Consider the following 141,889-nt stretch of genomic DNA (forward strand, 5'->3'; position numbering starts at 1 on the left):
ATAAAAGAGGTTCATGATATGATGCACGATCAAAGCCTGAAAAATGAATACCAAACAATTCAATGAACAAACCAGATTTAACTAGAGCCAATGATTGTTAGTGAGTATTACAAAACTCACAGATCCAAGAAATCCTGATCGGGCCTTCAATGACATTTGAAACATGGGATATCGCTTTATCCTCAGATACCGATTAAAAAACAGTGAAATTTTGATATTATGTCACCTCAACCTGATTACACGGTTGAAGAATGTTATGTTTTAGAGTAGGCATGCACAATCATCATCAAATCTTAATTATGCCAAAAGACCGTGAACGAACACATCTCACTTGTTCCCTGTAAGATTTATGGTCGGGGATTTTCCATAGCCAAATGCTTTCACCTAATGGTTGCACAATTTGGATGCACTGTCCAACTATGACCTCTGAAGGATGATTATGTCAGTAAAGAATGACACGATTTTTTGCAAATTCAGAAGAGTTTCATGGACAAGCCAACAAAATTTGAAAGTACAAACAATAAACTCTGATTGAAACCAGCAAAGACAGAAAGCAGCTTGATTACTAGGTTCATGAAATCAAGTACAGACAACTTCAGAAGCAAAAAAGAAACCGAAACCACAAACCAGATAGAATACAATCATGAGTAAGACAGAACCAGAAAGGAATCACATGTTCAACAATTTTATCCTCCACAGCTTTAACATTCCTTCGGTACATTACCTTGTACTTTCACAGGTCCATGTCCATAGCATCACACAATCCATATCCCCGACACCCGCATGGAACTCACAAAGGAATCGCGACAACTAGACCCTCATAAAAAACTAACAATGAGAACATGTCACAACCAGATTTGAACTATAATAGACGGATGAAGTAAAGTTCCAAAGCAGCTTAAGTATCCAGAGAAAAGATAGAATCTTGTATGCTTTATTTCTCACGTTCTTGATGCAGAAACGCAAAATCACCAAGACTGGCAGGACACAACAAATTTCAGTAGAAACATGACAGATCCCAAGGCCGTGAATTGAATGGATAGTATGTTAACCACAGCCTGCCACGGGCTCCACAGCATAGCACACATTCATAAGCCATCTAACAACCGCACAGAAAACTCAAAGGAAATGCAAAAGTAGATGCCAAGTATTCAACACACCCATTGTTTCAATGGAACAATTTTCCTTCCAATTTCCAAGAATTTGTAATCAATATGAAATGATGCAATTTAGGCATCCTCATTATACAGATGAGTCCTTGGGACACTGCACAAAACTAAAACATACACAGATTCTCAGGAATGATACAAACAAATAACAAATCTAGGGCAAACATCTGTAAGAAAGCATAGTATTAGGGTAAGTAAACCCCCAAAGGATTATAATCTCCGCCATAGTCGCACATTCATATATTTATCTTTGCCTGAGCACCCCAAACTGTTGGGAGAAGTGTCAGACCTTCTATTTATTGGTCCTGTAAATCAAGAAGGATAAACAATAAGAATCAATACATAAACAATGAACAATAACTTATACTCGAGGCTTGACACTATTGAAAAGAAAGAAACATGAAGTTCATATTCAGAGTAGAAATCACCAGATGCTTTCCCACTGTGACAGATGCCCATTTAGGAGCGAAGATTCTTATATAAAAAAGGACCAGAAAACAATAAAAAGAATCAATAACAAAGGCAGTGGTAAATTAACAGAACAAAAGAGAGCTAAAACCAAACTGTCCATAAATCCTCATCCTTGGCGTGAGCAAAGAGATATACTTTGAATCTTCTATGCTTCAATGTTCATGCAGCTGATACAAAAACAAAACAACTCCAACACTAACAGGACTCACCATCAAAAGACAAATATCTCCAATATCAAAACAAACAGATGTGGAAAAAAAATTACTGGTTTGATCCCATGGCTGAATGGTAGTATGTTAACCTCTGCTTGCCACAGGTCAAATTACTGGTTTTATTTTGACAAGTCTCTGAACTGTAAAGAGTCTATATTAGTAGAGATGACCAAATCAAGCATAGAACACAGCTCGCAGAACATGATAGTTCGTTTGAACAAATTTCCATCCAGATTGGAATATCTTGTAGTCAATATGAAATGTCACAATTTAATCTTCAACCTAATACCAGAGGAGTCCTAAGGCCACTGTAACAATTAGGATATAATTTTAGGAGTATACATCAAGAATCAAAAATAACAACGGAAATAACTGTAGGAAAATGTCATCTCTCATTAGTCAATTGATCGACAACAAACAAATCATCATAACAAACAGCACCTAACCAAGTTGTCCAAAATTCATCTTGGGAAAGGAAGAGTTACTACGCTTGTACGCAAAACCACAGAGTAAAACTGAAGTTACAGATACAAAAACAAACAAAAACTTCAACACTGGAAGAAAGGGGGAGTATGTGATAACCTCACTCTAAGTTTTGACAAAGGAATCGAGAAGCATAGATGCTGAAACGACTATTCCGAAGTGTAAAGAATTCATAATCAGAGAAGAGATCACCAAAGCTCCAAATTAAAGCCTAGCAAATAGATAACACGTCCATCATGTGTCCTTGTTAATTTGTTCACAGAAGGTGTACAAAGAGGCAAAGAAACTCATCTCCAATATTCTCCACTTCAGATGGCGAATTAAAATGGTGCAGTGTGATTGAGAAAGAAGAAACCTTCTGTGGTACACCAAACCCATGTAAAACTTGCTCTGCCAACAGCATGATGCATTTACAGAAAAAATTACACTAGGAAAAATAGGTTGTAAAAAAAAAGAAGAATAGTAGCATAATTCTTCAAACCGAGTCACATATCAGCATTACAACGAGATGCCCACCAACTTCCTCATGTAAACTTATGCACTGTCAGAATTCAGATAAAAAGGCAAAATGTAGATAAAATAAGTAAATCGACTGGACAATAAGAATAGAAATGAAAATAATTCACAATCCAAGTACGTGGTAGCAAAAAAAACCTGAGGCTTGATAGTTGACACTACACAGAATGTTATTGTTTCAAAACACACTACACTGCATACCGTCAAAAAAACACACTACACTGCATAAAACATCATCATACTTAAATTCACATGTAAGGTGGTCAAAGCCAGCACCAAATCAATAGACCATAAATGAATAAGAATGCAAAACATGAAGATCAAACAAAAGAAAGATAGAACCAGATCCAGAAGGAATCAGTGTTCACAAATGACCTTCCTGCAACATCAGAGAAAATAAAATATCAAGAAAAAATGCTTTCCAAAGCAATAGAGTTATCGAAAACTATAATATTTTAAATAAGATAAGCGAATCAAAACTTGTGGGCTCCATACGATGAACGATCGATTTTGATAAACCACGCTGCAGAAAAATATGTTCAAAATTCAATTTGTATGTCTTGCAATCAAAACCCAAAAAATAAAAATAATTAAGATTTACACATCCTAGAAATTTGATTATGTATCTGTAGTCATTATCGTTCTTAGCCATTATAATCGCAAATTGTTCCATATATCCAGAGATCAGCTCGCTGCAAAATGGATAAACGAATATCTCAATATTCTTTTATTTTTAATAGTTCATTTATCAAATGACAAATTATATCAAATAACTACACATATAATCAAACAAGAATTGGAAAGGCAATCGGTACAAGTCATTCATAGCAGCATATCATTGATATAAGAACAACAAACCCTGCGATCGAAACCAGCAATAACCAAATCAAACCTCAACATCAAGAGACCAGAGTACCATAGAAAAAATAATAAAATAAAGAACCAGAAGGAATTGTGTTTTCATGGATATCCTCTCCTGAAAATCCATTGGAAAAAAAAATACTAAATAAAGAAATATATGCTCTCAGAATCAAAATATAGAAACACAAAAATGAAAAGAATTTACTGGAGACCTCCAAATCAAAATTTGAGGCTCTACGTTATGAAGAACGACATTATTTTGTCAAACCATTCTGCAGAATAGTATATTCGCAATTTAATTCGTATGTCTTATGAACAAAGCTCGAAAATAAAAATAGTAAAGAATGACACATTGAAGAAACATGATTTATCTTGAATCTCCTTTCTTATCCATTGTATCAAGTATCTACAAACGTTCTTGTTATCAAACTTCAATTTACTGCAAAACAGATTGTATATCTCAAGATTATTCAAGAAAGATATGGATATGTAATTCTGAAGCTCTCCCTAATATTTAGGTTCGTAATTCTGAACATAAAAATTGACACTGTCATATGACACTTATTCCAGAAAAAGAACATTCAAGGAAAATTGACCCGTTAAATGCAAAGGCTCAAAGCATTTCCTTAATAATGTCTGCCACAACTTTCAAATCCCGCGGTACACAATCATGCCCTCTCCCGCCTGTTACACCAAAGCAAAAACATGTCCTTGATAGATAATCTATGACAAAATGACAAAGGAATTATAAAGGAAAAAAAAACCCACAAAACAAACAAAAACCGTGAAGAATTCGGTCAGAGTAGATTCTGGTGTTCCATTCCCTATACCAAGTTCTTTCTTCAATTACAAATTCTGTGAGAGATACCCGTTTGGGAGACAAGATTCTTGTTAGTATTATTTTATATACCACAAATGTCACTAATACAAGAATATAGACAAACAATTTTAACAAAGGAAGTGGCAAATCAACATAAAAGTTCCAAACCGAGCTGTCCAGAATTACGCATCCATGGGAGGGTAAAGATATATGTACCCTAGAATCTTAACTGCTTCATACTCACTTTCCTAACACGGATACACGAAAAATCCAACGATATCCAAATCTCAAAACAAGTATACACATGTAAGTAAAAAAAAAAATGACCGGTTTCACGGTAAGTATGTGAACCTGCCTGCCACGAGTTCCACAGAAAACCACAGATTTATATATCTCTCCTGTAATACCCACACAGAAAAGACAAAGGAACTGACAAAGTAGATGCTAAGTATCAAATAAAAGACTGAAAATGTGAAGAGTCTAGGAAGAGATGACCAAATTAAAGCCTGCTAGCTGGAGATGATGATTCATTGGAACAAACTACATTCAATATGAAATGACACAACTTTGGCTTCCTCCTAATACAGAGTGTTCTGATCGGATCAGAATGAGATAACTCCAATGGCGAGGCTTAAGGCAGTTTCGGTGGTGTTAGATTTCTGGTACGGTGGATCACGGTGGGGAAGGTACCTGCAAAACATGTTAGCACTCCAAGGCTCAAGTCAGTATGTGATCAAGGAGGAGTAAAGCGAAAAGTGATTGAATTGTGTACCTTGGAGCCAAAGCTTTGTCCTTGGGCCACTGTAATGAAGATGATATCTCTTTAGGAGTATCATCATCATAAATCACAAATCAAAATAAAAGCAACAAATGAAAATTATAACAAAAACCTTCCCCAACAAAGTTATTATGTCACCAACGAACAAATCATAAAATCAAACAACACATATGACGTAACCAAATTGTCCAAAATTTCTCATCTTGGAAAGGGCAAAGAGTTATTCCATAATCATGTACCCTATGACAGAGTAATACTTAGGTTGTGGATACTGAAACACACAACTTCAACACTAGAAGAAACACAAAAACTTCAACACCAACTTATACACGATCAAAGAACTATTATTTGGAAACAAAAACATATAATTTAAAATAAAAAAAAAGGACCAATTATATCCCAAGAATGAATGGGAAGCATGGATACAGAAGTAGTAAAAAGCGCATAACCAAATCAAAAGACTAGAAATGAATAAGAATACAAAACATGAATATCAAACAAAAGAAAGATAGAACCAGAAGGAATCAGTGTTCACAAATTACTTCCCTGCAACATCAGAGGAAATAAAATATCAAGAAAATATGCATTCAAAAGCAAGAGTTGTTGAAAACTAAAATATTTTAAGATTGATAAGAAAATCAAAATATGAGGGATCCACGCTATGATGAAGATAGTTATTATTTTGAATTTCACAAACCGAGCTGCAGAAAAACAAATTCACAATTCAATTTGTATGTCTTGCAATCAAAGGCCAAAATAAAAAGTAATAAAGGACTTATTGATGAAATTTGATTATGTATCTATAGCCATTATCGTTCTTATCCATTTTAATCGCAAATTGTTCCATATATCAAGAGTTCAACTTTCTGCAAAATAGATAAACAAATATCTCAATATTCTTCTGATTTTAGTAGTACCAAATCAAACCTCAACATCAGGAGACCAAAGTACCAAAGAAAAAATAGTGAGAATACAAAAATATGAAATATGAAATAAGAGGAAGATAGAACCAGAAGGAATTGTGTGTTTGATTTGTTTATAGATAACATCTCCTGCAAAACCATATAGAAAAATAACAAATAAAGAAATATATCATCCTAGAATCAATAATGAAACACTTCTGAAATGAAAATAATTAACTGGAGATCTCCAAATCAAAACTCATAGTCAGAAAAGAGATCACCGAATGGAAGCACAATATAACAAGTACATCAGCCAATTGCATATTCCCTGCTCCACTAGGCTCCCCCTATACCCATGTAGGATAGAAGATTCTTATTCTTATATTATTATATATATCACAAATGACAGAGAATACAAATGGAAAGAATTATAACAAATTAGAAGGTTATTATTTTGACAAACTAGAAAAACATGTTCAAACTTCAGTTCATACATCTTGAAATCAAAGCACAAAAACAAATAAAAATAGTATAGAATGACTCATTGAAGAAATTGGATATTGAATCTCCGTTCTTGTCCTTTGTATCAAGTCATTTTAGACATCAAAACTTCTTAGCTCACTGCAAAGCGGATAAACGCATCTCTTGATTTTCAAACGAAGAATCATATCAAAAAATTATACAAAACAAAATCTTGATCAGTTAAAGAAGAGTCAAGAGAAGTTTGATGTTGTGAAATTCGCATAAAAGGATACCAATACATATATCGAAATCACATCCTCTCCTGCAACACAGAAGAATAAATAACAAAAATCATGAAATATATGCTCTCAGAATCAGTAAAGATTGAAACAAGAAGAATTACTAGAGATCACCAAAGTAAAACTCTAGGCACCATGCTACGAAGAAGCCGCGCGCTACAGAAAAAAAAAATTCACCGTTCAATTCGTATGTCTTGCCATCGAAGCAAATAAATAGAAATTAGGAAGAATGACTCATTGAAGAAAATTGATTTATCGAAAACGTTATCTGTTCTTATCCATTTAATCAAGAATCACAAAATGTTCTACAAATCCAATGACTTCATCTCGCTGCAAAACCGATAAACACATGTCTTGATTATCCAATAAAGAATTATATCCAATAATTATGCAAAGAATTCTTCAAAAAAGTGTCTAACCAAGCTTGTCTAGTTCCTCATCCTTGGGGATGGCAAATAGATTTACTCTGGAATCTTAAATGCTTCATACTCATGCTCCAAACACTATACCAAAACAAATACACATGTAAGTAAAACGATTGTTTTATCCCATGGCAGAACGGAAAGTATGTGAACCTTTTTCCTGCCACTGGATCCCAAGCAAACCACGAACGGAAAGTAAATGTGTACCGCTCCCACACAGAAAACTCAAAGGAACTGTAAAAGTAGACACTGAGTATCCCAAAAACAAATACACAAATGTAAGTTTGTTTATAGCCTCGACGAGCAATCAATCTAGTCAATGGATCAAAAAATCAAGAAATATAGCTCTAAGAATCAATGCAGTAGGCCTCTAGTACTATTATATTGTGATTTCAGTATACAGGAATAAGAATCGTTCTTCTCATTTTAGTTGTGCAAATAATGAGTTAGTTCTTGATGATTAATTGACACTTCAAGAATACATTAATATAGACAAAACATTGCCAAATTTATGTAACACTGTATATTTAGAAAGATGTATGTGCTAAATATAAGATAAGATGAGTCAGTATTAACTTGTTCGCCAATCATGGCCTGAGATTGAGTAGTGAAAAATATACACATATTCTAAACATGAAAAGCCAAATGCACGACAGGCAATTGTAAGAAAATAAAGGTTAAGGCTTAAAAAGTAGTATTAAAGCAAACCGCGACCAATCATAATCTCTGCCGGTCGGACATTCATTTATTTCTCTCCTGTAAATCGAGAAGAATAAACAAAAAGAATCAACAGAGAACCAATCAAGTAAAATTGACTTAAAATCCAATAATTGTCACCATAACAAAGCCATAACAATTGTTCCAACACAGAAAGCCATAACAAAGCCTGAAGAAAAAAAAACAATTCAATGAAGAGCCCATGGTCATATCCATTCAACTTCTCAGCTTGAAAGAGACATATGTACAACAAATTTATATATTCTAAAGCTCTCCTAATACTTAGATTCCTAATAAACCACACACAAATCAACATTACCACATCACATGGATAGATAATTCAACAGTAACAACCAGCAAAAGTCATAATCCTGCCACAGCTTTCGCAGTTCATATATCCTCTCTGTGACACCCACATGAAACTTTAGGAATCAAGAAAACTAAATCCTCAAGAAATAGAAACGTGAAGAATTCATAGCCAGAGTAGAGATAACCAAATGCTTTGCATAATGACAGTGAGAACATATGGCACAGCAAATTGCAGATTCGTGCTCCATATTAAATGACAATTATTTGGGCTTCCTCCTCACTTTCAAAGGAAGTGGCAAACTAACAGAACCAAGCTGTCACCATCACAAGACATATCATCAATCCCAAAACAAAATAGAGATGTGTATATTACTAATTCTTATAGCAGAGATGACCAAATTAAAGCATACTACACCAATTTGCAATATCATGTTGTCCAAAATTCCTCATCTTGGGAAAGGAAGAGTTACAACAGAATCTTAGATGCTAAACGTACAACCGAGTAAAACTCACGTTACAGAAACTTCAACGCTCAAAGAAATAAATATAACTTATCAATTACCAATTATTTCCAAAAGAGAAGTATGTGATAACCTCACCATAAACTTCCACAAAGGAATCAAGAAGCGGGTATGCTGAAACAGATATAATGAAATGTAAAGAATTCAAATATGAGTACAGTTCACCAAATTAAAGTCTAGAAAAAGATATATAATACAGCCACCTAACCATTATGGTTCATGTGTATGGTTAATTCGTTTACAGAAGATAAGCGGCACAAAGCGGCAAAGAAACTTGAGTGGATTAAAAATGTGCAGTGTGTTTGAGAAAGAAGGAAACTTGTGGTATACCATACCGGTACAACACTTGTTTGATCAAAATAATGAAGTCATTCTTGACTGTAACAAACTGGTTGTAGAAAAAGATCCAAGAAATAAAAGTAGCATAATTCTTGAAACCAATTCACAGATCAGCATAACAACAAGAGGCCCACCAAGCTGTCCCAAAATACACAAACAAAAAAAAAATTCTACTATCGTCATAAGAATAATAAGTATTGATGGTAAATCATAAAGGAGAAAATCCAGAAGACTAGACAATAAGAATCGGCAGAGAAAAAATGAAATGAAAATAATTCGCATTCCAAGTAGAGGTACCAAAATAATTCGTTTGATGCTAATAAAATGTTATTATTTCAAAACACACTGCACTGGAGAAAATAACATGTATCAAAGCTATAACCAAATCAAACCTCGCAATCGGAAGATCAAACAAGAGAAAAGAATCAGAATACAAAACCAGAAGATCAAACAAGAGAAAGAAAATCATTATCGTCCCTGCATCACCAGAGGGAATAAAATATCAAGAGAATGTTTTAAAAAGAAATAGGCAAACCAAAGCTTGAGGCTCCATGCTATGATTGAAAGAACATCATTATTTTGACAAACCACACTGCAGAAAAACAGGTTCACAATTCAATTTGTATTTTACAATGAAAGCGCAAAAATAAAAATAATAAAGAATGACTTCAGTGAAGAAACTTGATCTATGTATCTATAGCCATTATCATTCTTATCCATTATCATCAATACTTGCAAATTGTTCCAGATATCCAGAAATCAAAAATCGATCAGCTCACTACAAAATGTATCAAGTATCTACAAACGTTCAACTCACTGCAAAACAGACTTATATCTTGATTATCCAAGAAAGAGATACACTGCTAATACTCAAATTCATAATTCTAAACATAAATAAATACCAGCACTGCCACACCATACTAGGAGTACACCTATTCCAGAACAAACACTCAAGGAAAAAAGTAACCCCATTGAATCCAAAGGCTCAAAGCATTCAAATCAGACAGTACATTCACAGCTCTCTCCTCTGTAACACCAAAGCAAAAACAGGTACTTGGAATCAAGAAAACTATATCCTAAAAATATACAAAGAAACATGTAGAATGCATAGTCAGAGTAGAGATAACCAAATGAAAGCACCACATCAACAGCAGCCAATTGCAGATTCTGGTGCCAACCAAGTTGTCACGAATTCCACAGTGAACCACACATTTATAGGCTCTCTCCCCTATAACAACCACAAGGAAAACTCAAAGGAACTGACCTTGTACGTGTTGAGTATAAAAAAACTGAAATGTAAAGAAGAGTCTTAGAAGAGTTGACCAAATTTCCATCCAATTTGCAATCATGTACCCATGTGAAATGACATGATTTTGGCTTCTTCCAAATACAGAAGAGTCCTTTGGCCACTATAATAAAGAGGGTATCTTTTTTATGAGTATCATCATCATCATCATCATCATCATCATCATCATCATCATCATCATAAATCACAAATCACAATAAAAACAACAAAACAGTAATGAAGATTTAGAAAACCACCCCAACAAAGTTAAGTTATCACCAACAAACAAATCATCAGAGTCAAATTTATATCCAGTTGTCCAAAATTCCTAATCTTGGGAAGGCCAAAGAATCATTCAAAAATCCTGTAATCTATGCTAGAGTAGTACAAAGGTTCTGGATAGACAATCAACACCATCTTGAACATGATCAAAGAATAACCATTATCAGATAATCTCGCCCAAGATAGCAGAGAATAATCAAGAATCATGTAAGCATAGATGTTAAAATATAAATTCACATCACCAAATTAATCCCAACAATAGTTGAAAATATATACCACAGCCAGCCAAACATGACAAGGTAATTCAGGCACTCATCTTTAATTTATCCACTTCAGAAAGAAAAGTTAACAAGGTGATTGTGAAAGAAGACTTTTGTGGCACCCTGTGAAAACAAGATGATACATCAAACCACACTGCAGAAAAACAAGTTCTTAATTCAATTTCGCGTCTTAAAATCAAATCCAAAAAATAAATAGTAGTACAAAAAGATTCATTGAAGAAATTTTATTTATCTATCGGGGACCGTTCTCCAATCTTATCTATTGTATCAAGTCTGCTCTAGACATCAAAAACTTTTCAGCTCACTGCAAAAGCAAAACGGATAAATGCATAACCCGATTATCAATTGAAGAATCATATTCAAAAGTTATTGAACTAATTATGGATAACCAATGAAGGTTAAAAGAAGAGTGAATAGAAGTGAAATTCTTGATATCTACAATCTGAGAAAACCACGTTTATAGCGGCAGATCAAAGAAAACAAGAACAGCCATCCCTGAAATCAAGATTTCTCAGAGAGTAAACAATCAAGAAACGTGAAAACCAAGGACAATTTAGAATCATGTTCACAGTTCAATTCAATTTATCTGGAACCGTTCTCTGTTGTTATCCACACAATATCAACAATCGCAAAACTGATCTAGATTCACCTCGCTGCAAAACGGATAAACACATATCTTGGTTATCCAATGATGAAGAATTACGAAATTATCCAATAATCCAAAAATTATGCAAACAAGTCTCGATAACTGATCAATAAAAGAAGATTAAAAGAATTACGAAATTCTTTAGATATCTATAATCCGAAAATCCATGACGAGGGCTCCTTCATAGCAATAGATAAAAAAAATCAACAACAGCAAAACCTGAAATCAAGAAATCACGTAGCAATAAAACTTTAGCAAGGGATTTCAAAAAACCGAAGAACTTTAGAATCAATAATTGGAAATCGAATCATCATAAAGAAAGTAGAACAGAGAAGAAGAAACGAGAGAAAGATAAAACGCGGCCAGCTATGGAATGAGGGGAATTCATTGGAGTGATGAGGTTTATATAGAAATCAGGATCAGTATAGACGGTTACGATTAAGCTGATGTGGAACTTTTAACGGTGATGATATAATTGTAATAAACTGTTGACGCGTTAATATGGCGGTGTGACAGGCTGGATAGATATACAGTAGTTAGTTAGATTTCACCCAAAAAAAAAAAAAGAAAAAAATATATATATTGTTAGTTTGCATACCAAGTTAAATTAGATTAGATTAGATTAGTATGAGGGCATCTCCAATGCAAGTATCTTATTGAGTTCTTAAGGCTAAGCAACCATGTCTTATTTTTTTTTACCATTGGAGTTGGATGACATGGCATTGGAAGTTGCTTAGAAATAGGGGATGGAACTTCATATTGCAACTCTTAACTTGGGTGGCTTAACAATAAAAATCATTATTTTAATAGGTATTAGTGGGTCCCATAGTTATTATTTTTATTGAAAAATTGGAGGATTGGAATTTATGTGTCAAACCAAAAACATTGTTTTACTTTTTAAAAACAATTTAAAGCTTTCCAACGGTAGGAATTGGAAATTAATCATATATATTATTGTTATGTATTTTATTTTATTATGTATTTCTTATTGTTGCGTATTTTTCGTCACTTGCTAGTTATTGTCGCTATGTATTTCTCATCGTTTAAAATAAATTTATTATATTTTTATGTATTTATTATATATTTTTAATGTTTTTTAAACATTTATTGGATTTAACCATATATATTAATAAAATAATTGATATACAAAAATTTAAATCAAAATTAAATGAAAATAAAAAATATATATAAATTGGTGGGGTCAAATATGAGTTGCTTATTTTAATGCCATTGGAGTAAAATTGGTGAAAGTTGCTTATCAAATTCTTAAATCCTACATGGCAATTTGGGTCCACAAAAAGTAACTTAAGCCACCCATCTAAGTTCCCCCCATTGGAGATGCCCTGACATATCCCCTTGAAAGAATATTTGTCATCTAATAATCTAATTTTTTCAACAAAAAAAATCTAAGGTATAACGTTAAAATAATATATCATTATCTCTAAAAAATTGTATTTGCAATCGTGAACGGATCTAGACATAAGTAATCGACGGGGTTAATATTTTTAAGAACTATTGAAAAAAATTTCATCATTCTTTTTTTTTTTTTGATAAGAAAAAAAAAATTCATCATTCTAATGATAAAGTTAAACAACAAATAATATATGAGCTTATAGTTTTTTTGATAAGCTAATTATACTGGCTTATATTTTATTTTTTTTGTTTACGATGGAACTGAAGATTAAACCTACGACCTCTAACAAACTACCAAACATCTCACCACTAGATCAAACCTAATGGCATAGCCTATAGTTTATTTTGATAAGTTAATTCAATTAGCTTATAACTTATTAATTTTTATTCCAATTTTACTTATATTATCTTACTTAAAAAATTAAATATTAATTAATCATTTTTTTTATGTCCTTTCGTATTTATATGAAAGTTCAATCGCTAATTTTACCCAATCTTTTATATTATAAGCTTGTATACACAAACAAACCTTAAACCCTAATTTGTTTTCCCCGTTTTCCCTTCATTTTATCTTGCAATTTTTATTAAAAAATAATACAATTTTGTCTTGACTAGGATTTGAACCCGCAACCCTTTAGTGCAAGGCAATAATTTCAACCACTATGGCAAGTATATCAATTATGATTAAAATTATGTGCAATAATTGATAACCACGATCAATTTTAAAAGTATACCATATCAAAATTATTGTTGACTATATCATTCATCACGAAATATTTTTATGTCTTTCCTGATCAATGATTTTTTTTCTACCGGATCATAAATTTAGAGAATAATTATCATGTGAGATTTGGAAAGTTATTATCACGTGTAATTTGGAAAGTTATTATCAAACTTAATTATGCTAAATCAATTTTTTTTGCAATACAATCAAACACAACCATAGTCATGTCACTAATCACATTCATTATTTTGATTTTAACATTACAGATTTAATATTAACCGATGATCAATTGATACAATATGCACTAGCAGACCAATTGTGATTTAAATTATGTCCACAAAGTGTTAAGCTCCATCAACTTTCATAGGAAATATTTCATACGACAATTAAGCACCATCAATTTTCATTGCACAATTTAAACAATTAAAAACCGATAATCTCTTATATTATAAGCTAGCTAACATAAGCTAACCCTAAACCAAAATTTTTTCCCCTCTCATTTTCTCTTTCTTTTTATTGCAGCTTTATATTAAAAAAATACAGATTTGTCATCGAACCTGCATTCCTTACTTACAATAAAATCTTTCAACCGCTAAAACACGTGCTTCAATTATGAAAGAATTTAGGAATCCTAATATGTTAACTCTGTTTTCAATAAATTTTAACAACGAAATTAATCACAATTTTTATTTATTTATGGATGTCTACTTAAGTTTATGTTCTTGATTATGTCTTTAATTTTTTTTTAACCTTTAATTATCATCAATTTTTTAACCTTTAGTTATCAGCAATTTTTTTTAATAAGTAAACAAAACGATGGGGGTCCAAAATTATTTAAAAAATATATAAAATATAAAATAAGCACATAAAACAAATATAGAATAATTAGTCCATGAAATTCCCTATACTACTCTTATTGAAAATGCTCTTAGAATTTTTGTATTTTATTTTTTATTGTTACATATTATACCTAATTAGACCCATGCACCGCATGGGTCAAAGTTCTAGTATCGTAAAAAAAATAGTTATCCACTACTTTTTAATAAACAGTCAAAATTGATGATTATAAAATTAAGAAAAATGTTAATAACTGTACCTGAAACACTCTTTAAACATTTTATTTAAAGAAATTATTTATTCAAACATAAATACTATTATCAACATTACAATATTAATTGTTGGTTAATTATTAACATTATTATATTAAAATAAATATAACAACTAATTAAAATTCTTTACATTTTATAATTAAGAATGTCAATGTGTGACACATATAACCACGTTATCGGACAACTCATAAAAAAAATGCGCACACTACATCACACCAGTATTCTGTTTGGCGACTAAGCAGAAAATTGATGGAATAACTGAACTTGATAACATAAATAAATTATAATATTTGTAAATTATATTATTATTGAGCAAAATATAGAGACTAAAAAACATATTTAAAAAAGAAAAAAATGTATTTTCCGTTCAAAAGAAAAAATTACATATAGGCCAATTCTTTATCCTTTTAAGAAAATGGATTCTTTGCATTTGTACACAACACACATTCAAATGAGATGTGATATAAGTCGTGATATAGAATAAGATAGATTTAATTTTTATTTTATAATAATTTAAATTGTTAAATATATTTTTAGTCATATAAATTACAAGCTTTTAAGTTTATAATTCCTCAAAAAATGTATTCACTTAAATTAGTTCTTATTTACATTTTATAGTGACTAAAAATATCTATGTTTTGTAAAAAAAATTAAAATAAGAACAATTCTTACAATTTGTATTATTATAGAGGACTAAAATTACAATTAAAATTTAATATATATTAAACTTGAATGAATGTAATTTTATGTCAATGTTTAACTTAAAATGCCATTAGTGGTACACTCTTTCCCAACAAAAAAAAAAATATTTGGTAATGGTGAACAAATCAACCTCAATAATATGAGTGAATGGTAGTACTCCTGGACCTGGAGCACTAGTTGAGGAAGTCACACACAACATTAGCAAGAAGGAGGTAATGGTGTTGTGATATTTTTTGTTTGATGTGTATCTATCTATCTATCTTAGGCCATTTTAGAATCAGGAACCTTCACTCCATGGTCTTAGGAGGGGGCATCTCTCCTATTTTCGATTCTTTCATTCAATATAATGCTATGAAGCACCGACACCGGACACATATGGACAGTGACACATTGACACGTATAATAATTTGAGAAAATGACACAATTCAATATAATTGTAAGTGTCGGTGTCGTGTCTGTGTCCGGCACCGAGGCGTGTCCGACACCAGGATACGCTTAATCCGAGGAGTGTCCGTGTTTCATAGATATAATATAATGTCTCTTTTGTTCATCTATTTCTGTATCAATTTTCCATAGGTTCCTTTGAACAATTTTTGTTAGTTCTTAATGTTTATGAGTGATTACTTCCTTTTTGATGTATAGGTATTGAACCTCCTCAACTATTCGTTAATCTCTCAAGAGCCTCTGACAAATGCTATTTTGAAAAGTAGTTCCAAAAACAAAGTCAAGCCATCTAACCCTACTACAGCAGCAGTTAAAGGAATGCCTTGCACCAGTAACGAAATTCTTGATATCTACAACCCGATAAACAGAAGCTGTCAAAGGATCCATGACTTTGTAAATTTCTGTTACTTTACATATTTTAGTAACAAGATTCTTCACCCTTGGTATATGATAACATTCACCAACAATTATCACATCATTTATATCCTCAACTTTTACATTTGCATCTTGCAAGCACTGTTTGATTAGCCTTTCACACTTTTCAAACACCTCATTTTCAAGATAGAATAACCAGAATCCATATTGAAAATGAGAGCAATTTTGTTGCTTTCACTGTCCATATCCTCATGAGAAGAAGAAGCAGCCTGCAGTTGTTGCCGGCCACTGCTGTTGGTTGAGGCATTAGCTTGAGAACACCAAGACTGGCCATCGCACAAGCATAGTATATCCAGTTTAGCTGGAATCGATTGAATGAGACTGGAACTGTAAACACTACATTTCTTACAGGCCGTTTCAGTTGAGTTTCAGCCAATACTTTTAGTTGGCCCAGATATTCCGCAAGGACTTGTTCTACAGTGGTATATCTCCAAGCATTGTTCATTTTTGCAGAAATTAAAGGGAAAACGCCGATGTCCAAAGTCTGCACCTGCACCCTAAAGGGAAATTTTTACTTGCATGAACTAGTGGATCTGTATCAATTCTGCCTATCAAGCGTCTCATGTTGTAAATTGTAGCTTCATACGACATGTCACGCACTTGGTCTTGGGAGAGTGAGACTTCACTAGTACTAATAACTCCAATAGAAAAGCTAACAAATTTGAAAGTTTCACCTGATTTCATAATGTTCACATCTGTTTCGTTGCTATAAAGATCAAAATCGGAACCATTCCACACCGCAACATAACATGGCCATGTGCCAATATCAATTCCAATTGGTATTTCAGGAGGCGGCAACAAGTTTACCTCGTCGGTGGTTTCACTGTCAGATGCCATAGTCACAATATACTCATCATCTTTGTCATCACTGTCATCAGGTTCAGTCATCCTGCATTTAAAAAACAAGTTGAGAATTTTGTAACAAAATCATTACTTTGTTTGAAAAATTCATTTATGTTAACAATGACCATTATTCCTCTATAGTCCTAAATATACACAGAAACATGATGTGTAAGACAAGAAATAAAAGGTTTCATGGTTCTTGATGTGTTTCTCTCTCAATTTTTTTTTATGTAATTGTTCCTTAGATTGGATTCTGATTCTGATAGTGAAAATGCAATGTATCCCCACTTCACATCATTGTATAGTAAAACCCTTTAACCTCCTCAGCACATAGAGAAAGCATTGTCTAAATTTGAAGTTGATTAAACATTTTTAAGCCTTTTTTTTAATATTAAATTTTAATTGAGAATCACATTCACATGAAATGCAAAATTCAAATGTACTAATTATGTTTTCAATTTTCATAGCTTTGTTGAGTATTTAAAATACACTATGCTTCATGAGGGGGGAATTGAAAAACTGTCTTTAAATAAATTGAGATTGGATTCTTTTATCCAATGTTGATATAATTTTTGTCCAACTCCTTCACTTCTAGTTTGTTCAATCCTAAAATCACTTTTAAAATTAAGCACAACTAACGAAAATTAATAGGGAAACTGTGAGCCTTTTGATGTGATGCATATATTATACTGTATTTCATTAATTTGGCTTAGAACGCTTAATTTCAGACTCATAGATTCACATTAAAATAACTGTTTGTTTCTGCACAAAATTATCGCTTCACGCCTGTTTCGATAATATATGGAGCTCATAATGGCTTGTCTCCTAGTAGTAGTACTATTTCTTAGTTGAGTAGTAATTTGAAAAGTTTAATGCTGAATTGAATTCCTTGTATTTTGATACGAGTTATTATTATGTCGTTTAAAACAAGATACAATTGCTACCAATCGTTAGTTGGTTCAGTGGTGATGGTGATTAACGGTGAACTTGATAGAAAGAATCACAGTTCGATCCCCACAACTATGATCTGGAGGAGCTCAAACCACTTGAAGGCAATAAATAGTTTTTGTTTTTCTTCTCCCGAACATGTAATATTGGCACATGGTTGGTTGGGTTAACAGTACTCCTCCTAATGTAACCATGGCCCATGGGCTTAATTAAAGTTTCACTAGTTTAGTGAGTAGCCGGTCCGTAGCTATCATAGATTAAGATGTTTTCTCTCCCCACCCCCCGTGTTTCTTTTATCCTCCCTGAGTTTCCAATTTTGCCCTTGAAAAAACTTCGGTTCGTAGAAACCGAAGTTTTTTTTTGCCTTGAAAACAAATTTCGGTTTCTAAAAACCGAAATTTACTCTGAATTTGCACTAGAAAAAAATCGGTTTCTGCGAACCGAATTTTTCACAAGGGCAAAATTGGAATATTGGGGGGTATAAAAGAAACACGGGGGGCCCGAAGAGAAAACATCATAGATTAATTAATGTACATTAGTTAAAGTCTTAACACTGCTCTTATTTTAGCTAAAAGCTTCTCTATATTAGTGTATTAGTTAATTAATGTTTTTTTCAAAAAAATAGTGGATGCTTAATTTCAATAGAAATGTTAAAATTTGTAATGATGGGTCCAATCATGGACATGTTCACGTGAGCATCTATCTATAATGCTTATGTATAAACAAGTAAAGAAGTTCCTAGAAAAGTTAAAGATTTCTTTTCTTGACAAAATTGTTTGTTTAGCTTTTGTTTTGTTTCTTTTCAAGATAAGATTATTGTTGAATGTGTGGTTTTGTGTTGTTGGAATTTGTTTGAAGTTTCATATTGTTTAGGATTTTGGGATGTGAAGTTTATAAATATGTGAGGACAATCTCACCCTTTAAGCTAATTTTTGAGATGAGATCCAAGCATATTTAACAATTATTACTCTCCGATCTTTTTTATTAGAAATAAAAATAAAAACATTTTTGGTTTATTTTATAAGAAGTTTTGATCAATTTTAAAATATATTAGATGTTTAATTTTATTTGTGTTCTTATTTATTATGTGAAAGAATATTAAAAATAATTAAGTTACTGAAATCAAAAATAATTAAATAGAAAAATTACGAAATAAATTAAAATTTATAGGAGTATTAAATAATCAGGAGTATTTAAACTAAATATATATAGGACTGGGTATTAAAAAACAACAGCTAGAGTTATTTTATATTACAAGGTGATGATGTGAGGCATCTTGTCTTTGGGGCAGATTTTCAAGATCTGAGTGAAGTAATGAAAGTTTTCAAATCTTCATTAATATGCCCTTTGATCTTTCTAGTGTTGTTCATCAATTTTTCCCTTGTTTTTTTCACTCCTTCAAATGATGATCATATCAAAGTCAACCATGTAAGTGTGATATCATCTTCATCACCACAAGGGAAATCACCTCATGAGCTTCAATTGACATCTTCAATTAATGGTAGCTACAATAATGCTACAATTCAAGCATGGATTAAGGTATTCACTATTCAATTACCTTAATAATCTATGAAAAAAGTGTTCTAATTATTCTCACATGTGATCTTTTTGAACTTTTGTGATTTCAGTTTGGCCATGGTAGAAAAAATATGACTAGTTTGGAGAGGATTGAAGAAGGTTTAGCACATGCACGAGCATTGATTCAGAAAGCAATTCGATCCAAGAAGTACACAATCACCATGAAGCAGAGTTTTGTTCCAAAAGGATCCATCTACTTGAATCCACATGCTTTTCACCAGTTAAGTTTAATTATAACAATTCTTAATTTATGCTTTTAAATTAACTTATGTACAATAATTTGGGGGAGAGAGTTTAGGGAAGATACTGAAATGATGTCTCCTAAGTAAAATTTAGTTGATAGCTGCAGATATATTTGATGTCTTGAGATGTAGGTTTGAAGCTAGAATTCTTTATTTCTGTTTGCTTAAAAGGGTGTAATTTTCGTCACTAAATTATTTGGAAGGAGATAAAAAGAAAGAAATATAAGAGAGATATTCAGATGTGATAGAAGAAGACGCTTATATGACACTTCTCCTGCAAACTTGTATTTGGTCTAAAAATTAGATCAAATACATTTGACTTTTGAAATATTTGTGTTAGCAATATACTTTCTCCAGACACAAATATAAGAAAAAAATACTTTAAATTTTGAATACAAATATAAGCAAAAATCAACTATTTTTAAACTAATTAATACTATTATTCCTAATATACTCTTATTTAATCACTTTTACACTTATTTCACTTTTCAAAAGTTTATGTGATTTCCGGAAATCACTTTTCAAAGGGTAATATAGTAAACTTAACTCATGTTTTGCATTAAATCAAGAAAATTAACTACATTTAACTAAATTTCTTAAACACCGCGTAAACGGTTATTTTTTCTTATATTTGTGTCCGGAGGGAGTATTGTCAAATTACTTCACCCTTTAAGTAGTTTGAAAATATTTTTTGAACACAACATCCGAGGTCAACACTATGTTCCAAGTTTTATATTCTTTTTATCTCCTAAATTCACACATTTAAGTTGATTTTATACTGTATCGAATATAGTGTCTAATTTTTGTGTGTCTAAACAAAATTTTCTCTAAGAAATTATACTTAATTATACACACATTTAGTTTAATTGCTAAACACAAATTTATATTTCACCTAAAACAGGAGCCACATGGAGATGGTGAAAAGATTCAAAGTATGGGTGTATAAAGAAGGAGAGCAGCCATTGGTACATGATGGGCCTATAAACAACAAATATTCCATAGAAGGCCAATTCATTGATGAAATGGACACAAGTAACAAAAGCCCATTTAAGGCTACCTATCCTGAACAGGCCCATGTTTTCTTTCTTCCCTTCAGTGTGTCTAAGGTCATTCGTTATATTTACAAGCCTAGAAGATCAAGATCAGATTATGATCCTCACCGTTTACAGGTTTTGGTTGAAGATTATGTTAACATTATTGCTAACAAGTATCCTTATTGGAATAGAAGTCAAGGTGCTGATCATTTTCTGCTTTCATGCCATGATTGGGTAGGTTCACATTTCATCTTTAAAATCTATGAAACTTTAAAATGATTTATAAAATGAGATTCAAAACTATACAGTATACACCGATGTAAAGTTATTTTACACTGACAACTGCTCAACTAATTTTGTTTTAGTTTTTGTTTAAAGTGTTGAGAAGTTGTGATTGGTTGTTAGTGTAAGATAATTTTTCTGCGTTTTTTTGGGTGAAAAGAGAAACTTGAGCCGTGGGAAGAGAAACTTTCATTTTTTTACACCGACAGTGCATCAAAATCAAACGGCATGAATTCAACTCTTAGTGGATAACTTATAATTTTACTATACTTAATGTTTTAGGGACCAAGAGTTTCTTATGCCAATCCAAAACTCTTCAAATACTTCATCAGAGCACTATGTAATGCAAACATTTCAGAAGGATTTTGGCCTAATAGAGATGTGTCTATCCCTCAATTGAATTTGCCTGTTGGAAAGCTTAGTCCACCAAACACATCCCAACATCCAAATAATAGAACAATATTAGCTTTTTTTGCTGGTGGGGCCCATGGTAAGATTAGAAAAAAATTACTCAAGCAATGGAAGGACAAAGATAAAGAAGTTCAAGTTCATGAATACCTTCCAAAAGGTCAAGATTATACAAAGTTGATGGGCCTAAGCAAATTTTGTTTATGCCCTAGTGGACATGAAGTGGCAAGTCCAAGGGTGGTGGAAGCAATTTATGCAGGGTGTGTTCCTGTGATAATTTGTGACAATTATTCTTTACCTTTTAGTGATGTGCTTAATTGGAGTCAATTTTCTATGGAAATTCCAGTTGATAGAATACCAGAAATTAAAACTATTTTACAAAGTGTTACAAAAGCTAAGTACATGGTGTTGTATACAAATGTGAAACGTGTACGAAAGCATTTTGAGATTAATAGGCCTGCAAAACCATTTGATTTGATACATATGGTACTTCACTCTGTTTGGCTCAGACGAATAAATTTCAAGTTAATAACAACACCATAAATGATTGTCCATAATCTCATTTTCCATTTTCAATGAAATACTACAAGAAACTAACATAGCCTCGAGTTTTTTTTTTTCTTCTTAAATGATCAATTTGTCCCCGTAAGTTCAGGAGTTTTTGGTTTTCATCCCTGTATATTTTTTTTGTTTTAAAATAGTTCCTGAATGTTCAAATTCATTTGGTAAGTCACTAACGTTAAGTGTCGTTACAAAAATGATGATGTGGCAAATAGAGGCTGACGTGACAATGTGTGACGTGACAAACGATGATGATGTGTCAATAATGATGTTCAGTCATCCACTTAGAGGGACCAAATCCAAAAATAAAATTGTAGAGAGGGACCAAAACCAAAAAAACGAAATTAAACCCAAAAATGGATTCATATTTTTCTAAATCCAGAAATTTGTGTTGAATATACTAAACCGATATTTTCTTCTTCTTTCTTCACCCCAACCTAAATTTCCATAAAACTCTTTAACCAACAAAAAATTGAGTTTTCTGATACACCATTTATTTTGATTTAATCAAAAGACCATATTAATATCATTACATTGAATGTTTTCACCCAAATTCAAATTTAGAACTTTGCATCGTGTAAGAGTTTCAACTTTGTGAAAAGTTTTTTTGTTTTTATTTTTAGTATCTCTCTTTAACTTCATTCAAATAAAATGTACCCTATTTAATTTAGAAATTGACTATGGGACTAGACAAAATAGGTAGTACTAGTAAAAAGACATGACAAAAATAAATTTTTTTGTTTCTAACTAAATTACGGGACAAGTTTTTGTCTATAGTACACCTATAAAAAATACGAAAATATTCAAATATAAAAGATATTATCTATTTATCTCTCTCCGTTAATTACAACTTTGTCTTGTCTTATACTATATTGTTATGTACTTATATATATATATTTATGTATTGTTCTTTCCATTATTTATTATTTTACAAATTAAACGCACCCTTAAAATCTTTAAATTAATAATCATTGAGTTTTTTTTAAATGTTTCTTTTTTATCATTTACTCCTCTATTCTTTATCATAGGAGTATAGTATATATTAATTTCAACAATCTCCCTCATGCAATGTCTCTCTTCCAATATCCCTAATTCCTGTGCTCAGCTAGCTTTTCATAGGAGCCATATGGGTGGAGAGAGAGAGAGAGAGAGAGAGATGTTAGAACATTATAAAATTATGAGTCTATGTTACCCTATAAATAAATATTAATATTCAAGAGAGCATACAAGTGAACCATCAATCACCAAACTGATGAAAAACTAAATAGACATGGTAGCAACCTTGATAATGAACTCATGTCTTATATTTACAGCAACATTATTCATCATTCTTTTCCTTTTTTATAATCGAAACGACGCAGTTCTTCTATTGCCTGCCATCAACCTCCACGCTGCAGCAGCTGCTCCTTTGTCGTCGCGATATAATGTCACCAAAGTATGTGTCCTTTTTCTTTAGAATCATGAAAGAAAAAAATGTTTAATATTTAGAATCTTGAATTGAATCCATGACATGATGCAATATTATATATATTATTATTCTTTTATAAATTATATGATTGATTAGTTAATTATTTGTGTTATATATATATTGCATACATGTGTGTGGAAGCAGCATAATATAATGAGAATTGAACAAGAATTGGGTGAAGCAAGAGAGGCTATACGCAGAGCAATAAAAAGAAGGAACTTTACAATCTCATCAGAGACTGAGGATTTTGTCCCCAGAGGATGTGTTTACAGAAACGCTTATTCCTTTCATCAGTTAAGTAATAACTATAACTATAACTATAATATAAATACAAACATACGTTTAATTCAATTAACATTAACAACTAATTATTAATTTTGATCTTTAAAAAAAACATTATTAACTGCATATATTTGTTGTTATTTATTGCTGATCCATTTCTTATTTTGAATTTCCCATCTCAAGCATGGCCCATGCTTGAGTTGAGTGTCTTATACTCTCAAGTGCGCATAATATTATCTTTCTCAAATAGTTTAGTGATGAAAATTTCACGCATTAAATATGGAGAATTGTATATAGGAAGAACATGTTTGAATAAATTCATGTATGTTATCCATATTATAAAAGTTTATATTGTTTTAGGTTGATTTGAATGAATTTTTCTCAAAAAAGTTTGAATTAATTTGAATGTAGCACTAGTATAATATTTTTTCCCACATCTTGCTACATAAAATTATGTAAAGGTTTAGTAAAAAAGAAAAAAATATGTAAAGGTATTTTAAATGAATTCATAAAAATTAATGCACTAGTTTTTTTTTTTTTACTGTTACAACCAGTTTAATCTGGTTCGGTATCAGTTCTGACATTAAGTGTTTCAGTCCCCTCCCGATCGCAGTTGTGGGAAATTGAACTGTGATTCACCCTACCAAATTCAGTGTTAATCATCACTGAACCAACTAACGATTGGTTGCAATGGTTTAAATCTTGTCGATGAATATTTTGTCCCTAAAATCTGGTTATGAGGAAAACACTAAACAAAGTCATCATTCTTCATTCTTCACGCTTTAAAATGCCTCTTTTGACTATAAAATGCAACAGTACTAGTCCCATTACTTGGGACCATATATATATCATAATCATATGTCACATTACTTATTACATGTACCACATATTTTGTATATTTTGGTCATGGTCCTAACTTTCATAGCACGTTCTATAAACTATTCAGAAGTCACAAAGAGATGTTGAAGATATTCAAAGTGTGGACTTACAAAGAAGGTGAACCACCATTAGCCCATGATGGGCCCATGAGTTCAATTTACGGTATTGACGGACACTTCATGACTGAAATTGAGAATAATTTGAGCCCATTTTCGGCCCAAAATCCAGATGAGGCCCATGTCTTTATGCTACCCTTAAGTATTACAAACATTGTGCGGTATCTATATGATCCTCTCATCACATACTCTAGGGATCAACTCATGAGGGTCACCATTGATTATACCAACATCATAGCTCACAAGTATACATACTGGAATAGAAGCAAAGGAGCAGACCATTTTCTAGCCTCTTGTCATGATTGGGTAACAATTGCCACCTTAAACCTCAAATATTCTTACATTTTATGCTTATAATTGCATCACATGTTTGTGCACTAATAAAGAAAGATACAGAGTCACCAAATCCTAGCTCAACTGACAAAAAATGTCAAAATTGTTAAGTCGAACGTTATGATCGGGGTTCGAACCTCGACTCTCTCACTTGTGTGTGTGAGTTTATAATGGTTTTGACATTTTGTCTATCTAGCTTAAAAATACGAGTTTAACGGTATTATGTAAAGAGTCATAATGTTGAATATGATTGAATGCATATATACAACTTTTGACACATAAAGTGTTGATCAACACAAGATAGTTGCAGGTAATGCAACTATTTTGGGCTTAGGTCTCAATTTATTTTTTTATTTAATTAATCATATTAATATTTTCAGGTCTTTGAAATCGGGTGGAGTAGCTCAACTGATTTGAACTAAATGTTAAAGAAATAAAAATAATTAAAGTATAAATTTTGACAAAGAAAGATACTAATATTAACAATTAATTATTAACTTTCATCGTTTTAAAAAAAAAAACTTAGGTCATCATTATAAATTACACTCACTACGCACTAGTTTTACTAGTAATACTAGTAATATTTATTTTACTATTGTAAAAATTAGTTAGTCTTAAATAACTTTATTTCATTGTTGTTAATTTTAAAGGGTCTTATTTCCAAGTCCTAAAGAGATATAAGAGTTGCAAGTGTATGATGTATCATATGTTTCTAATTAATGAATGGTGGTAATGATTCATTTGTTGTAGGCACCAGATATCTCAAGAGAGAATTCAGGTAAAGAGGTTTTCAAGAACTTAATAAGAGTATTATGCAATGCAAATACTTCTGAAGGTTTTGATCCTACAAAAGATGTCTCAATGCCTGAAATGAACCTAAGAGGTTACAAATTAAGCTCAACAATACCTAGTCAACACCCCAATAATCGGTCTATACTTGCTTTCTTTGCTGGAGGGGAACATGGTATGATTAGAAAAACATTACTAAAACATTGGAAAGGAAAAGATAAAGAAATTCAAGTTCATGAGTATCTTCCAAAAAACCTTGACTACTTCAACATCATGGGAAAAACCAAGTTTTGTTTGTGTCCAAGTGGATATGAAGTTGCTAGTCCAAGAATTGTGGAAGCAATTAATGCTGGTTGTGTGCCTGTGGTTGTTTCGGATAACTATCAACTACCCTTTAGTGATGTTCTTGATTGGAGCAAATTTTCATTGCATATTCCATCAAAGAGGATAAGTGAAATCAAGACAATATTGAAAAGTGTTCCACATGCCAAATACTTGAAATTGTATAAGAGGGTGTTGAAAGTTCAAAGACATTTTGTGTTGAATCCACCAGCTAAACCGTTTGATGTGTTTCATATGATTCTTCATTCAATATGGCTTAGAAGACTTAATATTAGGCTACCCGTTTCATAGTATATTGGTTGATAATTTGATAGGGGCATAGCATAGGGCACCAATATGTTGTATTATAGAGTACTATAGGGAGTTAGTATTCGATCAGCATTGATAGATGATAATGTTCCCTATTGATCATGGCTAGAAATTCCATTGTCGAGTTACTGATGTTCGAATTCTGGCCCCTTAATGTAATGTCTCTACCAATTAAGTTAAGTTCATATCAGGGACGGATCCAGACTTGATATATTGGTGTGGCTAAAAAAAATACATTCGCGAACTTTATAGTTGAAAAAAAAAAATCACGCTTGTAGATTAGCCAAAGAAGTAGCTTTATATTTAGAAAGCACAGGAAAAAATAACAGAACAACGAAAAAATAAATCATATTTGTAGTTTGTAGAGTTGAGAGAAGAAAGGAAAGTAAAAGAATCAAACCAGTCTATGAATGGATGCACCGCACGTCGATGTCGGGCTGAGTGCAGGGGCGGAGGTAGACTAAAATATAAATTAAATTTGGAAATTCATAAATCTTTTACATTCAAATAATATTGCATCGTTCAATAACGTCTAAATTCGTCTAAAATAATGTTGCATCGTTAAATAACGTCTAAAATAATTTAATATGTTATTGAGATCAATTAAAATTAATAATGTTCAATAAAATGTATAAGCCCTTAATGTTGGTAAATTTCAATAACATATCAAATAATTTTAAATTTCTATAAAATGTTACATGAATTATCTATATGATATGAATTTTAAATTTAACGGTAAATTTTATAAATTTGTACTCATTAAAATGTTATCGGTATAATTTGAATTCTCTAATATGTGTGTATATATATATTGATCACTCCTTTGAAAAAAAAAATTACCAAAAACAATTATTCTGGACTCCTTGTAGTTAACTTGCAACAAAGCAATTTCTTTGGAAAAATATCAATTAATAGCCAAAAACAGAACAAGCAAGAATTGAACTCAAGACCCTTGGATAAAAGAGGCGCTACATTACCAATAAGCCAGACACATTGTTGTGATTTTGTTAGCGGTTATAGATATTTATACAATATTAAATAACAAAAATATGTATATATACCTAATAAAAAGTGAAAATTCTGGTGTGGCTATAGCCACACTTAGTCCCTATGTAGATCCGTCCCTGGTTCATATGATAATCATAGTATTAATTTAAGCAAAATGTTTTACAAGCAAAACATTGAAAGTAAAATTAAATGTAATTTTTTTTAAAGTAATTTAGTAATTAGAATTTTCTTTTTTTCAAGGTGAATAAGTGGTACTAGAACTCGAACTACGGTCATGCATATTACATTTTGTGTCTCTATCAATTTAATCATGTTTATGAAAACTTTAATATCTTTTCTACAAGTTTAATTATATATTTTTTTAAAAAAATGTATTTAAACTAAAATAGGTGTTTAGTTTTGGGATGAACATGATTCGATCCCTACAACTGCGATCGGAAGGTGGCTTGAACCACTTGATACTATAACTGACTCTGAACTAGATTAAGTGATTCAGTAGACCGGATATTGATGGTAAAAAAAAGACTAAACAGTTTTTTTTCATTACCGGCATCTGCCCACTAAACATTTTTTTCACCACCGACATCCAGCTCACTAACCGTCTAATCTGATTCGGCACTGACATCAAGTAATTTATGGAAGACAATCAAATCATATCATGTTAGATGCAGAACGGCGAAACCCAACAAAAGAAAGAGATGTAAAGTACTAAACCACGGAAACAGCATACATAGCGAGTACACACAACACAACAGTACATATTGAATTGAACCCAAAACCCCAAATTAAACGAAACAAACTGCTCTCTCTCTCTCTCTCTCTGGTCCCTACCTAGTGGGGACGACGGACAGTAAACCAACAAACTTCAAAGCTATGGCGGCCTTCGATCGCGCCGCCGACGATGCACCAACCACCGTACAATCCCGTCCACGTATTCCCTCCGGTGACAACTCCGTTTGGGCCGATGTCTCTCCTCTCCTCAACGCCGCTTGTCAAGGTCCTTTCTCTTCTCACCAATCAAGGGTTTATCATTACTTTCCACTTTTTCTATTATTCAATTCTATTGCTAATGCTAATGTTAGGAATATGCAATTGCAATGAAATAATCATATTCAACTTGCTCATTCATTTTCTTGCTTTTTAGTACTACTTAACAAATTCGTGTTTTACAGTGTGTGCTTTTCAAATTGCAATGATATTTTGCTCAATTAGATGTAGTTTTTGTAATCAACTTTTTCATGCTGCAGATCTTCAAGAGGGAGACCTTATTCATGGAGACAATTTCAATCTTTTTGCTGCCATGTCTGCTTTGGAGGTACATACTCTGTAATTTTATTTTTACTTACTGCACTTTCAGTGTGAGGTTTTTGCTTTTCTTTTTCTATATATGATCCTTTTATATGCATTTGACCTTATAGAATATGCAAATTTGTTGCTATAAATAATTAGGTTATTACGAGCTTAACTTTATGCTGCATAAATATATTTAGAGATGTATGTATAGAGGCTGTTGGCTGTTTTTACAACTGTGTTGTGTAACCTTGATCTGTAAGAATTTTAAAAAAAAATTGATTTTTTTTTATAGATAATGGATCCTAAAATGGATTCGGGTATGGCTTCGACATACTACTCTCTTGATGAAGCCATTGAGAATGGTGCTGCTCCGGTTCCTATTAGTGATGATAAAACTACCGATGTTCGATGCATAATTGATATCATGGACCATCTACTAGCATGTGAGGTATTTTCACTATGTTGTCTATGCCTTCTATATATTGTTAGTTACCTTGTATCGAATAAGCATAACTTTAGTTTTATAGAATTTTCAAGGCCTTAAAAATACCTTTCTTTCTCTTTGAAACATAGGAAAACATCTTCATTATGCATGAAGCCGGTGAATTTGCAATCTTTTATGATGCTGTTTGGTCTACACTCCTTTTTTTTTTTAAATAATAAATATGCTTTGTAGTTTACTGCTTTGAGATCATTAAAATATAGGCTTTGTGTAATAAATTTGTTTTCTTCCCTCCTAAGAAATATGTTGATTCACAAGTAGCAACATTTGTTAGGGTTCAATATCTTTGTTGTACTAGACAAGTCTTATTTATTTATGTATTTATTTATTTTTCTCATCTTTATCTAATGTCATTTGATATTTCAGGCAACATGGCACAAGGGTCATTCCCTGGCACAAACTGTCTATTCTTGCCTCTATCTCCTACGGCCTGAAAGGACATCATCGCATGCCCTGTTGCACTCTTACTGCCAACTCATGCGTGCAACCTGCAAAGCAGTTCTTTCAGTCGTCGCAGATTCACGTACACATGAAGTAATGTATTCAACAGTTCTTTCTTTTTATCTCTGTTTTAGAGTATCATTTTTTCTGGTTTCATCACATGTTGGAGTTTTTAAATTTGTTCTGTTGAGTCAAATAAGTACTAGTTTTTCTTCTTTTTGGAGAAGTTGACTGTTTATTGTATCATTTCTGTTCACTAAATTACATAGAATGTTAGGACTCTTTATTTCATAATTTGTTTATATGGATCTTAAGCTTTGTAAAATATGTGTTACCTAAACTTTTATTACCAAAAATAAATAAATTGTGTCACCAGAAATTTACGCTGACATGCAGCCTTGCTCTAAGTGGACGGCATATAGATATGCAACCTTAGTTGTTTGATCTCCTAACATACGTTCTATATGTATTTTCTATAAGCTGTATATTCGAGCGAACAGATGTCACTATATTTTTCGCTTAAAAGTGGTGATATTTGTTTGTGTCAGGAAGAAGATCTATTTATCATGTCATATGGACTTCCTCTGAGTGGAGATGGAAATGAAAGGTGTTTACCATTGTTAAATGCTGTTGAAGAAACAATATGTCGTCAATTACGTGCTTGTAAAACTTCATCAAAAAGAAGAGTGGCAGAAGGTAATTGCTTGTTGAAAGCTCAACATGCTTTGGTGAGGTCTTAGATCAAGATATTGTCCTAACTTTCTAGGTTCGCATAAGGGAATGAAGTTAACAGTCAGTGATAATGATATAGAGTAAAATATTAAACTTTGAAGTTAATTACCCTTGAAGAGTGCTGATATTCTTATGTCTGAAAATGTTACACATACCTGTTATGGCTGGCTTTATGTCAATCTTGGATAACCTGGTTTCCCTCCTTCATCAACTTTTAATACAATAAGTATATTTGAGTTGTGTATTACTGCATTGTATAATTGATCATTGTGAAGTCACTCTTATAAAATTGCTTTACTGTATATATAATACAGGTGAAGTCCAAAAAAGAAAAATAGAAGTTAGAGCTGTAAAGCTTACACATTCCATTTATTGCCCATAACTTATGGTCCTAGTTTTATTACAGTCTTTCTGCTTCATATGATTTGATTGAGTTGTGAGCTATTTGGTTGCAGATATAGAGCCACTTCAAAATAATCCTGATCTGGAAGAAGGATACTGCAAAGCGCTGTTGTGCCGATTACGTTTTCGTAAGGTTTTTTTCCTATGATACTCTCTTTATAAATCTATGCAAAATTGAAAATAATGTAGATTACATTCATGCATAGTTTATAATTAGACATAGGCTGTGTCTTTTTTGCAATATATTTAATCAATCCATTGAGCTAAACATTTCTTTGAAACTTGTGCACCCATACTTGGAACCTTCTATATTATGAGATGCATAGGTATGGGTATGGTACCGGTACGAGTATAGGATGTAACATTTTTAAATGAAGTTATAGATATGTCAATATAAAAGATAAAAACTTTTGTATGTCATATATCTCAAAGGGAGCTTAAAATGTTGACACCCCAATTAGTAAGATGCGGCAAAATTGCTTGTCACTTCTAATTTTAATGTTACTATGTTTGTGCTTCAATCTTCTGACATTTTACCTTTCGTTAAATTTCATTTCTATCTTTTTCTTGTTAACTGAGCACTCTTTTTTGGCTGAAATCACCACATTTGATTTCTTTCAGCATTTTTATCATCTTTTGATGTCTATGAAACGACCCCAAGGAGGAGGTTTGGAGTTGGCAAGGGAACACATAGCTTCATGCATTTCAGAGATTGCTCACATTCAAAAATCTTCAGACTTTCTTAGAGCTAGTGCTCCTGAAATGTCTGAAAAAAATATAGACAACACAACTGCATCTGGTTGTCAACCAATTGGCTTTGATGCTAGTTTAAATTGTAGATTATCAGCTCCAACACCACCACGGGCAATCAAAATTTTTTGTTTCGAAAAGGTAAGTTTTTACGGGTTTACTTATAATACATGAAACTTTAATTCCATATTACAACGTTTCCAGTTTATCTCTTCCAGGCTCTCGAATATTTTGTGAAGCTCCTTCATGATCTAGACATTATATGTTCCTACTCGTTGGATCCATCATTGGAGGCTGCCTTGCTCTTTGTGGTTAAATTCCAGAAATCTCAGCCTGATTTGGTTTCTAGAGCTCATCTTCAGGTGAATCATAAAATGCTCCATGATTCTGCTTGATTTGATGAGTGTTCTCTTACCTGCTTACTAACCGTTTTTGTGAATCTTCTATATAGTGAAGCAATTTAATTATCAAATATTTGTCAAGTAGATTTTTCTTTCTCTAAGTGCTGCCTCTTATAAGACAGTCCTAGGAAGAGAAACATATGTACTCTCTTATGAACATTAGAATTTTTTTCTTTGTACCTCTGCCTCATTTAATGTACTGAAAATAACATGACAAATTTTCTTCATTATATGTTATGGGGTCAGCCTTTACCAAATGTAAGATTGTATTCTATAGACCCAATGTGTCTGACCCTTCATTGAATCCCATGCATAATGGGGTCATTCACACCTTCCAACTCATTGTTCACTCCTTTCTCTAAGTTTTGGTCCTGTGCAGAGCCCCTATGTTTCTTTCTTTCATCGACTTAAGTAATTTGAGGTGTTCTGTTAACATCAAACAAAATATGACGGAGTAATTAGTAATCTACACATGCAATTTACATCTATTAAATCAATATATCAAGGAAACTATCACCCATGGCTAAGCACCAAATTTCTTATAAAACAAAATGCTAGAGGCACAAACAACATATTGCATCTTCGTGCATCTGGTTGGCATGTTGACATTTCTCATTGGTTTTGGTCCATTGATTTACTATTTCCTTGTCTTTAAAAAGCATGGTAGTAAAAATGTACTTCTATTGTTTCAAGCTCTGTTCTCCAAGCTTGACCCATTAAATCCTGTTATCAGCTTCTGCTAGTCCAGAACGGGAAACTCTTTGGTCGGTATCCTATGTTTTCTATGATCACTAGAGCTGCTGGATTACCTGAAGTAGCAGAGAATCATGACATTCAGAAAAATGAGTTTATGATGCAACTTGAACAGGTAATGAAATTAAAGTTGTTTGGTATGTCCTATTATAGTCTATATGTCTTTCACTCTTTTGAATTCCTGAACTTGTATAGACATGCATGCCTTCACGATGAGCACCATCTTTTTGAGTAAATTGAAATTGGCTCAGTTACTGCCTTTTGCTTTGACTCAAGGATAGTATCATTCAGATCAAATATGAATTTTTTCTATAAGAAAAAGCTATGCAACTCAAATTATTTTAGTTAGGCACCTATTATAATCTATACAATATTATGGGTGCAGATGGTGGTGACTTTACTGAAAATTATTTGTACAAATGCTGCATGGCAAAGGCGTAAGTTGGGGAAAATGCTGCAAGACTGGCGTGTCACCTATGTACAGGTGTGTCATTTGCTTGTTTTCCATAGCAACCACCTTCACTCTAGACTTACTCTAGACTTTGTTACGTTCTATTATAAATCACACCTTATCCGTTAAAGAATTTGAATTAGATTTTAGGAAGATTTTCATGAATGCTTCTTCATTCATATTTTTTTTTGGTACAAGTGTCTGAAGTTATAATACTTGGGATATATTTTTTCTTAATTGGCATTATCTTATTCTGAGAGGAATTTGTTTCTTATTTGGGGATTGCAACTGTAGTATTTTGTCGCACTTTGATTCTTTAGTCACCAGTGCTAGTTTTTCACAGTAGGAAACACCCCGTCCCCTAAACAAGTAGAAAATGTTAAGAGGGAGGATAGAAAACTTGGTATAGGGGAAGAGAACAGATGACCAAGGTATCCCAACATTTGGTGTAGTATGACTTTATATAGTTAATGTGAATTGATCTATTTTATGACTGCCCAGAAATTCATCTTACACCTATCAATATTGATCTAATCCTGAATTCCACTCTGCAGCTGGAGCTGGCTTTCAAAAAGGAGTTTGGAAACACTTCAAGCAACGAGGTTTTTACTTATGATTTTCACCTATTGTTTGGCTAAAATTAGTGCTTATAAAGAAGTTAGTTATTTCATGAGTTGGAGAACCGATAAAATGGAAAAAGAGTTCTAAGGAATTGTGCGTGTCAACAAACAATTAATCTGATTTATATACATTCGTTGAAGTTATAGGATTTTTCCTTCAGGTATAGAAGGAGGAAAAAAAGACCATGAATAATAAAAGTTTTATTGATGTTTGTTAGAATCAAATAATAAAATCCTAATAGTTACTACTGCCTCCGTTCCAATATTCATGTCTTTGAAAGTTATTTTGTACCAATCATGAAATAGCTTTGATTAATAAGGAAATTTCAAATATATCCTTACTTTTCATTGGCTCATTCACCCATTTACTCTCTCTCTCTCTTAATAAATGTAAGTGCAAAATAATTGATAAGGTTGGAGTGTAATTGACAAAAAGGTAGTTAATGTAACCTTAAATTTGAAAATAACAGATACATTGGAACATTTTTTTCTTAAAAAATCAGCAATTGAAAAGAAAAGAAAGAGTATTAGAATTTGTCATTAGGATTAGAATTTGCAAATAATATCAAATTATCAATTAGCATTTGTTGTGAATCTTTACCTACATGCTAAAAATCACAGTATTCACATGAAGTGCGTTTTTTCACAAGTGTTGAAGCAAACATGTTTTTATGGGCAATAAATTGGTTGGTTTTCTGCTAGCTGTTATCACCGAACTAATTCATTAATATGTAATATTATTCTGGCAGAATATAGGTTTCAAAATATTCCAACATATTCTCGTGTGGGTGGAAGAGCAAACTTATTGGATAGCTTTTCGATTTCTCACTGTGGGATTTGAATTGGAACTCTATTCTGACCATGATTATTGCATGGTGTACTGGTACATTTATATTGTGTTGATCAATCTTGCGGAGAAGAAGCATCTCCGGATTGGAATGAGCAGTGGCATTGGTATGTGTTACAGTAGTTTATCATGAGTTTTTTAATTAAAAAGGTGCTGGTGTGTGAGGAAATCCTCTGCTTTATGTTTACCTACAAATTATTGACTTTCAGAGTAGTATTATTCGGTAGTATTGTAATTGTGCTTTCAGTTGTATGACTTAGAAGAAATAAATTAGCTTATGGTGTCGCTGACTTCAATATGTATCTATGCTACTTGTTGATAAGGTAAAAAGAAGACGAAGAAAAAAAGAGATTCTTTAAAAGACGCGGGAATGAATTATCAGATCTCAGCAGCTGTCAAGTTTCTTCAGAGCCAAATATATCTAGCTGAAGGTTTAGGCATGGTAATACTGCATATGTTTCCTCAATGATGTTGAGTTAACAATTTCTTCTAGGGAATTGTGATTTAAGACATCAGTGGCTTGAAATTTCCTGCCGAAAATTTGTAGGTTCTAGAGCTAGTAGAGATTAGTAGTCTGTAAATGAAAACTGAATCCTATTTTGCCAAATTGATAAGTCTTTTACTTCTACTAAAAATTAAAATGACCACATCCACTGTGTGTATATCATAATTTACTAAATTTTTCTTTAAACTAAATATTTTTCCTGCTTTGTTATTTGATTCAATTTAGGGGACTTACACTCTGCAGCAATCCAATTATTTTTCTAGATGCTAGCTGCTTTGAGGAATGAGCGCAGAATTTTTCCACCACAAAGCCCTTTCAGTACAGAACATGAGGTAAGATTTTCTGTTTTTTGCCACATGCAGTTTTCAAATGATTTGGGAATTTTGTTAAAGCGTTGCAAAGGGTGTTTGGTAAAAGCTAAAATTCAGTGCTGGACTTCTGCAGTTGGCAGGTTAAGTGAAAGATTTGGTGTTTGGAAACATCTTTTTTTCTCCTCAAAGTGCTGAAATAATATGTAAAGGGAACCATTAGTATTAAGAATAGTAAACAAGATCACACCACAGGCAGCTGTTTCAATTAGAGGTGTTGTCTTGTCTGAACCCATTCAGTAACCTGTCCGATTTGATTGTTTTGAGCATGTTTTTACTGATTTCATTTTATCATGTATTAATCAAACCCCCACAGTAGTAAGTTAAATGGAGAATCTTTCCATTATCAGCGTTGGATTTAGTTTTCAAACGGGCCACAACTCATAATCATCTGTTTTTTCTTTTCAAACCAGCAAAGGATCGTATATGCCAAACATCAGATACTATATTATGGTTTCACACTCCATATTTACCCTCCTGTGGCTGAGATGAAACAAATTTATGCAGTGATTTTTATTTTTTAATCTTTTTCCTGAATAATACACTTGTAATCTTGTCACATTAATAGGAAAATACAATTTAGGATATATTAATATAGTTTTGCCAGAGGTCAAGCCATTAAGGAGAAATCTTAAATTAATTATCTAAATTGCATACAGTGGTTTTTCTTATCGAGATACAGTACTTTTTAATAATTCAATTTTTAGCAATATTCATGTATATGTAGCTCAAGACAAATTTGTGTGGTAGACCCTCAACCTCAGCAACAGTGGCCACTATAAAATAAGTACTTATAGTTTGAACGAGCTTTTCATTTACAAGTGAATTCACGTGTTGATTTTTTTTCTTTTTCCAGATATTTATCCAGCAATTTGAGCTTTTGCTTAAAGCTTGCCTTCCTGATGGCATCTCATATCAGACATACAAGGAATCAACTGCCCAAGCTAACTTCTCTGTGAGTATTCTTTCGAAAACTATTGTGTTGTTTTTCAAGAGACAAACATTTATTTGTTTATTTGTCCTTCAGACCCTAGTTATGTGTGATTACTTCAAGGAAGCTCAGAAGATTGCAAAAGAGTTGAAAAGTAATTTCGCCAATGACCCTGAAATGATGGCTGAGCTGAGGAGAATAGAGCTTGTAGCAGAACGCAATAATATTGCCTTGACAGTCATTTCTCGGCTAGGAACTCCAGATCCATCAGTGAAGATTTCTTTTACGTTATCCCACCATCCTTTCTTTGCTACTGCTATTGTGAAGAGATCTTGATGCCAGATTCAACCAATTTTGAAACAATTATTATAGGATGTTAGGAGTGAATGTCTTATGCGGCATTTGCAATTGTAACATTAGCATTACTTTAAACAAATTTTGTGGTTCATTAATAATAGTTTGAAATTGTAATTTTTTAGGGAAAAAAATTACAGCAATTTTCCTTCTGTGATTGCACCTGGACGCACAAAACATTTTTTTTAAAGTACCCGAGCACTCGAGTGGAGGGCAACTTGTTATACAGTAGTTTGTTTCAGATTTTGAGAGTTTCAAAAGTAATTTCAGTTAGAGTAAGAAAAATATGCTTTGAAAAGTAGTTTCAAAATTATTTCATGATGTCCTGTTCAAATTAATTATTCAACTGTATTTTGTTGTTTCTAGAGTTTTCTCTTCTCAATAGATTGCTTTATAGTTTCTATGCTTCGACCTTATTTTATTCAAAATAAAGTAAAGATAAAACAAAAGTATTTCATGACAAAAAGTATTTACTTTTTAATACAAATATGAAAAGGATATATATCTCGAAAAAAATACTACAATTATGAAAATGCAAAGACTTGATGGTTTTTGAAAAAACTTTTTTAATATTCTACTACTAATAAAGAATGTAAAACATGTGTTTTTTTACTTTTTACATGAGAAGCCCATGCTGTACTTTTTTTCCTTCAAACAGAAAGAAGCACAAGTTGAAAGTAAAAATGTGTCAGCTGAACTGAAATGATGAAATCTGACAATTCACATGGGTCCATAAGAAATTTATGGTCAAAGTCAACGAAGCATTCTTCCTCACTTTACCGTTTTTAGAATTTTTTTATTGGCTTATTTTAAGTCAACGCTCTATTCTTCATTATAGTCAGCCAGCCACCACAATTGAACAATCAAATTCCAGTTTTGAGGTAGCATACTGTTAGAACTTCTTTTATGATCAACATAATAGAGAGTTGTTGTATTCTCTCCAACATAGGATAACTTGCAACTCATATTGTTTTGTCTAGTAATTCTCTTTTGCAAAGACGAATCTTAAATACTACTCCGTCTCATAATATAAGCAAAAAAAAAAATTTCACACTTATTAAGAAAAGTAAAATATGATAATTTCAAGGTTGACTTTTTGTGTGTTTGTTGAAATAAGTTTCATGGGAAGATGTAAAAACAGTTTTTATTGGTTATTGATTATGGGGAAAAGAAGAGAGAGAGTAAATTAAGTAAAAATTTATCTTGAAAATAATAAAAGTTAGTTTTTTTTGCTTATAATTTGGGACATGAAAAAGTGATTTTTTTTGCTTATAATATGGAATGGAGGGAGTATATATTTGGATGAGTGTTTCTTTAAGGAAAATTAGGGTGTTTCTCAAATATGATTTTAAATTAACAATATTTTCTTGTTGGGATGTTTGTTACTCAAAGATAAGTTTGAAGTCAAACTCATTGTAAATTTTCCGATCAACCATCGAAAAAAATACCACTTTATTACTTTTATGTAGTCAAGCTAAGGTTTGGTGACAAAATAAACTAAAATTATTTTATAATTTATGGAAACTTTTTTAACATTCTTTTATCGAGGTTAGACTCAGAAATCCAATTATGAACATTAATAAGGAGCTCAACTCTCATATCACTTGTATCAATAAGTTAAATTTTAATGTAAGTTCAAAAGTTTCTTATTTATATAGTATTAATAAATATAGGATAATTATATATAAATGAAAGGTAAATGAACAAAAAGTTGTGTTGCTAATCTTTTTTAAATAACAAAATCAATTCTCTTAAAAGCAATATTCATAACTCTTGGGGACACAATATTATTATTCATGATTTTTTGAACTCTTTGCAAAAGATTCACAACCTCTAGTACGAGGAAACCAAAAGTGTCAAATCCGGTACGAAAACATGTTGATTGTCAGAACATGTTTTCTCATGCGTTGTCCACTTTGCTTGAAGCAACTTTGAGAGTTGTCTGTCCCATAGTAAAAATCTCACCTCTCAATTTAACAAGTGACGAAACTCCAGTCAAATCCACACATGCATGTTTTTCACTTACCCACTCGTACACCATAACATCTGACAGTTTGAAAGTCAATCGTTCTTCTAATAAGTCAATCAATAGCGCCTTTTTTTCTAAATAATTTTCTATTTATGAATAAAATACAAATAATTTATCATGCACCTTCTGTCTCTAAACACAAAGTTCAAAGAGTTTCTTTTTAACTTTGTTAGTAATTAATGGATAAAGCATACAAAAGACATACAATTGAATAAAAAAAGGAGAATGTTAACTTGTGCCCTTAAGGCACATGTTAAGGAAGCAAAAATAGAAATTATTAAATACTAATTTGTGCATTTTGACTTTTGAAGCATTAAATTTCTTGTATCATTAAATGTTGAATTTCTATTTTGGTATATCTTAACATGTGCCCTAAGGGCACATATTAACAAGACCCATAAAAAAAATATTTCATATTATCTTTCTAAATTAGTAGTATTTCATCTTCTCTCAATTATTGTATACTTTATTCCATTCCACCTCTTACTCTCACATTATTCTCTTTAATTTTTTAGTGTGTGCTTGACAAGGCTGACGATTATATTTGAATATTGTGGACTACAAATATGTCTCTAGTTTGATACAGTGCGAAATTGGGGTCAATAGAAGTAACAAATCATCACTATATTCAATATTGATCTCTTAGTTGTTGGATGAATTTAACGGCAAATGTGCTCACAATCACATACATCATATAAGATAAGATTAACTATAAATCCAAGTTTGTCTGCATGCATATATATGGTGGTAAAATACTACTACTAATAATCAAGAATGTTTCTAGCTGTTGTTTTAGTCTTCAAAGGCTCGGCAATTAAAATATAACAATGATGTCATCACTAATTTATTTATTTTTTTGTCAGCATCATCACTAATTTTATTAGTAAATAAATAATAGGCAAATTATAAATTATAAATTATGTAATTCACCATTTTTTTTTAATAAATTATGTAATTTTACATGGTGTCAAATACATGATGTTAATTTTTAGATGTTTAAAGAACATGCTCTTATATTTTATACAGTAGTAATTTTCAATCTAATATAATGTGGTCCATACTATTTTTAATAAATTTTTGTAAGATATTATTTTTGTCCATTATTTATTATTATAAAATCATTTTTTATTAAAAATAGTAAAAAAAAAATCACCTTTTTTTGTTTTGTTTTTAATCATCTACTCCCTCGTCCCAATTTGATTGACAAGTTGATTGTTGTGCACTATTCACACATATTGCTTTGACCTTATTTTTTTACTGATAAACAAAAAAAATAGCATATAAGATGTTGTTTTATTCGTCTCGATGAGTATTGTCAAAATATTAAATTTTTATAATTTTTACTATTATACAATTAAAAATATTAATCGTCAAAGTTATGCATCGGCATGCGTAAACAGTCAATTGTATCAATCAAATTGAGACGGAAGGAGTAATTCTTAAGGAAAAGAGGATCTTAGTAGTCCAGAATTCGACCATGAAATAAGTAAAATTTGACCAAAAAATTGTTCCACGTCAAGAGTAAAAAATCATCTTTATGTAAAACATACAAATTGGTATTTGAATTACACCATAATAAGAACTAAGAAATCCTTAATAGCTGGTGGGTTAATTTCACTATTTTATGTTGTTCATTTCACATGCCCAATTGCTGCCGGCTTGCATCCAACACATAATAGCTGCAATTTCCACCGACTCTGCTGACCTGTAACACTAAACATAATATTTTCTTCTTTAATTCTGGTTTTTTTTTTTGAGGCATGTTCTTTAATTCTGGTTTTAAGAAGATAAAAATTAGTAACATTAATTAGAAAATAATTATTTCAAAATTATATTCACTATATTATCCATGCAATTAATATTTGTGTGTGAGAGAGTTTTGCCATTGAGCTCAGATGGTTAAGATAGTTGAGCTAAGGGTGAAGGAGCAGGAGGTCCAGGGGTTCAACCGTTCAAGTCCCGGCAAAGGAGGAATAAAACTAACATGTAATATTGACAACTAACATTGCTTATAAAAAAAAATATTAAGTCTTAAACTCAATAATTGACTGTGGCTGGAACCACTTGATGCTAGGGATGGCAATGAGTAGGGTATGGGTAGGGTACTATAGTACCCATCCCCATACCCGCGTGGGTAAAAACTTTTGTCCCCGTCCCCATACCCTATGGGTACCTAGGTACCCATACCCATACTCGTTACCCGCATTTTTATTAAAAATAAATTGATCAATTATAAAATATTATATAATTTTAATAGAATTAAAAAAAAAATAAAGATTTTAATATTGATTAATGAAAATTACAAACAAAATTATTACTAACCTTATGTTAAAGTTCATATTTATCTTAAATATTCACATTATTTTTATATTATGTTATAAATAAACATTTTTATTAAAAATATGTAATAGTTTAGTAGAGTTGTATTGTTTTAAATTGATTTACATATATTATAATATACTAATATAAATAAAATAAATAAATATATATTATGTGGGTATGGGGCGGGGTGGGTACTAAGGTACTCGTACCCGCACCCATACTCGTTCATTTTTGCGGGTAATTACTCATATTCGTGCCCATACCCAAAATGCGGGTTTTTACCCTACCTGTTGTGGGTAATTTTTGCGAGTACCCTCTAGATATGGGTCAAATTGTCATCCCTACTTGATGCCAAAACTAATCCCCGAACTAAATTAAACTAGTGGAGAAAAAAAAACTCAATAAATGACTTGATTTCACTTTTTTCTCTCTCTTATTTTATCATATAATCTCGATTTTAAAATTAATTTTTTTTATCTCTCAAATATGACGTTTGTTGTTGTTTTCATTTACAAACCATTTTATAACCCCATATATTAATGATGTGATAATAAATATGCTTATGTGACAAATCCAAGGATACAAATTTTTAACTAATAATTGAAGTAGTTATATAATAACATTAAAACATAAATTTTAAAAAACAATTATGACAGGTTCTATTTTTAAAAAGAGATTAATTTTTTTTTATTTTTGTGATTTCTTAGCAAGATTATAATAGGTGGGTGAATCCCCTAACCCATTGCATTACATTACTTAATTTGATTTGATACTCTCTTGTTTTTTTTTTTACGATCCAACCGTACACACTTGTTGGAATTGAAAGACCACAACAAACTTTGTCCAATTTATTAGTATTTTTAATGTTTAAAAATATAAATCATAGTGCATGCATGGTGGCAATCATTGTCTGAGTGCGTTTCAATGGGGGCTTCCCACCGCTTAACCAATGAAAGATTTTTGGATTATTAGTCCACTTTATTTCTTTTTTTGTCAATAAAAAAAGTAGTTGCACTTGTAAAAAAAAATTACTTGATCCTTTCAATGTCTCGGATTCGAATCATTCTGATATTATTTCTCGTATTGGATCAATTCATATAGAGCAAAAGCTCAACTCTTAAATAATTAAATTTCCCACTAGCAAGTGAAATTGATGTCATTGAATTAGTCGGTCTATTACATTTTTTTTTGAAAAAATGGTGCTTATAGCATTTCATTAATTAAAATGTGTTCAATACAACTCGGAACATGAATCAAGATCTGGAAACTAGCTAATAATGTGGCCGCCTTAGCTAGACAATGGGCAACCTCATTTGCTTGTCTCCGCACAAACTCTACACTAGAGTTGCTATAATAATTATTAAAAACAAGATTACAATGATCCATAATAACACTAAATTCAGAGTAATCTTTAACTGAAGAATGAAAGCTATCAACCACTCTCTTTGAATCCAATTCAAAATCAACGGGACCTAGTCGGTCTATTACATGTAATTTGTTTTTTTTATCAATTAAGTTAGTAGTTGAAATTTCAAACTTTAAAGATAAAATAAAGTATAGTCTAATTCATTATTTAATCAAATAATCAGCTCAAGCAATTTAATCTCGATCGAGTAATCCCAAAGCTACTTACTGATTGAGGAAATTATGCCCACCTAATTAAAACTATCAAGCCTTATCAAACTATCCCTTTCACTTTCAGTACTGTCTCTCAAATATATATGATTAATGGAAGGTCACCACACTTCGCAGAAAATGTTACCAAATTTTTCAGCCACTTGATGGAGATATATATTGTCCTTGTTAATTTTCAAAACGATTTAGACGATTAAGAGTCTGTTTGGATTAGTTTATTTTTGAGTTTATGCAAATAGTTTATGTAATTTTTATGTATTATTATAAATTTGTCAATGTAGTTTGTGATAAAATAACTTTATAAAAATACAATTTTTACTAGTGTTAACTTATAAAATTGTATTTTGTCAAAAAAAAACTTATAAAATAGCATAAAACCTAATTTATATTGCATAAGCCGTTTGAATAAACTCAAAAATAAGTTAATCCAAACATACCATAATTAAAATAATTCCATAATAAATTTAAGAAAATATATTTAGGATTTAAATATATGTATACAACGAAAATATAGATTCTTTTTATTTACATTCAATCAAATCATTTATATATATATATATAAAAAAAAACAAAAAATCACAATATAAAATTTTACACTCCGAGTCTAATTTTCAAAGTTCTTGAAAATTGACTGCAACAACTATGGGTGAGCAGGTCTAAGTGAATGAAGCTCTAACTAGTGATGCCATCGAAAATTGGTGTGCTTAGAAGTAGAATATTTTTAGCTTGATTGTCACGTGACACGTAAACTACATTATATTATTCATCTTAAAGATGAAGTTTATAGTCATTAAATCACTTGACCACAAAAAGATATATCGATCGAAGTTAATATCTGTATTATTAATCAAATGATATATTTGGAAAAATATCAACACTACGTCGAATATTTAAAATTACATTTATTTTAGAATGAAATAATGAGAAATATATACTACACATTCCTAACCTATCTAATATGCTTATCACTCTGTTGATAAGTTGACAAGTTAGCAAAAATTACAAATGTTTCATCAACCCCCACACAGTCTATCACAAATCAAACACTCTTTTTCTTATTTGTTTACTTTTCATTTTTCATGTAACAAATAAAAACAGAACTCCCTTATTCTAGATTTTTTTTTTTGGTAGAGACCCTTAATTTAGATTTATTAACTACCAAAATAGTTTTAATTCTTGTCCTTTTTTTCTCTTTGTATTAACTACCAAAATATATTTCTATGGTTTCATAAAAAAACATGCTTACACTATATTACTCATTGATTGATATGATTTCTTTTTTATTGTGCAATTTGGTGGATATATTTTCATAAAGAAACTAGCTGGACACCCGTGCGTCAGCACGGGAGTCGCGGCGTTGCCGCTCCTCACTTGCTAACATGAAATAATAATTTACTGGAAAGTAATTCAAAAGATAAAAAAATAAATAAGAAAGGATATAATTTTTGGTAAAAAAAATAGAAAAAGAACAATGGTAAAACCATCACAAAAAAACCTCAGATATCCGTATTAGTTCAAAAAAAAAATATAAATATAGATAATGGAGAAATCATGAAAAAATAGACTACTTATTAATATATTAGTAAAAACATCGTCTTGTAAAAATAACCAAAAACTTATGTCTGTGTATTCAATATATGAGTATAAATATAGTCCCGTAAAAATTATTAGAAAATAGGCAACCTTATTAATATGTTAGTGAAAATATAGGTCTCACAAAAATCATCAAAATAATTAGGTCACCGTATTAAATATTAAATATGAGTATAACCCGTAAAATTGTAAAAAAAAAAAATAGAAAACATAAAAAATAAGTTTCCATGTTAATATATGAGTATAAATATAGGTTCCGCATATATTACTCATTGATTGATATGATTTCTTTTTTATTGTACAATTTGGTGGATATATTTTTATAAAGAAACTCTCGTGAGATATAATGTTATTTAAAAAATATTCTCATATTATTATTCTCATTCTCTTTTTCTCATATATTATTTATAATTATAATTATATGTCTCTATATATATATAGAGCTATATAAAAACAAATAATCTTTTTAAATAACATACCAAATTTTAAACAAATCTCAAACATATAAATTGAAAATTTTAATACTATCATATCATATTTTAAATATAAATTGAGTCAAAAAAATATTTTAAATATATATCTAAATCCAAAATATATTTAAATCCAAAAAGAAGAAGAATGGGAAGAATGGAAGATAGAGACAAAAGTAGAGAGAGGATCAAATCCCAATTTAACCACATAGATGGAGCAGTAGTACAACTTATTTATTACAATACCGTATTATTTGCTCCTAATTATAAATAAATTCCTTTTTTATATTATTTCTGTCTTTTTTTTATTCTTAGTCCAACAACAACAATAAAAAAGTCCAACAAGAACAATAATAAAAAATAAATAAATAAATAACCAAAAATTAACGTCAGAGACGCCGACGACCAACCAAACCAAGCAGCTCATATTGTCTGTCTGTCCACAGAGACCTCTCTCTCTCTCCCTCTCTCTCTCTCTCTCTCTATCTCTCTCTAACTTTTGTAGCTAAATTCAGAAATTAAGCTTTGTACCCATAGATCGTGCTTTTGCTTTGTGTCTCTGAACAACAACCAACTCATCTTCTTGCTGTAATATTCTGTGAGCTTACTATTTCTTAACAATGTGCTCTTTTTTATTTTTTGTTTTTATTTTTTCAAATATATGTGTTTTTGTTGATATTGTTGTTATGTTTTGATTCTTCATATTCACGGTTTATTTATTTTAAGGTAGAAGAAGTTTGTTTGGTTATTATTGTCAATTTTCAACTATGTTTGTTGTTGATGATGTTGTTATTCATTATTCACAGCTTGTTGTGATTGTCAAGGTTATTTTTTTTTGTCGGTGATTAATGTTTTTTAGTTGGATCTGAAAATTGTGATTAAGCAAAAACTGTATAGTTTAAGATTTATATTGAATTGAAAAAAGAGTGTTTGATTTGTGATTGACCAAAGTCTTTTGATTTTTTTGAGTTCTGTCAGAATTTTGAAAGGGTGAACAAACATGTCTGGTGGAACGCAGAACAGTTTGAGAAAAGCACTTGGTGCTCTTAAGGATACCACAACAGTTTCATTGGCTAAGGTCAATAGTGGTTACAAGGTAGAATCATTTGAATATAGACTCTGTTGAATTGGATCATGTGTTTTTTTTTTTTGTGTTTGTTTTTTCTCAACTTGGTTCACCGGTTTGTAGGAGTTGGACATTGCTATAGTTAGAGCCACGAATCATGTTGAACGTCCGGCTAAGGAAAAACACATTCGAGGTTTGTGATATTTTCCTTTCTTTATGATTGTTTCTTTCTTTGGAGGTGATACTGTCGGGGTTTATACCAATTGACACCCTCTGTATGTGGATTTTTTTGCCATGTCTTTCGAATCGAACCAAGGACATCCCACTTGGGATTACCTTGTACACATGGGTGCTCTTTGTGGTTGTTTGTACCGGAAATAATTGTTGTGATTTGTGTGTTATTTGTTTTATGTTTATACTTTGTGTTGCATATTTTGTAGATTTTAGAAGAGCAATTGTTGGATAAGTTGGGGTTTTAATTCCAAGTATTTTGTGCTCTTTTTTGCAGCTATATTTTCAGCGATCTCAGCTACGAGACCTAGGGCTGATGTTGCCTATTGCATCCATGCTCTCGCCAGGCGATTATCAAAGACGCATAACTGGGCTGTATGTGCACCGCAACTTAGATCTTATCCTTTTTTATATATGGAATAAAAACTTTTCAATATATTCACCCAATGTCCGGGAAAATGTAATCAAGTTTTTATGAGTTTTTATGAACATACCTTTGTTTTATTCTGTGATACGCTATTTAATACAAAATGTTGTCGGTTAGTGGCTATAGCGGCGCTGTAGCATTTTCCGCGGAATTTGAACAAACCTCCATTTTCCACGATCCGTGGTTGACTACATTAATTTTCTGTGATTGACTACTATATATTTTTATGTCATAATCACAAATTATCCCAATTTCCTCACTGCTCGAGATTGTGGGTTGACCATCACATGTTATCTTAAAAGTGGGAGGAAAATGAATATCTTGATAACATCTTAAAAATATTTGCCAAGACATTTTTTTATGACTTTACCTATTTATTCATCACTATGTAATCGTTTTGTGTGTATATCCTTGTTAAAATACTAAAAAGCATATTTAAATGGCAACTTCACATAATTCACCACTAAGCATGTGTTTGCGAATGTGTTTGTTCCACTTCTATTTGGTTGGTTGACAGGTGGTTTTATGTATAGGTTGCATTGAAAACTTTAATTGTCATTCACCGTGCTCTGAGGGAGGTGGATCCCACATTTCACGAAGAACTCATCAATTATGGGAGAAGTAGAAGTCATATGCTCAACATGGCTCATTTTAAGGATGACTCAAGTCCAAATGGTGCTTGTCTTTATCCCTATTGTTGATCTTATTATAAAGTTAATCATCATCTTTATTGACTTTGTATTTTCATTCGTTGTTTTGTTGCTCAGCATGGGATTATTCTGCATGGGTTCGTACTTATGCATTATTTTTGGAGGAAAGGCTGGAATGTTTTCGCGTGTTGAAGTATGACATTGAGGCAGATCGTCCGGTAAGATTATTTTTTTATTTTTTATTTATTTCATTTGTTTATAAACTAAACGTTTCAGAATTTACATTTTCCGCAAGTAGTTGAATTATCTGAATACTATTATTTATTAAAGAATATTATTTGATAGTAATAGAATGGTAAAAGGTCTTCACAGTGATTGTTATATTGTAACGTCACATACATCGTGCATGTATTTTGAATAAGGAAAGTTTACCCATTTTGAAATTTGTCACAGAGGACCAAAGATTTGGATACTGCAGAATTGCTAGAGCAGTTGCCAGCTTTACAACAACTTCTCTATCGAGTTATTAGTTGCCAGGTGAGCTTTTGATCCAACTGGGTTTGAATTTAATGAACAAATTTTATAGTGGCACCCGTATTACTATCGTTCAAATTGTTTTTAACTTTTGTGTGGTGCAGCCACAAGGGGCAGCTGTAAATAATTTTGTGATTCAGTTGGCGCTCTCATTGGTAGGTCAATTGTTTAACCATACTTCGATTTTTTTAATTTTTTGCTTTTATCACCTTTTTGAACATACTTTATATTGCAAATAGGTTGCTTCGGAAAGCATTAAAATTTATCAAGCTATTAGTGATGGAACTGTTAATATGGTTGATAAGGTATGTGTATGGTATCGTGTCTTCATGAATTTGAAGCTTAATGTAATCTCCTATGTATTTATGAGACTATTGTGAATTTGCGACAGTTTTTTGAAATGCAACGCGGTGATGCTCTGAAAGCTCTTGATATATACAGAAGGGTTGGGATGCAGGTATCTCTTACGATAAAATTTTCTTTCTCTATTATTAAATTCATGTATTCATAAAATCATGTTTAAATACGTTATATACGTGCCAGGCTGAAAGACTGTCAGAGTTTTATGAAATATGCCGTAATCTTGATATTGGACGTGGAGAGAAGTTTATTAAAGTTGAGCAGGTTGGTTAGATTTTATATATACCATGCTTGTGTTTGCCAAGGTTTTTCAAAATTTTTTTATGAAATATAATACTAAATGAACTGATTGATGATATTGAAGCCTCCATCATCGTTTATGCAAGCCATGGAAGACTATGTCAAAGATGCTCCCCAGGGAGTAATAGTTCGCAAGGATCAGGTATGTAGAGCATTGATATCTATTTTATGTTGTAAATTTGTAATAATGTTTCTTCTATGTTGATGAAGTCATTATTCGTATGCTTTAAAAATATTTAAAACATTGTAGTAACCGGTGCTTCAATATTAATTAATTTAAAATTAAAACAGGCCATCGACAACAAAATTGCCGCTCCAAAAGAAGTTTTGGCTATTGAGTACAATAAGGAACCTGAAGCGAAGGAAGAACGTCCACCCTCACCCCCTGCACAGCCTGAACCTGTGAAAGTGGAAACACCACCAGCAGTACAACCACAACCTGATCTTTTGGTAATTACAGTGTTTTATTTTGCCCTGATTTTTGTGATTACCGATGGTTTCTTTACCTATAATGAAGTTGCTTTGCTTGCACTAAAAGTTTCTCGTCTTTTGGTTTGCTTACTAGAATATGGAGGATCCTCTTCCAGCTGCGGCAGAGTTGGATGAGAAGAATGCTTTGGCTTTAGCCATCGTTCCCGTCGGTAAGTTGTTGCCCTTTGCCTTCATTTTGTTAATACATTGAATAAAAGCCGGTTAATCTTCACATTAAAAACTAATTAACAATAATAACTGGTTCATGGTGGTGGTAACTGAAATTATTCCCTTTCAGCTGATCAACAACCTTCTGCTGTTTCAAATCACGCAAATGGAGCCACAGGGTGGGAACTGGCACTCGTTACAGCTCCTAGTTCAAATGAGAGTGCTGCAGCAGCTAGCAAATTGGTATGTTTTCTTCTTCGAAGACAAATTAGTAATAAATGCATCTAAATGGAACAGTCAAAATCCTTGCTTGCACGTATGCTTTTTTGTTCCGTCAACCAAGTGACATGACCTATTGGTTATTCAGGCCGGAGGTTTGGACCTGCTTACACTGGACAGTCTATATGATGACGCGCTCAGAAGAAACAACCAAAATGTTAGCTATAATCCATGGGAGCAAGCACCGGCGGGAGGCATGATGCAACCGACAATGCACGATCCATTTTTTGCCTCCAATACAATGGCTGCTCCACATTCTGTTCAAATGGCAGCTATGTCAAACCAGCAACAAGCTTTCATGTATCAACAGCAGCAGCAAATGATGATGATGGCTCCACAACAACAATCTGCTAATCCTTTCGGAAATTCTTATGGAGCCGCTGTTCACCCTTATGGTTCTGGTATGCCTGTTCAACCATACAATCCATATACAGGCCTCATCTAGACGCGGATACACGAAGAATAGACACATTTGTATCATAGGTTCTGTGTGCGATAGATAGCTAGAGTGAAATTCTTTTTGAATAAATATCGGAGGGGGGTTTTGGCTATATGATTTTTTATGTACAAGGTTATTGATATCAATTTCTATTTAATTTCAAACTGCTTAGAATTTCTTTTATCCTTGATTGGTTACTGTTAACACATTAGCAGGAAAATTGTTCTTGATGAATTGAATTGAATTGTATTGTTTTCAGTTTCCATTCCCTGTATATGGTGGGAAATATATTCATTATGTGTTTGTCATGAAAAATGAAAACTGAGTAAATTTGGTGTAAGGAACAATAATTTTTTATTCATTGCTTTGTGTAAAGTCACACTATTCTGTAAGATGTTTATGCTTCCTACAAATTATATTTAAGTTTTAGTCTTTCTTCTAAACTAATGTGTAACTTGAGTTTCCTTTGCAAAATATTGCATTTTTAGTTTTCAAAGTTGGATTTGATGTAATCAGAACTACAATATGAAAAGTCTTTTCATTTTTACTCGGATAATGATTCATATTTTCAGTGTCCCATAAGGGTAGGGATAGTTCAGTTGATAACTATTAGGGACGTTATTGGAAGGGTCGAAGATCGAACCTTGGATTTTCCACTTCTTTACACTTATAGGGTGCGTTTGATTTGCAAAAGTATAGTTACTGGACAGTACAGTACAAGTGACTGAGTTACAGGACAACTTTTTGTACTGTACTCTGTTTGATGATCAGTGCACAGGACAATCAATTTTGTACCGTACATTGTTTGATATGTTAAGCACTAGACAAAATAAGACAAAATTTTTTGTCCTGTCCTGTCCCTTATTTTTTGCAAATCAAACGCACCCATAGTGTATGAGTTTTTGCAAATCAAACGCACCCATAGTGTATGAGTTTAGTCATTAGCCTTTTAGACAAAAATAAACAATTCATATTTTCAGCAAAATGACCCCGTAAAACACAAATTATTGTATTGCTCATGTAATATATAAAATAAGGTGGCATTTAGGGTGCACAAATGTTAAATTTGTGCACCATGCACAAGTTAGAGAAAATAAATTTTAACCATTAGATTAAAAAGAAACATTAATCTTTATTATAGTCTACCTACACTATATTTTTGTCACTTTGTCTTCAACTTCTCTTTTCACCATCCTGCTCTTTTCACCACCACTACCACCACCACCAAATTCAACAGCACCGATGGGCACCTCCACCACCAGTAAAATACTCAAAGAATATAATCAAACAGTTGAAACGCATGAATGAAGTGAAATGGGTTTGTGGGTGAAAGAGAATTCGACCCAGCGACTGAATGAAACTCCGGTGAATCGGGCTCCGGTAGTGGAAGATCCGATCTGAAGGATTCCGGCGAGATCGAATTAGATTGGTTTTCTGATACGCTTTTACGTTATTTTTCCAACGTTGTGAAAAAATCAGATCTAAGAAATATGAAGAACTCAATATAAGGGAAGATGAAGGTGTAGCTATGCAGTACTCATCTTTTATGCCGGAGAGGAATTTTTCCTACTTATGGTGGATGAGTTACAGGAACTAAACCAAATTAAACCGAATTCATCCTACTTATGGTGGATGAATTAAACCGAATATCATCAATTTAATTAGTTAAAGGAATTTTTAATTTATTTTTTTTCCTACTTATGGTGGATGAGTTACAGGAACTACTCATGATTTATGTTTCAAAGTTCTTTTTCTTTAAACACTTCATTTGGAATGATGATGATAGCTAGCACGATGATGATGATAGTTGGGAATTGTAGACATTGATGAGAATGTGCAGAGAAGAGATGATGAAGAATCATATTTATTTATTTATTTTGAGTTTTTGTGGGTGTTAGATTTGATACTGACAGATCATGATAAAAATATGCTCTTTAGTAGATCTAATGGTCAAAAACAAATTAACCTATGTGGTGCACAAATTTGTGCATGGTACACAAATTTGTGATTTGTGCATGCTAAATGCCACCATAAAATAAAACCATTAGCACAATCACTAAAATAAGCAATTTCTAAATGTTAGAAAACTTTAATTTCATGCGGCTCTGAATGATGAAAGACTCAAATAACAAATACAAATATTTTCAATTAAAATTGTGAAAAAAAAATGTTTTCAATTAAAAAAATGAGAATAACAACAAACAAATCAACTACGCATTCAAGTTTTTGTTAAATAATTCTGCTATATTAGCTCAAAAAAATTTAACATATTCTTTTCCACGGAAATTAGGAAACCTATTCAATTCATTCCGTTCTGAATCCATTTCACAATTAAATCCACTTTAACTTTATGCAACTATTATTACATAAGAAAATAAGAAACATGAATAGTTGTAACCTACTATTTGAATGCATGATATTATGAAGTCATGTGTTTGAATATTGATCATTAAAAGAATAACAACTAAAACTAAATAATTTAGTGTCACTTTAGCCAACGTTGTTGCACTCAAGAATATAAAAGGTACACAGCTGTAGAAACCAATAACTAACTTGGTTCTACACACATGCAAGTATGCAACAATAAACGTACTCAAGCTCCTCAAGAGTCAAGTTCATGAGTTTGTGAAATGGATTCAATGCATTCGCTACTGTGCAGTCAAACTATGCTAAAAAAAAAAATTAGTCGTCTTATCAAAATCGAACGGCTTCATATTTTAATACAAATTTAAATTTTTATAATAATAAATTCTGACTTTGAAATATGAATGTTATATCAAATGAGTTGACTTCACTACAAAAAAAGGTATCGAGTAACATTATTTTTCACCATAACAAAAATATTGGATGATTGTCGTTTGCCTCCTGAATTGTTCACACTAAAAAATAGATTATCGAAAGATATTTTTCGATAAAATTATACTACTGAGAGATATCTTTCGGTTAAATTTACACTACAAAAAGATATCTCCCGCGGATATAGGGGGACATAGGAGGAGGGTATTCTGATTAATTTAGAGGCCGAAGAACAACCATCAAAATATTAAATAAATAAAAACTTACAGATGTTTTCTCTCCCCACCTCCCATGAATCTTTTATACCCCCAATATTCCAATTTTGCCCTTGCAGAAAAATTCGGTTCGCAGAAACCGAATTTTTACTAGTGCAAATTCAGAGTAAATTTTGGTTTTTAGAAACTGAAATTTATTTTTAAGGCAAAAAAAAACTTCGGTTTCTACAAAACGAAGTTTTTTTCAAGGACAAAATTGGAAATTCAGAGGGATAAAAGATTCACGGAGGTGGGGAGATAAAACATCAAACAGGCTAGAGAAAAATCCAACTTAAATTAATAATTGGGCCATGAATAGGCCCAGAAAGAAAGGCCGAATAGGCCCGTGATTACCACCATCGTCATCGTCATCATAAAACACACTTCGACAGTACATTAGGGTTGCAGCACCAACCGTCACCGAAGAAGTGAATTTTTTCGCCGCGCCTCCTCATCCACACACACAACTTGTAACCATGGTACTTCTCAATTCCTTTACAAACATAGATTGAAACTTTAACTTTGAATCAACTTATATATGCTTATTTGTTTATTTATCTTATCAGATCATTTCCGAGAAAAATCGTAGAGAGATCTCCAAATACCTCTTCCAAGGTATGTTAATGGTTAGGGTTTCATCTTGTTATGATTTTATTTTGCTTTGTTTGTTTAATTGAATTGATTAAGTTGTTGTTTAGAGGGAGTTTGTTATGCAAAGAAGGATTACAATCTTGCAAAGCATCCAGATATTGATGTACCAAATCTGCAAGTGATTAAGCTCATGCAGAGCTTCAAATCAAGGGAATATGTTAGGGAAACTTTTGCTTGGATGCACTATTACTGGTTTCTTACCAATGATGGAATTGAGTTCCTTAGGACTTATCTCAATCTTCCATCTGAGATTGTGCCAGCTACTTTGAAGAAACAGGCTAAGCCAGCTGGCGCAAGGCCATTCGGCGGTGATCGCCCTAGGTATCCATCAATGTTGTTTGTGTTTTTGAGATTTTTCTGTTAATGTTTTTATTGTGTTTGAATTTGAATGAAATGTTGTTTTGAATAGGGGTCCACCTAGATTCGAGGGAGAAAGGAGATTCGGTGGTGACCGTGATGGTTATCGTGGAGGTCCTAGAGGACCTGGTGGTGAGTTTGGTGGAGAAAAGGGTGGAGCTCCAGCCGACTATAGACCTTCTTTCGGGGTAATCTTATTACTTAATTGTTTCATTTTGTAATTTTCTGTAAATTTCTGTGTGTCAAACTTTATATTTATGAAGATACAATGAAATGAAATACATTGAAGTTATAGAGTCTAGGAATATTAACAACTAATCTAGGAAGTTGTATAGTCAAAGAATCTATAAATATTTTCTTAATTATAACACGCCTCCTCAAGCTGGAGCATACATGTCATATGCATCAAGCTTATTACAAATATATTCAACCCGAGGTCAGCTAAGAGACTTATTAAATATATTAGCCAATTGATCATTTGTACCCACAAAATCAGTTATTATTTCTCCGGAAAGAACCTTATCCCTTACAGAGTGACAGTCGATCTCTATGTGTTAAGTTATAGTTACAATGATTCTGTTAATTATGAACTTCATTATTATCTTTTATCACCATGTTCTGATTGCCCTTTTTCTTATTTATGTTGCTTTTTGTGTAGTTTTCATTATCAAGTAGATTTATTTGGTCACACTTTAGATAAACTTCACAATCTTAAAAAGTTAATTTTGCATATTAAATGTTAGCAGTTAGTTGAAACTACATCTCAATTTTTAAGAACTATACTCATTTTATAACTTCCAAAATACTGCTAATCAAATTAAGTTAATTTATACATATAAGATTTGTTGTGCACTGATTTGTCATGTATGTTCAAATGTCAAAGAATGACAAGTACTTGTCTGCAAAACCAAGTTTTAATGGTGTACTATTAAGTAATCCAAAGTTACTTTTATCTTTGTTTTTTACTTTGCTTAATAGAATTGTGTCTTGGTTCATTGTTTGGTACAATTTATGTCCTTCATTGTTTCATTTCGGTAGGAAGTTGGTATACACTATGGTCTTTACTTTTTTCAAATTATGTTTCAAGTTTTTTTCTTGTTTGAATATTGTTTCAATTGTGGAAGTTATAGGTTTCCTTGTGTAATTCAAATTCTATTTCCACATTCTGCATTTATGGAATTCTATTATCATTTGTCCTGATGAAGTTTTATTCTTCTGACTCTATTGCAGGGTCCTGGTGGAAGACCTGGCTTTGGCCGTGGTTCTGGTGGCTTTGGAGCTCCAACTAGTTCCAATGATGCTTAAATGTAACGGTTTTCTGCTCCGACTGATGCAATTTTGGCTGTCATTAGACTCTAGTATTTCCCCTCTACTAAAAGTTGTTTATCTCCAATATTTTATTTCATTTAATATTCTGTTATTCGTACAATGAGGATTTTGAATGAGTGGTTTTCCTAAGTAGGATGGTGATTTTGTTAATGTCTGGATGCTGGATCATGCCTGTGTAATTTTCATACAATGAGGATTTTGAACGTGTCTGTAATTTATCATAGGGTTTTTTGCTCCAATATTTTCATCACAATAAAACCCAGTCAAATAAATGACACAATTATGAAAATTTTATATGTTAAAAATAAGATTTTTTTTGTGTTACTTCTTATTTTTGTGTTACTTAAACAATATGAAACTTTTTGTGTTACTTAAAATGTCAACTATTTTTATAAAAAATAATAAAAAATCGGAGGGTAGAATTGTTTTTATAGAATACAAAATGAAAGGGTTATTGCAACATTTTTTAAGAAACATTTGTATTAACAAAAAAAAAACTATATTGACCAAATAAGCTATAAATAAAAAATGCACGAGTTTTAAGGTACCGTTTGACCTAGCGTGTTTTCATGTTCTTTTTTCTTAGAAGTAAAAAGTTGGGTCAAACAACAATTTTTTTTTTGAAGAAGCTAAATTAGCTCACCCAAATTGGTATCAGAGAGAATCGAACCTCAGATCTCAACAGGTGCAAACTCCCAGGTCCCAAACCAATACCAATGCACCAACTCAAGTGGGTTGGGTCAAATAACAATTTTTAAAAGCTATAGTAAGAAAAAATAAGTTTCTATATTTTAAGAAAAATTATAATATATTATCAAAACATATCTTTTAATTTTACTATAATAAAATTTAAAAAAACAAATTTTAATTTTTTTTTTAAAAAAAGTAAGATTTTGCTTAAAAAAAAAATAGTAAAATTTACCAAACAAATTTAATTTTAAAGTTATTATTTATAACTTTAAGATTAAAATAGCTTTTCCATCTAAAAAAAAGTTAGGTCAAACGGTACCTAAATATATTTGTAAAAGTCGTTAAATTAAAAAATATATAAATGTCGATTTAACAATAATCAATAAAAATTGTTAGAACTATGATTTGGCATTCGTTGTGGGCTTTGTGGCCTCCAAGATGAATCACTCCTTCTCTTTACTCAATCACCGCAAGATGTGTTCTTCTGCCACTTGCACTTGTTGTGGCCTCCAAGATGAATAATTCTTTCATTGCATTCGGAACTTTGACTTCTATCTTAGCCTTTGGAACCACATTGGTTTTAACAATCCGAATTTCTTCTCGACTATTGATGTGTACGATTGGCTCAAGCTAGGTGCCATAGCTCATTTTCTCGGCTGGTGTTTGGTGGTCTTGGAGACACCGCAACTTGATGTGCCTGAACAATGAGACTTGGTCCTTAAATCGGCTATCCTTTAACATATGAGCTATGGTTGAAACCTTAAGAAACTGTTTCTCCCCCGCTCTAACGAAGGGCTAGTTGAAAGACATATCAAGTGGAACCACAATAAGTATTCATGTGTCATTCTTTTTTTTTTTATAAGCATTTAAGTGTTATTCATGTGTCATTCTTAATGTGGATGAAAGGTGCCTCGACTTTCCCATTCGATTTGGATTTGGCGGTATTATTAAAAACACTTTCGGCCACTATCTTGCAGGCTTCATTCAAGGGTCATCCGACATTTTGCTCTCTGAACTATACACTATCAACAAGGCCCTCTTGCTGGCCAAAGACATGAGCTTTAATGAACTTGTCTGCTACTCTGATTCTTTACACTATGTCAACATCATCAAAGGTCCTCATGTCAAGTATCATATTCACGCTGTGTTAATCCAAGATATAAAATATTTACTCTTTCAAATCATGTTTCCCTTTATCAGATACTTAGAGAGGGGTATCAATGTACATATTTCTTTCCTAAACTTGGAGCCTCCTCATATCCACACTATTTCTTTTTAAGAAGACGTTCGTGATCTTCTTTGAAACAAAAAAAAAAATCAATTTTTACTTGTCATTCAAACTTTTAATTTACTGGTTCATACTTCATTTAAACTTTTAATTTAACCGATATAGATTAAACAAAAATCAAGGTTTTGTATTTTATTTCTTTTGACGTAAGCTAAGCTAAGCTAAGATTCTGTTCGTTCTATATTTACGGAAAAAGAAATAAAAGGTTTAGTTCTTGTTCTTCATATCTCTCTCTCATGTGACTCTCCTTCATCTTTTCCAAACCCTTCCATTCTAATTCTAATACCTGCACACAAAAAAAGTAGCATAAGTACTTAAAGTTCAATCAAATACTAAAAACAAAAATAGAAAATTTTATTATTATTTAATAAAACAGAGAAAAAAAATGTCTTGGCTCTTCAACAACTCCAACAACCCTCCCACAGAATCTTCTAATCTTCACCGCACCGCTCCACCGCTTTCCACCGCCGTCGATCACGGCGTCAAGGAAGACCTCTCTCTTATTTTCCGCGGCGTCGCTAATTTTCTCGCTCCGCCTCCTTCGTCTTCTTCATCTTCTTCTTCTACTACCTCTTCCACCGTCGAGTCTACGCCGCCTTCGAAAACTCTCACTGGAATACGGAACGATCTCGTGGAGATCGGAGGAAGTTTCAGAAGTTCGCTTTCTCTTCTCTCGCCTAGAAAAGCTGTCACCGGAATCTCAAAGTTAGCATCTCAATTGTTGCAGTCCGAGCGTGATCAAGAAGAAGTGCCTGGAACTTCGGATGAAGTTGTTCGTTTCGTCAAGGAAATTTCTACACGGCCTGAGTGTTGGACTGAATTTCCCTTTCCACTCCATAATGGTACTTCAATTTTATTATTCTTTGTTATTTGTTCTGATTATGATTCTCTATTTAATCAATTGAATATGTACAATCTGATTATGGAAAACGGATTAATTTTGTTGCTAGACACCGGATAAGATACCGATACCGATAATAATTTGAGAATAATTAAGTGTAATGTCGGGGTCCATCGGACACACCTAATCTGAGGATTATCGGTATATCTCCAATATGCAAAAATATAAAATTGATAGTGGTTGAAATCTTATGCCTTATGTGGTTGTATGCTATTTCATAAATAAATATTAATCCTGATTAAGTTGAATTCAGTATAGATGAAGAATGGATTGTAGATTGTAAATTGGTACATAGTTTATGATGCTTTGCTTGAAGGTACTGTTTCCTACCAATATGGGAGGAATGCATGACATGACATATTGAATTTGTTCACATATAATTGATGATTTAAACTAGGGAGGGACAATGGTGAATGCTAGCGGCTAGCATAGTTGAAGGCTACAGTGTGGTAAAAAGTTATTCCAGAGTTTGAAGAGATACATTAGTTTGTATAGGAAATCCTTTTGCGCCAATAAGGGCAGGCTTATCTAGTAAGTTTAAAGCAATGTCAACAAAAGTCTTGAGTTCAATTTCTTAAAGATAAAGCAAAGTCAACAAAAAGGTCTTGAGCTCAATTCCTTAAAAATAGAGCAATGTCAACAAAAAGGTCTTCAATTCCTATGTGTAATTATTCGTTGGTAGGTAATCTATTAGTGCTGTCATAACCTTTTGTTAAGGTTTATGACATGTCATGACCCTAGAACAGGGCAACCATAACCTCCCCTCAATCTGAACTTTTTCGTTCCCACACATAAAAAATAGTATCTACTATTTTCTTTATACGTGAAGGGTACAATCTGATATTTTTACAAAATGTAGTCTTATTCGCAAATTTTATCACACTTCTGAGTTGCATGTCTTTTTCTTTTCCAATACTGTATTCTTGGGAATCAGCCTCTTAGATTATGTTGGGGCAAATTTCTATGAAAAACTGATGCAGTGGTCATTCAGCAATGCTGATTTCAAAGAAATTATTTCCACTGTGAAGCTAGTTCATACTCCTAGTCAATATGAAGTCCTCGGCACCTTTGTTTTTCTCAGAACATATCTTGTTTAACACTCAATACTCATGTGTACTATATAGTATTCAGTGAAGAGAATTGGTTGAGTCTTGATACTTTAGATATCATGAATACAATGAAGCTAAAAAACATTTGTTTTACTTTATTTTTATCCTACTCAAACATATAAGGAGATTGACAGATATTAATACGGAAATTTGACTTCTTTTTCAGCAGATTGCAGCCTATCCAATTCTCAGAGAGAACATGCACTGGCTATTGAACAACTGGTGCCTGAATTTGTTACACTCAGAATGAACCTTTGCAGTTACATGAATGTGGAAAAGTTTTGGATGATCTATTTTCTATTAATACTTCCAAGACTTAATCAGCATGACTTTGAGCGCCTATCGACCCCCAAGGTAAGCCATGTTTATTCAATATTGTTTTACTTTCCAATGATTCACACAAATAGCAAGGCCAAATGTGTGTTGAATTCCTTTGATGTCTATGCAGTCATTAGCTTTTTAAAGCAACCTTATTTATGTGAGTTTTATTCATGCATGTTAGTCAGATTCAACCATTATATTATGCACATATGTTTGTTGTATATTTCATTGTCGGTGATTTTGACTTAGAAAACCACAAACCATTGCATTCTGAACATGTATAGTAGATATCAGTAAAAAAAATGTGTTGTGGCCAAGATAATACAGCAAAGCACTATATATGAAGTATTGTGATATGATATTTATATAGCCTTTGTCATATGCTCTTGATGACAAGTTATGCTTTATATTATTTATACATGCTTAACTGAAGTGATTCTGTCTATTATTTTATTCTTCTTTAATTTAATACAGCTTGTGTTGTTTTATGTGATACATGAGTGAATACTAATGCTGTTATCTGTTGCCAGTCTCTGCATGGCCTGGTTATTTTTTTGTCTTTTTGATAAAATATCATTGATCAATGGCTGTTGGCACGAGTTTCTTCTGTAGTTTTAGTGTTTGTCCCTGTTTATTTCTTGGCATTCTCCTTATGATTTGGTTATGCTAAATATTGTCAGATTGTTTGGTCTATTGCACCCAACATTTATGTAATTGAAGATAAGTTTATAGATAGTTATACGCCCTTTGCTCTATTTTTACATGTCTGGATAGAAACATTTTCTAAGGCTTTGTTTGGTAGGAGAGGTAAAGGGAGGATTTATAATAAGCTCTCACTTGATTTGGAGTTTTTTAAACAGAGGGAAAGGGTTTGGGAATTTTTAAAAAATCCTCCTCCACAGCCCTCTTTCGGTGCTTTTTTTATTCCCTCATATTTGAGGGTTTACACTTCTTTCCAAACAAGGTGAGAGATTTCCTTCGCTTCCCCTTCCTCCCTTCCCTCTCCCTCTCCCTCAAAGTCTTTCCTCCTATTGCTTTCTATCTTCCAAACACAACCTAAAGGTTTTTTTGGTAGGGGCACTGTTTGGGAGCATTTTTAAAACACGGGAAAGGGTTTCAGGAGTTTTTAAAATTTTCCAGAAGCCTGCTTTACTCATTTTTTGAATTTGACATTTAAACAAAGTGGGAGATCCTTCCCCCCCCCCCCTCCCCTCACTTACTCCTAACTTCCAAACAAAACCTAAATATCGGCTATAATATCACATGTTCTCTTTTTGTTTTGTTAGATTGTTGAAGCAAGAGATGTTCTTCTACAAAAACTTGAAGAGAGGAAAGATATGCAGGTCGGAGAATGCAGTAAATCAGGTATTGCAGATATACATCAAGAGGGTAGGGAGGACAGTGGAACAGAAAGTATCACATTTGATCAAAACCAGATATTGACTGACGTTACAAATGCAGCAAAAGGTTTAGAAATTGATGACACGGTCAATAGTGAAAAGTGGTTGACAGATACAGATATAGATGCTAATTCATTGGCTTCCTGTACAAAACATCAACACGAAGAGGACATCTCATTCAGTGACTTAGAGGAGGATGGAAGTTATAGTTCTGATAATAGATTATCAAGCCATGGAGAGGCCATCAGGGGTTCATCGCCTGAAGGTTCAGGTGACTGGGTTCGGCTACGTGAGCGTGAGAGAGGTGACCGGCAGAAAGCTATCCGTTTGAAAGGTAAGGATTCTGAAGACGAGTCAAATGATTGGCTCGCTGTTGACGGGTTTAATTAAATAAAGGTTTTCTCTCTACTTGTGAAGGTACAGCATTTTTTTTTTCTTCTTTTGGATAGTTCTTTATTTGTTTAGGAATTCTCAATTCCTTTATATTAAAATGTTTCTGATAGTTTAATTAGAAAATTTCCATTACTGAGAATGTGATGTCATAGTTGTAAAATAATTTATACTATGGTCACTTCCATTAATATTAATATTAATATAATAGTCAACTATTTAAGAAACTTGTCATAGGTTAGTTTTCAAGATTTTAACCATGACCTTCTAGTAATAATTCTTGATGTTTTTTTTACATCAGCTTAAGTTCTGCAAATCTTATTATTCCCTTTGCACATGAATGTTGGGCCTAAATTAAGAACATAATAAGAAATTTCCCTTTGCACATTTCAAAGGTTATTATAATTCAAGTGAATGCAAGAGAACTAAGGGAAAACAAATTACAGTGTTCCTTGAGAATCGTCAATATATACCCGATACAACAGGGTATCTTGCAATTCAAGGTAATCCACATTGCCTAGCAATTTTCTAAAACTTGCATAAGCCTATGGACATTATAAATGATTGTATCCCAATAAATACAAGTATGACTATCCCTTTTTTTGGTTGACCCAATAATATGCATTATTGGTCAAAAAAAGCATTGCTAAAAATGATTGCTAGCCTTGAGAGAGCTTATCTCCAGCAAGAAGTCAAGAAAGGACCATGGCACATAAATGCGAGTATAATGTAAAAGACTATGGCAAAAATCATAATAAGGGTAATCCTGCAAAAAACAATTGAGAGGAAATATCATTACTAGAAATTTAATAAGTAAAAAAAGCTTAACCTCAACATTAATAGAAATTAGACACTTACGTTAGCCTAACATTCATCCACCACACGTTGTTTTTATAACGACGAGACTGTCTTTTGAAACGAACTGAATTGGTGTTCATTGCTGAAGTTTTCTCAACCAGCATTTCTAAACGACCACCTCTCTCCAACACTTTATCAATGTTATCAAGCATAACCGTTCTCACCTATATATAATTATCATACCACAATGTTAGTTTTCACAAGTTAATACTATTAATATAAATAAATGATTATGAAGTGAATTACCTGAGTCATTTCACCTTTGAGACGGTTTAATCTGTCAGCATTTGGGTCAGTAGAGTAATAATCCATCTGTTGGCTGAGAACTCTGGAGAATTCATCATTCATAGTATAGGCAGGAGCTGAAAGAATTGCACGAGCATATGTCTTCACAAATCTATTATGAATATCTTCAAGAAATGAAAATGGAATCCTTCCTGCAGTGATTCAAACACGAGATTTTAGTACACAACAAATCAGCAGACAGTTTTTTTTCCCCCTTATTACTAACAGTTTGAATCATGATTTTGTTACGAGGGTAGTTTAGAGATCATTACATTGAGTTTTGAGCAAACACATAAGCATCTTTATCCAAAACTTTAAGACATTATGTATATGGATCATATCACTTACATGTTGCATAACATTCACTTCCCCATCCAATATGGCCTTCTAACTCACTTGACTCGTCAAGTGAGTTCATCCATTATTTGGGTGCCACCCAGTGGGAAGCCTAAAACAACATCTACGGAATACACCCTTTTTCCACCACATTGTCAAAAAGAATTCTAATACATGAATCGGTGGATCCACCGACTTTGATACCATTGTTGGGTATGAGACATAGGTATATGAGACAGTCATTTCTAATTCTCAGTTATATGTTGTTCAACATTCACTTTTTCATTTAATGTAAGACTTCTAACTTACACTCGAGACACAAAAAAGGGGGAGCATTAGCAAAGTTGACCTATTAGAGTGAATTTTGGTGTCAATTTGTTTCCCTTTCATTCTTTGCTAGACATATTTTGGTGTCAATTTTAGCCTCATATATAACCACATAACAATAATTTTGGGATGATCATATTGATATACATGTATTCAAGAACAGAGTGAAAAGGTAACCCAAAAAACAAAGATTGATTGCCTAAGTAATATCTATCAAGTGGATCAAAGAGCACCAAATCCATAAAAAGCAGCATGTGAATCAATTCATAAGCAACATATAACTTAGATCAATGTTTTTTCAATCAATTAACCAATCTAAAATTCAAACACAATCAATAAAGAAGAAAAATACAAAGATAAGATATTGAAACATACTTCCAAATGCTTCCTCAGCCATACAAAGAACCGTGAGACCATCGTTTCTCCTAACATGAAACACATAGCGATCATGCGAAAACGATAGATTGCTATCATTATAATTTTCAGTCCCTTGATTAATCTTGTTAAGTATCTGTTTAGCTACAACACTAGCATTGCTCTGAGTCGCGCTAAACTCAGCCAAAACAATCTGTCCCCTTGCAACCATTCCATACAATATCCCCATATTGATGATGCTTAAAGCAAGTACCTTTTGGTTTTGGAGTGAAAGATGAGATTTTTTGAAAGTTTAAGGTAAAGGGTGGCTGAAAAGTGTGAGGGAATTGGTTTTGGAGGAAAAAGACCAAAACCAAGACAAAGAAGAAGAGAAAACAAAGTGAGCATTTTGATTAGATTTGATGTCCAAAAATGGAGTTATGGGGTAAACGACAGTCTGGAAATTGAATAGGAAGCTCAACCTCTTACCATTTTTTATGTTTGTTTAGTGTGGCGTTTTTGGTGCCATCCTAATTGGCACAAAGTTAGGAACCATGTTGTTTGAAGTTTGAACAACATTGCTATATAAGGAAGGTAGGCACGTTGGAAAACATAAGGTTAATTGTATTTTTGGCAAGTGTTTTTTATTCATTAAATTCTTTTTTTTTTCCTTCTCTTTTTAAAGAGTTTAGGGTGGAGTTTAGCATTTAAACTCATTATATGTAAAAAAGTGGTGAATTATAGATCTAGACACACTCATAAAATACATATCAATTTATTATTTCAAAAATGTATATTATTTAATTATTTTAACGTTAATCATCTAAATTGTGTATACGGGATAATTTACATACTAAATTTACCCAAAAGTTTTGGTCAATTATTTTTTATGCCAATGCATACTACCCATACATATTTAGGTTGTATTTAGTTAGAGTAGTTTGATTTAGTTAGAGTATGATTATCTGATAATGCATCGTGAGTTTGAGGGGAAGTGTTAGATAATAATATTATTAGGGCTTTAAGTATTGGGCTTTATATGTTAGTAGTTTAGTAGTCCATTAGGAATTATTATAAATTGTATTGTAATACTTATTTTGTTAAGTAATGCTATTATAATATTATTGAAACCCTAGCCGTCACTTTGTGTTTCTCTCTGAACTTTAACATATTGATTGTTTGCAAAGGCCGCTTATAATAGCGCCGTAGGTAATAGAATCTGGAACACAGCCATGGTCACTCATCCTATGGAAAAACCTTAAAGCCAAGGTCAAATTTCCTTCTCGGCAATAACCACATATCATACTTGTATAAGTTTTGTTTGTAGGAATGAGCCCAATTCTCACAGCTTCCTCAAAAAACATCTCACTCTCTTTCATTCTACTTTCCCTACAGAAGACTGCAATCAAAGTGGTGTATGAATGAATATCAATTTGAATACCACTTTTTAGCATCTTATTGAATAACACTAATGCTTGCCTGATATTCACCTGTCTGCAATGTTCAGACATTAGAATATTATAGGTAACTTTATCTGGTTTCAGACCATTATGAAAGCCATCCTCAAGCATTTTGTAAGCCTCAACTACCCTTCCCCTTTTACAAAGGCCATCAACAATGGCATTATATGTACATACATTAGGATTGAAACCTTCACTACTCATTAGATTCATCAAATCATATGCTCTTTCGAAATTTCCTGCTTTGCAATGCCCATCGATGAGAGCTGTGTAAGTGTTGGTGTTCGGGACTAATCCCTGCTCTTTCATTCGGCTCAGAAGCATCTCTGCCCGGTTTAGTTTTTCCTCTCTACAATATCCACTTATCATGGAAGTATATGTAAGCACATTTGGCTTGTGATTTTCGCTTCGAACAAGCTTAAGAAACAATCTAAATGCTTTTTCAGTCCATCCTTTCTTGCAAAGTCCATCAATTAATGATGTATGAGTATACACATTAGGTTTCCAACCTTTAGCAACCATCTCCTCCAACAATTCAAATGCTTGCTTTATGCTACCCCTTTTGCACAAACCTTCAATCATAGATGTGAAATTAATCAAATTAGGCTTCAAACCCATATCAACTAACCTACGAAAATACCATTGCGCTCTAGTTGCATAACCCTTTTCACAAAATTTGCTGATTATTAACGTAAATGTTGCATTATCAACCACAAAACCCCTCTCAAACATGGCACTCAGCCATCCATCTGCCTCCAAAACATTGTCAATCTTACAATACATAACAACCATCACCCTATAGCTAACAGAATCTGGTTGAACCCCTCTCACACACATTTCCTCAAACAACAACTCTGCATATTCAACCAAACCAATTTCACTTGCAACCTTAATCATCCAATTCAAAGTCCGAGTATTCGGAACCAAACCTTGGTTATGCATTTCAATAACCATCTCCACAGCTTCTTTCAACCTCCCAATCTCAGCAAAACTTTTTACCATACACTGCATAACTTCATGAGCTTTCTCCGAATTCCTATTCCCAAGCAAAGATGCCGCACACACTATATACAACCTCATAAAATATCGAAACTTTGGATACCCAATTGCCCAATGGAAGAAACTAAGCGCCACCATTGAACCAGAAACACTTGCAAGTGAAGCAACAATGGTAACAGCTTGCTCGTGTGTTAAAGAATCAACATCAATCCCAAGATGGAGTCTTGGAGGTGAAACTCTCATGTTGGCATTGTGATGGTAAGATTCACACACCATTGAGCATACCCTTTGGACCATAGATTGTGATGGAACCACAATTGAAGAAGAAGATGATGATATGGGTTGTAATTGTGTTGAAGAAGAGAAGTAGCATAGTGCTTCTCTGTTAAGCATGAAAAGTGAGGTGAATCTACGTGAAATGCCATGAGTTTTGAGAATCACAAAGCACAACATGAAAAAAAGTGTTACTTGATGCAACAAAAATCAAACTACTCTAACTAAATATTTTATTTCTAATACTACCCCTCAAGCTAAAGCTTACTAAGCTTTGAGCTTGTTACAAATCAACCCGAAAATAAACTAAATTAACTAATAGCTTCAAATTCAACTTCTTCAGATTTCAGACTTCGAATTGTGAGTATTCCTTCACCGGATTCAATGTGAGTATTCCCTCACCGGATTCAATGTGAGTATTCCCTCACCGGATTCAATGTGAGTATTCCCTCACCGGATTCAAATTTCAAATTGTGAGTATTCCCTCACCGGATTCAATGTGAGTATTCCCTCACCGGATTCAATGTGAGTATTCCCTCACCGGATTCAAATTTCAAATTGTGAGTATTCCCTCACCTGATTCAATGTGAGTATTCCCTCACCGGATTCAATGTGAGTATTCCCTCACCGGATTCAATGTGAGTATTCCCTCACCGGATTCAATGTGAGTATTATCTTAACTCACCCGAGAGAACCAAACAAAAAAAACAGTCATGACAAACCAAACCAGACCGCAAGAAGCGAAGCATAACCAAACAAAACAGAACAAAAACCAAATCAAATGGAACTGAACCAAATTAAATCAATCATACCAATCCAACTCAAATACCAATCCGATGCACATAATTCCATCAGCATGTGCTGCCGTCTTCTTCATATACCATATACACTATACTTCCATGAGAGTATATGGCACCGGCAACTCTGCCAACAATAAAAGTGACCTTTGATATATTGGAATAGCTATTAGCTTCAATACGGCGGCTGCGGACGAAATTAACATCACTCAACAAACAGAAAATTGTGATTCACTTTAAGCTGTTCCTCAAAAACAAATTTGCTCTTTCTTCAATCGATTTCTTTGAACAATACGGAAAAGAACCAACAACCAAAAGATCAGTATTAAATTTCTTTGAACAATACGGAAAATCAAATACTGGAACGGAAAACAAAACAATCAATCAAACACCGAAAATCAAAACAAATAGATTCCCAATTATTATTTTTTTTTTTGGGAACTCGACAACAGAAACTACGAATGTTTCAAGGCGGATCGAACCTTGCTCTAGATACCATGTTAAAGTTCAGAGAGAAACACAAAGTGACGACTAGGGTTTCAATAATATTATAATAGCATTACTTAACAAAATAAGGATTACAATACAATTTATAATAATTCCTAATGGACTACTAAACTACTAACATATAAAGCCCAATACTTAAAGCCCTAATAATATTATTATCTAACAGTGTCAAGGATAAACAATTGTAGTGTGAACTAGTGCAGTAGGTCTTACATGGTCACAAGATTTAAACACAATGTTAAAGTACATGCATATGAAAAGAAAAAGGTATAAAGATGAAAAATTAAATAAAATATAATTTTTAAATAATTCAATAATATAGAATTTTTTTTTTTTTTTGGTATAGAATAATATAGAATTTTATGTGTATATCTAAATAATTTATGTTTACGGTTGTGACCAACCAAATATTTCGCCCTTCAAAAGTGGCCAATGTATCCTATGATTTAGTTTAGCAGCATTGTAATGTGAGTTGATGCAGCACCATCTAAAGAAAATTGCTCTTCTGATCCTATGTATTGCTTTTAGGATCTTTAAACTCAATGAAACTATCTTTTAGGTCATTTCGGAACGTAGGTTTCAAATATGCATAATTTTGGAACGTAGGATCTACAATAATAGTTTTGTTATTTTGGTAATTTCAAAATATAGGTTCCAAACACACTTTTTTTTTTTTTTTTGTAACTTCGATACTTTACTTTCATTACCCCCCCCCCCCCCCCCCCCACACACACACACACACACTTAACCTCTATTGTTACGAAAATGGAGCTTCTTTTATTTACGTTTTTGAGATATGAAAGCAACGTTTGATCATTTATAGAGGGTTTTTACGCTCATTTGTCATCAAAGAACTTATAATGTTTGTTTTAAAATCGATTATTTTTTTGAAATTTTTAAACATGTCTGTTTACTTGTATTTTGGAATTTATATTACGAAATGGACTAATATATGCAAAGATGTAGTTTTAATGAAGAAACCAGGACAAAACGGTAACTGGTGTCAGGTTCCTGTATTTTGGTTTTATAAGACCATTTCAGAATGTAGGTTCCGAAACGACGTATTTTCATATCGTAGGTTCTAAAATTAAAGGGCATTTTAGATTGTGGAATACAAAATAAACATGGTTCAAATTAAGAGTATTTTTGAATTTTTTAGGATTTGAGAGCATTTCAGACTCTAGAGAGCAATTTTCCCATCTAAGTGTATGTTGGCCCAGGTTCTTTCTAAATTATCTTCTCCTTCTAACAAAAAGTTGGGCCAAAGAATTTGAGAAAGAAAAGAAAATCCACTTACGGTGTAAAATAACTGTTAACCAATACTAACTATGTTTTCTGTCACATCACTCTACTAAACTCACTTTCTTAATATGATGTGGAAGAATCTTCATTTTTATTGGTTGTCAGTGTAAAATTAATTTACACTGACAGTACATAGTCTTTTAAACTCAAAGAATTTATTTCTACAAAAGTTTTAATAAAATAAGTAAATAACCAAAAAAAAAGTAAATGCCCCAGGATCGATTAATCCGAGTGGACGAATCCCAAGAAGAAGAAGAAGAAGCTTTTTGATAAGTAGAGGGAGAGTGTTTCTTTTGATGCCAAGTTTCTCGTGCGCCGTAAATATGGCCCGCTACTTAAGTAGAAGACGATGTTTTTTTCCTCAAATTCTTCATTTTATAACATTTGATACTTAAGTAGGGGACAAGTAAAATTGAAAAAGAGCAAGGCACGCGAGAAATATAGAAGCGCTAAAAAAATCTCTCGTATAGTAGAGTACTAGCTTTAGCATATGAAGTGTAAATTGGGTGAGAGTGTTTCATTTTCTTTTCTTAAAAAAAAAAATCATTATTGTTTTGTGCATCTGGAATAAGAAACCCATAATATTTAAAGTGTTTAATGTAGTACTTAATCTTAAACGAGACTCTTCTGCTTAATGGATATTTTTTTTGGATTGAGTTATTCTCATTGAACTTAAGTCTTAAAAATTAGTTCTGTAGTTGCATACTTGCATTAGATAATTTTTAGATTACATGCTTTTTTAAAAGGTTTTAGTAGCATATCAATGTTATAAATAGAGACATTATAAATATAGACATTGTGAAATGTAACAAGGAAGTAAAATAAATGAAAGAATTTACCGTAATTTATTAGCTTAGTGTGTCTTTTTGAAGTAAAATCAAATAAAAAGTCAATCTTTAATTTTTATCTTTTCTTATGAGGCTTCTAGTAAAATAAATTAATCAACAAATAAAATGTTGTTCATTACATCTAGCACTAGACGAAGTGTACTATACGGACAATGTTATGAAGCGATTGGTATAGCCCTAAAAGACCTCTAGGAAAAAAACAATTGTTTGGAAGCTTCAATGAAAGATTTGGACCACATTATGTCAACGATGGCTCTGCCTAACAATTGTGGGGGTTGGGAGTAAAAAAAACATTTGGACTATTCAATCTTTGTCCATGATGGTTCTCTTATGTCAGATTTTTACTTGGGAGTGTAATGTAAATCTCTATCATTCAATTTAATTGTCTCAAAACATTGACTACCTTAGAGATAAATGAATGATTGAGAAAAAAATTCATAGGGGTAGAAGTGGGTCTAAGGAGAGGGATTTCTCAACATATATAAGAAAACATCATGGAAAAGAACTGAAGTATACTTATTTATTATAAGATTCTGAATTTCTAATTTGGTTCACATTATTATGCAATGTATTGTGACATTGTCTCACCATTTGCCCCCCTGCCACTAATCACATCACATTCCAAGGTTGTCTCGTATAGAATGCATGGGATGAGATTAATAATTTGCCTTCTTGTATATTACTACCCCAACTATATAATTCATTGAAATCAATTTGAACCACCCATCATCCTCCTTCCATCAGTGCTAGATCTCGAACCGAGTACCTTGAGATTAAAGAATGGAATCCTCAATCAAATGACCTCCTGGGAGACAGGCGTATGCCAAATATTTGAACCACTAATCATCCTATACCCTTATACATTGTGTATTGCCACTTGACACATTGCACATCAATAATTTTCATAAAAAATTAAAATTAATATTATTACTAAAGCATAAAGATCTAAACATCCCATGTGTTTACAACTCCACACACCATTTTATTTAACCAACTCCACATGTTATTAATTTTGCTAGAAAATCATTGATCATATTATATATAGGGTGCATTTCGAATTACCAATAGGCTCGGATACAGAAGAATATAATCTCGAGTGCTATTTCTTTTTTCCATATTATAAATTTTCCTTGGATTTTGCAAAATTTCGATCGGGATTTGTAGAATTAGAGGGTTAAAACAAAAAAAATAAAAAAATTCTATATATCTAGCAAACCCTCCCCCACCCCTAGAACAGCTCCAAAACACCTCCAAAAATGGATGTACTTGATTGAATTGTATTGTGATTATTGATAAATCATGTCCACTACATTATGATGACTGGATCAATTTGACACATGAGTAGAGAGTCACAATGAAAGCATTCCTCAGCCATTGGTTTTTTTGTTCTTGCATGAAAACTATAAGGATACATTAATTTCAATGTTTGCTGGATGCAGTATGGAGAATTTTGGAGATACCATAGACGACAAAATTCCAATTAATTGGTTTTAATGTCTTTTGTCTATTATCGGGCTGGATCCTGTGCTCAAAAACCGTGTGGGCCGAACAATTTTTACCATCTAACTTTCATCAACATTTCCTAAAAGGTAAAAGGTAAATTTTTCGGTACACATATTATATGAATATGTACTGTTATGTTTATTGAGGTGAATGATTCTGATTAGTTTACAAATAATATTTATTGATTTTTCTATATTAAATATTATTTGTGAACCAATCACAATAATATGTGTACCGGAGTATTCACCATCGTAAAAATTTTACTCTAGTTGTGGCGGTGATTACTTATTTTCCATGCATCATGCATGGTTCTTTTTAGGAGAGACATACTGTTGTAAATTATAAGATTTAAACTCAAGTGAGATGTGCTGTCAACTTGCCAAAGGTACAAAAGGAAATCTCTACATACGCAAATGCACACACAAGAGGTAAAAAGAAATAAAAATATAAACCACAAATATATTGTCATTCAACAATTCATACTACTTACACATCCACTATTTTTCAATAAAATATTTTAGGATATAAAAATTCCAAATTTCATTTTTGGCCAAGTAAAAAAGTGTCATATTTGTCCCAGTGTACTTAACTCATCGTTGATTTGAGATCAAACAACTCAGATTTAAAAACAGTCTTACAACTCAATGAACTCAGCCACCAACCAAAAATCGGACGGCCTAGATTAATTAAAACACCTTGCACCCTGCTATAATTGTGGGAAATCCAATTCCAATAGATATGAATGATATGATTAGGAAGTCTCACGTGGTAAGTATACGAATCCAATACTACTAATAGCTTAATGGCATTGCATTGGGCACATGCATGTGTTTGAGTACTGCTACATTAGCTAGCAACAAGAACAGAAAATGGGTGGTGAAAGAAAGGAAAATAAAAGAGATAGATATGATGATATCACATCAAAGGAAGGAAATTGATGATTCACGGATATACAAAATTACAAAAACTAAGAAAAGTTTATAGTGTACTCATTCATTCATCACTGTATTCAATCCATCACGGACCAAATACAACACATCACAATCAAGAGACACTCACTCTTACTCTTTGTATCATCGTTTTCTAATTTCTGTATCTTTTCACAAAAACTTTCTCACATGGTTTGCCAACCTGTACTCTTTCCCCACTTTCCCTTAATATTCACTTCCTTTTTATTCTCTTCACAGTACTTTGCTATACATATTTCACATTCCTTTGCTAGCTCATTTCTACTTCTTTACCCTTGGTTGGTTGGTTGGTTGTTAACTACTTTTCTAAAAAGCTTCCTTTGTTACTGCTTAGCCCAATACTCATTTGCTCAAATGATTACTTGTTTGTTTTTTCTGATTGCATTTGTGGATCGATAAGATGATATTGTTAGCTAGAATTAAAGAAATACAAATAGAGAAGACAAAGAGATGACACAACTGGAGACTAGGGTTTCATTAGTGAACAAAGCTTGAATACAAAATGTTATCTCAAGTCCAAAGTCCAATTACAACCAAAAGCCTATTACATTACTCATTTGCTCAAATGATTATTAGTTGTTTGTTTGTTTTGATTCATTTGTTTGTTTTTAACTTTTCATTGGTGTTCCGCATATATACGGCGTCATTATTTTGTAGTTCAGTTTTTTTCGGCCTCTATTTGTTTGTCCAGGGACTGATTATTATTATTAATATATTTGCCGTTTCAAAAAAAAAAAGATATTGATAGAATTAAAGAAATCCAAATAGAGAAGACAAAAAGATGAGACAAATGGAGACCAGGGTTTCATTAGTGAAGAAAGCTTGAATACAAAATGTTATCTTAAAAATATATAGAAAAACATAAATAGATTAAATTATTATTATTAATTTCAAAGTCCAATTACAATCAAAAACCTATTACATTATTAATCATTAACATATTATCTAACAGATATGTGGGCTAACTTGCATTTATTTTTAATCGGCAAAATATGTTTAAGCAAACAATTTGAGCACTAAAATAACCTATATGGTCAACTTTGACTATTTGAAAAACTTTTTGGAAATATTAAAAATGGATTCTTATTGAAAAAAAATAACCATTATCTATTTTAGTTGTAAATAGCATCAAAACTAGACATATATATATTTTTTAATCAAAGATTAAATTTAATAAAATTATGCGGATAAAACAGTAATGTTGAAATTTGAACCAAAATCTTGCACATATATAAACATCTTAGTTCAGCACTAATTATCTACTAATGTACATTTAATAAATTTCTTAAAAAATTTGAGACCCGATACTGTCGTATACTCAGGGTCGGGCCTATCCGTGATAGAAAGATTTAAACATCCTCTCAATCTACTCTCCTAGTGTTGTAAGAAGAAGGAATGCTTCCATGCAGTATGATGCGATTCTTTGGGCTATACCTCTTTCATAAGATAGGCACTTGGCATTTTTTTTAGGATTGAATCTTTTTCAAATGCAGTCTTTAAAATAGTTTAAAAATAACCTTTTTATTTCTACCAAGAAGAGAAGGGACTAGAGCCAAATAATTAATTACCATGGCCAATAGAATAATATTTGGATAGTGTGTACTGTCTAGTCTCGAGTATTATTACTGAAAGCAATGACTGATTTCTGAAAGTTTACGGCTTGTCCGTACTAGTAGATTCATACTCTTTCACAATATATTTGAAATTAGAGTCCTCCAAAGAAGTGGATAATAAGGAAAATAAATTTTGAATCCATGAACTGAACACCTCGTATTGTTTATTTGTTTTTAGTCAATATAGAAATATGTAAACAAAAAAAGTCAATATAGAAATACACTATTTTTTAAAATACACTAGTAGAGGAAAACTCTCACAATGTGCCAAACCAAGATTTAAATACGGACCGAGAGAGGTGTTTATAATTATTGTATGACAAATAACTGTCGAGAATAATGCCTCAATATCTTTTTGAAAGATTTTATATTTAAATATAATTTTAAATTTATATTTGAAATAAAATTATATTAGGGATTTTGATTTATATATTCTGTTTAGAATATTTAAGATTTGTTTAGAATTTATTATAAGATTAGTGTTTTTTTTATGTAGCTCTATATATAGAGCCATAAGCATGATGAATAAAATTAAAACTTTAGTATTCTTCATATAACCCTATATTTGAAGAGAGTTTTCTCCCTAAAATTATATCCCACCAAATTTCGCAATATCAAAAACACAAAAAACCATATCAATAACATTATTTCAAATAGAATTATCTCTAAGAGAGGAAACTTATAAAAAAATCGGACAAAAAAAAACCATATCAAACTTAATTAAGGACAAGTTTTGTTGGATATATAGCAATTATAGAAGTTTTGTCGTTCCCGTGAGCTTAACTCAGTTGGTAGAGACATCAGCATTTTATATGCGGGAGTCGGGATTCGAACCCCGAACAATCCACAATCCACTTATCCATCTTAAAAAGATGGAGTTTCTAGCCACTAGCTAAGCTACCGCGAAAAGAAAAAAAAGAAGCTTGGTGACTACTATACAAGAAATATATATATATATATATATATATATATATATATATATATATATATATATATATATATATATATATATATATATATATATATATATATATATATATATATATATATATATATATATATATATTGAAGGTATGTGTACTTGTGCCTTGCCTTGATAAATTGTCAATGGAAGTTTTACATTTAAAACTAATATAATATCGACAAACTTTATATATATTTTATATAATTACATATAAATAAAAGACAAGCGGGTAAGTCCCCGTGAGCTTAACTTAGTTGATAGGGACATCACACTATATGTGCAGGAGTCCGGGTTCGAACCCAGAACACTCCACTTATTCAACTTTAAGGTGAATTTTCTAACACTAGGCTACTTGACAAAAAAAAAAAAAAAAAAGACAAGTGGGTAATAAACTATGCCGATATTTGTGAAATATTCCACTTGCATGAAATGCGGTTATTGTGTTGTTTATAATTTTTTGAGAACTATTTAAATGGGGAAAAAGAGAAAAAAGAAAGTAGAGCACCTAGAGATTAATAATTAAACATTTCAATATAATTTTAAAATGTAATAATTTATTTTAAAATTAATTAGCACCAAAATTTATAAAATTGTAAAGGTCATGCTCATGGTCTCATTCGTCGCCCTCATAAGAGGATTGCTTGATGTCACAAATATTTTACGGATTGAGAGCATGCTCTGCATTTCTTCATATAGGTGCATGCCTTTGCTACCTAACCTTAGCATTTCTTGTGCTATTTATGAGTGCATGATTAATATATTTTTCTTTTTCAAAAACAATTAATGATTTTTTGACAAATAGGGAAAATTTCAAATTTCAAAAGAAAATAATTGTCACAATTAGTTTCTTCACTAATGAAAGTAATTTCCAATGTTAACAAACGAATCTGAGGAATACAATTAGGGTAAGGAAGGTTCAATCACAAATTCCCAAAACAAAAACTATGTAGTGAATGAAATTATGCAAAAGTGGCATCTAAAGTGGACCATGCATATATGTGTAGAAAAAAAAGTGGACCACATATATATGCCATGTTAATATGTTATTATCAATCACACAAGAACTAGATCTTTGTCATAAAAATTCACTAATCACTAATAATTATTATTATCAATCCATAAAGTATTTAGATTAGATCTCAAAAATCACTAATCATTATTGTCAATATAAAAAATCACTGACACATTGTACTCAAATGGTTATTGAATTCTTGTAGAATGGATGATTCGAGAAAACCCGAATTCAATTTTTATTGGGGTCAATTCTTGACCAAACTTTCTTAACATTAATTTGTGGCAGAACTCTAAATTACCATATCTCCTTTCCCTAAGAACCAAAGAACTAATGAAAAAAAATCACTAATCATTAATAATTCGATCAAAGAAAAAGGTTATTAATAATTGTAAAGTTTTATCAATCTATACTACACATCACACTTTAATTAATCAATCAAATCAAATTAATAATTAGACCAAATTATGCATCCCCCAAAAGGAAGGTATTGTTTCGGTTTGAGCTTTGTAGTTTGTACACGGTTTCATTTCCCCTAAAACACTACTTGCTTCTACAAAGCTAGCATAGATAACTAACGAATCTGAATCGTTCTATTCAATTTCAAGCAAATTAATTTATGATAACTAAATCTAAAATATGAATTTGAAACCTAGAACATTTAATCTTAATCCACAATTCTTGTTCAAAAAAAAAAACTTAATCCACAATTAACCCTCATGAAATTTTAGTGCATAGATGGAAAATGATTCATGTAATGTACACTTGTAAGGTTTGCCAGCTAGCAAAACTTGGAAGTAACCTTTTGAGTGTAAGATATAGCCCCATGTTCACATGATATGCTATAATAAAATCCCTTTTGTTTTCTTCTCATACTCTTTATATCACTATTCCTATTTCCTATATATCACCTCACACTCCCTCCCCTTACAATCACTCCACATTACACTCTTATTTCTCCTCTCTCTCTCTTACCAATTAAGCATGGAGTCCTCAAAATTCTATGCTTACTTCATCATTTGCATGCTCTTTATCTCTTCAGCTACACCAATTCTTGGTTGTGGCACTTGCGGAAACCCTCCGAAAAAACACAAGCCCGGTAAAAAACCAATCGTAAAACCACCAAGTGTAAATCCACCGAGTGGGAAACCACCAGTGACAATACCACCTGTTACCGTTCCTCCAACTTTGCCTATTCCTAACCTTCCAATCCCTCCGCTTCCTCACCTTCCAGTCCCGCCAGTCACAGTTCCTAACCTTCCAGTTCCTCCAGTGACCGTTCCAAACCTTCCCGTTCCTCCGGTGATTCCTCACCTTCCTAACCTTCCAGTTCCTCCAGTGACCGTTCCAAACCTTCCAGTTCCTCCTGTGACAGTTCCTAACCTTCCAATCCCTCCGGTGCTTAATCCACCAAGCACAGGAGGGAGTACACCCAAAGGGAGTACACCCAAAGGGAGTACACCTAAAGGTAACTGTCCACCAAAGACTACACCGGTGAAAAACACGTGTCCAATCGACACTTTGAAATTGGGTGCTTGTGTTGATTTGCTTGGAGGATTGGTACACATTGGACTTGGTGACCCAACTGCCAACAAGTGTTGTCCTATTCTTCAAGGACTTGCTGAAATTGAAGCTGCTGCCTGTCTTTGCACTACTCTTAAGCTCAAGCTTTTGAATCTTAACATTTATGTTCCACTTGCTCTTCAGCTCCTTTTGGCTTGTGGGAAAACTCCTCCTCCTGGTTACACTTGCTCTCTCTAAACCAGTTGAGTTTACCTCTTCTTCTAAACCCTACTTTATGTTTTGGCTTGCGTAAATCTTTTTTCAAACATGTGAAAATTAAATCTTTCTACTATTTAACATATTGTGTCAATTAATTCTTTACTACTAAATAAACATGCATTACCAAACCAACCATTGATCTTAATAGTAAGTGATTCAGACACCTTAAATACGTATAGTCAGTATCGAGAAGTTCAGAAATATTTTTATATATAAATTAAGTTTGACAAACCAATCTAAATATTTTAATGGATATTGAACACAAATAAACAATTGTGAATATATAAATTATCTATTTATTTTTCTTTGAAAGCTTTATGACCGATGCTTATATTTTTAATATATAAAAATAAAACCATGATAATCAATGATTGAGACATGCTTAAATATTGAAGATCAATTTTTTATAGGTCTACACTACTTAATAATTGAAAAGTATTTATTCAACAATAAACACACATACGTAGATTTGTTTGAACTAACTTTTTTTAATCTATATTTTTTCTAACCAAACAAATTAGCATAAAATGTTATATATCTTTTTGATGAGCTACTATGTATCATTTTCGGAAGTTATTCTTTTAACAATTATTTACGAACGGATCGATTATGAATTATATGTTGTCAGGGAAACAAAGTATAGCACATGGAATTATATATGGATGCGTGAATTATTTTGTACTATAGTTTAATTATTAACATTGTCCTATTTTGTACCCGTGAACTTTTTAGTCTTTGTCTCATAGTATGTCATTGTCTATGTTTTGCAGATTGAGGAATGTATGGTTCAAATCGACATGAAAGGATGTCGAGCCACTCTCTCTTCTCTCTTGATTGTTGTTTGTAATTTGTCTATTAATTATTTGTAAAACCATTTGTTTTTAATTGATATTAATGTTGCATGTATGTTAATCCTAGGATATTAAAGTTGCAGCAAACATGCTTCTATGTAACCCTTTAAAATTATTCATTTTAGTTGCGTTTTCCTGAATATTGATCTGCTTAATTCGAGTTTTCTGTTGGTATTACAACATTGGTTTCAATTGTGGATCGTTTCCTTAATCTCGAATCTCTAATTAGGAAAAAAAAATAGTATAAAAATGTGTAAAAACGAAAGAGATACAATCATACAAAAACACTAAATTTAAGTTTTAAATTAGAACCAATTTGTAGTATAAAAAATTTAATCAAAAAACTAAATGATGGAGCATTTTTTTCTCTTTGCTAGTTTTTGCATGCCCCTAAGGTTTTCTTGATCCCCATAGAAGTATATATATCTCATCTCCCCAATTCGGACCTCAACCTTCAACCTTAATTGATGCCCATTGTTGATCCGCCTTCGTGACCATAAAACTTCAATTTCCTCCCTTCACGCCCGAACGACCACCACCACATCTCAAACATTGGCCTTCCCACTATTAAACCTTAACCTTGGTCGTGCGGCCAACACCCCGCCCTTCCCTTATCCTCACTTTGGCCTAGTCAACTTTCTCTTAGTAGTGACATGCCACCACCGAAACTTTCCACTATGAAAATTGAATGCAAGATTTACAAAGATTATACAGGAGATCCTTCGTGTTAAAAATTTCACCAAATCTTTATGAACTTCTTTGCTCAAGTCTTCAACTCTTGGTATTGAAGATTGACCCCTCTAAGATATTCAACCGTTATAAACTCATGGATTCCTTGATGAGAACATTTCTACCATGAACTTCCTTCAATTAAATATGAGATTCTTTCAGGTTCGTTGATGCATAATACTCAAATCAGAATTTCCCCTCTCCATATAGGGGTAGCATCCCTAGAAGAGGATAGAAGGTCATTTTGTCAAAAGTGGAAAAGCATGCTTGATAAGGATACTCCTCTATGCCTTGAACTTCTATGATTCCTGTATTGTAGCTTTTGCGTCGGGCGTCGGCTGTCATATTTCTTTAACAAAAAGAAAGGCCAGTTCTTGTCTAATCGACAGTGGCTTGGATAAGAAGAATCCTTTTCTTTTTCCTTGATCCTTGATGTTGCAGCAACTCCAGATCTTTGCACCTTCCAATTCACTCAATACAACTTTCCTAGTTGAATCCTCAATCTAGAGCAAAATCACCTTTAAGCTAAGAGAAGTTTTTCTTTTATAGTTAGAGAGAGAAAGAGAACTATGAGAGAAATATAAAAAATATGTGGAAAATTATATAGAGTGCAGAAAATAGAATTTGGACAGTTTTTCAATGAAAAAACACTTCATGAATAGATTCACAAAACATTATAATTTGAATCATAGGGTGCCATGATTTGATTCACAAGTTATCGTGGCTCGATTCATGGGTCACAAATGAAGAACATATGATCATCCAAGGTTTATGATCCGAATCATGATTAGAAGAGAGCAACTTCATGATTCGAATCATAGCTTTCATTTAATAAAAAAATCATCTATTTATATTTTTCAAACATGATATTTTAATTGATAAAGAAATCATCTCTTTATTATTTTAATCAAAAGATTATAAAAATCAATTATCAATTTATTTTTTATATTTCTTTTACCAATGATATAACTTATAAAAAAATACAATTATAAAATAAGTAATTAGAAATACAAACATAGTAAAAAAAAACTACAATTTATATAAATATATGTAATATCTAAAATTCAAAAGCTTGTCAAAAAGTATAACGTAATGATATTTGAACAATAAAAAATTGACAATTTTTGGACAAATATCTGATACTTTCATTATATTCTTACTTTCTATTTTTCTCTTTCACTTTATTATTTTTATCACAAAAGAAAAAGAAGGAAAAATAGGGTTATCCTAGAAATTGTAATTTTTTAGTTATTCAAATATAGTATAGTATAATATCTAAAAGAAATGTTTAGTTTGTAAGGTGAAACAGTACAACTTACATTTAAGGGAAACATCTGGGGGCAAGTATGTGTGTGGCACTTGATTTTTCTTAATAGAAGGGGCCAAGGACAAGGACCCAAGATGAATATTTTCCCTATGTCCATTTGTGGCTTAATTTGAGATTCTGAGACATGATATGATGTTCAATTCTGCTCAGCTGGTTTTGTGGAGTAGGCGGAAGTTTCCACCTTTCATTCTTTGTTAATTTTTATGGAGATGAAATATTAGTTGAATTTTTGAAACATAAATATTTATTTTCTTTTATTTTTGTTAAATTTATATTCAGTTAAGTTGTGTATAGATATCTCATATATACTCTATCATATATATTAATATATGCAATCCTCATATATTTATGAAGAGTCAGGATCCGTTGACACCAACTAGTTTGACACCAAATGTTACACCTCTCAATAACGTTTTAACCGATATAAATTTTATAAAATCCACCGTTGGATTGAAAGTTTACATCATATAGATCATTTGTGTAAAATTTCAAATAAATCCAAAATTATTTGATATGTTATTGAGATACATCAAAATTAACGGTTTTTGTATTTTTTTAAATGCCGTTAATCTTTATGTGTCTCAATAGCATATCAAATGATTTTGGATTTGTCTGAAATTTTACACAAATGATCTATATGATGTAAACTTTCAATCCAACGGTGTATTTTATAAAATTTATATCGGTTAAAACGTTATTGAGAGGTGTAGCATTTGGTGTCAAACTAGTTGGTGTCAACGGATCCTGACTCATTTATGAATGCGATGGTTTTTGCTTAAAATGTGAAAAAATATGTTTATTATTTCCTTCATTGTTTTTTGTTGTTTGAAAATAAAGTAGCAAACATTACCTGAAATTGACAAAGTTACAAACACAATTGTGAGAATCCGAATTCGAACTATGGTGAAAATATTTAGACTAATAATATCAACATTGTCATTTGAACTAGATCTAACGGATATTACTCTTCATTTTCCTATTAATTGATTTTTAATATTTCAAAAAGAATTCATATTATGTGAAATTTTGATTTAAATAACGATGAAACATTATTTTTCAATTTAAAAATAATGTGTTTGTTCCCAAGTCGTTAAATTTTGACAGAGGTATCTGACCTAGACTAACCTACATTAGGCAAACTTGTTTATAAATGACAAATGATGATGTTTCAATATAAAAAATTTGTTGTTAGTGTTTTATGTGTGTATTTTCTAAATGTGTTTGTAAAGTATAGAAAATAAATATAAACAAAAAAATAGAGATAAATATATACGTTATTAATTCTTTATATATACAAATAACAAACATCTTTTTAATTGTTTAATTAGATAATGTTAAAACATAGAACTCATTTACCAATAGTTAGTTGGTTCAGCGGTGATTGACGCTGAACTTGGTAGGGAGGACCGCAGTTCGATCCCCCGCAACTGCGATCGGGAGGGGGTTATAACCACTTGATGTCAGAATTGATCCCTGAACCATATTCAACTGGTGGTGAAAATAAAAAAAAAATAAAAAACATAGAACTCATTTTTGCTCCTAATTAAAAATCCCTGTATTTAGACCAAATGTTTGATTACTCGTTAGTTAATTAAGCCACTAGGTTTGGTCTGGTGAGTGATTTGCGTAGTACGCTATAGATCCTGAGTTCGATCCCCAACTCATTGTAAACAAAAAATAAATAAATAAAGATGTAGATACAACGATATACATTTAGAGTTAGGGATGGAATCTGGAATTAAACTTAGGAAGACCAAATTTAAAAGTATAATTTAGTAAAGAAAAAACTAAGTTTTGAAAACATAACATATAGAAGTAATTATAAGATAATCTAAAAAAAATTGTGATTTTGCATTTTATGGGATTAAGTCGGAATTTTTGGTCACTCTATTTTTACATTTATTGTAATTTTGGTTTCAATTCATGTGTTTTGTCATTAAAATTGCGACTTTTTGCATAAATAAAGTGAATTTTAGTCTTGAAAATTATATATTTTGCCATTAAATTCAATATTTGAGCAATATAAATCACCTTTTTTTGTAAAAAAAAAAAAATCATTTTTAGGAGGGAAACATTTATTGAGATCAAATTTACAAAGTATAAATAGAGCTTAAAAAGTTGAATTATAGAATAGGAGAATATTTTCGCGAGTTTAATAAAATTAGAGGATGAAAAATAAAATTAAACTAATAATACAATGACATGGTGGTATAAAAAAATATAAAAAAAAAAATTAGAGGGGATTGTGGCCTCCGCCGGTTCCCCTACACTCTGTCCCTAATTAGACCCAATCATTATGCATATTTAAATTATGCATAACATGGCATTTGGAAGCAAAAAAAAAAAAAAAACTTTCATCTAATGAAAAAAATTACTAATTTTGTGGCACTTATAAATGATTTCCGCTATTCAAAAGTACACTTTCACATAAATACGAGATTCTTTACAAGTGGGGGTGAGCTCCCAATGAATTTTAGTCTAATAAAAGATGTCTGTTAGTAGCAGTTGTAGACAGTAACCCACAACAATAAAAAGTGTCAAGTGTCTCATGATAGAGGATATACGTTGACAACACTAACAAAAGTTCCAAGAATGGTGGTGGTTTTGTTAAGGGGAGGTGATGATAATAATGGTGAAGAGTCTCTGCGAAGGTGTAGGATAACAGTAGTTAAGAGTAAAAATAAAAGTTGCTATACAACATCACCGGAGGGTATCTTACCCTGAGAAATTGACAATGGTGGAGGATGATGACGTAAAACAATGACAGTGATGAGAAGTGCATGGAGCATAGTTAAAGGTGCCAAGAGACACTTGAATGTGAATGCAACGATGACTTTGATAAAGGTGCCAGCAACAATAGTGTATCAAGATAACTTATTTATTTATATAATCTCAAATTATCCCATGAATTTTGACTATATTTTTTAATTTATCCCATGATTCTTAAAAACCACTTCCATCTGTGTTTTTACCGGATACCCAACCAGAAGCAATGAAAGAAAAAAAATCCATCTGGAAATTTTGCACATAAGAGAAGAAAAGAAGGGCATCCATCATATGACTGCTTTGCCGGTGGTGCAAAATATATGCAACCTGCATAGCAAACAGCAACTAGGAAAACATGCAAGTTACAACGATAGCACCCGTGGGGACAAAGAATTAGAAAGAGAGAACTCCCGCAGATTAAAAATGGAATTCCAAAACAACTATCCACTTTTTTGGTTTTTTCAATATAAGCACATGACCTCTATTCTTGAATATCAACTAAATTAGCCTCTAGAAAATAAAAACACAATCCGAATCAGATCTACACCTCAATTTTTCAAAGGTGGGCACTAACACTAACCAAAACACAGCCTCCACCTGTAACTGACCCCTAAATTTGAGAATTATAAGGACAATGAATCACAAAAAAAAAAAAAAAAATTATTCCCTGAATTGAACTTATATATGTTACAAATGCTATGGAAGGATTAAGCTACCTGCTAACTAAAGCTGAGGTGGGCCAGGCACAATGATAAAACCATGCATACAACACTCAAGAAGATTTATTTGAAGTTATTCCACTGGGCAGGAACCTAATACGGCTGCAACTTTTTAGTTTGGCTAGAGCTTCCTGTTGCTTACCAAGCAAGAGATCCACATAAACTGCAGTCAGTGTAGCTTCTGGACTGTTGGGCCACATGGACAATGCCTGTGTAACCAATATATTGGCTTTCTCAAATTCACCCTGCATTGCAGACATTACAGCAAAGTTTGCATAAATTGTTGCCTGTGCTTCCTCTGGCTTAAGGAAAACAATACTTTGAGTATCCTGAAGAGAAGAATTCTTGGCAGCAGTGGATCCTCCATTTACCTCTTCAAATTCAACAGTCCTCTCAACTCGCAATTTATCACAGTCCTCTTGGCTGAATGGCAATTCAACACTGTTTCCCCCGGACAGATAATAAGATAAGTACTCAGCAGCTTCTTTTGGTCTGTTCAGCAAGCAAAGTGCCTCTGCAGCATAAACATGTCCCAGAAAGATGTAAATTCTGGAACATTCTGGAAGTTCAAAGAGAGATTTTGCAGCTGCAAGTGCCTTCACAGGATTGTCCAATTCCAGCTCCACATACGCTAAATTAGCAAGAACAGCTTGCTTGACCAATTGATTATCTCTTCTACAGAGATCTTCATAATATGACAGAGAGTTCTGAAAAAGTTCCTGACTAGCTCCTCCCTTCTGTTCTTTTGTGTCCCCATTTGAATTTACTTGACCTAAACCTACTGCTACTGAAAATGCCTTCGAATCAATGCCGTGTGTGTTTTTACGACTTGAAATCTTTGACGGCAACACTTCACTTGTATCATTCTCCACAGAAGAATTAGAGGGCAAACCAGACTTCAAACGATTTGTACTGTAGGAGTCCAGCAAGTGAAGAGCATTCAAGAGGCACTGCCGAGCAAGGGACATCGATAACTTCAGCCGCCCATCTTCGCTTGGACAATAATCACTCCCGTTGGAGGATTGTATGTGTCCATTACCTAGAATTTGATCTTCCACAACAAGTTGCCTCCATTTTTCAAACCCAACAACGCAAATTCCAACCTCCAACTTCTCTGAAGGAACTCGACATGATTTGATTAGGCCCTTTTCTAAAGCCATCAGACAGCATTCTGAGAGTCGGAGCCACAAGAGAGGCTGCTTGTAGAAGACCAAACTTGCCTTCTGAAAACACCGAGCTGCCAGTATTGGCTTTCCACAAGCCAAGTGTTGCACACCACAATTATAAATTATAAGGAGAGATTTATCCTGTGAGAAAGTGGCCAGCTTTAATTGTGACTCCTTCCGCAGGGACGAACAACTAGTTAATGCCTTTGAGAAGAAGAATGAGGATGTCTGATATTTCCCAAGCTGATAATAAATGCACCCAAGATTGTTGTTAAAAATGTTCGAAAACTCTGTGTCTGTCATAGTACTGTCTGTCCTAGTACTTGATGCCATCAATAGCTTAATTGCCTTGCGGTGGTTACCACGAGAATATTCAAGCTGAGATTTCAAAAGCAGAGCCATGGATGAATCTTTTTTACATGTGTTCACAGCCAGCTTGACTTCTCTTTTCGCTATCTTCAGGTTCCTAGTAAGAATCAGAAACTGCACCTTGCAAAGTTGCAACTTGAGCTTTAAATCAACAGAAAAATCCATGTCAGGAAGCGCATTTGGAGAAGGGCCCGTTGGCATAGTTAAATGTTGATCCAAAAACATGGCATCATAATCTAGCCCTTCTTCAGACAAAGTTCTTGATAGATTATTTTCAGATGCATTGGCACTTGACCCTAAATCGGAACTGGATGGGTCAGCAGCAGATTCACTGATGGTGCCAGGTGCAGACTTTGTAGATAGATTTGAAGATAGTTGCTGTGTTGCATTCCCAATGTCGGTTTGACTTGCACCACCAACACCAAATGTTCTTTCCAGATAAGTTAACACATCCTAAACAAACAGAACCACAGCTCAAAACAGTGCACTTGTACGATTAGAAAAGCTAATAAAAAAGCGGAGAAAAAAATAAACTTTTTAAGCCATTCACTACTAACAAAATTAAGACAGACGGATTACAACTAGGAGAGTGCGAGAATATATGCCAACGAACAAGATAGTTTTACATCATCTTTAATCAAAGAAAACAATTAAGGTCAAGTAAACCCAATTCTATAACAAACTTTCAGTTGAATCACATTAACAGAGATGATGGGCAGAATTTACAAATGCCTCAAGTTTTAGCTCCTGATATATCCTAGTCAATTATGCTGTTAAGTACTAAAATCAGAATAGAAGAAAACCCAGAAGAAAGTATGGATAGTAGAGGATGAATTCTCTCTACAAGATGAATAAAAGTGTAAAGTAAATAGCAATGGTGCTATGCTCCTTGCAAAATGATTAATAGCAAACAGTAAAAGATAAATCCGATTCCCAACCCTGCACAAACCAATTGCTAATTTCAAGATACCCCCTTCCTAACATACAACAAATCCTTGTTGCATGGACCCGAGCTCTCTCTCTCTCCCCCCTAACAAATAATGTCTAGGCTAATTTATAATCATAATATAAAATTGATTTTCTATCTCTGATAACTCAGAATTACATATTAAGTACATGCTTTATGCACAACAAAGAAAGAGTGGTTCGTGGTTCAACATTTTAAATTTAAATTTAAATTGAAAAATGCATATGAATTACATATATAACATAAACATTTATATATTCATTGAAAAAAATTCAGCCACGCTAAAAAAATAAGCAAAAAAAATATAAAGTATAACTCGAGATGTGAAAATCATGGTTGACAGCATTACATTAAGCAACAGACTTTGCAATCAATAAAAAGTAAACCGGGAAATTAAATTATCGTATAGAACTTACAGCTGATTTTGATGCATCATGGCAAGCAAGGCTAGCATCAAGCAGCAGGAGACAGACATGTAGATCCACTTTATGTTGCTTTAGGAAAAGGAACACGGAGAAAGGGTCAAAACAAATCCATTAACACCAATTGTAATTTTCAAAAGAAAATAACGTCTAATAATATATGGCATACATCAGTTATGGCGGGGTCGATCTTTTGAAATAGGGGTTCCAAAACTGATACCGTCTTGGCATAGTCATGAAGATGGAACCAGATGATGGCCTAGAGAGATTGAAATAAGAAAAATCACATCAAGAGATATATTCAAATCACAAATTTAATCAAAACAATAATTTCCAAAATTAAATGAAATTAATATGAAGATCAAAATGAACATACAATATTTAGCGCTGCGACAAATTCATCTGGATGCATTGGGTCGGTGCTATTTACACCTGAAAACTGTGGTGCTGAGTTATTGCTTCCTTTGGATCCCAAGGCAACTTTATTTGCAACATTGTTAACCGGCTCTCCTTGATCCCCAGAAGTCAGGGGAAGCTCGTCATATTTTCTCTGAATGAACTCCCAAAGAAAAACAGGATTAGTAAGTACAAAATTACAAATAGAGATGACAACTTAAGCTGCAATTTTATAGATACTAAACAGCTTTAAGTTGATTTCAAAATGTTAAATTTGAATGTGAACCCCACTTGATCCTTTCATTGTGAGAAAACCGTGACAGAAGCAAGAACATAAAAGTCTGCATACTGTAAGCATATACTTATAAACAAGACCTCCTATCTTCTGCACCCACTTTTACTTGATAAAAGTTAAAAGATAAATCCTATTCCACTCATCTCCGCCAGTATTACCTAACTTGTAATATTATCTTTCAGGTGATGTGCATATATATTTTCTTCCTTTAAGAATACCATAGAAACCCAGAAGAAGGAAGTGGAAAGAAAAAAAATTCACCAACCACAGCATACTAGGTACAAAAGGTAGTGGAAACTTATCTGCATTCTTATTTAATGAAGGAAACCAAACTCACAAACTAAAACAATACAAAACTATCAATGACAAATAAGGCCCTCCATCAATTGAAAATACCCATTCCATCTACTGAAGCCATGTACCAATTTGGATATTAATTGGCCGCAAAATATTTACATGAATATTGTATCAAAGGCTCAAAAGTTAGCTATACTTTTAGTTTACAAAAGCGCAAATAATGACGTGTCTATTGTCATTTTAATGCCGTCATGATCTCAACTGGTGTCAGTGTCATTCAATTCCAGTTTTCTAATATATAATGGTAAAAGATAATTGGTTAACTCAAATACCAACCATGAAAGGCAAAAGTTATTGCAAAATTGAGACTTTGCAAAATCTTAATACTATATGTATAAAAGTAACATACCTTGATGCTATAAATTACTTCAAGCAACTTCCTGGGATCAGAACAACCATCTCGAAAGAATTCCGCAATTGCTATATTATGAAGGACCTGAAATATTTCGGAAAGTCAAGACTTAGAAAAAGGGATTGTCTTTGACAACATAATAAAATACCCAACGTAAGATAGTGCAAAGCTTGATGGGTTATATTAACTCATGAACCCACAAAAAACCGTTGTCATTTGCTCTTAACAGGCTTGAATATGGAAAATAAAGAATTTTATTGTTCAACGAACATAATTGAAGTCACAAATACCAACCCCGAAATTAATCATATTGAATATTTAGAACTCTTAACTTTAAACTTTGAGATAATTGAAATGTAGAGAGCAAAAACACCAGATCCATAAATTCTAAAACAAATGCACGCACACACACAACCAAACAAACAAATCATGACTCCATTTTATTTCTTACGCGACAGTCACTACAGCAGGGTATACTTGCTCCAAGGTTCCTTCAATTATTTAAATTTTACTCATCATATAGCATACCAAATTATCCATTTTGAAACTACAAAAAGACATAAGAAAGGACTATACATTGAGAGCCAAAAGGCCTGAAACATTTCAAATTCTAAATATGTGAAGTATGTGCACAGTCTAAACCATTCAGGGAGAGAAAAGCTACACTGCAACCAATATATTATCACGTGATTTCTATGGAGGAAGGTAAACAGTGTGCAGTTGTAATTTGTACGAATATCATTACTCAATTTACTAGTTTGACTCAGAGATACACATTAAGGGCCCGTTTGGATTTGGCTTATTTTTTGACTTATGCAAATAAATAAACTTATATGTTAATTCGTAAGTTTTCACTAACAAAAATTGTATTATTATAAGCTATTTTCTCATAAACTACCTTGAAAAACTTATAATAATACGTAAAAGCTTATTTATTTGCATAAGCTGTTTTGCATAAGCTCAAAAATAAGTCAATTCAAACGCGCTCTTAGTGAGACCAGTAAAATCATATATATATATATATCAATATATCGGAATTCGAGTAACATTACCATCACTAATAACAAAACGACAAAATAACCCAACTTATTAAAATCGTCCTTAGCTCAAAAACCCTCTTCTGGCACCATCATCGGATCATTATCCACAACATCCATTTTATCTCCGATCTAATAAAGCATCTGCTCAAAGCAGCTTATAACGAACTTATCCAACCCATTCACATGCTTACTACCCGAAGAAATTCAAATTCTTAATTTCATTTCTTAACATCTACAACCACGGAAAAAAACTTAAAACTACAAGTACTTGTACTAGATAACAGTTACCAGAAAGTACCAAAAACGAAATTCACCTCGTCAATTGAATAACAAAACCGAACCAATTATCAAAAAATCAATCAATTGAAGTAAATCAATCAGTAAAAAACAAAAAACCTAGCACCAAACCAATTAATTAATCAATACATGAAAACACAAGAAGCATCGAGTAATTGATTTCTAATGGATAACAAAAACTGAATCGAAGCGAATTTGATTAATTACCTTTGGATCTTTAGGTTTCTTCTGCAAAATCTGATTCATAACATGAACACATTCAACGAAATTTCCAGATTGATAATGCACAGTAGCGTCTTTGGCAAGAGCGAAAACGGCGTCGTCAGGTTCGGTGGCGGAAGAAGGAGAGTCACGGTTGGTGGTTGAAGAAGGAGAAGAAGATGTCAAATCTCGTGATTCCATAGCGAGATCGAGTAATCAGAATTAGACAAATCGAAGTTCAGAAAAAGGGTTTTGGGGAAGAAAGATAGAGAGAGAAATATAGAAGAGAGACCTAAAATTGAAATTGAATCTTAATAATATGAATTAATACATTTAATTAATTAAAATCGAAGTTATTAAGAAGAAAAAGCAAAAAAATAAAAAAAAAAACATAAAACCCTATTGGTGTGTAGTCTGGATAGAGAAGAAGAATGAGTGATGATTGAAATGAAAACCTATACGCCGAATTGGGGCTGCCTGGTTCAGATAGAAAGAGAGTAGAATTTTTTATTTTTCTCTTTTTAAATAATAATTTGATTTTCTTTTTTTCGTCTGAATAAATAAAAATTATAGATATTTGTAGGACTAAAAATAAAGTTCCCGGAATTATAAAAAATAAATAAAAATAAAGTTCCCGGAAAATTTAAATAGGTTTTGTCTCTAAAAATATATTTTAATCCTGGTAAACATAATTTTTGTGTTTTAATTCTTGTAAATATATAATTTTCTATTTTTTATATATTTTTTTGTGTTCTTGCAAATGTTTATATTAAAATTATTTCATGTAACATTAATTTTATAACCATGTTTGGAAGATACTTGTCTAATAATATAATAAATTAATTAATTAAATTAGTATGAAATGAATCTTGCACCAAACATTGCTAGCGGAAGTTCTATAATCGTGGAACAAACTTAAAATGTCACATATCGTTAATACTTCAAATGCTAAGAAGCCACTTGAAGGTTCAATTTCAAATATTGTTGTAGATTGTGGTAAAATTAGAAATGGACCTTTTGTTGATGATATTATAAGGTCTAAATAGGCTATTACTTATATGTTTGTGAAAGACGTCTTAAATCACGAGAAAGAAAATCCTTTTATTTTTGTTGAAGCGGATTTGTCCGTGTTCAAGATGCCTCGTCTTTGAGTGACATGGCTTCCATTTTTGTTGGAGATGTCACAAACCTTGTGAATGAAGTTTTTTCTGAAGAGCTGCACGAGGAATAGGAAGTGGTACCAGACTTAATTCCTCTGGAAAATCAAGATAGGTTCGCAATGGTGCCGGAATCTAATTTGTTAAACATTAATGCAAATGTTATTCATGGCATGCAAGTTTTAGGGTTTCTAAGTCTTCCCACCACGGTCCAACAAACTATGAATTATATGAGTAATTCTTGGGCTAACATGACTCAAAATGAAGAGATTGTTGATTAGGTTGGAAACACGAATCAACAATTTCAGTTGGTGGTCCCAAAAAAAGGAAGAACAAATTCAAGCTGCAACAAGATGAGACCATTAAAGGGTTCAAGGTAGGTGTTTTCAACTGTTAGTTAACTAGAGGGAAGTTGTTTCTCTCGTGTTTTTCTAGATTTTTATGTTTTTAGCTTTTATTTTCTATCTTTCTTTTCCTTGAGGGTTTTGGTTATGTCCCCTCGTTTTGTACCTTTTTTATTTCTATTAATATATGTTGAGGGTGTTGCGGTAGGTGATTCCTCTGCACCCCCATCTCCTGCTTAATTTTTTTTTTTTTGCACCAAACATACAAATGTTAGTAGGTTTGGAAAAGAAAAAAATAATTATGGCAGTATTTTTTACATCATTTTTGTTCTTTTTTGGTCATTTAAAGTCTATAATTTTTTAGAGCATAAAAAAAAATATTCATAGCTCTAAGGAACACAACATTGATATTCACAATCTTTTAAACTATTTGTAGAAGACACTAATTTGTAAAACTTAGGTTCGAATTTGGAGTTTTATACAATTAAGATATCTACGAGTTTAGCCGTTATGCTACTTCATCAAAAGAAAATAAGTTAAATTGTTTATGTGAGCGTAACTCAATTGATATGAGCATTGTATTATACAGGGATCGGTGTTCGAACTCTGGACACCACACTTATCCATTTTAAGAGTAGAATTTATAGAGGAAACAAAATACTAGTATTAACCTAAATTAATTTTGTCAAACCTAATCACCTCAATCGAAGAATCAAACACAGTTAATTAATGCACTATTTTTTATCAACAGGTAAGGCCCTTAGTGGTATAAATGCGATTGGTTACAAACTCGATTTCTTCAATTTTTTTACTGTACTACAACTATATGCAAGTATTTCATCGGTTGGTTAACACATTGAGTATCACACCTTTTGCAACTATAGGAAGTGTTTGTTTCATGGATGAGTTAGAATTAAATCACACCAAAATGTCAAATTTTTTTATGACACAATCGATAATTTTTACCGAATTATAAAATTGACCGTTGAATTGAAAGGTACTATAACATATATTATGTATTACCTCCGTCCCTAATTATAAGACTCTGTTTGACAAAAATGTACTATTCATTTACTTTGTTTTGACCGTATTTTTTTTTAATAATATATAAATATAAATATAAATATTAGTATATAAGATTTTGTTCAATTTATTTTGATGAGTATTTTCAAAATATTAAATTTTTATAATTTTTACTAATAGACAATTAAAAATATTAGTGATCAAAATTGTGCATTGGCGTATGTGCGGTACTCAAACAAAGTCTTATAATTAGAGACAGATGTAGTATATAAAATATGACATTAAACGAAAATCATTTTATACGTCAATGAGATACATCAAATAGACAACAACGCTCGTAACATCGATCGGGATCAATGGCTCTAAATATTGATCAATACATTAAGGACCATTGTCCCCTCCCAATTGATGGAACCCCACACCTTTTACACCGAATGACTCACATATATTATCTATTCTCTAATCTTCCACTCTACACATCTACTAACTCGAGCGCAAGAGTGCTTGCAATTAAGCACCCTCGCTTCACCAACGCGACGTATTTGATATTGACCACACATTTCTAATCGGGTAAGGTCAAGATCAAAATTTATAAAAAATAGTGGTCGTGATCAAAATTCAAAGTGTAATCATTTATTAGTTGATCTAGTGGTGATTGACACTAGACTTAGTAGGAAGAGAGTTAAAATCACTGGAATTAATCACCGAACCAAATTAGACGGTCAATTGAATCGGATACCGTACGGTGTAAAGTTCTCTTATAATTCACACCAAACCGGGTTTTGGCGCGAAAGATAGATTCCCTGTTTGGTCTCCCGGGTCTTCTAGCAACCTATCACTCATCACTGCGATTCTGCGAGGGTTTCATCTCTGCAACAAAACAATGTCAGAAGAGATTCTTGAAATCCAAACTCTAATTTCTTCCAATCAAAACTCCAACAAATCTTCTGGCTATTCCACACTTCTCCAATTCCAACAACATTCTTGCATTAACCCTTCTTCGCTTCAATCACTCGCACAATCCTCAAATTCCATAGTTTCCTATACCCTTTCCGATATCTCACATCACGATGAAGAAATGTGAGTTTCCAATTCCACTTATTTTCTTTTTATTATTCTCTTATAAAATTAGAATTTTTTTTATTTAATTTTAATTTTTTTATTCATTTATTTGTCTGTTAGAGCTGCACAAGCCTTGAAATGTTTAGGGTTCATGATTTACCATCCTTCCGTTGTTTCCACGCTTCGAGGTAACATATTTCGATCTATGCCATGATTTGTGAAGATGTATTTTGCTTTGATACTATGAAATGATGTGATTTTCTATTTGTTTTGCAGTGGATGATGTCAATTTGGTATTGGATTCATTGTCCAAACTTATTACAACCACAAAATTGAAGGTTGATTAGAATTCTATCGGACTTTTTACTTGTTCCGGAAAGTTTTCATTTTCTTCTATGTTGTCATTATTGTGTTGTGTTTGATATGTTATAGATTAACTTTCTCTACTATTGTTGCAGACTGTTTGTAATTTAGGGGTGTGGTGCTTATCTGTTCAACAGTTAGGTGTATCGTTTCTTGTGAATCATTTTCATTCTTTGTTACGCCCGATTGTTCATGCCCTAGACAATCCAATGGGGTCTTTGTCAACAACATTTGAAGCTACCCAGGTACTTGTTTTCTTTAAGAATTTCTTAAGTGTTTGTTCTTACGAGGGCATACACATTTTTAAACAAAATAGATAGAAACAACTTTATCTTTCTAGTAATTTTTAACGGTTAGCGATTTTCCAGTGGACCCTTTTTAATTTGTTTTCTTATCAAGTGAATTGGCATATCAGGAAATCAACATTTTGATACTAGTAGGAAAATTGGGCTAAACCTCAAATTGAAATAGAATTGGAGTTATGTTTGACCCTTGCTAATTTTTAGCTGTCTGTTAGCTTTGCATATCTGCGGAAATCATGTGTCCATTTGATGATCCATTAATATGACAGAAAAGGGGGTCTCAAATTCATAAACTTATCCTATAAATCTACTCACCTTCATTCTTTTTCCCTTTTATATCGACAATTTTGTTGTCTCCAAAATTATTACAGAGAGAACCAAGCTCATCAATTGTATTATTCATCAACAATGTCAATGATATACTAACATAATTTGTATTTGCATGAATGACTATGTTGGGCTGGATCTCCTTGTACTTGTTCTTCAAATTCATATTAAGATGCACAAAATTCTTTTGACACTCCCTTTTCAACCTTTCGATGGCAGGCTATAATGAAGTTATCTGGTCAATTAAGTGAGCAAATGAGAGACTCATCACATATATGGGCTCCTCCAATATACAGGAGACTTCTCAGCACAGACAAGAGAGAGAAAGATTCCTCAGAAAGGTGCCTGTTGAAGATCGGCTCCATAGTTATTCCACCTTCACTGGAACTCTCCAAGGTACCAAATACCTTCTTCAATATTATGAGATGACTCCGTACTCTCAGTGGCATGACATGATTTTACTCTAGCTATTTAAGCTGCTGGGTTGTTTTTGTTTAGTGTTCATATGTTTCTACAAATGATTCAAAGTTAACTCTGCTGCCTGCAATTTTGCTGTGGTACACAATTATCTAAAATATATATTTTTGGGTATTGCAAAGCGGAAAACAAAACGAATTATATTATCGCCATGTCATTCTATATTGATCTGTAAGGTTCATGCAATAGTTTATACACGTGCTCTCTGGTCTCATTTTTCAACAGGTTCTTGTCAAAGATATGAAGATAAAATTGCTTAATGGGATGAAGGATTTGCTAGATAATGGTATGAAGATTCAAGCTATTCAAGCATGGGGATGGTTTATTCGAATGCTTGGGTCCCATGCTTTGAAGAATAAGCATTTAGTTAATGATATGTTGAAAATACCCGAGCGTACATTTACAGATCCTGACCCTCAAATTCAGATTGCCACACAGGTACCATATATCAGTTACTGCATTATCCCATCAATGATTCATAGATGTGAGTTATGTGTGGGATGCAATTCTATTCCTAATTTTAAGTGAAAGACATAAAGTGGCTTAACAAAGCTTGATTAACATTTGAAGACCGATGAATAGAGCACTCACTGGCTATTTTTTTAATAAAGAAAGAGAAACATTAAACAATCGAGCACTCACTAGTTGTTAGCATTGTTTAATAATTTCAGTTTATGTGACTATTCAAGTGTCTTATTTGCAGGTTGCCTGGGAAGGTCTTATTGATGCCCTTGTTTACCATCCACTAGTTTCAGAGAAAAAGACACCATCTAAGGATCAAGTAATTGGAGTTTCAGAGAAAAAGACACCATCTAAGGATCAAGTAATTGGAGTTTCAGAGAAAAAGACACCAGCGAAGAGCAATTCTGAGGATAAAGTAAACGGGGTTTACAAAAGCATAAAGCTTATAATGACTCCACTGATTGGCATCATGTCTAGTAAATGTGATATATCAGTTCATTCATCCTGCTTGAACACATGGTGTTATTTGCTACATAAGCTTGATACCTCTGTCAATGAATCATCATTGATAAAAATGGTTTTAGAGCCTATTCTTAAAGCAATATTTCAGAATGGACCCGATAGCAAGACCATCTGGTTATGGAACCTGGGCCTTGATCTGCTCAGTGACAGTATTTCACAGAAGTGTACGGATGTAAGTTGCATTGAAACCGGACGTTCTTCATCTGGCAAAAGCTGTTGGAAGCAACATCCAATTAGATGGCTGCCATGGGATATCAGTCGATTGGATTTTTATCTGAGTATCATTTTTGTTATCATCCGTCAAGCATCAGGGGCAACAGTCACTTGTGATCACAGAAGTCATGTTTATGATGTTGCCCTAAAGTTGTTTACATATATTCTGAAAGGAGTCAAACTGGACATGGAAAGTCCATCTACCAATTATGATGGTGTTATATGGTGCTTGAACACATTACTGACATTTGTGAAAAAAGTCTGTGAAGATGTATACTTAGATGGCAGTGAAAATTATGATGTGTATTATACTTCCCTTCGGTTTATAGATGCTATCACAAAGGAGTTAGGTTCTTCTATCTTGGTATCTCCTCTGTACAAGTTTTCTTTAGACCTAAAGTACATTAATGACATGCAATCAGTTGATCATAACAAACACCTAAAATTTCTGACTGTCAATTGTATTTCTTATATGGACAAGGTCTCTCCATTGGTTTATTTGACAGCGCTTTACTTCCATATGATGGTTCGGTTAACATTAAAGTCCCAGCAATCAGACCACATTTCACAAGGGATGTCTGAATATTTTAAATTTATTTTTTCTTCAAGTGATCACATGGACAACCTCCTCACTTGTATTGGCCTCTTGTACAAACATGTTGAACCAATGTACATAAATATATGGATAGCAGTGGCTAAGGGTCTGAATTCCTGTGTATATGATGCAAACTGCAAGTCCCTAAAGGAATCTTTGTCTGACAGCATTGGATATTCCTCCATATCCAGCTTTTTAATATACCCCATCGTGGCGCATTCTGAAATTCCAAGATTAACCTCGTCAAATGCTAGTGACTCTATGGAGAAGCATCCTTTATCACCAGAAAGAAAACCGAGGCTTGAACTTGTTATTCAAACATGGAAATCACTTTATGGATCTCTTAGTGCATGCTTTGGATGTTCAACATCCACCAATTTCTCAGGGGATCTGTGCAAATTGATAAATCGGTGGCTTGATGAAAATTTTGGCATTTTAGAGAGTGGCACTGATCTAAAGTTAACGTGCAATGATATAGATCTTGGTGTCCTTCATCTATCTGGAAATTTCTTGATATGCATTCTTCAACAGATTCAGACTTCAGAATTAGTTTCAGAAACCAACAGGAGTAAATCTGAATGCAATAACAAAATACTCTACAGTTTAAAGAACTGCCTAACCTTTGCTTCCAAGTAAGTTCGAACATGTCTTGTTAGGATAGGATGTGGCTTTGTTTGATATTTGATATCTGATCTCTATGTCTCTTTCTTTGATTGTGGGAGACTGACTATCTTTTTCATATTCTTGTATGAAATTAGTTGAATGGGCAGTGCCTCTTCAACATGGATCTACTTTTTCAATAGCCTCGTAATCCTACATTGATTTGGAGATGTTAAAAGCAATTTCATTGCCATTTCAAATTTCAATTCACTTATTTTCCTTTTTGTATTTATTTAACTTCATATTCATATGTTATTGGTTATTCTGTTTTTGGGTATAAGTTATTAAAATGTTGAGATTATGATCACAACTTGGACAATCTTTGGTGCGTCAATTATTTACAAAACTGAAAGGAATTGCTTATTTATATTGCTGCTGATCATTTTCAGATGGTTTTTTTTCCAGGTATATGAATTTGTTGAGGATAAAGATGGTGACAGACCCACTGCCTGGTTTTGTTGGGACATCAAGGTCAGTCGATATAATTCTTTTTCTTCACAATGCATGCTTGGTTAATCAATGAGTAACTCTTTTTTTGACTCTCACTTTATCATAAATCACAGGTTATCTTCTGCATTGGCATGCTTTATTAATTGCCTTCACTGGAAGCAAGATATTCTTCTTTTTCTCGAGGTTTGTTTCCTCTATTTCTACCTCACAGTTCATTGATGTTGCATTTATTCATCATTAAAGTATTTCTACCATTCTACGTCATGGTTCATATGTGGCTTATGACTTTTAGTATGTGATTTTCCTGTATACTTGATTGCAGATTGTTTCCTGTCCACTACTTCAGTGGCTATCAAATACGGGAATGCAGGATGAAAAAACAAAGGACAACGTAAAACTTCTGTGGACCGAAATTCTTAGCTCCTTAAGAAGAAGTCAACCTCCATTACACTTTGGTTCAGCTTTACTTGAACTTCATGAAGCTCTGTTTGAAAAAACTCTTGATCACCCATACCCCTCCATTTCAGAGACAACCATAGAATTTTGGAATTCTACATTTGCTCAACAAATTATTTTTGATTTTCCCCCACGTCTGCTTCATGTCTTGGACAAGCTATCCAGGCATGGAAAATTAAAACTTCAGAATAGAAGCGTGTCATCGTTTCAAAAATGTCATACTCGTGAAGAAGTCAGTGACTCCCTGCAGGGATACAGAGTCAATGCAAAACATAACAGGACTTCTAAGAGGGTGGAATTAGTGTTGGACACACAAAAAGATGCGCATCCTTTAAGTTTTAAAAAGAAGAGGTTGGAACTCACTGAGCATCAAAAGGAAGTGAGGCGAGCTCAACAAGGAAGGGAAAGGGATACCGGAGGACATGGCCCAGGAATTCGAACTTACACCAATGCTGACTTTTCACAAGGGCTTGATGATTCGCAAGAAAGCTTAGATGCCATTAGAGATTCTGAAGCCATATTAGAGATGTTGAGAAAAACTATCTAATTGACTTTAACTGCTGCACTGTCCACTGAGACAACTTCTGGAGGGGGCTTCTGAATGCCTAAATTATTACTGAGAGAATTCTAATTTTACTTGTATTTGTAAAAATAAACAACTGCAAACTTTTTATTTAACTTAAATTATAGTTAATCCAGTCGGCGGGGTGGAGGGAAGAACCATGATCCCGAACTTTGTACTCTTTCAGTCTTTATAATGTTTTTGGCTATTGTATTGCATTGTATTGTATTGTATATAGCATACTCATGGTTTGGTAAAATATTTGTTAACTTTGTCTTGTTAAAAACTTAAAATTATCATAGATAAAAGCACGGTATGCATGCCTTATTTGAAAGTGCTTGTGAACAAGGTAGGAGGCAATGACACTTATAACTTAGCCTATATTTGATATCTATCAGAATCACGATAATCCACTATAATTTTGTAGAAGCTATATTCTGTAGTTTTTAGAAAATTATGGTGGATCAACGTGATTATAACATATTCATTGTGCTACCAATCATACACTTAATAGACAAAAGCACGTATGCATGCCATATGATTTCTTATCATTGTTATTAGATCCATTAACCATATATTATGTTACAGGGGAAAAAGGATCCAAATTACTGCGACGGTTTGATATTGACAGTGTGAATCATTTTAATGCACTAGTATGTTACAAATACATTTATAAGTGCCTTCAACTTAAACTAAAATAATAGAGAGCTTTTTTTTTCTCACCTTTTCAAATTTATCATCCAAACGCAAGAAAAGACCGTAATAGTCCAAATATATTAAGCACTGAGACCAAGTTCTATAAGATTGTTTAGCGACCAACAATGAATTAATACAAGTGGTAAAGATTTTGGTTCCCTAGAGCATGTGGTTATAGGTTTGGTTTCAGGCTCATGCTTGTGAAAAAATTCAGTTGTGAGGAAAGAACAACCTTATGTGCTCCACAAGTTCCCCGATAGAAATTAACCATCACTAATGTTACTAGAAACCTCATGCCAATATTACAGTAACCCCATATTCCTTAACGAGTTATCTTATGACAATTGTTAGCATTTTTCATATATATATATATATATATATATATATATATATATATATATATTTTATTATTCATAAGTTACTCCCCCGTCCCAAAATATAAGGAAAAAATGATCAACAAAAAATAAATGTATGTTGTACTCATTCAAATTAGACATAAGATCCAATCAAAAACAAATTGACATAGCAAGATGCAAAGGGAATATTTGAATAAGTTATCTTGCTATTTTGAGCATGGCACTCTGACATCCATTGAATTTTTTGATTTCGAAATATCTTCAGGTTGATTGAACCTATTTTTCAACCAACAAGGCCTCTCAATGTCCTTATCTTCTCCCACATGCATGAAGCCATGAACCATTTCCTCCAATAATCAAGTTAAATAAATATTCACACCAAAATTGAAACCCAATCTAAAATGCAATAAACAACCAAAAAAAAGTATCCAATCCGTGTGATACAAGTCTAAAACAAGGATCAATCAGTCTCGAACTTGGCTTATACCCAATTGCCCAAGTGGATAGATGGACCACGTTCATTTTCTCATGTCATTCCCAAGATTTTTCCTACTTGTTATACAAAAATCAAAATCATGTTACAAGTTCCAGCTCACTAAGCTAAACCTTCATAAATCATAATATGATAATACTCTTTTTTATAACTAAAATATGTTTACATTTTTTCACAAATCTTAGTTCAACTAGTAAAAATATCAAAATTGCTGGATCGAATGCCATGACCAAAATGCGAACCCCAATCTCTCCTCCATTTTGTGTGTATGAATTTTCAATGACTTGTCATTTCGTCTATTGACTCAAAAATAAAATATGTTTACATCAAACACACAATCAAGTGGGCCATTTCTAATCATATTAGCATTCGTGGCATAAAGTATGGGCCCAATGTCATATTCAAGCCCCCAATTATTGCTCCAAAATTTCAATAAGCCACGTAATTATTAAACTAAAATTCCCATTCTCATTGATAATTGATTAACCATTAACTAACTATTAAAATTTTAAACTAAACCTCAAAAGCTAAGTATATATACACGTATTAGTACATTACTTAACCCCAACCCCCATCAAATTATGCAAAGCAAATAAGTAACGCGTAGTGTATTTCACCTTCTCAAACCAAGCCCATAATCTACAACTATACGATACTACTTCTACGGCTACACCGTACACGTATACAAACAGTCAACATAAATATATACTTATCTCAAAATTCATTTATATCCAATGAAGATTATTCAAGTGTCACATTTTTCAGCTTTTTAATTTTCCTCGGTAAGATAAGCAAGTTGAATGTATTAGCGTGGATCCAACGTGGCGATAGAACTAGTTGGACCAAAAAAGTAATAAAATATTATTTATTTAATAGCTTGAAAAAGTTGAAAACAGAGTATGATAATATAATAGCTCATGTTAATAAATTCTTTGACGAGAAAGAGGAACATGTTAACAACAATGGTGTTCAATAACAATTCATGTTCCTCTTTTCCTATAAATACCAAATCTCATTTTCTTTCACAACAACAACATCACAAATTCCTTTCACACATTCATAACCATAACCATAATCATATTTATAATTCAACTATACTAAAATATCTCAAACACAAAAATCAACTCTCAAATTCTGGTACACACATTTTTACAAAACACTATTCAAAATCAAATCCAACATTTCCTTTCATTTCTTCTTTTAAGGTACCAAAACAAAAACATTCTATTTTATTTGTCTTCTTTTTTTGTTTTTTTAATTTTTTTTACTAATTTTGTTATTGGTTGCAGAAAACAGAGGCTGAGTTTGAAGAAATGACGATCAAAGCAACCGTTAGAGTTTCCGACGGGAAACTGATGGTAAAAGATCGGACAATTCTAACCGGAGTATCAGAAAACGTGACGGAGACATCGGCGGCGACAACCGGACCGGTGAACGGAGTATTTCTAGGAGTAGAAACAGAAAAAGAAGAAAGCAGACACGTGGTATCACTCGGAAAATTAACAGACGTTAGATTCATGGCATGTTTCCGTTTCAAGTTATGGTGGATGGCACAAAAAATGGGAGAAAACGGTAACGAAATTCCGTTAGAAACTCAATTCTTATTGGTTGAATCCAAAAGTGGATCAAGTGGGTCCCACCTTGATGATTCTGATATCATATACACAATTTTTCTTCCTCTTGTTGAAGGATCATTTAGAGCGTGTCTTCAAGGAAACGCTGTTAATAATAATGTTGAACTTTGTTTAGAAAGTGGCGATGTTGATACTAAAACGTCGTCGTTTTCTCATGCTTTGTTTATTAGTTCTGGTACTGATCCATTTGCTACTATTCATAATGCATTTGCAACGGTGAGGAATCATCTTAAGACGTTCCGGCTCCGGCATGAGAAGAAGCTTCCTGGAATTGTGGATTACTTTGGGTGGTGTACTTGGGATGCTTTTTATCAGGAGGTTACACAGGAAGGGGTTGAGGATGGTTTACAGTCTTTGGTTGGCGGTGGAGCGCCGCCGAAGTTTGTTATTATTGACGACGGTTGGCAGTCTGTGGCCAGCGATAATGAGGATGCTTCGTCGTTGCAGAGGCTTACGGGGATAAAAGAAAACCCTAAGTTTCAGAATAAGGAGGATCCTGAATTGGGGATAAAGAGCATTGTGGATATTGCTAAAGAAAAGCATGGTGTGAAATTTGTTTATGTTTGGCATGCTATAACCGGTTATTGGGGCGGGGTTAGGCCGGGTTTGAAGGAGACTGAGGAGTATGGTTCGGTGATGAGTTACCCTGAGATTTCAAAGGGAGTTAGAGAGAACGAACCGACATGGAAAACAGATCCGTTAGCGGTTCAGGGTTTGGGTTTAGTGAACCCTAAGAAGGTTTTCAGGTTTTATGATAATTTACATAAGTATCTATCGTTGGCCGGTATTGATGGTGTTAAAGTTGATGTGCAGTGTATTTTGGAGACGCTCGGTGCGGGTTTGGGTGGTAGAGTTGAAATTACTAAACAGTATCATCAGGCTTTAGATGCTTCTATTTCTAGAAACTTCTCGGATAACGGTTGCATTGCCTGTATGAGTCATAATACTGATGCCTTATACTATTCGAAACAAACAGCTGTTGTTAGAGCTTCTGATGATTTCTATCCGCGTGATCCGGTTTCACATACGATCCACATTGCTTCTGTTGCATACAATAGTATTTTCCTTGGGGAGATTATGCAGCCAGATTGGGATATGTTTCACTCGCTACATCCTGCGGCTGAGTATCATGCTTCAGCCCGGGCTATTAGTGGTGGACCTGTTTATGTTAGTGATAAGCCTGGGAATCATGATTTTGATTTGTTGAAAAAGATGGTGTTGCCGGATGGGTCTGTGTTACGTGCCCGGTTGCCTGGAAGGCCTACCGCGGATTGTTTGTTTAATGATCCTGCTCGTGACGGGGTAAGTTTGCTTAAGATATGGAACATGAATGCTTATGGTGGTGTGCTTGGAGTGTATAACTGTCAAGGTGCTGCCTGGTCTGCTACTGAGAGGAAGAATGCTTTTCACCAAACGGACTCTGCTGCTATTACTGGATACGTTAGAGGTCGTGATGTTCACCTTATCTCAGAGGCTGTTGCCGGAGACGGTGATTGGAACGGTGACTGTGCCTTTTATGCTCACCATTCCGGCGAGCTTGTGGTTCTTCCTCATAATGTTACTATGCCGTTGACCCTCAAGGTGTTGGAACATGAAGTATTCGCTGTTGCGCCTGTTAAAGTTTTGGGTGGTGGTCATAAGTTTGCTCCTATTGGGCTTGTGAACATGTTCAATGCCGGAGGAGCTGTAAAGGGACTTGTGTACGAAGATGGTGTTGTCCGTTTGGAGATTAAGGGGTGTGGCAAGTTTGGTGCTTATTGTTCTGTTAGACCAACAAGGTGTTTGTTGGAAGACCGCGTTGTAGATTTCGAGTATGAAAGTGATTCTGGTTTGTTGAGTTTTGCTATAGATTATATGCCAGAGGAGGGACATGGTGTTCACCATGTTCGGATTGAGTTATGACTTGGTTAATTGTCTTGTTAGTTAGTTTTAAAGTAGCTTTGTGATAACTAGTATGTTTTTTGTTGTAATACAGAGAGGTTAAGAAAAGAGTGTTCAATAGTTTAATTTACCACTTCTTGTGTTTTCACATCCATTGTTTGTAATAGCTGTGATTTATTGTTGTATCATTCATTATTGGTGAACCTCAATTTATGAAATTCCACAACTGATGACTAGTAGTTCCACTCTTCATTTTCATATTTAGTCGACTGATTCCTTAACACATAAATATTCAGAATAGTTTGAATTTGCTGAGTTTAAGAACCAGCTCTCAACTATAAATGTTTATACCCAAAAATATGAAAATAGATGGGTATAATAAACCCATTTCCAATTTGACTGGGAATTTAAATAGTTTTGAAATATTTTTATTATTCTGTTCCTGGCTCCCTTGGTTTAATAATGCCTGTATTTTCTCGAGCCTCTTTAGAATGCAAACATTTGCAATGCAATGGTGCATCCTAAGCAATATGCTAAACAAGATTATATTTTTACCCTGCTATAAACTCATGGCTTTTCCTCTTGGATTTTATGCGAGATTTTTCTATAATTCTTGTGTTAAGTATTCAAATGCTATATTTTCCAATACAAAGGACTTTTTCTTCTAAGAAAAAAATACACTTCTTTGAAATGACGCGCAATTTAAACAAAAGACTATAAACTAATGTTATTTCCCTGTACACTAGAAATTACAACTTAGAAGTTTGTCTTCAGTCTTGATTATTCTCATCATCATCTGAATTCTCCTGCAGAAGAAATTGCTCCAGCTCCACTACATATCCATCATTCTCCCCCAATCCTGTTTGTTTATAAAATGTTTGTTTCTGGACTTGCCAATCATTCTCCCCCAATCCTGTTTGTTTATAAAATGTTTGTTTCTGGACTTGCCAATCATCGGCAATCTTCTCCACAACATCTCCTATCAGTTCCTTGTTTTCTGATATGTGCTTTATGTTTTGGACATCCAATATACTGCTGGCTTCTTCAAGAAGAAAAAAAAGGACAAGAACACCAATTGGATTAGATAATGGTCAAAATTAATGTATCATGAATTAGACAAATGGTAACAACTAAATAGAACATTCAAAATAAGCCCCAAAGAAAAAAGGTCACAAGTTCCAAATGTAAGAGATTAAGATTTTGTCATTTGTTAAAGAGAAAAAATTGCATCAACTCAATTTGGAGAACCATGAACCTCAATGAACATAAGTTGTCGTTCTTCAAACAAACAAAATAAGTTCAAAATACACATTCCTTCACTAACAAGTTAAGATTGGTATAGGTTCAGATTAGTTTAGGAAGTCAGAAAAATCAACATTAGTTTGAACCCGAACAAGTTAAGAAAATAATTCATTTGTAGCAAATGTGTTGCATGAATTGACAGGTCATTACATAAAGCAGTTCTACAGCGAGAAGGCAAAAAAAGCTTATGGCAAGTGTATGGCCTTTTCAGATGACATGACAGGAAAAACACAGAGATTTGGCTTCACAAAAGAAAACACTTCAAGATGTAGAAAACAATCCTTTCTCAAGCACCTTTGAAGTGGTATAGAATACAAAAGGAATAAATACCTTTAACAGCTACATTCTTGGCCTCGGCATATTCAGCTGACATTTTCTTCAGCAAATTAAGCTCGAATTCCATTCCCTGGTGTGCAGAAAAGAGAAAGAAATGAAGCTCTTGAGATAAGTTCTTATGAAATAGTGATTATATAAGTAGTTAATCTAAACACTGGTAATACTGATTACTGACTACTACAATTTTTGTCCCGTTCTCCTAATGTTAAGTGGACTGTATAATAATAATAATAATACCATAGAGAAAAAGATTATTCATTAAATCATTTTGCAAGTCACAAAGCACTGGAAACTTACAAGGTCCATGCAGACATAGTTTTCAATAGGCTCTTTATCAAACAACCTGTCATCCAAAGGGAGCACATTCAAACAAATAAGTTGTTGGGTAAAACACTATTAGGACAACACAACAAGGAAAGAAGGATATTGAACATAAGTCCAAAAGTTCATATGGTGATTTACTCTTTATATGCAATTTGAATACAGGTATTCTGTACTTGTTGGAGTTGATTTACTGTTTCTGTGACAGAACTTTCCACTAAGTCGACAATGCCAAAAAGGAACATGTTTCTTTCCAGCATTCTTTTGACTAAAGCAGACACCACTCTAATATCATTTGCCTTTGCATCAACAACAAGGACTCTAAGATTCTTTAACTCTCCTGTGAAACACGCAAATTTGAGTCTTAATTATTGAAACACGAAATCATCTCATTCTCATAAAATCACATCATCTTCATGTTATGACGAATTCAAAGTTTCAATATTAAATTAGATAATGTTAATTTCTCCACAACTAACAAACAATTAAATGAAATTTACCTTACTTAATTTTTACATTTCATGAAAGTGATTGTGCATTATACAAACACTTGCAAGTTAAAAATGAAGGGATGTTTCGATAATAGACAACTCTGCCGAAACAATGAAGCATGACACATTAGGGACACTGAATAACATATTAAAAAATAAGAAAGATAAAGATTCCTTCTGTCGCACATCGTAGCGTCTATCATATAAAAAAGCCAGTATTTATCCTACCAAATGCAAGTGCAGTGTCAAAAAATATTAATAACAACGAAGAAGTTTCACTTCACCAAAATAAAATTCCATTGGACACCCATATTAGAAAGCATCATCAGCGCACACCTACAATAACTTCACTTGACAATGAAGTTCATGAGAGAAAAAATTGAGCCTGTCGTTACAGCACAATAACGTCGTAGTATGATGAACAGAACCTTTGAAGGAAGCAAAATGATGCAAAAACAAGTATAAAAAGTAGATTACATACATGAAATCATGAATGCAGACTTTACATTGTATAGAACATGCTGATTCAAATATTAAAGCACAAACAAAATTATCGAACCTATGAAACCACAAACAGAAAGATACATGCTTTATAAAGCTCAATTGAGTCAGTACAAAATCATAATTAAAGCTTATGTTATGAGCAAATCTAATAATTCGTTCCTTCCAACAAGCACAATCATATGGCACTTAAGAAACTACAGTAACAATTAAATGTGATTATGATTCAAGTAAAATATTGGCATACCAACGGATATATAGACCTTAAAAGGTGGCTTGAATGGTTGAGTCTCATAAAGACAGTAGAGGCAATAAAGGCCACCCAATCTGTTTGATAAAGAACCTGTGCTAACCATGTAACCTGCATAGAAATATAAAGGATTATCTACATCGAAATAATTGAAATAAAAGATAAAGGCTAAAAGTAAAGGATTATCTACAATATGACAGAATATTATCGAATACAGCTGAATTTTAACTACTACATGTTGTTTTTAATTCTGTTTGCTTCAATGCCTTTTACTTTTAGAAATGCTTTCAGCACGAAATAAAGCAATTCAACACCCAAGTTACATGGGAAAAAAAATCAGAACTCAAGCTTGCATTTACTATTTTTAAATATAAAAATAGTTAAGCAAAGATCAGAACTTCAGTTCACGAGCTCAGGGACATTGCATTTTATATGCAGGGGCCGCCGGGGTTCGAACCTCTGACGCCCCACTTATCCACCTTAAGGGTGGAATTTCTAGCCACTAGGTTACCTTACAAAAAGAAAAAAGATCAGAACTTGATATACCAGGTAAATATGTATACCTATACAATGAGCATACAGAGATTGCATAAAGAAGGCCAAGTTGGTCGAAGGACGAGCTTCATAAATGTAGGAAAACTTCTTAGAAATCCATACTCTCTTCATATCAGCCAAAGTTTTTGATTCATCCTGTCATACACCAAAATTGAACAGCAAAAATTGATTGTTAAACTGAAAAGTTTGATTTAATGCAAGTTATACAAACCAGTTCCAAAGCAATTCAACAGTTCTATTGGTTTTGAATAAAAAAATAATTAACCATATCCACCCCCTAGGAACAATACCTGAGTGAATTGAGCTATAAGTACATCAATGTCTTTCTTGAAATTATCAATATTCATAGTGAAGAACCCTAATTTGCAGCTCAGAAAATATGTTGAGAGAGAGAGAGCTTTGTAATCGAAAGGGAGGGAGAGGAGAGTGGCGTGGCCGGCTACTCGCCGTCGGGCGTCGCCGTGTTTGAGAGAGGGAGAAGGGAAGACGCGTACAACTGATGTGGTGGTGGTAGAAACAAAGTCTGTTATGGTCGTTGGCGAGAAAGATGGCGTTTGGCGGCACTGTCGCGGTGGCGTTGGAGCTCAAAAGTTCTAATGGTTTGAAGCAGCTGCGTTCTCTTCTAGCTCTTTTACAAAATTATCCCCTCCGTACGTTTTGTTGTCCCAAAAGATGCATGATGTATCCAAATTGGTAAAAAAAAAAAAATTAACCTGAAATTTTAAGGAACAGTATATTGTTAGGTCTCAAGCCAATAAAAAAAAAAAAATTAATGTCATTAAAGTACCAAATTAGTCTTTCACACAGTAATTGGCATTTAAACAAATCTCTGACTCCATTATGTGATATGAAGATTGGCGAAGCTCTCGGTTTATTTTTGGATCTTAATTAGGTGCACGAGTTGAATTTGAGTCTATTCTAGAATGGGCTTAAGGCCCAATATTTGAGGAGATCCTCCTCTTAGACCATCAAGCAGTGTCCCACCAGTGGAGCAGTCCATGAAGACGTACCTCTTGTCAACGGACGAGATGCCCAACACATCGTAACGTCCGATATCAGAATGATGAGTATTTACTACTCATCATGACTCTCCAACCGTTTTTTGACAACTATTGACGACATTAAACATATGCATCGAAGGTTGCGGTGAATCAATTTTATTCCAACAAGAGTGCTAATACTGAACTCTGAGAGATATTATTTCGAATTGTAGACTATTCCTTTTTACTTTTTACAATAATTTTAGTGTAGAATTTATTATGCGACGAGCAAATGAGGTCTAAGTCGGCCTCACACATAGTTAATCCAAAATTATGGTTGACATTATTAAAATGTTATTAAACGGTATTAAATGTTATACCGATGTAATTTGATTCATCCTTAATATGCAATAAGATGATTTCTCTTCCGACCCTCGTGATTCTTTTTTACCCATGGATTTCTGTTTTTGCCCTTATATAAATAATTCGGTTTCTTTTAACTGAATTTTTTATAAATTTACACTAAAAAATTCAATTTCTGCGAACCGAAATTTTTTACAAAGGCAAAATTGAAATTTTTGAAGTATAAAAGAATCACAAGTGTGGAAAATGAAATCATCATGCAATATTACTTACTATTTTTACATATCATATGTGGGGCCTCTTTCAACATTATCAAAGGTTGTCACAATCACAAGGTGAGTTTATAGTACATTGCCAACACAACCATGGCTCAGTAATATTGAGAACACATACATAGTACTTTCTTTTGTAGTCATCACTTACACAAGATTGAAATGGCAACACAACCTGAAGATCCAAAGAAAGCCCTCGGTTGGGCAGCAAGAGATTCTTCTGGTCTTCTCTCCCCTTTCAATTTCTTTAGAAGGTTCACTCACCTCTTCATTTCTAAATATTATTTAAATTAATTTATTATTATTACTTTCCGTTTTAATGTCATTTTTATTTTTTATTGTAAAATTAACTATTAATTTTAACATCAGTCCCCACAGACATCTACCAACACCATCAAAACAAAAACAAGATAGACCCACCAACAACAATTAAAATGAAAAACATAAAAATTTAGATACAATTTTTGAGGGGTGAGGTTTATGCAAAATTTCACTAAAATCAAATATAAAAGCCCAGATCTACAACAAAACTAAAAAAAGAAGATTAAAGTAGTTTAAAGTTGTGTAGTTTTTCGATTTATTAGAGTAATTTTTTTATTTGTTTTGAGTAATTCATGTTCCATGATTGTTTCTTTGGTTTGATCCCTTATTTGAGTTTCTTCAATTTTAATGTATGCCTGTTTTCTTCGTCCTTTTCTTCATATACTTGGTTCTGCTTTTTTTGATAGAAGTTAATTCTCACATATATAGACAAAGATAATAAAAATAAAAAAAAATTTGGTTGAGAAAAGTTAAATTCATATTGCATATTTTATAGTCTTTATTAAAGTTTCGCGTTTGTAACAATTATGCTTTAGTTTTATAATTAATAAATAGATTTTTTAAGTTTTATACTTAATAAATCGGTCCTTTAAGTTTCTGCCTTGTTGCACCGGTACTCTTCTTCCGGTTATCCTCCTTTTCAGCTGAGCATCAATTATCTGAGCTTCATGATTCACATTAGATTGAACCTCAAATTTATCAATGGTTAACATCAAAATTAGTGGTCACGTCAGTGTTTTTGTAAACGTAGGATAACTGAAAGAGTAATTAAATATGTGTCATGCTAACCAGTGCCCCAGGGCACTAGTTAAGGATACCAAAAGAAGTAATTTTTGCATTGAAAAAAGCATTTTTTTTTACTACTTATAAAAAGTAAATTACACAATTTCCAATACATTCATACCTTATTTAGCTCCTTAACCAGTGCCCCACGGGCACTAGTTAACATTTTCCATTTGGACATGTTGAGAGTCAAATTGTTAAAAACTAAATAACTCATGTTGGTGTGCTTAAATTTGCAGAGAAACTGGTGAAAAAGATGTGGCACTCAAAATATTGTATTGTGGGATATGTCACTCAGATGTTCACATGATGAAGAACGAATGGGGCGTATCAACTTATCCACTAGTTCCTGGGTACGTAAATAAATGCTTTAATTAAAAATACGACTCATCGCTATCTTATAAAAGTTTTTAGTTTTTTCTATTAACTTGATTGCAGGCATGAGATTGTTGGTATAGTGACAAAGGTAGGAAGCAAAGTAGAAAAGTTCAAAGTTGGAGACAAAGTGGGTGTTGGCTACATGATTGATTCATGTCGATCATGTCAAAATTGTACTGAAAATCTTGAAAGTTATTGTCCCCAATTTATACCCACATGTGGTGCCGAGAACTATCGTGATGGCACCACATATGGAGGTTACTCTGACTCAATAGTTGTAGACGAGCACTTTGTGATTCATATTCCTGATGGTTTACCACTTGAAGCCGCAGCTCCTCTTCTTTGCGCTGGTATAACAGTGTATAGTCCTCTTCGATATTTTGGGCTCGACAAGCCCGGTCTACGTATAGGTGTTGTTGGTCTTGGTGGACTTGGTCACATGGCTGTTAAGTTTGCCAAAGCTTTTGGTGCTAATGTGACTGTAATTAGTACATCACCTAACAAAGAAAAGGAAGCAATAGAACACTTAGGAGCTGACTCATTTTTTATAAGTCATGACAAAGATAAAATGAAGGTACAAAATTACAAATACAATAGTTCAATATTCTAATATTCTTAAATGGTAATTAACTAACTAATTATGTTAATAATTTATAGGCTGCAAGGGGTACTTTGGATGGTATCATTGATACAGTTTCAGCTGATCATTCTGTCTCACCTCTTATTGGTTTGTTGAAGTCTCATGGAAAACTTGTAATGGTTGGTGTTCCAATCAAGCCTGTCGAGATCCATGTCTCTCATTTACTTTTGGGTAAGCTAGCACAAAATGTTTTCATATATCTCTTAAAGGTGAATAAGTGGAGTGCCGGTGGTTAGGTTTGAACCCCGGCTTCTGCATAATATATGTCATGTCCCTACCAAATGATGCTAACATTGATGACAGGGAGAAAGATGGTAGCTGGAAGTAATATTGGAGGAATGAAAGAGACTCAAGAGATGATTGATTTTGCTGCTAAACATGATGTAAAACCTAGCATTGAAGTCATTCCTATGGATTATGTTAATATTGCAGTGGAGCGACTCCTCAAAGCAGATGTCAAATATCGATTTGTGATTGACATTGGAAACACTCTCAAACCAAGCTCTCAACTCTAGTGACAGTTACGTATAATGTTTTGTTCTGTTTATATCCAATATTCTCAATTGTTAAAATAAAAGGTTTTGAACTTTTGATAGTGGACATCTAAAAAGTTTTGTGCTTGAATTTGTTTATTTTGCTAAACACAATTGAGCTTCATAAATTATGGATATTCCCTATGTTATTATCTACTCGTAATAAAGTTAGGACATGTGTTTCCGGGACACTGTTTAATGTTATTTTTCATTTTTTTCTACTATGTTGGTCTATTGAATGCTATGCTTTGGTAAATTAACCTTTTTTTTTGTTTTTGTAATGCTTACAAATTAATACAACTAAAAAAATGTCAACTACCAAAAGTTCTTGGAACTTGGAAGTGTCGCGGTGATTTTCGGAGATCAAGGATATTGATTAATTTTGACTCGCAAATTAAGAAGTCACCACCGAACTTTAATTTTAACATATATATAATATTAATATACCCCTGAAAAATTATTTTTGGACCCTAATTTGTAGTAGCCAACAAAGGTGGTCCTCAATCAGCAACAGAAAGTTACACATATGAAAAAGGGTATTTTAGTAATTAAGTTTTTTTTTGGTACATACACATATGAAAAAGTTACTTACCACATATAGGTGGTCCTCAACAGCAACAACAATGCACAAATTACAAAACATATGAAAAAGTTAATTACCACATACAAGTCCTTAATTTTATGCTACAAGTCAAAATTATACCACAAGTTCTTAATTTTATTTTTTTGTAACAGTTTGATCTTTTAATTTTTTTGTAACAATTTAGTCCTTTATTTTTTTTTTTGTAATATTTTGGTCCTTATCTTATTTATTTATAAAAAATAAAGGACCAAAATGTTACAAATAAAAAAAGATAAAGGACCAAACTGTTACAAAAAAAAGGACTAAAGTGTTACAAATAAAAAAAATAAAGGACCAAAGTGTTACAAATAAAAGATAAAGACCAAAGTGTTACAAAAAAATATAAAGGACCAAAGTGTTAAAAAAATAAGATAAATAACCTGCAGTGTAATTTTGCCAAAAGTTAATTACCACATATCCTCAACAGCAACAAAAATGCACAAAACATAGATTCGGATTGCATGCAATCAAAACTGCATGTAGTTAACATAGATTTAACCGTCCATTAATAATAGAATGTTTTATATGAGAGAAAATTTGATCGATTTGTATGACTGTTTTAAATCTGAACTGTATAATCTTAATCGAACGATCAGGTATGCCTTAATTGCATGATTATATGTAATTTCGACCGCATGAAATCCAAATCTCAAAACATATGCTAAAATTTAATTGAAAACATGTTTTAAACTACTAACATGTGACATGTCATAAAAAAAATCATTTCAAACATAAAACACGGACTTTTGTAAAAACAAATATGGACCACATTTGGAAGTTGGTATATTTAACGACTAAAGTTCGAAGGATTTTTTTTAAAAAAATGAGAGTAAAAATTGATATATTTAGAGGGATAAAAATATATGTAACCCTTATTTTTATAAAATAAACTCTTATAATCACCTTTTTAAAAATGCACATTACATATAATAATACGTAGAGGCCCAGATACATCCATATGACATCTTATATGTCTATATGAGTATATAATATGAGTCTTGTTAACATATGTTCTAAAGACACATGTTAAGAATCTAAAAGTAAAAATATTTTCTTAAAAAATATGTAATTAATTTGAGAAATTTTTTAGAAAAATGAGTTAGATGCACTGATCGGTGATTACAATAAAATATTTCCATTTTTAAATAATTAACATGTACCCAAGGGCACATGTTAGCTTTTGCTATATAATATATTAGAGACCGGTGTACATTCATTTATTCAACTTAAAAAATAAAATTCCAATCACCATATTACTTGATGAAAAAATGAGATACGAGGGATTACCTCCTAATCTCTTTATACTTGGTATTGAGAATTTATAATTGGTTTTGTATCTCATATATATATATATATATATGGGGGAGGGATCAAATTACACCGGTGTAATTTTAAAATATTGTTTGCTTAATTATACCGGTGGAAAAGAGAATATTTTTTTTTAAATTACACCGGTGGGATTAAGCAAACAATGGGTGAGCTTGTTTTGGAGTTTTTTTTTTTAAAAAAAAATTGTTTTAGTAGTGTTTGTTATAGATTTTTTAGAAAATTAGTTTAAAGACCTGTGCATTCGCACGAGTCTATTGACTTTAGTTCGATATTTAAGTTTATTATTATCTTAATGTAGAAAATTTATTTAGAATAAAATATTGTTAAATATAAGTGAAACTATTGTTTTATTTTTTTGTAAAACTTATTTATCCAATTTTTTATGTTTCGGCAACAAATAATGGTCCCGTATATATTTTTTAATCGAAAATTAGAAATTTTATTATGATATCTAGGGTAATTTAGTAAATTTGATAGTAATTAACTTTATTTTATTATTATTAATAGTTAGTAGTAAACTTGGTAGTAATATTATTTATTTTATTTTTGATGAAAAATATTGTTTATATTTTTTTTTCAAGATAATTATTGTTTATGTTTCTATTTCTATATTCATATTTTTATGTATTTAGCTTACTTTTCTATATTCTTTCGATAATTTATTTTTATTGAATAAACTCTCTATAATCTTTTTTTTATTTATTTTGAAGACCTCTCTATAATCTTTATATAATATTTTTTTTGGTACTCATCTTATTTTTTTTATATTTTTTGTATTTATCTTTTTTTTTGAAAACTTGGTATCCGGCCTTAGGACCGACTAATCCAAGGGGACCAATCCCACCGCCCACTTGCGGGGGCCCCATTTAACTTATATTGTTTTTATCTTATATTGTTTCTATATATTTTTTAAAATTTTTTTAGTGAAATTATAATGAAAGATATAAAACTTGCAACGTGGTTAAAAGTACTAAGGATAAATTAGTAATTTTGGTGGTAATCGATTTTAATATATTAGTAATAGATTAGTTTGTTAAAAAAAAATTAACCTTAATCATCTCATAGTAGCTTTTCTAATTTTTTTTTTTTTTGAAGAACAATGGAACTTAATATAGGAGTTCCAAATTTTGAAGTTTTTTTTATAATGGTAAACGAAAAATTATTTTACACATGCATCCAATAATATACTGACACATCATGTATGATAATTAAAAACACATGATATGTCACATTCATTAAATGATGTGGCAATGCATAATTGGATGTATGTGTAAAAAATCTTTACACTGACAGTGCACAACAATTAAACTCTATTTCACTTTGTAATAACATAATAGTATTTTTTTTTTTGCCAATTAGTCGAGTAACTAGACTCACACACTTTAAGTGTGATAGCGAAGAATTCGGATTTTGAATACTAGACTTTTAAATAATGTCTTCGGTAGCTAACAACTTAGTTACATTATTTTTTTTTTTGTTTTGACAAAAACATAATAGTTATTATTAGTTAATATAAAAGTGTGTATATCTTTCATTGCAAAAAAAAAAAAAAGTATGTATATCTTTTAAGTATGTAAAAACTTTAAATGATAGTACATCTTTAAAACGGATGAAGTATTTTGACATTCATTCTTTGTTATTGCATTTTTCCTAGTTCAAATTAGATTTTATAAAACTAAACTATTTTCTTTACCTTAATTATACGTTGGAACGATCATGTTGGTTTAATTGAATATTTGAACATGTTGAGAGTGAAATTGTTGTTAGCTAAATAATTCACATTTGGTTTGTACGAAATTTTCAGAGAAACAAATGAAAAAGACGTGGCATTCAAAATATTGTATTGTGGGATATGTCACTCAGATCTTCACCTGATGAAAAACGAATGGGGCATGTCCAACTATCCGCTAGTACCTGGGTATGCTTTAATTCAAATTACTACTCACCAATATCATAGGCTATGTCTATTAATTTAAATATAACTTATAAAAGAAATACAGGAAATTGTTGGAATAGTGACAAAGGTGGGAAGCAAAGTAGAAAAGTTCAAAGTTGGAGACAAAGTAGGTGTTGGCTACATAATTGACTCATGCCGATCTTGTCAAAATTGCACTGAAAATCTTGAAAGTTATTGTCCCCAACATATACCCACATGTGGTGCCAAGTATCGTGATGGCATCACATATGGAGGTTACTCTGACTCAATCGTTGTAGACGAGCACTTTATAGTTCATATTCCTGATGGTTTACCACTTGAAGTTGTTGCTCCTCTTCTTTGTGCTGGTATCACGGTGTATAGTCCTCTTCGATATTTTGGGCTCGACAAGCCCGGTCTACATATAGGTGTTGCTGGTCTCGGTGGACTTGGTCACATGGCTGTTAAGTTTGCCAAAGCTTTTGGTGCTAATGTGACTGTAATTAGTACATCACCTAACAAAGAAAAGGAAGCAATAGAACATTTAGGAGCTGACTCATTTTTAATAAGCCAAGACCAAGCTAAGATGCAGGTACAAATACAATAGTTTCAGCTGATTAATATATTCATATTCAATATTTTAATATTCTTAAATTCGAAATGGTAATATAGGCTGCAATGGGTACTTTGGATGGTATCATTGATACAGTTTCAGCTGATCATCCTCTCTTACCTCTTATTGGATTGTTGAAATCTCATGGAAAACTTGTAATGGTTGGTGCTCTAATGAAGCCTATGGAGCTCCATGTCTTTCCTTTACTTTTGGGTAAGCTAGAAGCAATACCAAACTGAATAAAACTTAAAATTTATGGCTTATCATTTTTCTGTCATTTCAGACATATTTATAAACTATAGTTCAACCGGTAATTTTATTAAATACTGCAAATTTAATCTGTTAGTTTAGTCAATATAAGCTAGCTATGAGCTATATAAACATTTTTATAATGCTAACATTCATGACAGGAAGAAAGATGATAGTTGGAAGTTTTATTGGAGGAATGAAAGAGACTCAAGATATGATTGATTTTGCTGCTAAACACAATGTAAAACCTACCATTGAAGTCATTCCTATGGATTATGTTAACATTGCAATGGAGCGACTCCTCAAAGCAGATGTCAAATATCGATTTGTGATCGACATTGGGAACACTCTCAAACCAAGCTCTTAAAGTTGGGGAACTTTCAAAACAAGTGTGGCAGTTAATGTTTTGTTATATTTATACAATATTGTCAATTGTTAAAATAAATGATTTTGATGGTGGACATCTAAAAGGTTTTGTGCTTGAACTTTATTTTGCTAAACACAAATGAGCTTGATAAATGATGTTCATGGTCATGGATGTTCCCTATGCTACGCTATTATCTGCTCATAATAAAGTTATTATTGGATTTTGATGGGACTATGTAATGTATATGTTGCTTTGAATTTAACAGCAGACACCTATTGGGACGTTTCCTGTACAAAAAAGATTAATGTCAAGAATTTATATGGTGGTGATAATTAGTGATACCTATACTCCCAAGTTGTCTTTGTAACTCAAAGGGATGTTCCAAAATATTTATAGCCTAATATATTTCTCCCTAAATGAATTATATATCCATACACAAGTCCTAAAACCCAAGTCCTAGTTAGTAAATATATTTGAGAATTTTTTTCTGATAACATATCATAGACATCATGATCAGTTTATTGTCACTTAGAACGGTATATTCAGTGGTCAACAAATTTTGGACAGAGTCGAGGTATAAATCAAACCCGGTATTAAAAACACAGGTAAATGTAAATTATATATGCACAACAGCAAAAGCTTAGAAGCATCTCATCCAACACAGCAGGAATATATTCCCAATATTAAGCAGATTTCTGATGCAGCAATATCAGCCCAATTCTAAGCAGAAATTGGATTCTCTCCTTCAGTTTCATCTACATCTCTCTTCGTTAATAAATAAATAATAATAATCGAGAATAAGGAGAGAGCAGTAGAGACTCAGAGAGGATCCAAATTCATTACTACCGAGAGGACATGCTGCATAGCAGGCAACATATAAACATAAATGGATTTTATGCACACTGACACTAGAACTCACTTGATTAAGTCCAATCATCCAAATCTGAATATCTGAATATCCATTTAAATGTCAATAAGAATCCTAACAGAGAACTAGGAAATAGTATATAAGTAAAATAACATAAACTAGCATCATAGTGTACAGCCACCACTCAGGTTCAAACATTGCAAAGCATTCTACAACCCTTTTCCATCCAATCCTACCTTCCTCCAAATGGATCCCTGAACCAAAACAAATTAAATCTAGAATTGAATTTTCACAAGTGGATTTGAGGCATCAGCTGCTCCATAATGCATCCAATCTTTGGCACATACAAGAGCCTCCACTACCTCTGGTCGCAAGGAACTTCTATACTGGTCCATCTCTTTGTTTTTATCGTCAAATATAGAGTCAGCAGGAACACTGGAAACTGGAACAGACAATATATCCCGGGCCATTTTCGAAAGAGTTGGGTATTTTAGTTTGTTTAGCTTCCACCAACTCAATACGTCAAACTCTGGTACCCTTGGCAACAGTGATTCTTCCAGGTACTGGTCCAATTCAGACTTCGTCTGTTGGCTACTAGTTTCCATGATGTAGGCATCAAAATCTGTTAATCCATTGTCTGATAACAGAGTTCCTCCAGGGGGTCCTCCAGTCTTCACATTTCCTTCTGCATAAGCCGGGGTCAGTGGGAGGGGAAGGGCCACATACTCATTAAATAGCTCATGAACTCCATCATCAACAATCTTAACATATTCACGAGAATCATCACCAAAGACTCTTGGGAAGCTGAACTCAACAAGCTTCATCTTGAAACGAGGATCCATAACTACTGCAATTGCCAGAACCAGACAACATTCTCTCCAGTACTTGTCAATCTTTTCTTGCATGGGCTTAATAAGCTGGCTAATGAACGGATCCTCCTCATTTTCAACAGCACGAGCAAGATCCCCCTGCAATTTCCAAACTTCATGAAAGAAGGTAATGGCAGTGGGATGAGTTGCAGTGGTAAGGATGTTCGCTGCATCGTAAAGAGGCTTCAAATAAGTGCAGAGTGTCTCAACTAGCTTCCAATCTTGCATAGACGGGGCTCCCTTGTAATCAGGATCGGAAGTGTCCAAACAAGAAAACACTTCCTTTAGCTCAGAAGCTGCCACCAGCATTTGGTATGTTGTATTCCATCGGGTTTGGTCATCAATAAAAAGGCTCCTTTCACTTGGGACCTGAAGTTGCTGTTTGAGCTCCACGAATTTTTCCTCGTGCAAGTCTGAAGTCTTCACATATTTTACACTATCCCGGATTTTTTTCACTACGTCTTGTATGGATCTCAGCAAATCATTTGCGATGCTGCTTAAAGTTCTGGCAATACAACTTCCAACCAGCAACTGACCATTGAGGATAAGTGGATTTTTTGCAGAGAGTAGTGATCTGAGATTTCCAAGAGCAACCTCACTCAGTGCATGATTACAAGTAATAGAAAACAACCTGCCGTCTAAATTCCAATCAGAAAGGCATGCAGAAACAGCATGGTTAATAGCAGACTCGGAATCAGGGTATGGTTCCATCACAACATTGAGAATTCTCTTCTGTAATTTCCAATCACTATCGACAAAATGTCCAGTTATAAATACATACCCTACAGATTGACTCGAGGTCCACATGTCCAGTGTCAGACAGAAACGTCCTGGTAATCCCTCAAAATATTTCTGAAGGTTTTGTTTTTCACCCAGGAAAGTTGCAACACAGTCTCCTTGGACAGTGTTAAAGGTGACCATATTGAACTGGGGTTGCAGATTTTGCACAAAGGCAACAAATCCTGGGTGCTCAACCATGTGAAGCGGGTAATCATGCATAATGATCATCCTAGCAATCTCATGGCGGCAGCGATCTTGATCAAAAATTATGTACGGAGAACCTCCAGACCTATAACGTCGCTTAGGTGTAGTGCTAGCACCAGCAGCACCAGTTCCCCTTGCTCTTGGAGTATATGTGGCCAGATCTTGACCACGCAGAAGAGCTGCACATTTCCCGCTGGAAATGTGGCGCTTAAGGTGACTGGTACCAGCAACCTTTGAACCAGTACTATAGGCAAAACTTTGCTTGCATTGCTTGCAATATGCTCTTCTACATCCAGGATCAACATTTTCAATGGTAAAGTGTTCCCAGACCATAGACTTCTTTTTTCTCCTTTTGTTTGGCTGAGTTTCTGGGGTAGGTCCCTCAAAGTTCAGTGGAGTGTCGGCATTAACTATCTCATAGCTGGGTATGTTGTTAGCATTGACAATTCCATAGTGCTCTTGAGTGTTGACTAGCTGATTTTCATGATTTTCCAGCTCATAGTGATGCAACATTTGAGAATTAGCTAGCTGTCCAGGGTCAGAATCGGTTAGCTGATGGTTGCACAGTGCCTCAGAGTGGTCCAGATGATTGTTGGGAACTGTATCATACTGAGAAAGATGATCATGATGAATGGGTTTAATGTCTCTGATGTGGCTGTCTTCAAATGGTTCGGAACAAGGCGGTGGATCACAATTGGTTTCTAGAGATTCAGGTTCAGGAATCAAATGGAAAGGCTCAAAATGATGATTATGTGAGTCGTGAGTTTCAGGATGAGAAAGCTGGTTATTGGGATCAATTGTGGAAGCGGTCAACTCATGTTCACTCATGGCTTCAGTCATGACCACATCATTGCTGGTATGTGCTTCATGTATGGCGGTCTCGTTGCTAGGATGTGCCTCGGACATGACCACCTCATTGCTTTGCTGCGTTTCAAATGTAACCATTTCATTGTTTTGCTGTGTTTCGGGTAAAGCCAACTCACTGCTGTGCTGCGTTTCAGACACTACAACCTCACCATTACTAGCTTGTAAGTCAGAAGTAACCACACCATTATTTGGAAGCACCTCGGAATCAGTGGGCAGGTTGCTTGGTGGTGCTTCAGAAGCAAAATTCTGGTCAGGAGTAGCCTCAGAACTAACAGGCTGATCATCAGAGGGTGTTTCAGACTCGACTGATGGATTGTTGAGTGTTGCCTCCGAATCAAATTGCTGATTGTTGTCTGGGGAATCAGCATTGCCTGACTGGTCTTCGTTGGGAAGTGATTCAGAATTATCTGGCTTGTAGTTAGAAGTTTCTATGGTGTTGTCCAACTCATGATTGTATGTCCCTCCATTTGCATCACCACTAGAAACTTCTAATTCAGATGTAGGAAGACCTTCATCGGGTTCTGCTTTGGAATCCGAAAGCTCTTTGTCTGGCGGATTTTTCACATCAGGGGTCACAACCACTCTGTCTTCTTCAACCATAACCATCTTATTTCAATATGTGTCTTCCTACACTACACAGAAAAGAAACAATTGCTAATTAATAGTGAATTAAAGTCAGAAAATACATACCACATGCACTCAAACATCAAAACTACCACACAAAATATGTTATTTAATCAAAGACAAACATATAATGTGTTATTAACCCAATCTGGACAAAAAAAATGAACAAAGACATTACATATTGCATCATTCATAATGAAAATAAGCATCATCGTTTTACTATAGACAAGAGTTAGAGTTAAGACACAAAATAAACTAGTACATATTTCAAAATCGTGCATGCACTTAAAGAATACATGGGCCCATATATCAGCCGGGTCTATCGGGTCATCGAATGACCACTATGTAGTAGTGTCACTGAACCCAAAGAATACACGGGCCCATATATAAATCGGATCGGCCCAAACTATAAATAATAAATTTTTAATGCAATAATAATATCAACACTCAACAGTACAGAACTCAACACTGGAAGGATCCAAAGCAGATTCTCAATCAAGTACTATCCACAGAGCTCACATAAACAATGGTGGAAATCAAAACTGAAGTACAAGATCATCAATGAAGTACCACTGAACAAACTGATAAATTTTTATATAATTTTTAATTAAAAAAAAAAAACACATTCACGAATAGATCTAAACGACCAGATCATAAAATAAACACAGATCCACTAACATAAAATGATTAAACTGAAAAAAACTAAACAAGAAAAACAAAAAAACAGCTACTTAATGAAAAAACGAAAGACAAAACATATTTTCATGTGGAAAATCGAGAAACTAGGGTTTGTAATCAAGAAATTTGAAAATCAAACGGTGAAAACACGGATCCGGATCGGAAAGCGTGTAACGAGGTTCACCGGAGTGAGATCTAGGGTTTAACAGAAGAGAGAGAAAGAGTTTCGAGGGCTCACCGGAGAGAGATGGAGATTGGGCCTGAAAAACGAACGAACCCGTTAACCTAATTGGACTTTCGATTTTGAAAGGGTTACAATACTGGAATATCAAACTTGGTTGGTTTTGGTAAAGATAAGGTGTAGTTGGTTTTTTGGTTTTTTTTTTTTTCTCTAAAGTTTTTAAAATAGGGTTTGGATCTTCAATTTGGACTCTTGAGGTCCATTATTAATTTTATTATTATCATATTTTATTTAATTTGATATTTTTTGTTTTTTTTTTAAGGACCGATTGAAGTGGACTATTAAACGAGTGACGGTCCCTCAATTACGGTAGCTATTCTAGGCTATGCTACTTACATTTTTTTTTATTGGAGAATTTTTAGCCCAATAATTTGTGTGTATATTTTTCTTCAAAAAAAAAATTTGGGTGTATATTTTTTCTACGTGCTCTTCCTAATTCTTAACCATTCTTTGGGATTCAATTAGCTGATCCAACTACTTATGTAGTCAAAAAAATAAAAATAGATCCAACTACTTGTGTGTTTCTAGGTTTTGAATCTGGCTAGGACAGTACCTTGATTCTTAAGGCTGCTAATAGGAATTTCTCTTTAATAGGCTTCTTTTTTTTTTGAGTTACCCTTCTTTTAGAATTTTTTTTTTTTATGGTATTATCTTTTATTTAGACTATTTTTTTTTATATATATAGACTAAATTTAGAATCATCATTTTTGGTTTAGAATTTTATTGTTAGCCATTTATATACTTACCTCAATTGAAAATGTTTAAACAAAAATATTTTAAGATAGTTTTGTCGTTTATTGCAGTATTATCTGATTCGTGATATCAATCTTTAATGTTGTTTGAAGAAATTCAATTTACACACAAAATTTTGATTTTGTAGGCATAAAGAAATAGTTATTTTGTTAGTTCAAATGATAGCTGCCAATTATTGAAGAGGTCGGAAGCTTTTTTAGATTCATCGAATTACTGATATATTTAGTCTGTAACATATGCTTACTTACGACGATTTTTTATTATTTTTTTATAAGCACTTACTTATGCAAAAAACCACATCTTAAAAATACTCTTCCAGCTAGCTCCTCGGGAGTAGCCTTGGTGAAGCAAATTTGGCGCTTGTTGGATATGAATTGGAAAGTTGAAATTTCACATACTTAAAGGAAGGTAAACAAATGTGCCGACGTATTGACTAATATTATAGGATCCACTCTAAATAAAAAGATTGTTTTCTTTGATGATTGTCCATCTCACATTAGAGAAATTTGTACTGCTGATAGATTGGAGATTACCAATCCCATATTGATTCCGGTATAATTCTTCCTTTTCGGGCTTAGACCATCATGTTTATAAATAAAAAAAATACTCTTTCAGCTGAATTCTTTTCAGCATTTAGGCGCTTATTATTTAGGCGCTTATTAAATCCAGCACCTGCAACATGTGATAGTTGAATATGATTTTAAAGTGGTAGTGAATATGATTCATGGTAGTTAGGGTAGGGATGACAATTTGACTCATGTCCAGCAGGCACCCGCAAAAATACTCATAACGGGTAGGGTAAAAACCCGCATTTTGGGTACGGGCACGGGTTTGAGTAATTACCCGAAAAAATGAGCGGGTATGAGTGCTGGTACAAATACTTTATACCCACCCCGCCTCATAACCACATAATATATATTTATTTATTTTATATATATTATTGTATAATAACATTTGTATATCAATTTAAATTTTTTTAACACTATTAAACTATTACACATTTTTAATAAAAATGTTTATTTATAACATAATAGAAACACAATCTGAATATGTCAATAACGAAATGAACTTTTTAGTAAAAAAAAAAAACCAAGAAATGAACTTTAACACGAGGTTAGTAAAGTTTTTTTTTTTTATAATTTTCATGAGTCAACATTAAAATACAGGTAATGGGTAACGGGTACGGGTATGAGTACTTAGGTACCATAGGGTATGAGGACGGGTACAAAAATTGTTTACTCACGCGGGTACGGAAATGAATACGAGTATTTTTTCAAACTGTGAGTATGAGAATGAGTACTATAGTACCATATACATACCCTACTCATTGTCATCTCTAAGTCAGGGCCGACCCTGATAGTGGGTCTGAGGTGCGATGGCAGTAGACCTACTATTTTAAGGGGACCATAATTTGTTTATAACTATCTACTATTATAAAAATAATAATTTAATAAAAGTTCAGGAAGCCTCGTTTTATAGTGCAATATGGTTAGCACAATTGGGACATGAGTGCGTGAGTCACCTCACAAAACCCATTTCATGGAGGAAAATTACGTATAAAGGTTCTCTTTGGTGATCCATACAAATGATCATGAGCCATTGATCAATTGACTTAAAATCAATACTCAAAGAAAGTTGACTTAAAATCAATTCTCCGTACTACACAAACAAAAATTAGTTTATTGAGGATTGAAGTACTAGTAGTAGTAGTAGTAAATGATTTTCCAAACACCTGTAATTGATTGATGCATAATTTAGAGAAACAAAGAAAGTTGATTGGGTAATCGGGAAGGGGAAGACAAAGTGGTGGGTTAAATCAAATGGACAAACTTTCTTTCATCGTGTCGGGCATGTGTGTTTGGTAGATGGTGTCAGTCATGCACTGACAATAGAGTACATACATACACTTCCATCCCATGCACTTGTCGCTAAACTTATACTCCACACGTGCTATCTATCTTCACTCCCTAATTAACGTTTCTTCTGTGTTTTGGACTAAACTAAACCCACAATGCTGCTGTCCACTTCTATTCCTTTTCACACTAACAACTGCTTAAGCTTAAGCCCATCTTTATGCATAGTTAATCTTTTTTTATCATCATGAACCTATAATTTGTGACTTCGTACTATTGAGAGAAGTTGACTTTAAAGTACTAAAAAGATCATGCTAAACTTGCCCATGTGATATTAGTTGAGGATAATAAAACTAGAAAGAAAAAAAAAGTATAGTTTTGGGTAGAAAAATTCATTTTTAAAATTTTAATAGTTTAAATATACTACATATTTTAAATTTGTTAAAGGTATGTTTGGTTCAACAGAAGGAGAGTTGAGAGATTTAATTGAGGGGAGGAGATGAATTTTTTTTAATTACATTTGTTTTGTACAAAAGAAGGAAGGAGAGGTGAAGAATTTTAACTATAGATATATTTGGTTCACGAGAGAAGGGAAACTATTTTAAAACTAATTTATCTTTTTATCCTTATAAACATTGTAGAGTCTCATGATTTTATAGTTATTTAGTGCAAATATATCAAACTATATATTGACCCCTTGAGGGAATTGTTGATTTAAACGTGGATGATAGTGTCTTCTCTAAAGTTGGTGTTGGAGGGCAAAATTGCATAGCATGCTCATTTACTAAGTTTGAAACAAGGCAAGATATATCCAATCAATACATAATTTTACACCAAAGAGGAGCATCAAATTTACAATAAAAAAGACAAGTGATATGAGGTTTCAGCGACTCCACAATCACCTACACACAACACATAATCCAACTGATTCATTCCACGGCGCAACAAGTTATCCTTAGATGGCAACTTGTTCTTTAGCAATCTCAAAGCATACAACGACTCCTTCAAGGGAACTATTTTATTCCAAATAACTTCCTGGGTAGCCACCTGTGTATCTAGGACGGCAGTATGAGTAAAAATGTGATAAACTCCATTGACCGAATAACTTGAGTCAGACACAAGTTGCCAAATCCACTTATCTGGTACATTTACATGCAATAAAATGTTATCTAAAATAGCACAACACTCCAAACTCAATTCCTCCTCCCATGCAAATAAACTCCTCCTCCGACTCCATCCGCTACCTCCTACACCCCATCCCGACCTCCACTTATCAGGAACAAAAATATTCTGATAACTCAAAAAGTCGAGGAAAACGGATATGAAGAGTTTCATCCCCCAAATAAAAAACATTGTAATGTGATACAACGCAATAACAAAAAAATGTTGTAATAAAAAAACCAAATAATTGAAAATAGAAATAATAAGGGTCGTTTGATCTGCAAAATATAAATACTGGACAGAACAATACAGGATAGTACAAGACAGAACAACACAGAGCAAACGTTTAAGGTATTGAACAAACTTTGTGTCGTACGATGTTTGGTGGACAAACGAATATTTTGGTATTTTAGACAAGTTGTGCTGAGGACAAAAAGTTCTATCGTGGTTCTGTGGGGGACAAAATTTTCAATTTTTGTCTTGTTCCTTGGACCCTAGTTTGTCCAGTACCAGGAACAGATTTAAAATCAAACACAGTATAACAGAAGTTGTCTTGTCCAGTCCCTTATTTTTTAGCAGATCAAACGCACCCTAAATAAAACCTCAAATTATTGATGTAATACAAAAGAAAAAAAAAATACCCAGAAGAAACAAAATATGTAAGATGAATAAAGAATAACGATGTAGCATGAATAATAAAAGAGAGATAAATTTAGGAGGATTTTGTTTCCCTCCTCTCTTTTATCCTTCAAAAAAATGAACCAAGCATATAAAATTTAAAGTATTTCCTTACCTCCCTTTCGCTTTAAAAATTCCAAACCAAAAAGACTATTAGATTTAGAGTGTGTTTAATTTGTTAAAAAATAAGAGACTAGACTGAAAAACTTTTGTTGTACAATGAATTTTTATCCCTTACTGAACCACAAGACAATTTTTTATCGATAGTTCAATTAAAAAATACGAAAATATCAAAAAAATTTCGAATATAAAAAATATTATCTTTCTATCTCTCTCAAGTACACTTTTATCTTGTTATATACTATTTTGTTCTGTTTAGAACTTACTGTTTGCGAATCTAACTCACCCTTAAATATTTTTTTTTGTTAAATAATGTTGTCTTCCAGTTTTAAATTTTAATTGAAATGAAATGTCAAATGTCCAATACACGGTAGCTGACTATATATTCTATGGGCCGGGCTTAAGCATCAAAATGTAACCCGAGTGGAGTCCAAATAAATGGGGAAAAATCTATTTAGACCCCTATAATACCTCAATCCCCTCACCCTTTTTTTTGGGGTTCAAACACCCATTTCAAATTTGCCCTTTTTCGACAAAAATAATAAAAATAAAAAATCTGTCCTTTTAAATAATCAAAATTAAATTACTCTCAAATTTTTTGAAATTTCCGGTACCAAAATTTGAAATATTATAATAACCAAAAACTTATTTAATCGTAATAATTTTTGAAAAATTACTTCAGTAAAATCTCTTAACATAACTTAAGGTAACAATTTGGTCCTTTATGAATTCAATTCATTTATTTATCTTTTTGCCTAGAAGCCTCGTTAAGTTTGGGTGTCACATATACTAATATTATTATATAACTTATATATGTCGGGTCGATCCAATCAATTTAGAGATCTAAAGCAAAAAATTTAGTGAGGCTGTAAAAAACACAAACTTATAAATATTACATTTTATAGATTGAACCTTGGTCGAGGAAGATATGAGACCCCAACCTGTCAGTTTTTTTTTTATATACTGGTTCCTACTAGCCGACTAGCTAGTCCACCCCATCCACAAATATTTTGCCATATAATTCGTAAAAGGACTTCATAAATTATATATAATCATACCATATTACGATGACTAGGATAAGACTATATATATACCTCATATTTCCTTGCTTTCAAACCAAAAGACTTCACCTATTGAGCCACCATGGTTTCCTGCCCCTTAACAAAGAGGACTTCCGTATTTGATTACAAGTTGTGGCCTGATACAAAGAGGGAATGAAGAAAAATCCGTTAGGACCCTTGTTGAATCTGAAACAGAGAGGGACGGTTATGGAATATAGAGAAAAATTTGAGATGTTGGTTGCACCCATTAGAAGGGAAGAAAGGGTGATGTTGGATAGCATTTTTCTGAATGGATTGAAGGAAGAGATACAAGCTGAATTGAAACTATTTGAGTGTCAGGACTTAACTGAACTCATGGATCGTGCTTTATTATTGGAGGAAAAGAATGAAGCATTGTTGAAGAGAGGTATTGGAGGTAGAGAAAAGGCTGAAGGGAAGGATAGAAGCAGCACCACCAGGTTTAGAGATCCTGGGGATTTTGGTGGAACTAAGAAGGAGGTGGAGAGGAGTGGAACTAGTAGTGGTTATAAATGGAAAGGAAAGAGCTTGAGTTCGGCTGAGCTTGAAGACAGACACAAGAGAGGGTTGTGTTTCAAATGTGGTGAGAAATGGGGTAGAGATCACATGTGCAAATTCAAACATATGAATTTGAGGTTTGTGATTGGAGTAGTGATGAAGAAGTACCTGCGGTAGAGGAGGAAGAGAAGCATAATGAAGTAGAGGTGGAATTAAAGACTCTGAAGCTATCACTACATAGCAAGGAAGGACTTACTTCAAACAAGTCTTTCAAAGTCTGGGTGATGATTGGTAACAGAAGGGTCCTCACATTGATTGATTCTGGTGCTACTAGCAACTTCATAGCAACCAGATTGGTGGAGGAGTTAGGAATGAATCTGAAGAACACACCTACTTATGTTGTTGAAGTAGGCAATGGTGAGAAGGTGAAGAATCAAGGTGTGTGTGAAGAACTGCAATTCCAGATTCAAGGGGTAAATTTCAAACAACATTTTTTCCTAATGGAGCTAAGTGGTTCAGAAATGGTACTGGGAATGGATTGGTTGGCTAGTTTGGGAAACATAGAAGCTAATTTTGGAGACTTGTGCTTGAAATGTGAAGTAGATGGGCAGAAGTACACCATTCAAGGGGATCCAGCTATGTGTAACAGCCAAGCTACTTGGAAGGCAATGATTAAGGCTCTGTCAAATGAGGGTATAGGATTCTATATCCATACTTTAATGGAGGTCAAAACAGTACCCTCAGCAAACGAAGATGTGTATGAATGGGAGAAGATAATTGAGGAATTTGTTGAAGTGTTTAATATGCCCTCTGGGTTACCACCAATAAGGGAGCATGACCATGCTATTCTGCTCAAACCAGATGCTAATATTCCTAATTTGAGGCCATATAGGTACCCATACTACCATAAGAATGAGATAGAAAAGATTGTGAAGGAGATGATGCAAGCTGGGATCATAAGGCATAGTACAAGTCCATTTTCAAGCCCAATTTTACTGGTGAAAAAGAAAGATAGAGGGTGGAGATTTTGTACTGATTACAGAGCCCTAAACAAGGTAACTGTCCCAAATAAATTTCCAATTCCAGTTATAGATGAACTCTTGGATGAATTAGGTCGTGCAGTTATATTTTCCAAGTTAGACCTCAAGTATGGGTACCATCAAATTAGGATGAGGGAGGATGACATTGCCAAAACAGCTTTTAGGACTCATGAAGGTCATTATGAGTATTTGGTTATGCCTTTTGGCCTTACCAATGCTCCTTCAACCTTCCAAGCTTTGATGAATGAAGTGTTGAGGCCTTATTTGAGAAAATTTGTTTTGGTGTTTTTTGATGATATTTTGATCTATAGTACCAAACAGAATGAGCATGTGAAGCATTTAAAAGAAATTCTGCAAGTTCTAAAATCCCACAAGTTATTTGCTAATAAGAAGAAATGTTCATTTGGCCAAGACGAGATCGAGTACTTAGGTCACTTAATCTCAGGCAGAGGGGTGTCTGCTGACCCTAAAAAAATTGAAGATATGTTGAAATGGCCTATTCCCAAGGAACTTAAGAGTTTGAGGGGATTCTTAGGTTTGACCCAGTTACAGCAAGATAGCCTGGCCCTTGACCCAGTTATTGAAGAAAGATAATTTTAAATGGAATGAAGAAGCTCAATTAGCATTTGATCAACTCAAGCAGGCAATGACTACTATACCAGTATTAGCAATGCCAGATTTCAACAAAGAATTTATCGTAGAGACAGATGCATCGGGGAAAGGTATTGGGGCAGTGTTGATGCAAGAAGGAAGGCCAATAGCTTATATGATTCAGACTTTATCTGACAGAGCACAACAGAGGTCAGTCTATGAGAGGGAGCTGATAGCTATAGTGGCGGCAGTGCAGAAGTGGAGGCCCTATCTGTTGGGGAGACATTTTCAAATTCACACTGATCAGAAGAGTCTGAAATACATTACTGAACAAAAGAGCATGGGGGAAGACCAACAGAAGTGGATTGCAAAGCTATTAGGCTTTGATTTTGACATTAAATATAAACCAGGAAAAGAGAACAATGTGGCTGATGCATTGTCTAGGCAGATGCAGTACAACACTATCACAACTGTGCAGTGTGAGGCTTGGGATGGTTTAGAAGAAGAAGTGAAGCAAGATGAGAAACTTAGGGAACTGATTCAAGCCTTGGTGGGAGATCCCCTTAGTCATCATGGTTACCAGTTGAAGGGTGGTAGATTATATCATGAAGGAATGGTGGTTATTCCAAAGCAGTCTCTTAGAATTCCTTGGTTACTACATGAATTTCATGATACATCCCCTAGTGGACATTCTGGATATCTGAGGACTTATAAGAAATTGGCTAGTATTGTTTATTGGGAAGGGATGAGAAGAAGAATTCAAGAGTATGTACAAGCTTGTGAGACCTGTCAAAGGAACAAGTATCAAACTCTGAGCCCAGGAGGTCTGTTACAACCATTGCCAATTCCTACGCAGGTTTGGTCTGATATCTCCATGGACTTCATTGGAGGACTACCTAAGGTACATGGCATTGATACAATAATGGTAGTGGTAGACAGATTGACTAAATATGCTCACTTCATCCCAGTGAGTCATCCTTATACTGCTAAGGACATAGCTGGGATCTTTATTAAAGAAGTAGTGAAATTGCATGGATTCCCAAAATCCATAGTGTCAGATAGAGACAGAGTTTTTTTGAGCACATTCTGGGCAGAACTATTTAAACAGGCTGGTACAAAATTGAAGTACAGTAGTGCTTACCATCCACAGTCAGATGGCCAAACTGAGGTGGTAAATAGATGTGTAGAGACATATTTGAGATGCTTAACTGGTAGACAACCAAAACAATGGCCTAAGTGGTTATCGTGGGCCGAATATTGGTATAACACCAATTATCATGCTTCACTTAAATCCACTCCTTTTGAGGCTCTTTATGGCAGAAGTCCACCAATGTTGGTGAAAGGTGATGTGCAACTATGTGCAGTAGAGGAGGTTAACAGGTTAACTGCTGAGAGGAATGTAGCTTTGAAAGAGATGCAGGAGCAGTTGCTTAAGGCTCAAGATATGATGAGAAGCCAAGCCAATAAGCATAGAAGAGAGGTTGAATTTCAGATTGGTGATATGGTGTATCTAAAAATTCAACCTTACAAGTTGCAGAAATTGGCTAAGAGGTTTAATCAGAAACTAAGTCCTAGATATTATGGTCCTTATGAGATTCTGCAGAAGATAGGGGCAGTAGCTTATAAGTTAAAGCTACCAGAAGATAGTAAAGTCCACCCAGTTTTCCATGTTTCATTACTAAAGAAAGCTGTAGCTCCAAATGTTGAACCTCAACCCCTGCCTAGCTGTATGAACGAGGACTGAAAGTTAGCACCAGAACCTGAAGACGCTATGGATACCAGAAGGAATGAAGCAAGAGAAGTAGAAGTGTTGGTGAAGTGGAAGGGTCTACCAGACTTTGAAAATTCTTGGGAATTAGCAGATAAGTTGAGGAAAGAGTATCCAGGATTTCTCCTTGAGGTCAAGGAGAGTTTTGAAGGGGGGGAATTGATAGTTTTGATAGAGTTTTTACTAGGAGACGTGACAAGAATAATGTAGGAGAATAATTCTGTTGCAGTGAATAAGGGATGTGGAGGACAGATAGCAGAGAGAGAAAATAGAGTTGATTTCTCACTAATAATGATGCAGATGGCAGAGAGAGAAAGCATAGTTGACTACTATTAATACTATTAATGATACAGATGGCAGAGAGAGAATGGAGATCTGAGCACTATTTATAATGGACTCATCATTGTAGTCAATCATGTCTGAATTTTAGATGCTTATATGCATGTGGAGACCCTGAGTAGCTCGAATTACTCAGTTTATGTTTTTCATTCATTGTTATTTTTCTTACTATTCCATTGTACTTCACAATTAGATCCCATTTGAACTCTAATTGGTTTTACAGAAATAATATTCAGTCAATTTCCCTATTTCTATTGTTTCCTTACTGATTTTGGTTAGATTACTAAATTGGATCCTATCAATTTGTTAGATAATATATTAGTGATTTAATAATATAATGAGTTTTTGGTTGTAATTGGGCTTTGGGCATAATAGTAATTTAGTCTATTTATATTTTCTATATATTCATAAGACAACTCATTGTATTCTAAGTTATTGTAATGTAACTCTTTGAAACTCTAGTAACCTCCATTGTTATTTATCTACTTTGTATCTTTGATCTTAACAGCCTTTAATGAGCAAATTACATTCTTTTGTTTATATTATGAGTCGTTAATTAATCTAATGGTTGTATCTTTAGGTGATTTTACCTCTTGAGGCATGGCTTTGTTGGTTTTTCGTATGTTTTCGTTGATTTGAGTGAATATAATGATATAATATATATCTCTTGTACTTACTCCCAAACCAATCTGTAGAAAAATTACTTATTGTACTTCTATCGCCTTTTTAATAAAATATATTCTGATCCCCTGCAATTGGACCCACGCAATTACGATGAGAAGAGATCGATACCATTTGATGCAAGAACTAACTCTCAAATTAGATTAAACGGTAAAGTGGACCGGATATTAATACCGAAAAAATGAATAAAATTATTTTAATGCTCAATTTTCTATTTTAAAAAATAATTTGAAAACTGAACTACATATTTTTTAGCTTTTAGATTAATGCGGGAGTACCGATCGTGCTTATCGAGGAAGTTGCGCATCGTCAGAAGAGGATGAGCTTGAATTCTGATTAGTTGTTATTTTTATCACGTAGATTTGTTATTTTTATTATTCCTACTATTTAAACTAAACTATTGTAGTCTTGAAGACAATTTTTTTAATCAATTCTGGTGGATTCCAGAATTATATCCGTCAATTTTGCCACTTATAAACCTATATTTTTGTTATAAAATTAGCGCTTGCTGATTCTTTTCGCTCGAAGCACAATCGATCCTCCTACATTATAGATAGAATGAATTTTTCCTTTAAATATAAACAAGAAACACCCCAGCTGTCATGCTCTAATGAGGGAATCACTTGAGGTTAATATTAGATCAAAATGAATCAATAATAATTCATTTGCTTTAATCATTTATTTAAACTATTTATTAGCTGGCTTATGAACTTGAACAGTGAGGTAAAATTGGCGAGTAGCGCGTGGAATACAGACTTTTCGTTGGAACAACTGGACAGATCTGAAAGTGGGCCCTTCATGTGCCCCCAACACATGTAACATTCACCCTTAGATCCGGAAAAATGCATCCTAGCCGCACAAAATATTACACCAATAAAAAATACTAAAACTTTACATAAAATTGCTAATAATTTATTATTTTTAGGCAAAATTACACTACAGGTCTTTTATCTTATTTTTTTGTAACACTTTGGTCCTTTATTTTTTTTTTTAACACTTTGGTCCTTTATCTTTTTTTTGTAACACTTTAGTCCTTTATTTATTTTTTTTATTTGTAACACTTTAGTCCCTTTTTTTGTAACAGTTTGGTCCTTTATCTTTTTTTATTTGTAACACTTTGGTCCTTTATTTTTTATAAATAAATAAGATAAGGACCAAAGTGTTACAAAAAAAAAGATAAAGGACCAAATTGTTACAAAAAAAAGATAAATGACCAAAATGTTACAAAAAAATAAGATAAAGGATCTGTAGTATAATTTTGCCTTATTTTTATTATTATAGGTGTCTAATATCCGATGGATCAAACTAGTCAGCTTTTTAATTAGGGTTCGAGAAAAGCGGAGTTCAGTAATCTGTTTGTCTTAGGCCCAATATTCTTCTAGGGATTGATGGGAAAAAAATTAAAAAATTATTATAATTAAATAATATTAAAATTATTTTTTCATTAAATACCCTAAATTCTCCTATAAATACCATACCTCATCCCCCCTATACCTACAACAACATCTCTCTCTTTCTTAGCCTCTCTTATTCTTTTTTCTTTTGGTCTTGGATTAGGGTTCTGATTTTCTCATGATGAATCTTCCATAATCCATAACCTTCTTTCAAAGAAAAAAAAAAACTCTCTCCCAAATATATAATAGATACATGATCATATATTATTCATATGGTCCTCTTTGTATTCTTCCACAGCTTTCTTGAACTGCATCAAAATTAAGAGTTAAATTGCATGCATGTTTAATGGCACTTTGTGTTCTACTCATTGTTTTGCGGTTCAATAAAGCTGTGGGAAGATACAGATAGGATCAACTACAAATTAACAAGTGCTTCTTCTCTATACCTATTATTTTCTTTGATTTTTTATTCTGTGTACATGTTTGTGTGCCTATATATGTGATAAATTTATTGCTATCTAATTTTCCTTTTTTATATACTATTTGCCATAATTTTAATCATTGACCCTTTCTGATTAGATGCAGTTAACAGATCAATGATTTTAATTGGAAGATTCAAGATGATTACAATGATATGGTGATGATTTACTAAGCAATTGGCTTTTTTTGGATTAAAATCACAAATTTTTGGAAATTCCTTAATTTTCAGATCTTATAATTATTATATTTTTTTTTTGTATTAACCCTTCTTATATCACAGAAAGGAGCCTGAATAGTGAGATCGGTTGAAAGATAGATAAAGTCTGAAAAAGAATATTTTGTTGTCCACTTCGACTTAAGGGAGATTGGCTGAGATATAAACAAAGTCTGAACTAATTATTTTAATTATTTGTTTTTTTTTTTTTTTTTTTGTAAATTAGGTATTCTCAGCGAATATTTGAGATGATTTCTCAAGCTGAGTAAGATCATGAGAAATAAATCATCCTTTTCTCAAGTCTTATAATTTTTTTTTTCAAGATTGTAATGTTTTCTTGCATTTGATTTGATAGATCAATTTTTCATCTGTCATTTCAAACATACTTGAATGGGTAACATATATAATTGGAGATGGTGGTAGTTAATTTGCACATGAAAATTATTTGTGATGATGCATAGCTGTTTTGATCTAATAATAATATAATTTTGTGCTGTCCATGCCGTATACAATAATAATTAAATTTTTAATAGTTTCATATTTAGCTTCTTCTGCTGTATCCATCACTTTCCTTTCACTAGACCTTTTTTTTGTTTGTTTGTTATGAAATGTATGTTGTGTAGCCACCATTGCAGGCAAAATTTATACATCTTACAATGGATCAATGGTCATCATTTAATTAAGATATTTGTATAGAAAATGTCTCACACTTCATTCATTAATTAAAAACCTTTGATCTGTACTTTGTACTTAGTCGGCTTAATTAGAGATTGTTTAGTAATATAATAAACATTCTAGCCTGCAGATTCAACACAAGCTAGCATTACTTTGTAATGATCTATTAATTAATCATGATTCATCTACTCCTTACTTATATTTTATTTGCAAGATTGGAACAATTATACTGTTCTTATCTTAACTTAATAACAAAAATAAAATAAAAATGGCATAAGGTTTTAAATTCCAATCATTTTGATGTCTAACACCAATGGCATTTCAAATGCAATTTTAGGCTCATTTGCATCATTTTCTTGTATCTTATGAAATACTTCATCTCTTTTTTTTTATAAGAAACACTTTATTTTTTAGATTTATTAAATAATTGATGTATTTATCTATTTATATTATAAGTTGGATACATTAGTCAATTGTCTCTTATAAAAGAGATCTGAAAGAGTATGTAACCACAATCGTGACTACGGTCTAAAACTATGAATGAGTTTATGTGTGTTATATCTAACTAGATTCATCTTAATCCTAGCTATAGATCAAGGTATGTATAAATTTGAAAAAAAATATCAATAAGTCACAACAAACACATTTTTTATTTTAGGTGACCGGAACTAATTACAGGAAGAAACATTTTCAGTTACAAATTGTTACACATAAAATATTGGACCACATAGAGGTGACCATATTGCCTTTATATCACTTGTATGGAACTTTCCAACAACTTAAAAATACTTTTAAGCAATTGGTGGGTGACTCTAGCAATAGGTTAGGTGAAAGCTTTTATGGAAAAAATTAACCATAAGAATAAGCCTATTTTTCTTGTACCTTAGTTGAGTGTTAGGTTTTGTTTTTTCTTTTGTTTGTAAGAAGTTGGATGACCCCTTTTATATAATATTTAATTACTTAAAAAAATGAAAATAAAATATCGATTTCTTTTTTTGAATCGCCAAAAATTAATACTGCAATCGGATCACTAAGACAAGAAATGTATTAATCCGATCACAAGACGAGAAGCCTATTAATAATGTGATAGAAAAAAGAAAGCTACCTAAAAGCAATATTATGCACAAGTAGCTTGTGAAAGAAACTAGGGTTTTATTTTTTTCCCAAATCAAGTTAAAGACAATTCCATGATGTAAGAAATGAGTGATTTTAGATGACCTACATGTACTATTTATTTTCTATATTTTGCTACCTATAGCCAGCTAGTTTTGAAAATTTGTACCCTTTTTAATTCCACTAAGGAATGTTAAAAAATTAGAAACTGTAAAAAGCTTTTTAGAGGAAAAAATGGATCTTGCATGGTCTTGAAGAAGAAGTTGTTGATCCCAGAAAAGCTGTGTCTATGTCTAAGGATTTAAATCCGACAAAATGGTGAGCTTCAGCGCCATTAACTTTACAACAATGACTTTTTAGTTGGTGCATGAGCATGAGCACTTTGAGTCCACAAAATACAATAAATAAATCCAACTTTATTTTAAATTTTTTTGTTTTACTTTTTAAAAAAAGATGGTAATATAAAAGTACTCATATGAGAGCATGCCACTTTATTGTAAAATCAATATCTTAATCTAACTGTAACCCACTAATCTAACATGTATATTCTTATTTGTTCCTCATTCTATGGCTTTGATATATTTTATTTAAATTTTTGAATGATAATTAAACATTTTTGAAGTTGAATTGATTGAGATGATGTTCTACTTTTTCTTGTTTTGGATCTATTAGTTGTTTATATTCAATATTGTCGTTACTTACTTTACTTTATTTAAAATGTGACCCTCACTCATCATGGTTATGTTTTCTATTTTTTTTAAACTTTAGTTTGATTAATTAATTAAATGTGATGGACCTTAGTGAGGCATTGTGGTCAAATGATGTGGATTGTGGGATTTGTTTGTGTGATTTAAAAATAGTTCACTAATAGTTTTTTTTTACTTTGGAGGAAGATAGATATATTTTGAACTGAAAAAGTTAGATTTTCTTGTGCTTTGTGATGTGCCTTAATTAAGATTGGAAGATCGGTGAAAAGAGTTAAACGACAGTGAAAGAATAAATTAATGGACAATCATCTTGATCTTGATGTTTTACCAGTGCCATATTTGTCTTGTGGCTACAACACTATTTTAGTTTTAGCCTATTGCATTGCATTGCATTGATCCATCTAGTTATCTAGAAAAAGGCTCTCTATATTAATCGATCAATAGCAATTAAAAAATAAATAAATTGAATCATAACAAATTAACTGTTTGATAAGCGCGGATCTCTTTTAGGTTAATCAAGTTCTTGAATTCCATTTCTAGTCATTAAAATTCTTAAAGTGTCATTTGAGTCCAACAAGATTCGGGAGACTAATCTCTACAATTGCGCGCAGAGATACCTGATTTATGAAGAAAAAAAAATTAACTTCTCAATAACATATAAAAAAAAACTTAACTTCTTAATAAATTAGGAGAATTATTATTGTGTGAGAGACCTCCCCCAAATAATTGCTACGATGAATCCATTTTCCTTGCCAATATTTCCTTTTCCATGGAATGAAAACCGGATGCAATCATGTTTATATGTTTCCTACATTTATTAAGTGTGTGTATATATACGTTTCTGTTTTTGTATGCAGTCACAATCAATCTACCTTCCACTCATTAAATTTTTAGTCTTTTTTTTCCTATTGGGTAGTCTAGCTCACAGTCTAAACAAATACAAGTGAGAAATTTAGGGTTCGAAATCTGATCCTCTAATATAATGTCTCTTGAACTTATATAAGCCAGTTGTGCCTAAAACAAGATAAAATGCACTTTCGCACCTCATATTTTACATATCAGAGTCAATGAGATTTGAATCTAGGATCTCGTGTATATTATTCAATTTTTTCACCACCAAATCAAATACAATGGCTTCACACAATCATATTTCTTCTATGAGATTGCGATACTTTTTCAACTTAAAAGATTTCGAGTTCAAATTCAATCTTATAAATATGACATAATTTAAAACTCTCTCTTGAGAGAATTTTGTCATGCATTATAATTTTACTCGGCTTTCCGTGGCTACATGCACCTAATTTAGACAAAAAGAATGCTGAAACTTTTACTAGAATATATAGATGATGATCATGAGCAATATTGTTCTGTATGGATGAGTACAATTTTAAGTTATTTCCCATCATATATAGGTCAACATAGTTTCCTTTTATTGTTATATTTGGGCACTATGAATTGGAGTAAGAAAGAGTGAAAAAAGTGTTATTATTTTCATTGGTCGTCCTCTTTGTAGGGGTGGTTTCATTTACTTATGTCAATAGCAATAGCAATAGCAATAGCAATAGCATACCCTACCATTCATAGTGGGCATGTAGTGTTATTGTTGTCATTTTATTACTCATTTATTATTCCTTCATCACCCTACTAAAATAATCCCTTTTTTAACGGACCGTGTAATATATAACCAATTCCAACGGATCTTGCCGACATTATAATTTATTACTATCTTAGCAACATTCTTAATTTGAGGTCACAATTTATCACAACCATGACCAACACAAAAATATCCAATACGTACATATACATTGCCTTTTGTTGGCTAATTATACATGTACGTATCCATAATGTATGAATTAATGCTACTAACTTAATTATATAATTGACCTTGAGAAGTTTAATGGTAAATTCAAATTGCTCAAAATTAGGAGTACATCGATGTTGATTGGAGTGCAAAATACACAAAACGATGTGTTTCAAAACATGTCAATCTATAAATTCTATTTCAAATAATGTACGGAGCGAGGCGTGCTATGCCTTTTTCTATGTGTTATCGATGGCTGTCTATTTACCCTTTAATTTTTAAAATAGAATATGAAATCATCCTTTTTCAAATGCATATATACATGTAACTATAACTGTTTTGAACTTTTGATTAATGCACCAAGAATTTGAAACGCATAAAAAAAGAAATTAGAACAAGATGAACACACAAGAATTTGGTAATCCGGTTCAAAGTAGAACTCCTACATCTGTAGGAGAGGATTTGACCTGAAGGTCACCATATGAATGAAGAAATTACAATGATCATCCATCAAGATTCACTGTGAATCTTGATTAGATCTCGCAAAGTCACCTCTCAATATTGATGATTTTTTTTTTTTTTTGAAGAAGCTAAATTAGCCCACCCAAATTGGCGCCAGAGAGAATCGAACCTCAGACCTCAAGAGGAGCACACTCCCAGGTCCCAAGTCAATACCAATGCACCAACCCAAGTGGTGGTTGATTAATGAAATTTCTTGGACATATTTATGATTTTGCAACTTGAATATCTCTTCTCAACTAATCATAATTGGCTTTATATAGATAGCTTAGTTGTAACAAACTAACTAACTTGAGAAGTTAACTTGTTTTGCAAGCAATTGACATACAATAAGAAAGAGTAACGGTCAAATACCCCTGAAATTTTAAAATTTGTCAAATACGGCCCATGAAATTTGGAAATAGGCAAACACCCCCCTGAAATTTAGAAAAGTCAATCAAATTGCCCCCTGACACTACCAGTCAGAGTCCACGACAGGAGCCAATTTGATTGACTTTTTAAAATTTAGGTATTTGCCTATTTCTAAATTTCAGGAGAGTATTTGACGAATTTTAAAATTTCAGGGGATATTTGACAATTTATTCCAATAAGAAATAATGAAAATAGCCATGAACCAAAGTATCATGAATTAATCTACAAATCTTCACCTTGTTAAAAGGAGAATGGAAGGTAACCCTAAACTCTACATGATCAATTATATTATCAACAACGATCCTTAGCAAATCCAAGCAATGTCTGAATTTGCAGAGATTGACGGATTTTGTATACATGTCAAAAAGATTGTTGCCAATATGCATCGTTACCATATTGGATATATATATCTCAGTATCTCATCCGACTTCCCATATCAAATGAATTTTTACATCAATAAGCTTATAGTTCTTTCATGATACACGTGATGTTTACTTAAATGGGAAACACTTTGGTTGTATCAAATTTATGCAAATGCTAATTCAATGACTATTCCCCTTATCCAAATGCCTTCTTTTACAATTTCAGCTAGAGCCACATATTATACTTCTATATATATGGTTGATAAGGCCACACTATATTGAAGAGTAGTTTCCCAACTAATGAACGGTATTGTTAAAAAATGGGTTGAGTCATTGAGATATATAGTCAGTTCTCCCTCTGTAATACTTTATAAGCAAAAATTAACTTTCTAGGTTCTTTGTATATTTAATGTATCCGGTCCATAATATAGACCAAATACATTAAATTTACAATGAACCTAAAAATGTATAAAGTGTTACGGAAGAAGTACATGATATTCTCTTCTCCAAATCACCTACATAGTTAAGAGTCCACAAAGCCTTGAACTGGTTTAGATGCATTTGACCCATTGCAGTACTTATAAGCACTTCTTCTGAGTCAGTATCCATTTGATAGCCTTGAACTGGTTTACTTGCATGATGCTTCCTATGGCACTGAAATATTGAATATTCTTGATTTCATCCATTTCCTATGAAGTGTTTGAGTGACATGATTGATGAAAGATTGAAATGAGCTTATACTGGAGTACTAACATGTTTGGAACTAATGTTAATTTTCTAAGATCCTTTCCAAGATTATTATCTAGAGAAATAATGAGTTTTCCACGATCCCTTACCCTAACGATGATTGACTTCCCTAAATCCTCACCCCGTTTCTTTAACTTGTTAACTTTTATCAAGCTCTAACTTTCCATCAACATATAAGAGTAGATAGATCATAGATGTATACATAATTTGATAGTTACCTATAGTACACGCAACGCGACTTTCAAAGTTGCTATTTACATATTTACTTTTATAAGCGGAGCCGATTTCGACTATTTCGAGATTCGATCCGAATGTTAAAAATTGACCCTTCAATATGAAAAT

The 141,889-nt window shown here is 32.8% G+C and overlaps 17 protein-coding genes and 1 long non-coding RNA gene across 34 annotated transcripts in view; 11 read left to right on the forward strand and 7 right to left on the reverse strand.

Annotated features, from left to right (window-relative positions):
* LOC123881919 overlaps nt 1–12,146 on the reverse strand; it is a 16,521-nt gene extending 4,375 nt beyond the window's left edge. For 4 of the 5 annotated variants that reach the window (XR_006799637.1, XR_006799638.1, XR_006799639.1 and 1 more), the window contains exons 1-2: nt 11,909–12,133; nt 1–11,782 (exon numbers count right to left, since the gene is read on the reverse strand). The exon at nt 1–11,782 is cut by the window's left edge and continues 1,233 nt beyond it. This is a non-coding gene — a long non-coding RNA (uncharacterized LOC123881919). The other variant, XR_006799635.1, reaches the window with a different exon arrangement.
* Nucleotides 12,147–17,191: 5,045 nt separating this feature from the next.
* LOC123922699 (probable glycosyltransferase At5g20260) lies at nt 17,192–22,481 on the forward strand. The gene is made up of 6 exons (XM_045975398.1): nt 17,192–17,216; nt 17,391–17,485; nt 19,633–19,932; nt 20,022–20,191; nt 21,115–21,481; nt 21,812–22,481. Exons 1-6 carry the CDS (start codon nt 17,192–17,194, stop codon nt 22,478–22,480), a joined length of 1,626 nt encoding a protein of 541 aa, XP_045831354.1. The 3' UTR covers nt 22,481.
* Nucleotides 22,482–23,847: 1,366 nt separating this feature from the next.
* LOC123881921 (probable glycosyltransferase At5g20260) lies at nt 23,848–27,225 on the forward strand. 3 transcript variants are annotated; one of them, XM_045930678.1, is made up of 4 exons: nt 23,848–23,933; nt 24,111–24,259; nt 25,195–25,549; nt 26,327–27,225. In XM_045930678.1, the coding sequence occupies exons 2-4, from the start codon at nt 24,120–24,122 to the stop codon at nt 26,996–26,998; spliced, it is 1,167 nt and encodes a 388-aa protein (XP_045786634.1). In that variant the 5' UTR covers nt 23,848–23,933; nt 24,111–24,119; the 3' UTR covers nt 26,999–27,225. The 3 variants fall into 3 exon arrangements, with proteins under 3 accessions (XP_045786634.1, XP_045786635.1, XP_045786637.1); XM_045930679.1 differs by having other exon boundaries at nt 23,861–23,933; nt 25,198–25,549; nt 26,327–27,177; XM_045930681.1 differs by lacking the exon at nt 23,848–23,933 and having other exon boundaries at nt 24,117–24,264; nt 26,327–27,177.
* Nucleotides 27,226–28,673: 1,448 nt separating this feature from the next.
* LOC123881922 (N-alpha-acetyltransferase 35, NatC auxiliary subunit) lies at nt 28,674–37,618 on the forward strand. Of its 4 annotated transcripts, XR_006799640.1 has the most exons (17): nt 28,688–29,021; nt 29,272–29,339; nt 29,610–29,765; nt 30,186–30,353; nt 30,809–30,956; nt 31,448–31,527; nt 32,016–32,285; nt 32,363–32,506; nt 33,279–33,413; nt 33,684–33,782; nt 34,304–34,351; nt 35,119–35,323; nt 35,540–35,658; nt 35,985–36,053; nt 36,166–36,303; nt 36,946–37,044; nt 37,117–37,134. XR_006799640.1 is itself a non-coding variant. In XM_045930682.1 (16 exons), exons 1-16 carry the CDS (start codon nt 28,898–28,900, stop codon nt 37,354–37,356), a joined length of 2,172 nt encoding a protein of 723 aa, XP_045786638.1. In that variant the 5' UTR covers nt 28,674–28,897; the 3' UTR covers nt 37,357–37,618. The 4 variants fall into 4 exon arrangements, 1 of the variants encoding a protein (XP_045786638.1); XM_045930682.1 differs by lacking the exon at nt 36,166–36,303 and having other exon boundaries at nt 28,674–29,021; nt 37,117–37,618; XR_006799641.1 differs by lacking the exons at nt 36,166–36,303; nt 37,117–37,134 and having other exon boundaries at nt 28,713–29,021; nt 35,947–36,053; nt 36,946–37,025.
* An 8,203-nt stretch (nt 37,619–45,821) lies between these two features.
* Nucleotides 45,822–50,709, forward strand: LOC123881923 (putative clathrin assembly protein At5g35200). Of its 4 annotated transcripts, none has more exons than XM_045930685.1 (16): nt 45,822–46,021; nt 46,393–46,519; nt 46,613–46,682; nt 46,998–47,095; nt 47,681–47,822; nt 47,915–48,015; nt 48,251–48,334; nt 48,436–48,486; nt 48,571–48,636; nt 48,723–48,788; nt 48,875–48,955; nt 49,056–49,133; nt 49,283–49,441; nt 49,557–49,632; nt 49,761–49,873; nt 49,998–50,709. In XM_045930685.1, the coding sequence occupies exons 2-16, from the start codon at nt 46,424–46,426 to the stop codon at nt 50,352–50,354; spliced, it is 1,638 nt and encodes a 545-aa protein (XP_045786641.1). In that variant the 5' UTR covers nt 45,822–46,021; nt 46,393–46,423; the 3' UTR covers nt 50,355–50,709. The 4 variants fall into 4 exon arrangements, with proteins under 4 accessions (XP_045786641.1, XP_045786639.1, XP_045786642.1 ...); XM_045930683.1 differs by having other exon boundaries at nt 46,402–46,519; XM_045930686.1 differs by having other exon boundaries at nt 45,822–46,011.
* Nucleotides 50,710–53,588: 2,879 nt separating this feature from the next.
* Nucleotides 53,589–55,958, forward strand: LOC123881924 (40S ribosomal protein S10-1-like). Its single transcript, XM_045930687.1, has 5 exons — nt 53,589–53,877; nt 53,965–54,013; nt 54,097–54,370; nt 54,459–54,594; nt 55,637–55,958. The coding sequence occupies exons 1-5, from the start codon at nt 53,875–53,877 to the stop codon at nt 55,709–55,711; spliced, it is 537 nt and encodes a 178-aa protein (XP_045786643.1). The 5' UTR covers nt 53,589–53,874; the 3' UTR covers nt 55,712–55,958.
* A 1,890-nt stretch (nt 55,959–57,848) lies between these two features.
* On the forward strand, nt 57,849–62,025 carry LOC123881926. 2 transcript variants are annotated; one of them, XM_045930689.1, is made up of 3 exons: nt 57,849–58,555; nt 59,890–60,077; nt 61,331–62,025. In XM_045930689.1, exons 1-3 carry the CDS (start codon nt 58,099–58,101, stop codon nt 61,832–61,834), a joined length of 1,149 nt encoding a protein of 382 aa, XP_045786645.1. In that variant the 5' UTR covers nt 57,849–58,098; the 3' UTR covers nt 61,835–62,025. The 2 variants fall into 2 exon arrangements, with proteins under 2 accessions (XP_045786645.1, XP_045786646.1); XM_045930690.1 differs by having other exon boundaries at nt 57,882–58,555; nt 59,893–60,077.
* A 175-nt stretch (nt 62,026–62,200) lies between these two features.
* LOC123881927 (vesicle-associated membrane protein 711-like) lies at nt 62,201–64,510 on the reverse strand. Its single transcript, XM_045930691.1, has 4 exons — nt 64,016–64,510; nt 62,939–63,129; nt 62,693–62,856; nt 62,201–62,600 (listed from the first exon to the last, which is right to left on the reverse strand). The coding sequence occupies exons 1-4, from the start codon at nt 64,242–64,244 to the stop codon at nt 62,510–62,512; spliced, it is 675 nt and encodes a 224-aa protein (XP_045786647.1). The 5' UTR covers nt 64,245–64,510; the 3' UTR covers nt 62,201–62,509.
* A 585-nt stretch (nt 64,511–65,095) lies between these two features.
* LOC123881928 (pentatricopeptide repeat-containing protein At4g19890-like) lies at nt 65,096–67,988 on the reverse strand. Its single transcript, XM_045930692.1, has one exon. The coding sequence runs from the start codon at nt 66,904–66,906 to the stop codon at nt 65,158–65,160; it is 1,749 nt and encodes a 582-aa protein (XP_045786648.1). The 5' UTR covers nt 66,907–67,988; the 3' UTR covers nt 65,096–65,157.
* A 9,024-nt stretch (nt 67,989–77,012) lies between these two features.
* On the forward strand, nt 77,013–79,013 carry LOC123881929 (36.4 kDa proline-rich protein). Its single transcript, XM_045930694.1, has 2 exons — nt 77,013–78,005; nt 78,793–79,013. Exon 1 carries the CDS (start codon nt 77,075–77,077, stop codon nt 77,999–78,001), a length of 927 nt encoding a protein of 308 aa, XP_045786650.1. The 5' UTR covers nt 77,013–77,074; the 3' UTR covers nt 78,002–78,005; nt 78,793–79,013.
* A 5,075-nt stretch (nt 79,014–84,088) lies between these two features.
* LOC123881930 (CCR4-NOT transcription complex subunit 10) lies at nt 84,089–90,838 on the reverse strand. The gene is made up of 6 exons (XM_045930695.1): nt 90,283–90,838; nt 88,736–88,822; nt 87,715–87,888; nt 87,508–87,597; nt 87,333–87,410; nt 84,089–86,402 (listed from the first exon to the last, which is right to left on the reverse strand). Exons 1-6 carry the CDS (start codon nt 90,475–90,477, stop codon nt 84,468–84,470), a joined length of 2,559 nt encoding a protein of 852 aa, XP_045786651.1. The 5' UTR covers nt 90,478–90,838; the 3' UTR covers nt 84,089–84,467.
* A 2,691-nt stretch (nt 90,839–93,529) lies between these two features.
* On the forward strand, nt 93,530–99,474 carry LOC123881931. The gene is made up of 10 exons (XM_045930696.1): nt 93,530–93,880; nt 93,983–94,050; nt 94,139–94,200; nt 94,321–94,470; nt 95,074–95,250; nt 95,557–95,769; nt 96,035–97,755; nt 98,189–98,254; nt 98,347–98,416; nt 98,556–99,474. The coding sequence occupies exons 1-10, from the start codon at nt 93,684–93,686 to the stop codon at nt 99,234–99,236; spliced, it is 3,405 nt and encodes a 1,134-aa protein (XP_045786652.1). The 5' UTR covers nt 93,530–93,683; the 3' UTR covers nt 99,237–99,474.
* Nucleotides 99,475–101,325: 1,851 nt separating this feature from the next.
* Nucleotides 101,326–104,556, forward strand: LOC123881932 (probable galactinol--sucrose galactosyltransferase 6). The gene is made up of 2 exons (XM_045930697.1): nt 101,326–102,001; nt 102,086–104,556. Exons 1-2 carry the CDS (start codon nt 101,714–101,716, stop codon nt 104,330–104,332), a joined length of 2,535 nt encoding a protein of 844 aa, XP_045786653.1. The 5' UTR covers nt 101,326–101,713; the 3' UTR covers nt 104,333–104,556.
* Nucleotides 104,557–104,885: 329 nt separating this feature from the next.
* On the reverse strand, nt 104,886–108,911 carry LOC123881933. Its single transcript, XM_045930698.1, has 7 exons — nt 108,358–108,911; nt 108,076–108,202; nt 107,510–107,623; nt 106,412–106,610; nt 106,247–106,292; nt 105,944–106,019; nt 104,886–105,353 (listed from the first exon to the last, which is right to left on the reverse strand). Exons 1-7 carry the CDS (start codon nt 108,412–108,414, stop codon nt 105,082–105,084), a joined length of 891 nt encoding a protein of 296 aa, XP_045786654.1. The 5' UTR covers nt 108,415–108,911; the 3' UTR covers nt 104,886–105,081.
* An 847-nt stretch (nt 108,912–109,758) lies between these two features.
* On the forward strand, nt 109,759–117,926 carry LOC123922700 (probable mannitol dehydrogenase). The gene is made up of 10 exons (XM_045975399.1): nt 109,759–109,936; nt 111,026–111,139; nt 111,225–111,738; nt 111,822–111,975; nt 112,108–112,318; nt 115,882–115,902; nt 116,093–116,210; nt 116,289–116,795; nt 116,876–117,029; nt 117,227–117,926. The coding sequence occupies exons 1-10, from the start codon at nt 109,845–109,847 to the stop codon at nt 117,430–117,432; spliced, it is 2,091 nt and encodes a 696-aa protein (XP_045831355.1). The 5' UTR covers nt 109,759–109,844; the 3' UTR covers nt 117,433–117,926.
* A 429-nt stretch (nt 117,927–118,355) lies between these two features.
* Nucleotides 118,356–122,753, reverse strand: LOC123881934 (zinc finger BED domain-containing protein DAYSLEEPER-like). 4 transcript variants are annotated; one of them, XM_045930699.1, is made up of 2 exons: nt 122,561–122,753; nt 118,356–121,652 (listed from the first exon to the last, which is right to left on the reverse strand). In XM_045930699.1, exon 2 carries the CDS (start codon nt 121,624–121,626, stop codon nt 118,576–118,578), a length of 3,051 nt encoding a protein of 1,016 aa, XP_045786655.1. In that variant the 5' UTR covers nt 121,627–121,652; nt 122,561–122,753; the 3' UTR covers nt 118,356–118,575. The 4 variants fall into 4 exon arrangements, with proteins under 4 accessions (XP_045786655.1, XP_045786656.1, XP_045786657.1 ...); XM_045930700.1 differs by having other exon boundaries at nt 118,356–121,647; nt 122,561–122,744; XM_045930701.1 differs by lacking the exon at nt 122,561–122,753 and adding an exon at nt 121,771–122,548 and having other exon boundaries at nt 118,356–121,670.
* Nucleotides 122,754–126,021: 3,268 nt separating this feature from the next.
* LOC123922701 lies at nt 126,022–126,522 on the reverse strand. The gene has a single exon (XM_045975400.1). It carries the CDS (start codon nt 126,520–126,522, stop codon nt 126,022–126,024), a length of 501 nt encoding a protein of 166 aa, XP_045831356.1.
* A 1,874-nt stretch (nt 126,523–128,396) lies between these two features.
* LOC123922702 (uncharacterized protein K02A2.6-like) lies at nt 128,397–130,339 on the forward strand. Its single transcript, XM_045975401.1, has 2 exons — nt 128,397–128,773; nt 128,860–130,339. Exons 1-2 carry the CDS (start codon nt 128,397–128,399, stop codon nt 130,337–130,339), a joined length of 1,857 nt encoding a protein of 618 aa, XP_045831357.1.
* The last annotated feature ends 11,550 nt before the right edge of the window (nt 130,340–141,889 follow it).

The sequence above is a fragment of the Trifolium pratense genome, linkage group LG4 (assembly GCF_020283565.1).
Source record: "Trifolium pratense cultivar HEN17-A07 linkage group LG4, ARS_RC_1.1, whole genome shotgun sequence".
Classification (NCBI taxonomy): domain Eukaryota; kingdom Viridiplantae; phylum Streptophyta; class Magnoliopsida; order Fabales; family Fabaceae; genus Trifolium; species Trifolium pratense.

Bases quoted from the DNA above. Each gene is read 5' to 3' on its own strand.
- LOC123922699 (XM_045975398.1), top strand. From the start codon at position 17,192: ATGTCACGCACTTGGTCTTGGGAGA. The intron at 19,933-20,021 runs GTATTCACTATT...TTGTGATTTCAG, and splicing joins CAATTCAAGCATGGATTAAG to TTTGGCCATGGTAGAAAAAA. The intron at 21,482-21,811 runs GTAGGTTCACAT...TTAATGTTTTAG, and splicing joins TGCTTTCATGCCATGATTGG to GGACCAAGAGTTTCTTATGC.
- LOC123881921 (XM_045930678.1), top strand. From the start codon at position 24,120: ATGAGAATTGAACAAGAATTGGGTGAAGCAAGAGAGGCTATACGCAGA. The intron at 24,260-25,194 runs GTTAAGTAATAA...TAAACTATTCAG, and splicing joins AACGCTTATTCCTTTCATCA to AAGTCACAAAGAGATGTTGA. The intron at 25,550-26,326 runs GTAACAATTGCC...CATTTGTTGTAG, and splicing joins TAGCCTCTTGTCATGATTGG to GCACCAGATATCTCAAGAGA.
- LOC123881922 (XM_045930682.1), top strand. From the start codon at position 28,898: ATGGCGGCCTTCGATCGCGCCGCCGACGATGCACCAACCACCGTACAA. The intron at 29,766-30,185 runs GTATTTTCACTA...TTGATATTTCAG, and splicing joins ACCATCTACTAGCATGTGAG to GCAACATGGCACAAGGGTCA. The intron at 32,507-33,278 runs GTGAATCATAAA...TCCTGTTATCAG, and splicing joins TTTCTAGAGCTCATCTTCAG to CTTCTGCTAGTCCAGAACGG.
- LOC123881923 (XM_045930685.1), top strand. From the start codon at position 46,424: ATGTCTGGTGGAACGCAGAACAGTTTGAGAAAAGCACTTGGTGCTCTT. The intron at 48,637-48,722 runs GTATGTGTATGG...AATTTGCGACAG, and splicing joins CTGTTAATATGGTTGATAAG to TTTTTTGAAATGCAACGCGG. The intron at 48,789-48,874 runs GTATCTCTTACG...TATACGTGCCAG, and splicing joins ACAGAAGGGTTGGGATGCAG to GCTGAAAGACTGTCAGAGTT.
- LOC123881924 (XM_045930687.1), top strand. The intron at 54,014-54,096 runs GTATGTTAATGG...GTTGTTGTTTAG, and splicing joins CTCCAAATACCTCTTCCAAG to AGGGAGTTTGTTATGCAAAG. The intron at 54,595-55,636 runs GTAATCTTATTA...ACTCTATTGCAG, and splicing joins ACTATAGACCTTCTTTCGGG to GGTCCTGGTGGAAGACCTGG.
- LOC123881926 (XM_045930689.1), top strand. From the start codon at position 58,099: ATGTCTTGGCTCTTCAACAACTCCAACAACCCTCCCACAGAATCTTCT. The intron at 58,556-59,889 runs GTACTTCAATTT...CTTCTTTTTCAG, and splicing joins TCCCTTTCCACTCCATAATG to CAGATTGCAGCCTATCCAAT. The intron at 60,078-61,330 runs GTAAGCCATGTT...TTGTTTTGTTAG, and splicing joins AGCGCCTATCGACCCCCAAG to ATTGTTGAAGCAAGAGATGT.
- LOC123881927 (XM_045930691.1), bottom strand. From the start codon at position 64,244: ATGGGGATATTGTATGGAATGGTTGCAAGGGGACAGATTGTTTTGGCT. The intron at 62,857-62,938 runs GTAATTCACTTC...AATTATATATAG, and splicing joins TCAAAGGTGAAATGACTCAG to GTGAGAACGGTTATGCTTGA. The intron at 62,601-62,692 runs GTAAGTGTCTAA...TGTTTTTTGCAG, and splicing joins TGGATGAATGTTAGGCTAAC to GATTACCCTTATTATGATTT.
- LOC123881928 (XM_045930692.1), bottom strand. From the start codon at position 66,906: ATGTTGTGCTTTGTGATTCTCAAAACTCATGGCATTTCACGTAGATTC.
- LOC123881929 (XM_045930694.1), top strand. From the start codon at position 77,075: ATGATATGCTATAATAAAATCCCTTTTGTTTTCTTCTCATACTCTTTA.
- LOC123881930 (XM_045930695.1), bottom strand. From the start codon at position 90,477: ATGGAATCACGAGATTTGACATCTTCTTCTCCTTCTTCAACCACCAAC. The intron at 88,823-90,282 runs GTAATTAATCAA...GAAATATTTCAG, and splicing joins AGAAACCTAAAGATCCAAAG to GTCCTTCATAATATAGCAAT. The intron at 87,411-87,507 runs GTATGCCATATA...CTTTTCCTAAAG, and splicing joins TCGACCCCGCCATAACTGAT to CAACATAAAGTGGATCTACA.
- LOC123881931 (XM_045930696.1), top strand. From the start codon at position 93,684: ATGTCAGAAGAGATTCTTGAAATCCAAACTCTAATTTCTTCCAATCAA. The intron at 94,201-94,320 runs GTTGATTAGAAT...CTATTGTTGCAG, and splicing joins TTACAACCACAAAATTGAAG to ACTGTTTGTAATTTAGGGGT. The intron at 98,255-98,346 runs GTCAGTCGATAT...CATAAATCACAG, and splicing joins GGTTTTGTTGGGACATCAAG to GTTATCTTCTGCATTGGCAT.
- LOC123881932 (XM_045930697.1), top strand. From the start codon at position 101,714: ATGTTAATAAATTCTTTGACGAGAAAGAGGAACATGTTAACAACAATG. The intron at 102,002-102,085 runs GTACCAAAACAA...TATTGGTTGCAG, and splicing joins CTTTCATTTCTTCTTTTAAG to AAAACAGAGGCTGAGTTTGA.
- LOC123881933 (XM_045930698.1), bottom strand. From the start codon at position 108,414: ATGAATATTGATAATTTCAAGAAAGACATTGATGTACTTATAGCTCAA. The intron at 106,611-107,509 runs GTATGCCAATAT...CGTGTTTCACAG, and splicing joins TAAGGTCTATATATCCGTTG to GAGAGTTAAAGAATCTTAGA. The intron at 106,293-106,411 runs GTAAATCACCAT...TTTGGATGACAG, and splicing joins ATTCAAATTGCATATAAAGA to GTTGTTTGATAAAGAGCCTA.
- LOC123922700 (XM_045975399.1), top strand. From the start codon at position 109,845: ATGGCAACACAACCTGAAGATCCAAAGAAAGCCCTCGGTTGGGCAGCA. The intron at 111,739-111,821 runs GTACAAAATTAC...AATAATTTATAG, and splicing joins ATGACAAAGATAAAATGAAG to GCTGCAAGGGGTACTTTGGA. The intron at 116,796-116,875 runs GTACAAATACAA...ATGGTAATATAG, and splicing joins AAGACCAAGCTAAGATGCAG to GCTGCAATGGGTACTTTGGA.
- LOC123881934 (XM_045930699.1), bottom strand. From the start codon at position 121,626: ATGGTTATGGTTGAAGAAGACAGAGTGGTTGTGACCCCTGATGTGAAA.
- LOC123922701 (XM_045975400.1), bottom strand. From the start codon at position 126,522: ATGTTTTTTATTTGGGGGATGAAACTCTTCATATCCGTTTTCCTCGAC.
- LOC123922702 (XM_045975401.1), top strand. From the start codon at position 128,397: ATGGAATATAGAGAAAAATTTGAGATGTTGGTTGCACCCATTAGAAGG. The intron at 128,774-128,859 runs GTTGTGTTTCAA...TGATTGGAGTAG, and splicing joins GAAGACAGACACAAGAGAGG to TGATGAAGAAGTACCTGCGG.